The 141,598-nt window shown below is 53.4% G+C and overlaps 2 protein-coding genes across 2 annotated transcripts; one reads left to right on the plus strand and one right to left on the minus strand.

Annotated features, from left to right (window-relative positions):
• Positions 1-1,230: 1,230 nt before the first annotated feature.
• PTPN14 (protein tyrosine phosphatase non-receptor type 14) lies at positions 1,231-72,486 on the plus strand (the record flags this gene model as incomplete). The annotated part of the gene is made up of 18 exons (XM_084245495.1): positions 1,231-1,404; positions 10,783-10,952; positions 36,608-36,705; positions 39,152-39,219; positions 41,174-41,244; positions 41,993-42,080; positions 45,174-45,262; positions 46,291-46,378; positions 46,827-46,909; positions 49,427-49,484; positions 52,278-52,356; positions 53,908-55,382; positions 58,150-58,293; positions 59,645-59,863; positions 62,978-63,106; positions 64,966-65,200; positions 68,995-69,158; positions 72,358-72,486. The coding sequence occupies 18 exons, from the start codon at positions 1,231-1,233 to the stop codon at positions 72,484-72,486; spliced, it is 3,561 nt and encodes a 1,186-aa protein (XP_084101621.1).
• Positions 72,487-80,696: 8,210 nt separating this feature from the next.
• On the minus strand, positions 80,697-118,422 carry SMYD2 (SET and MYND domain containing 2; the record flags this gene model as incomplete). Its single annotated transcript, XM_084244772.1, has 12 exons — positions 80,697-80,777; positions 84,705-84,813; positions 86,243-86,422; positions 87,141-87,259; positions 88,119-88,229; positions 90,005-90,107; positions 92,340-92,407; positions 95,349-95,473; positions 95,935-95,995; positions 98,220-98,330; positions 104,488-104,551; positions 118,250-118,422. The coding sequence occupies 12 exons, from the start codon at positions 118,420-118,422 to the stop codon at positions 80,697-80,699; spliced, it is 1,305 nt and encodes a 434-aa protein (XP_084100898.1).
• Positions 118,423-141,598: the final 23,176 nt, after the last annotated feature.

Genomic DNA, 141,598 nt, shown 5'->3' on the forward strand with positions numbered 1-141,598 from the left:
TGCTCCATCCTGCTTCCTTCCTCAGTCTCTTCTGCAGCTTCTCCTCTTCCTGCTCAGCTCCACCCTTTCTTGGGTGGGGCAGGGAACCTGGAACTTCCCCCTTTCCTGGGGACCACCCTGTTACAGTGGGGGGTCCTCATTGTGGTCTAATTTGCAGCTCTCTTTTTAGAAGGGACGATGAACTTACTTTCACATCTGTTGGCCAATTTTGTTGTTTCATCCTGTGTTCTTTGTGGTAGTGAAGCCGTCATTGGCATTTGGGGGACTTTAGGTTTCAATAAATCTTGTTCATAAGTTAAATTACTGTAACTTGGTTTCAAGGCTTTTGCACCAAGCATTCTGTGAAAGAATGAGATGACGGCACCACATCTAATGCAAGTATTTGGTGCAAAAAGAACAGAGGAGTTGTGATTTTAGTGCCTTAGTGGATTCATCTATTTAAAAGTCTTTTTAGAAAGTAGAGAGTTGCTGACAATGTTAAATGTGATTCCTTCCAAACTGTATCCATTCCAAAGTGATAAGATAATTAAGTAATATAAATAAACATAGAAATAAAAGTAAATAATGGCCTTGGAGGAGAGAGACCGTGTCACAGAGTGAGGAGGAATAAGAACTTTCAGTCCAGGATGAGTGGGTCCCTTGAATCCTTGAGCCGTGATTTTTCTATCTGTAAAGCAAGGACCGTAGAATCTACCCCATTAACAACCAATGATGTTGAAATGAGAATTTATTTCACAGTTAAAATGGTAAGCATTGAGATTCTGCTCCTACACTTCCAGCAGACGGGGTCTTACAGAGCAAAACGTGACCTGAGCTGCGTGGCCATCCGTCAGCACTCTGGCCTTGCATTGGCTCTGGATGAGTTCTGTGGGTTTCTCTGGACCTCAACTTTCCACCTGTCAAGTGGATTTTATTGTTTGACCCTGGAAAGAGAAGGGGAAAGTACGTGGACTCCACCCAGACACATGGGCCACGGGGCTGCAGGCTGTGGCATCTGCATGTCCACAGTGCCCCATCCACAGCTTCCCTTGCAGCCAGTGACCTTGCAAATGATCTTGCCCCACTTTCTCTTGCAGTGATCCCACAGGGCACCACCGTGGGCATGGATGTTGACTTCTGCCCCTGGAGGAGTGCGAGTGGTCGTGTCGTCACCCCGTCACGGCCTTGCTGAGGCCAGCTTGGGGAGCAGGGCACTAGGAGAGGGGCGCGGCGTCCCAAGGCCCCAGCACCATGCCTTTTGGCCTGAAGCTCCGCCGGACCCGGCGTTACAATGTCCTGAGCAAGAACTGCTTCGTCACCCGCATCCGCCTGCTGGACAGCAACGTCATCGAGTGCACACTCTCTGTGGAGAGCACGGGGCAGGAGTGCCTGGAGGCGGTCGCCCAGAGGCTGGAGCTGCGGGAGGTAAATGCACACGGATGGCTTATGGAGCACTGTCTCTTTGCCCCCACTTTTGGCCCTGACTTGTGTTCCAAGAATCCTGTTTGCTTGATCTTGCTCCTCCAAGCTTGATGGACGGTGGCCCCCGCCCTCTGCCCTGAGGGAGGGGCAGGACCTCACCTGAGCCGGCTTGGACTGGGGCCGCCCTTTGTGGTTTGTTTTTTTCTTAAGGTTTATTTATTTATTATTTATACATGCACTGGGTACAGTGAGAAGCGCAGGAGGGTGCGAGAATTCACCAGAGCCAGAGCAGGGAGCAGAGTGGGCAGAAGGACCGAAGTACACTGCTGAGGGGAGCAGCAGGCGGCAGGAGAGGTCTGTGCGCCATGTGGGACCCTCCTCTGGTGGCCGGGGAGCAGCCGGGGATCGAACCCGTGCTGTAGAGGCTGCGGGCAGCTTCGCAACCCAGCGCTTAACCGCTGTTCCACCGGGGAGGCCCCGCCCTTTGGTTTTGAGGGGAGAGAGATGGAAATTAGAGTCTCTGCCCCATTTTCTCTCTAAATTAGCTAATGGGAAGCTGGTAGTTAGCGTTTCCCACCGCCCAGCAGTGAACTCCCATGCACGGCCCAAGGGGGTACTCCCAGCTGCTTTTATTCTTATTTGCTTACTTCTGTGTATTCCTCCTTGGAGAGGAGCAAGAAGGAGAAGTAGAGTTTTGGGAGAGCAGAGCAGGCCGTTGAGGCTGGGGGGCTAGTGAGAGGCTGTTGCTTGGTTGCTCAGAAGACTCTTCATTGGCCTTGCTGTCTGTGTCTGCTGTGGGGCTATGAGCATACCCAGGTCCAGCTGAAGACATTCGCGCTCCCCTCTAGAGAAGAGGCCCCTCGTGTGTGTCCTTCTGTGCATGTCTGCATCCTCTGGCCTTAGAGCTCTGCATCCTCTGGCCTTAGACATTCCAGGGAGTGACTCTGTGACAAGCACACATACAAGCATGTGTTCTCAGTGCCCATGGCATCTGGGCTGCTGGGGCACAGAGACGCCTCGGACTCTGCCACCGCCTGGCAGGTTTCTGCCTGGACGCCTGTAGGTTATCTAGACTCACCTGCAGCCTTTCCAGAGGCCAGGCTCTTCCCCTTTCATAGTCCACATGCTCCACTTTAGGCAGCTATAATTACGGAGTCTGGGTTACACTGAGCCAGAGTAGCAGGGCTTCTCCGCGCTTAGATGGTCATTATTGATTGGAGGTTGTGTTGTCCAGTCCGTGGTCACTGGCCACGGAGATTGTTGGCACTGGTAGTGCAGCTCACGTGACCTGAGATGGGTGGTGCTTCTGTGAGCCACAGGACAGGATGGTGTTCCGCATGTGTCAGATTGAGGACTTACTGTAAAGAGTTAAAATAGCTCCTTACTCACTTGTATATTGGTTATATCCGGAAAGCACAGTAACTTGAATATCTTATTTTAAGTAGTTTATTAAAATTAATTTGACTTTTGTGTGCCTTTTAAGTGTAGCTGTGGGGGCCAAGTTATCAATAATAATGTCTGTAAAGAATTCCAATAAAATGCAAAGTATGGGGCCTCCCCTGGTGGTGCAGGCGGTTGATCAAGCACAGCGCTGTGAAGCTGTCCGCAGCCTCTGCAGCGCTGATTCTATCCTGGCCAGCCAGCGAGGGTCCCACTTGGCGCGGCAGACGTCTCTTGTCTTGCCTGCTGCTCCCTCAGCAGTGTATTTTGTCAGTCTGCCTGTTCTGTTCCCCGCTCTGTCTCTGGTGAATCCTCTCACCCTCCCGTGCATCTGGCCTGTACCCCGGTTCTTGTATAAATACATAAATAAATCTTTAAAAAAAATACAAAGTATGGTGGGATTACCTTAGAACTTTTTTGTATGTTCCTGATTTTTTAATTTCTATTTTTAATTTATATATTTTTTACATCATTCGTTCTCCTTTAGAGATCATTTTGATCCTCCTTTTATTTAAAAAGAATGAATATTTTTCTTTTTCTTTCTGGTTTATTTCACTGAGCATGATCCCTTCCAGCTCCATCCATGTTGCTGCAAATTGCATGTGTTTATCTTTTTTGAATGCTGAGTAATATTCCATGGTGTATATGTACCACATCTTCTTGATCCAGTCATCTATTTTTGGGCATTTGGGTTGTTTCCAAAGCTTAGCTATTGTAAATAGTGCTGCTATAAACATAGGGGTGCAGGTGCTCTTTGGAATTGATGTTTCTGTGTCCTTTGGTAAAGAAAAAATACCAGATGGTCTCACTCATAGCAGGAATCTAGAAAACTTAAATAAGGGACCAGGAAAAAGAATAACTATAAGAAAGAAAATATCAAAATCAACAAACAACTATGAACCAGAGACACTCTATAGGTGGTGGGGGTGGGGGAAAGGAGGGCTTGGGGTCAAAATAAGGGGGTTGTAGTTGTATGGGGAATATAAAAATAAAATTTAAATTAAAAAAAGTGCTTAAATGTTCTACCAAAAAAAAAAAAATGAATAAAGGCGACAGCAATATTCTGACAAAGCTACGCGATTGCTGTTCCTGGCTGAGCTCTTCCAAGACTGACAACTGGTGTTTTATTTGGAAAACAAACTCTCCTGAGAACGGTGAATTTGAGAACTCTTGAGCCTAAGGTGAGAGTGTGAGTTTTGGTTTTTACAGTTACCTAAAAATAAATCCCATAACCATTTCATAGGGTGGGTGGTTATCCCCTAAACTACCCTTTTTTCTTTTGCCAGTTTATATTTCCATCTTTACTCAAAGCTAATTTACCCAGAGCTGCTATCTGCGGTGGAAACGTCCTCCCTTTTGCTATTTTCACAATAACTAGAGTTTATAAAAAAGATACAGAATCTTAACATGCATTTTTCATTATCAAAGAAAAGCTGACTTACTTAAGACATTTTCTATGTTTGATTTTATGCTAATCTTTTTGGGATTGGTAACTGGTGTGTGTTCATGGGAGCATTAATGAGTGCACCTTTTTCTGGTTCTTTCAGATAACAGTGGAATTCACGGCTTTATAGCCTGCTTAACTACATCCACATTTGTTTGTATTTGCAGAGGAGATTAAAATAGTCAACGCTGATTACAAAGCAATTGAAGGGTAGAATACTGGGGAATTTCTGGTCTTTGCTTGCCTCTTGTCTTTAGAGAGAGTAGGATGTGAAATCTTGTTGGCTTAGTGAGCAGTGTGCTGTGGCCCAGCGTCTATGGCACAGACAGATTGAGGTGAGATAATCTCCCTTTTCCTGTGCTTTTATGAAGAGATTGACCAGGAAGTGAAGGTGGTGCACTCGTTTGTTCTAGAAATCCAGACCTGCCGGAGCTGCTGTTTGCATCAAACCCTGGCCTGTGATGTGGCAGCGCTTCACCAGCCCGGAGAGTTCCCCCTTGCCTCTTCCCCTACCTCAGTGGGACTTTCGAGCTTGTGTGGCTCTGGCCCTTCGTGGCCACCTCTGACAGTCTGGCAGCTGAAGCACTGGTGAGAGAGTGTAGGGTAAAGGAAAAATGTCAGGCTTTTCTGCCCTCCCGCCATCAGGATAGATGATGGATCCTTGCAGTCCTGAATGCATGCCTGATGGCGGACACCTGGAAGAGGGTGTGGGCATAGGTAGATGGGAGTCACCTGGGTTAAGACTGGATTTTTAAGGGCGGCGTCATGGGGACGCCAGTAAAAGCCGAGGAAAAGCTGAAAGAGAAGCCAAGAGAGAAGCAGAGAAGCAGAAGCAGAGAGCCCAGATAGAGTGAGGATTTGCTGGGGGCTGGGAGGACTGCCAGCCTCCTGGCCCCCCAGCACCCTTGCCTGTTATGTACCGGGTAAATCCCAATAAAAGACCTGCAAAAACCACTGAGGACTCTGACTCCTCCTTTACCCATTCTGCTGGATCATAGAAAACCTGCTCAGTGTCCTGTCCTGCCTTTACAATTGGCGTAAGTTGGCAAGATGATCCATGCAGACAGGTATGGACCCCTCCAAAGACTTGGAGGGACTAAGGAGTAACAGACTGTTTGGCTGTGACAACGCTGGAGGCGTCATGGCGGCACAGGAGAGGGACAAGGTCTGGTAACTGCAGGACTAGATCTCGCGTGAAGGAGATGCCTGAGAGGACCAGCCAATGACCCCTGAGGCAGCAAGAATCATCGGCGAAGAGGGTCCACGATTCGGAGCTCGCCAGTGCTGATGCAGGGAGAGGCCAACAGACTTGGGCTTCTGGACTTGGACTGACAATCCCGCCAGAAGGTGGAGGACCTTGGCAGGTTATATTTTTTTTGAGAATCTGGGGGTGGCCAGTGGGCCTTGATGGCCAAAAGCAGCCTGAGTATGTCCAGCAGCTAGGCAGAGGAGAAAAGCCAACTGAGAAGGCAAAAGCTGGTACTGATGCTAAGTTTGGGAAGCCCTGAATGGCTGTTAAGCAGCCTAAGTATGCTGAAGACCAGTGAGTCTCTTAAAATCACCTGTGGGTGATGCCCTGCTCGTTCCCCAGTGAGGGTGAGGAGCTGAGGAACCTGTCCTTGGGGGACAGGTGGGGAACGTGGCTTGGGGTGGAGCCCAAGCCAAAGAGAGGACCCAAGAGAGGTCGCATGTAGAGTCTGGATCCCTGACCCATGTGCTTGTGCAGTGGGTTGGCCTGAGTGCAGGGGTCTGCGTGTCACATTGGTGGCTATGAAAGCCGAGTGTTGGAGCGACAGCAGACAGAAACCCTAAGGGTTGGCGATTACCCCCAACAGTAGAATAGAATTGCCAATCCCAGAGTGAGTGCATCCTGGGGGTGGATGCGGTGTGTGGCTAGTGGCTGAGACCACAGCCAGAGAAGGCCAGAAAGCCTGACGGCTCCTGGTGTGTTACAGTAGATGCCGTGAGAGGTTCCCCTCCCTCATATGAGCAGTGCTTTCGGCAGCAGATTTGGTGGCTCATCTGCTGGTACCAATAATTGTCTTTTGCCATTAGGTTGGGGCCCTGCCTGGACTTATTTGTGTTCTGTTGTATTTTGTTGTTACATTGTGATGTATTTGCTTTTGTGGCCCATGGCTGCATTATGTTTGCCAAGAAAATTGTATATATGAAGACTATATGGCAGAAAACCCTGAGGGGGTGGACTGTAGGGTAAAGAAAAAATGTCAGGCTTTTTTGCCCTCCCGCCATCAGGCTAGATGATGGATCCTTGCAGTCCTGAATGCATGCCTGCTGGCGGGCACCTGGAATGGGGTGTGGGCCTAGGTAGATGGGATTCACCTGGGTTAAGACTGGGTTTTTAAGGGCGGCGTCATGGGGACACCAGTAGAACCTGAGAAGCAGAAGCAGAGATCACCAGAGAGCCCAGATAGAGTGAGGATTTGCTGGGGGCTGGAAGGGCTGCCAGCCTCCCGGCCCCCCAGCACCCTTGCCTGCTGTGTACCGGGTAAATCCCAATAAAAGACCTGCAAAAACCACTGAGGACTCTGACTCCTCCTTTACCCGTCCTGCTGGATATTAGAAAACCTGCACCGTGTTCTTCCTGCCCTTTACAGAGAGGCTGTCTGTTAGTTTGTGCAAGATGTTTTAAACATTCGCTTCTAGATGGTTAAGTCTTCAAAATACTTGAGATAAGATCGTCGATTTAATTCCTAATAATTGCCTGACAGCACCTAATGCTTACAAACAGCAAGAAAGCTGTGCCCTCTCTCATGAAACCAGAAAAGCAGACCCTGGAAAGCCCTTGCCTCCTAAGCCAATGCAGGGGGCTGGGACACGTGTAGCCCCTTAGCTACAAAGAAATGGACCGATGATTGCAGGATGCCCAAGGCTGTTCTTAAAGGCCTTTATCCCTCTGAGCCTTTTCAACTGACTTTGACACTAAAGAATCCATACCCCAACCTGCCACTGAAGAAGTGGGCATGCTTTTCCAGGCCTGCACGCACTAACACGACTGATTAAAATTCAAACCTCCAAACCAAAGCAGCCCAGAAGCTATTTATGAAAATACGTTCTCTGTGCTGTTTCTCACTGCTGGTCTGCCTGTTGATTCGGAGTTGTGCTTCTCTCCCTGGAACCTGCCCTCTGCCTTCCTTTCTCATCACTGTGTGAGGTTGCTCCTGAGCTCAGGACACCAGAGCTACGTCTTCAGGAAGACTAGAGAAATGGGCGGGGTTTCTACTGCCCCCAGAGGTGTCCTGGGCATGAGCTGACCTGGCTCAGGTTTGGAGCCTCAGAGATAAGCCAGTAAAGCCAGGCTTTGGCTCACCAGCACAGGGGTCTTTGCTAGTGGAGGCGGTGACTTCTGTTTGCAATCATCTACTGCCCGCCCCCAGCCCCCACGTCCTTGGCAGTATGTAGCACGAGGCTAAGATTCCAGAATTCCACTGGAATTTAAATTGTAAGTGAGGATAAACAGCCTGGTGGGGTCTCCACAGGTCTGGGGTAAAGGGTCCTGGGTTAGCACAGGGGTGCATAATGCATGCCTGTTAGTTGAGAGACAGGTTCAATCCCTAGTCTGTTTTCTGCAGCTGCTGCATAGACAGGGTGGAATAAACTTGGGCTGCGGCACTAGCCTGGATAGAGCAGGGTCAGAACCTGGGGACGGGCTCTTTCTCCCCTGCTGAATCCTCAAGTCGGGATGTAGCTGGAGGGAGGATGAGGGCTGAGAAGGGTACTGTGGACGGAGCATCACAAAGCGATGGGGGTTGGGGTCAGGTGAATTCATTCCTTCCCACCTGGCAGCTGAATGACACAATTCTGAAATTCTGATCTGACTCTGAGTTGGGAGAAACCATGTACTCTGTCTCACCGACTGCCCCCAATTCTGCCCTGCCCTGGAAGCTCCATTTCTTGAGTAGTCATGTAATTATTGGGTAACTGCATGGCAAGTTGCCCCAAAACACCCTCTGTCCTCTGGAAGATGCTTCCAAAGGAAGCATGTTACTGGAACAAAAAAAAAAAAAATCTGCATGAGCTAGGTTTTTCCCTTAGAATGGCTCCTTTCATCACTTGGAGCTCTGCTGTGTGAATTACGGCGCAGGCTGGGGCCTGACCATGGTGTCCCGTACCTGCTCCTCTCCTCCAGGGTGTGCATGCACGGATACGTCATGGAATGTTTTCTTTGGGTGTCTTTTCGATGAGAAAATAACCTGTCTGGTTTAAGGGTGAGGTAGATAGGAAGTAAATACCAGCCTTATAGATAAAGGTAAGATCAGTAAAAATGGAATTTTTTTCAAATTGGGAGATGGAATGTCCACTTACCAAGGCCCCTTTATGACCTGAATGTTGTGCATTTGAGTAAATGTCTTGATCTGAGTGAGGTTTGGTCCCCCAGTGAAGACAGCTTTTAGCTACGAGAGTAAATCATGCCAAACACTCGTGGGTTTGTGCTCATTTATTTCTAATTTTATGGTTCTAATTTTATGGTTTCTTTTTTTTTTTTTTTAAATTTATGTATTCATTAGTACAAGAACCAGGATACAGGCCAGAGATGTGGGAGGGTGAGAGGATTCACCAGAGACAGAGCGGGGAACAGAACAGGCAGACTGATGAAATACTCTGCTGAGGGGAGCAGAGGGTGAGATAGGAGAGGTCTGCCATGCCGTGTGGGTATCTTCCCTGACGGGCCGGGATCAAACCTGTACTGCAGAGGGTGCGGACAGCTTCACAGCACTGCACTCAACCATCTGCACCACCAGGGGGCCCCTAATTTTATGTTTTCTAATTCTATGACTCAGTAGTACTGATAGAAAGAATTGTTGATACTTGCCTGCTTTCGCTTACCTGCACTGAGGGTGGTGGTGATGGTGGTGGTGAGGATGATGGTGGTGGTGAGGATGGTGGTGGTGAGGATGATGGTGGTGATGGTGGTGGTGAGGGTGACAGTGATGGTGGTGAGGATGATGGTGGTGGTGAGGAGGATGGTGATGGTGGTGGTGAGGAGGATGGTGGTGATGAGGATGATGGTGGTGGTGGTAGTGATGGTGATGATGGTGGTGGTGAGGATGATGGTGGTGAGGATGGTGGTGGTGAGGATGATGGTGGTGGTGATGATGAGGAAGAGGAGAGGGAGGAGGAAACAGTGAGTACAAAAGTTGGGAGATTGACTGACCTCACTGCCTTCTCTTGGGCCACATTTCAGACCTCTGATCATCAGTCACCGTGAAAGCACAAATGGGCTCGTGATACTGGGGAATTAGCAGTGGGTCAGCACTCACTCAGCAAGATTGTCTGAATGGATGGAAATGGCCTTGGCTCTGCTGGTGTTTTGTGCTTGAGAATCACATGGCTTTCTGCCATGAACGTGCCCTTTAGAGCAGCACGGAGGAAAGCTGTCTCATCGTGGCCCCCACCTGCGAGCACAGCCCTTCAGGAACATCCTTTGGAAAATCTGGGTCTGTAATTTGACGTTGGCAAGAGCATGTCTGGTTTTCTCACCAAGTCAGAGAGAAAACTTACTAGGGATTTGGGGGGTCATGGCGGGGACTGATGTAGTCACCACCACAGGGCTGGCCAGCTGGGTGGGGATGCAGCCGCAGATTGAACGCCTTTGGAAATGACACATCGTCATGAAGACATGCTTTTGAAGGCAGATTTCCAGGTGTGCTGTAAGCCATCCTAGACTGTAATTGAAATGTGAAAAGATGCTTCAAAAGCAGTGATCTGTTTTTTGGTGATTGTTGTGCTAATCCTGAAATCCTAGCATGAATTAATATAAAGACAGGATTGGCGGCATAAAAGTACCTGTTTTAATCATTTAGCATGTTCAAAACTAAACTGGTGAGGTTTTGAGTCCAAGGGTGAAAATCTAACTTTCATTTATCAAATCCCACTGTAATCTGCCAAGAACAGCCACCAGGGCCCCCTGTGGCAGCTGTGCCGAGGGGGGTCCTTCCTCTCTCCAAGCCTGGAATGGGGGAGATTTGCTGCAGTTCATGTATAATGAAGTGGTAGAGGCTGATGTGGTTTCAAGTGCTTTGCTGAGCTCAAAGTGAGCGAATCCATTTTCCATTACACTCCGGCCCCAGGTGGGTGCCGCCACAAGGCGTGGTTTGGCAGGAGGCTCTGTCGAGGCGCTAAGTCATCAGTGGCTTTGCAGCAGGTGTGGGGGCTCCTTTGCCAGCTGCTCCATGCTGTGTGGGCAGGCTGCCGGGAAAGCTCGCCACCTGCGGTAGTCGGCTCTGCCCCACGCTGTGTGGCCCCTCTTGCGTTGGAGGCTGTCTTGTGTGGATGGAGGGGCAGCGGGTATGGATGGGCCTCTGCGGTCTGGGTGGCAGTCCGCATGGGGTACGTGACTTCTCCCCACCTGTCCCAACTTTCGTCAGGGATGGCGATCCTCGGGTAGCCGGGCGCCAGGACGCAGGGGCAGTGGTGTCTGTGTTCTGTGTAGGTTGTCCTGGGGACAGGAGCTGACCCTATTGTGCTCTTTCTTCTAGACACACTACTTTGGCCTTTGGTTTCTCAGCAAGAGCCAGCAGGCAAGATGGGTGGAGCTGGAGAAACCGCTGAAGAAACATCTGGACAAATTCGCTAATGAGCCTCTGCTTTTCTTTGGAGTCATGTTCTATGTTCCAAATGTGTCCTGGCTTCAGCAAGAAGCCACCAGGTAGGTGCCTGGTTCCTTGGAGGGTGGCGGCTGTGGGGCTTCAGAGGAAATAGAAGAGTTGGTCTGGTGGGCGGGGTGTGTGTGTGTGAGTGTGTGTGAGAGTGTCCGAAGGGCCAGCTTCGAGGGTGTGAGTGACCCTGTGTAAAGTGTGTTGACGAGCCCCAACTGAGGGCTTGGGCCAGAAGGTCTGCTATTGCATGAGTAAAGGGTTAGAAACGTGCTGTATGGAGCAAAGGGCTGTTCAGGCTCAGAGAAAGAAGACTTGAGAGGGTGCAGTAGCTTTGGGCATTTGAAGGCTTGTCTGTGGGGAGGGGGTTCTGTTAGGCTTGGGGCACAAACTTAGGGCCAGTAATAAGCGGAGTTCAAGGAGTTGGCTCAGTGCGAGAACACACTTTCACTAAAGTCATGTTGACATGGGCCTGGCAGGCTGGCAGGTGCAGAGTGGATGACCGGATGGGTATGGAGAGGAGACCCCCGCGTGGGCGGGTGTCGCTGGGACCAGGGTCTGCTGTGTGGCTGTCACCAGAGTGTTTATTGGGAATGCAGGTTCCAGGGCTGCCCGGCCGTGGAACTCTTCAGAATGTCTAGGGTGGGGTGGGGAAGCTGCTGGTGACAAAAAGCAATTTCCTTAGGGGTTCTGATTCATCAAGACTTGCAAATCAGTGAAGTTGACCTCAAACTCTCTAGAGTTTTTCATTTTCCAGGTAAATAAACTTATGGCTGCATTATTAGACTGTATATATTTGCATGTATAAGCTGAAACCAAAAGTGTTTAAATCTCAAAACCTAAATAGAGGAAGAGGTTTTGGGGGTGAGGGTGATTGAGCCTGAGGCTGGAAGGACTTCTTTCCATTGTCTTAAAATTTTTCCCCCTCCATTAGCTTGGTTTGTGGAAATGAATGAGGTGGATTGAAGTGTTTTCCAACATGACAACTGTTGTAATTTGATTAGAAAAACTAACCAAGAAAATAGTTTGAAGCTTGAAAGACATTTTATTTTTTTTAAAGATTTATTTATGCATACAAGAACTGTGGTGTAGGCCAAGGTGCGGGGCAGTAGGGTGGTGGTGAGTGGATTCACCAGAGACAGAGTGGGGAGCAGAGCAGGTAGATCCACTGAAATGCACTACTGAGGGGAGCAGCGGGGAGACAGGAGAGGTTTGCTGTGCCTTGTGGGTATCTCCCTGGCTGGGGATTGAACTCGTGCTGCAGTGGCTTGATAGTGCTGAGACTTAACCCCTTGCTCCAGCAGGGAGGCCCCTGAGAGACATTTAAAGTGGAAACTAAAGTGTGTAGATTTCAGGTAAAACCTGGAAGTTAGGAGGTGGGGGGGTTGTGTGTGTGTGTGTGTGTGTGTGTGTGTGTGTTCGTTCAGCACTGTAGGAATGAATTTGTGTTGCCCCAGCGGGTCCTAAAACTGGAATAAGACAAGGGGTATCATAGTAAGTCAAAGACTCAAACTGGTGCCTCCCTAGTGGCCTAGGGGCTAATTCTCCTTGCTGTCACTGCCATGGCCTGAGTTGGCTCCCCAGCCAGGGAGCTGACCCACATGGTGCAGCAGACCTCTCCTGTCTCCCCGCTGCTCCCCTCAGCAGTGGATTTCAGTAGATCCGCCTGTTCTGCTCCCTGCTCTGTCTCTGGGAAATCCTCTTACTCCCCACACCTCTGGCCCGCACACCAGTTGTACGCAAAAAAAAAAAAAAAAATCAAGCTGGCGAAAGAAAAGAGAGAAAAGAGTGTCACAAATCAGGGAAGGAATAATAATAGAGGGTATAGCGGTAAAAGAAAAGAAAAAGGGCTTGAAATACTTGGGAAGAGGCCGACCACAAAGACCTGGTGTGAGTCTGTTGGCACCCGCAGGTCGTGGGCACGTGCATTGGCGTGGAAAGGAGGCCTGGCTTGCTCCCGATCACTGGTTCTGGAGTTAGAGACCAGTGGACGAGCCAAGCTAAGCCCAAAGTGAAGGTGGCTGATGTCCCCTGGGAGAGTCGGGGGCTTCCTGGGAGGTCTTCAGTCACCTGGGGTGGGAAGGGAAAGTGGGAACTGCCCCGCAGCTGTAGGGCTGAGGAGGAGCACAGGGGCGGTGGGCCCTGGAGGAACCACCCCACAGCCGGCCCCGCTCATCTCGCCATGGTGACTCAGCCAGGTTCCGTGTTACCCCAGTGACAGGCATCCCAAGTGGAGACACACTTGTCATGGCCGGCGCACGTGGGCTTTCCGTGTCTGACAGCGCACAGTCCATCTCTGTGGTGCCCCACAGAGTGAGACACGACACAGATTAGAGTGAGAATCTGTCTTCCATTGTGGGCTGCATGTCAGAGGAGGCACCGTCTGTGCTCAAACGCTCAGCTGGTGCCTGCAGCCACCTGGGCTGTGCCCTGGGCACATGGTGGCAGCGTTTGACTCCTGCAAGACGGGTGTAAAGGAGGTTCTCGGGCATTTGTGGTACCAGCTATTTCTCCTTTTTCCTTCTGGATAAGGACAAAAAGTTGGGAATTAATACTCCACTTGGGGGTGAGGGGGTGAACCCATGTGTAATAGCACATGGGGAGAGTGAAAGATCCATGTAGAAGGCGTGTGTTCATTTCTTACCTCTAGGTGATCCCACCTTTGAAAACTTGCAGGTTCATAGTTTCCTGAGCACAGCAGAAAGGCTTGGTGTTGAGTGCAAACTGTTGAGTAAGGTGATCCATTGGCTTTATCAAAGTGATCAAATGCAGGTGTTTTATATTAGGATATTGAGGCATTGTGCTTTTTTTTCTTTAAGTATTTATTTATTCATACATACAAGAACCAGGATACAGGTCAGACTCATGGGAGGGTGAGATGATTCACCAGAGAAAAAGCGGGGAACAGAACAAGCAGACTGAGTGAAATACACTGCTGAGGGGAGCAGTGGGTGAGACAGGAGAGGTCTGCCGCGCCATGTAGGATTCTCGCCGACTGGCCAGGATTGAACCTGCACTGCAGAGGCTGCAGACAGCCTCACAGTGCTGCACTCAACTGCCTGCGCCACCAGGGGATGCCCGAGGTGTTGTGCTTTCTGACATCTACTGTGACTCACTGCTTCTCTTTGCATCTCCTGGATTTGAGTTTTGAAGAGCTGGTCTTCATATAAAAGAATCTACCATGAAGAGGGGTGCTTCAGGCTCACCCTTAGGTGGTCATCAAAGGCAAAGATAAAAGAACAGCGTTTCCGGAGGCCCCACACGCTACAGAATATGCAAGATGGTGAGCCGGAGACGTGAGCAGGCAAGTGGGGCTGAGCCTGAGCCCACAGCGTGGAAGGAACTATGCCAGTCTGCCCTACCCGCTCCAGACCACGTGACCCATTCCCTGGAGCTTCCCAATGTTACTTCTCTTCCTCTGGCTAAAGGCCACCAGGGGATGAGACCACCATCACTTCTTTCATTTGGCTTTTGTTTCCCAGCCTTTTCCTGCAGCTCTGCTGTCCCATAGAGGGCCTCTGTGTGTCCCCCCCCCACCCCCCTCCTGACCTCCCCCAACTCAAAGCAAGGGTGTTTGTGATGTGTTGTAATGATTCGCATAGCAACCGGCTCATTATAAACACATGGTTTTCAGATTTTTCTGGGCACAGAAAAAAAAAAGTGTCTTGTGAGAGGTGAGGAATTCTTGGTCAAATAGAAGGTACTTCCCAGCATCAGGGGAGGCCAGAGTGCTGCTGGCCCAGGCCCCTGCTGTGAGTTCACATCTGGGGAAGGTTTCACCTTCCCAGGAAGGCCCTCCAGTACTCAGGAGAAGGCTTTGAAAGCAAAGGCCATTTTTAAGGAAAGTCTCTTGAATAAATGGTGCTGGGAGGGCCTCCCTGGTGATGCAGGGGGTTAAGTCTCAGCACTGTTAAGCTATCTGCAGCCACTGCGGCCTGAGTCTGATCCCCGGCCTGGGAGCTACCCACAGGGCACAGCAGACCTCTCCTGTCTCCCTGTTACTCCCCTCAGCAGTGGATTTCAATGGATCCGCCTGTTCTGCTCCCCACTCTGTCTCTGGTGACTCCTCTGACCCCCCCCACACCTCTGGCCTACACCCCAGTTCTTGCATAAATAAATAAATCTTAAAAAAAAATAAATGGTGCTGGGAAAACTGGACCACTACATGCAAAAGAATGAAACTAGACCACTACCTCACACCACACACAAAAGCCAACTCAAAATGGATAAAAGACTTGAATGTAAAAGACCTGAAACCATGAAATACATGGAAGAAAACATAGGCCCCACACTTCATGACACACACCTCAGAAACAGGGGACTCTGAAGACTCACCCTCAGAAGCAAAGGAAATGAAGGAAAAGATAAAACGCTGGGAATACATCAAACTAAAGAGCTTCTGTACAGCAAGAGAGACAGTACGTAAAACGAAGAGACACCCATAGGCTGGGAGAAAATATTTGTACACCATGCATCCTTCTCATTTATTTCACTGAGCATGATCCCTTCCAGCTCCACCGTGTTGCCTCAGATGGCATGAGTTTGTCTTTTTGATTGCTCAGCAGTATTCTATTGTGTGTATAGACCACATTCGCACAGCTCAACGAAAACAAACAACCCAGTCAAAAAATGGGCAGTAGAGCTATAATGACACTTTTTAAAAGAGGAAATGCAAATGGCCAATAGTTATATGGAAAAATGCTCAATGTCACTTATAATCAGGGAAATGCAAAGCAAAACCACAATGAGATCCCACCTCACACCAGTGACAATGGCCCGTATCAAAAAAACTGCAACAACAAATGCTGGCGAGGGTGTGGAGAAAAAGGAACCTGTTTACCCTGCTGGTGGGAGTGCAAACTGGTCCAACCACTGTGGAAAGCTGTGTGGGGACTCTCAGAACACTAAAAATGATCTACCATATGACCCAGCGATTTGGGCCTCCCTGGTGGTACAAGGGGTTAGGCACAGCTCTGTGAAGCTGTCCGTGACCTCTGCAGCACGAGTTTGATCCCTGGCTGGCCAGGGACCCAGCAGACCTCTCCTGTCTCACCCACTGCTCCCCTCAGCTGTGTATTTTATTCAACCTGCCTATTCTGTTCCCCACTCTGTCTCTGGTGAATCCTCTCACCCCTCACATCTCTAGCCTGTACCCCAGCTCTTGTATGTATAAATAAATAAATCTTAAAAAACCCAGCGATTCCACTCCTAGGAATCTACCCAAGGAAACCTGTACCCCTATGTTTACTGCAACACTGTCTACAATGACCAAGATACGGGAACAGCCTAAATGGTCCCAAACAGATGACTGGACCAAGCAGTTATGGTCTATACACACACACAGTGGAATACTACTCAGTTGATCAAAGAAGATAAACTCGTGCCATTCGCAGCAACATGGATAGAGCTGGAAGGGATGATGCTCAGTGAAATAAGTCAGAAAGAGAACGAAAAATATCAGATGGTTTCACTTACGGGGGGAATATAGGGAAATGGAACAAAGGCAGGGGGGAAGACAAACCTCGCAGGCAGACTATAGCTCTGAGGCCTACAGCAGGGGAGCGGGAGAGTGAGGGGTCAAAACAGGGGAGGGAAGAGCACATGGGACATGGTGATGGTTCACAGGTGCCGTGGTAAGAGATTTATGGGGACTACACCGGGGGGAGAAATCAAATACTGTATAAAAGTGGACAACCATGTAAGAAAATCAAAACGTTTAATCAATTAAGAAACGAAAAAGCTGTTTTGGAAGTGTGCATGGAGGCTTCAGAGATGGAGTTGCTGACTACATGCTTGGGTTCTCAGATTTTAAATTCTGGCGCATGCTTTTCACCAAAACGTTTGTTTTGGCGTTCCTCCTTGGGAAGGGTCTGTCTGCACGTTCAGAGGAGCTGCTGGTGGGCCTCATGAGGTCAGGTGACCATCCCACACTGTGGCCGCCTGTCCACACTGGAGGGGCTGCCCGCCCTCCTGGAGGTGATCTCCTCTGGGAGCAGAACATTGAAACCCCCGCTTTGGCCAGCCCAGGGCCTCCATCATCACAGGCAGTCTTGGCCTCTGTACTGCATCTGAACCCCTGTGTCTCTGGTGCCCATTCCAGGTGTCCTCCATCTGGGGCCTGCTGGAACTTTCTGAGCTTTTTGGCCTCAGTGATCTCCCTGTTCTTAGGGAACATTTTGGCCCCTCTAAAATAGTGTCCTCTGGACATCATTCTAGTCTTCAAAGTGAAACTGCCTGGTAAGGTCAACCATTACCCGAAGGCCTTAGGAGCCGGCAGGGGGCATGTCCTCGGCCAGGCGGCACCTGTCTTGGAAGAACAGCACCTGGGATTACTCTGCTGACAGAGGATAAGTGCCCTTGTGGGCATCTGGACCTGTAGGCCATAAAGAGGGCTGGTGCATTTCCTTAGGTGTCTGTGAGTAATGGGAGAATCAGGTCATAATGGTAATGGGGCGCTCTCAGTTCTGTCTTGGGGCTGATGGCATCCGAAGGCAAAGCCAGTCGGATAAGTGGGTGTCCCTGGAGGGCCTTGTGGGGTGTGAGTTCCTTCTTGGGCTCAGGACTTCAGGCTGCAGTTCTAGGGGCACAGATGCTCGTGTGTTCTCTCTCCTTCCCTACCTGGATGTGGCTGCCCGCCTCCACGTGCCTGCTGTCCTCTGCAGACCAGGCTCCCACGCTTTTATTTTCTGTGGTTTTTTTTTTTTTTAAAATGTTTGTTTATACAAAAGCTAGGGTATAGACCAGAGGCGCAGGAGGGTGAGAGAATTCACCAGAGACAGAGCAGCGGGCAGAACAGGCAGACTGAAGACACTGCTGAGGGGATCAGCGGGCGAGACAGGAGAGGTCTGCCATGCCATGTGGGTTTCTCCCTGGACGGCGGGGAATCGAACCGGTGTTGCAGAGGCTGTGGACAGCTCCACAGCGCGGTACTTAACCTGCTGCGCCACCGGGGAGGCCCCCTATTTTCTGTTTTATGTTCTTTCCTATTTTATTTACTTAGTGGAGGCAGTGCGGGTCCACATTACCGTGTGATTCACCATGCAGTCCCTCCCCCTGCCCCAGCCTCTCTTTTAAAGCTCTAATTAATTACACTGCTGTTTCTGCTTCCTTACTTCCTTTGTTTCATTCCTCCAGATCTTTATTATTTTGAAATGTCATTTTCATGGCTGTTTAAAGCTCATCTGCAGGCTGAGAAACAGGGTCTCCGTTCAAGGCTGACTCAATGCAGTGGGGATCCCTGGGTGATGCAGCTGCTGAGAGACACCTGTCCCCCATCACTTCCCGCCCCCACGTGCACTGTGGAACTGGAGCCTGTTCTCTCTGGGGATGACGATTCAGAGCTGTTTAGATAGTTCAAGAAGCCACTGATGTTGGAATTTCATCTCACTTGTTGCCCCAGTGGTGCAGATGGAGAGGAGGGTGGCTGGAGACCAGACAGAATGTGGCAGACAGGTGTCCAGGACCTTGGTCAAATTCAAGGGCTGAACCGTGGTCTCAGGACAGCTTCTCCCTCACCTCTGTGGCCTCCCCCATTTGTTCTCTGGCCCCGTGTGGTCCACTCTGAACTCTGTGTGGATCTGACTCTACTGGGATGGGTGTGAGCCAGAAGGAAGAGTAAGGAAAAACCTGCAGGGGAACAAAACACTTTTCACCACCTGCAAGTCTGAAAATAGAAAGAAATGCAGCGCTGGCTACCTCCAGCCCTGACTCACTGGAAAACCCTTCAGGGTCTTCGGAGATGTTAGGAAATTGATTTAATTTTCTCCAGGAAACTGGATGGATGAACCTTAGGTGCATCTATATGTTCAACTAGGATTTCCTTGCGCTCAACTGTGAAGATGACTGTGGAGTCAACTGTTCTTCATTAAATCAGGAGGACTCTTGCTGACTTCGATGTTCGAATCTTCCAGATGCAGAGACTTGCTTTCTGTCCTCCACCCAGAGGGGTAATAAGTGGTGCAGGGAGCTCACTGGCACAATGAAGGGTAGACCAATAAAGTGAATTTAACCCTACTCTAGGTGTTTCTTTCCTATTCTCTCCCCTTTAGGGGAAGAGGACAATAGCAAAATAAATCAGTGTTCTTTAGTAACATCGCATGATGTTAGTATTCACTGTAGGTGCCCAATAAATGAAGGGAAAAATCAGAATTTCAAAAGTAAGTCAATCGGACACATCAGTCATACGAGCCTTTGTGTTGGAGTCCTTAGTGTATCGGACGCTGTCCATGAAGCGAGATGTCCTTAAAGTACAGTTTATAGGAAAAAGTAAGGGGACATGGCTCAGGGGACATGGCACAGGGGCTTGGTGCAGGGGGTACAGTGCAGGGGACAAGTGGTGTCAGGGACCTGGTACAACTTGCCGTGTGTCAGCCTGTGGGTGTTGACACGGTCTCGGTGTCTGGCCAGCATGTGTCCTAGCATTTGGTGGCATTTTTTTTAAGCTTTATTTATTTATACATACAAGAACTGGTCTGTACGCCAGAGGTGTGGGGGTGGGTGGGTGGGTGGTGGTGAGAGGATTCACCAGAGAGAGTGGGAAGCAGAACAGGCAGATCTACTGAAATCCACTGCTGAAGGGAGCAGCGGGGAGACAGGAGATATCTGCGCCATGTGGGTAGCTCCCTGGCCGGGATCTAACTTGTGCTGCAGTGGCTGCGGGATAGCTTCATTGGTTGCATCTGAACCCTTTGTGCCACCAGGGAGGCCCTGGTGGCATCTTCTGACTTTCTCAAAGGCAGATCAAAAACAGGTACTGCTGTGCCACCATTGCTCACTCAGGACCACTCATCTGGCGGGTTCCGTGACTGCAGAGAGAGGCTTGTTGGTTGGTTCATTTGCTCAGTCTTGATCCCAGGGGCTTCTTTATCAGTCCTTGTGGCTGGAGACTGAGACATTCTGTATCCAGCCCACGGAGTATAAAGGTTAGTAATAGAGTGTGGGTGAAGCTTTCAGAATATTCTAGTTTTCCAGAAGCTGAGTCGTACATGGCCATCCCACACGGCGGTGTTTACCTTCGGCTGAGGAGCAGGGAGTGGGAAAACAACCAGGAGCCGTCGTGTTGAGGCCTGCCAGCTGTGCTGCGAGGATTTTTTTTTTAAGGTCATCATTTCCTCATAAAGGATTCTTGGGATTTGTGGGTGTATCATTAACGGGTGGGTTTGGGATTGGGGTGTTTATTTCAAAAGTGTGTTTTGGAAGGGCTTGGGGGCAGGGAGGCCCAGGGAGTAGGTGCTTTGAATTCTCTGCTCTCCCTTTATCCGGGATCCTCAGGCCTGGGCCTGAAATTGGGGTGTCCTGAGTGAGGGGGTGGAGAGGAAGAGGAGGTGACAGGTACCCTGCATGGCACGTCCCACAGTCCCCCAAGCCTGAGCTGCGGGAGCCTCTGGGGCGCACAGGGCCCCTGCGTGTTTCACGCTGTGGCTCTTGTGTGATCCAACCGGAGTCTGAGCCGCCCCAGCCGAGGGCGTTAGTCTGACAAGGGCCTGTGGGAGGATGTGGTTTGATCCCACCACCAGATGTGATTTAATGGCAGCAGCGTCCTCAGAAACCTCATGGCTGTGAGTGGGTCCCAGGATTTTGCTCTGAGATAGGATTGTGGGGTTTTTGCCTGGTAGAAGTTTTGTGACTAATAAGCAGAAACTTCATCTGTCAAATAAATGGAATTTTTAACGGTTTTTATTGGTTTACCATTCATTGACAAAGCTACAGAACCTCCAGAGCATTTTCACTTTTCAGTATGGGCACACGCTTCACTCCCTGCTGCTGAGGTTCTGGGGGCCCCTGCCAGCTGACCCCCTGCCGTCGCTCCAGCTGCCTCCCTGCCCCCCAGGGCCGCCCGGCTCGCAGGGTGAGGGTCACAGGTGCCCTCCGGCTGGCTGCTTGCTTTGGCATCTGTGTTCCTCCTGTGTGATAGCCACCCCATAGGTGTCTTGCACTTTAGCTTCACACCATGTCCCTTCACCTCAAGTTCCATTCGTGTGGTTGCAAAAGGCAAGGCCTCCTCTCCAGGAGTTGTCGTGGGTCCATGACTGACTTTGTGGATAATGTTGCATACATCTTCTTGTCTTAGTGTCTCACATTCTTGGGATAACTATCCAAGTGTGGTATGGCTGGAACATGCTGCATTTCCATTTTTAGGGTTTTCCATATCATTTTCCATAGAGGTTGCACCTATTTCATTCCTACCAATAGTGAATGAGGCTGAGTAAGTAGAATCTTCCACTTGACTGTGCTGGAGTCACCTGGCCCTGTGCCCCCAGCTCCCCAGGGCATCAGGGAAGCTGGCTCCTCCTGAAGGCTCAGCGAGGGATCCAGTGCACCTGTGGAGCCAGCGGTTCTGAGCTGGCAGGCAGGGCAGAGCCTGGTCTCCAGGTGGGTCACGTCCTCCCTGGACCTTACTTGAGTGCTAATTGTCATGCCTCCCGGGCAGGCAGGTGCTGCAGTCAGTGATCTCCCCTTTGGTGTCCAGTCCTCTGGGTGATGCTCCTTCCAGGGCAGCCCAGTGCTCTAGGCCATTACGTTGTGACTGCTGATCCTGCCCCTTCCCTATAGCTTGACCTGCTCCTCAGCTGTGGCTCACTCAGCCTGACCCCCTTGGCTCTAGGCCAGTCAGCGCACAGCCCCCAAAGGCTTCAGCCCCTTGTGAGGGATGCCCCAATGGGCCAGCGGGACAGGAGTGGACCACTAACCTGAAGTTCTACTTGGCCACTGGGTCTCCATGTAAATCACTCTAGGGTGTGGTGGTTTCTGCTGTGGAGATGGGACCCCAGATCTCCAGATTTCCTTAATTGCCTTCACTATCTGCCTCACCTTTCATTGCCTGTGCAAGGCTCCAGGCATCACAGAGGTGAGACTGTCCCATCAGCCAAAAATATCACCGTGTCTTACTCATCACCTGTTTGAGAAAGTATAGTTCGAGACAGATTAAGCTTTACCAGAATCACAGTTATCATCTAAACATAAAATGCCAGATGCCAGAGGCTGTTTAACCAATGAAACTCAGAGATAAAGGGGTGAGGTCCCCGGTCACAGGACTGCGTGGTGAGAAAAGCTGGCCCGACCCCGATGCCCAGGGTGGAGGCACCCCGAGCCTACAGTGGGGCGGGGCAGGATTTCCAGGCCTTTCCAGGCCCTCCCAGGCCCACTGCCCTGCTCCCTGCTTCCGCCCAGTGATATGGATGGAGCTGGTTGGGCTGAGGTCCATCAAAGGGAAGGAAGTAGTTCAGACGGAAGAACCAAAGAGACAACAGCCCCTTCTGTGAATGGAATCATTTCAATAGTGAGCATTAGTAGAGATGGGGACTGAGATGGATATTTAGCATTTTTATCAGCGATGGGCAGCCCGAGGCGCAGTAAGGGGCTGAGCTTCCAGATGGCAGGGCTCCCGTGGAGAGGAAGCCCACGTGGACGTAGGCAGTAGAAAGTCGGCAGGTGATGTGCGAGCAGGTGTGACCGTTAAATAACCATCCACATGGGAGTGGGGAGGAGGGGCCACACGCTCGGCTTCGAGGCAGCCCGTCCTGTGCTTGCCGCCTGGGAGAGCCGAGGCTGCCCGCTGGCTTCATGTGCACTCCTGTTATCCAGCCAGAGCCCAGCAACTTCCACGTCAGGTTGAACTAAATGGACTAAATGCAAGTCAGACACTGGATGCTTTAATTGATGATGGTGGTGAGGAAACAGTGCTAGACGCATGTTGCGGGCCAACCCACATGTTTCGGAGAAGGGAGAGGTGCCACAGCCAGAAACCTGTAAAGTGCAGGGGTCAGCGTGCCTCACCTTTCAAGTAACTGCCCACTGTGAGTAGATTGGTGACGTTTGGGTGTGTGTTAGGTACCTGCCAGGACTGGGCTGTCACTTTGGAGCAGTTGATGCCATCAGCAGAAATTAGAATTGTCTAATCCTCAAGGAAAAAAGCAGCTGGAAAGAAAACGTAGCTCAAAAATAAAATAAAACCCTGCTATTGTAGTGCACAGACTTGGAGTCAGGAGACCGAGATCCCAGGTATTTCTTGGTCAGGTTCTTAAACGTGCCCAAGGTGTTAACAGGGTGTGTGTTCATGAACCAGGAGATACCAGCATTGCTGCTGTGAAGATGGACCCAAAAAGCCCCTCTCATTGTGGTTAGCACATAGTAGGTATTCAATTAGCATTTGGTCTTAAGTTAAATAAGAGAGTAGAAGGAAGTGAGAAGTCACCGTATCCCTCGTCGGCTGTGCAGGTCAGTGATCCATCACCAGGTAGATGTGTTCCTGCCCAGGTGCACCCTGGGAAATGTAGTTCACCTTGCCAAAGGGAGCCCTCACTGTGTCCCTGGGCTCGGAATGTAGCTGAGCAAAGACCATATCACCATCTATGCAACTTTAGTGGAAGATGCACTGACTCATGCGTTCCAGGAGTCAAAATAACTCAAAAGACAACAGATTTGATGGTATCGCAGATGTGTTCAAATTCCCCCACTCTTTCAGCTCTTCCCAGTGCTGGGTTGCAAACAACAATTCCACAAAACTTTATTGCTCTGCCAGGCATATGTTTCCCTAGGAGATTCCTGGCCCTGCTTCCTCCAGCCTGGCAGCCCAGGTGGGCAGGAGGACTGCCCGAGGAGGTCAGGCTGGTGGAGGGATCAGGATCAGGTGGGCTGGCCCGGCAGCTTCACAGATGGTCTAGGGCTGCTGGGGCCATGAAGCCAGGTTGGCTGTGGCAGGAGGGCCTGCTGACCTGATGCCAATCTTGCCCTACTTGTAACTTGAAGAGGGTGCAGTCTGCAGAAGATAAACAGAGTCCAGTGGAAGACCACTAAGGAGGAGAGAGTGGACTCTTGGTGAGTGATGATGATTAAAAAAAGAGCTAAACCCAGAAATCAGGGTACCTCATCCTTTAAGGATATGCACCCCTTGCCCCATGTGCATCAGAATTGTGAGTGGCTTTCCTTAAAAATGCGGTTTCTTGTCTCCCTCCTGACTTCCCGCATCAAAATTCTCCTTTTACTTGGTGTCACATGTTATTCTTAACACTTATTTCAGTTTGGTTCAGAGGAAGGCGGTGGTACCGGGCATCCTTTCTGTGTGGTTGATGTCTCATGTTGGTGCATTGGTGTTAGAGACTCAGGGTGGATTCTGGAAACTGGGAGGGGACGTAAGACTTGCAGAGCTGGACCCCTGGGGCAGGCTGAGGGCTTGGAGGGGGTGCTCTTACCTACAAACTCCTTGGGGTCCTGACTATTTTATTTGAGGACTCCCTGACTGTTGAGACCATTTTGAGTGTCAATGAAATGTGTCAATGCTGTTGTTTTTGAGAGCACGGGACTTTTCTAGTTGGGGATCAGATAGGCAGTACCCGTGACTTGGGGTTCTTGGAGCTTCAGCCAATCCTGAAGCCCCGGCTCCTGCCACGCGTCCTTCTACTCCTCTGTGCTTGCTCTATGTGTGTCTCGGTCACTCTTGATCCGAATTCAAGATTCATAGGCAATAGTGTCTGTGAACCTTACCCTGAAAAGTTAGTTCTTTTACAGAAATATGAAGCAGAGGATTCAGGGAACAAGGAATAGAAAGAAGTTCATGGAAAAAAGAGCTAATCTATCACTACAGCCAAGACCTCTCCCCTGTGCACATTCAGAAAACAGATGAGGCCAAAACTTGACTGATGGGTTTGATGAACTTGTAGGTTTTAGTGAAAAATAATCCAGTTACATTTTATTAAATCCATTTTTCCCTAAATTTGTTTGTGTAAGGACCATCTGTGAATTTTCCAAAACGGAGGGGTCTTTATCTGAAGAGTCATTTTAGCTCCTTGGGCCAGAGATCTCCATGTCACCCTTGAATTCCTTCTTGTACACCCATATCCAGGACCTTGCGAACACTTGTGGAGCTGGGCTGCATCCTTTGCCCCTACCATGGCCTCCTGTGTCTCTCCCCCTCCCGTGGGTCTGTCTACACAGCAGTCGGACCTGCTCTCACCATCAGAGCATCCCCAGTATATGCACAAAACCCTTGTGTTTTGTGCTGGAAGCCTGTGATCTCCAGCGTCGTCTCGCTTGCACCGGCTACAGCATGGCCTCCTGCTTGTTCTTGACCCATCATGTGCCTCCCTGAAGCCTTTGCTCTTTGCAGGGAGCTGGAGCATCCTCCCCCAAATATCCATCTAAGAGCCTGTTCTTTCACGGCTCTGCTCAGAGCTCCCCTTTCCAGATGCCTCTCTCAACCTCTTCCCACCTTGTTCCTCTCCATCCGGCTCATCTGGTTTGATCTCCACCAACTGTTTGCTTAATTATGGCTTGTCTCCCCATAGAGAACAGGCTCCATGACCCTCCAGGGCGTCTGGGCCCTGCAGCTCTAGCCTGAGGCAGGCGCTAGCGCAATCTTGTAAGGGTAGATGGTCGTATGTACCTACTTGTACATCTCAAGTAAATTGGGTCCAGATTGGTTTAATTTTTAAATAAAACTGCTGCAGAGGTAAATAAATCCTGATAGCCCTGTCTTGCCAGCGTGACCCAAGGCCCAAGGGGTGTGTCCTGGGCGGGACAACTGCCCACAACTGGCACCTTCTTGGGTTATATCCTTGAGTTCTTGGTTCCTGAGGAGACAGGTGATGTCTTCCTAGTGCTGGTTTTTAATGGAGTAGTAGATCAGACTCTTAACCTTAGAATGAAAAGGAGGAATGTGCAGGCTTTTCCATGACGAGGAAGAAATGAGGCATTTCCTGTGGGGGTCTGGGTCTCTGGGTCCCCCTTCCTTGTCTGGGCGCTGAACGTTGGCTGTGGGGGCTGCAGACTGCCCTGCAGACTTTGAAGCTGAAACTGCAAAGGCAGAAGGCATCTAAAATTATCTTAAAATGGCATTCAGCAAATGCATTGTCTCACCCTTTAATCTTAGTGTCCAGAAGGAGTTTGAAAGGAAGAATTGTCCAGAGATATTTCTAGCCTGAAAATATCAAACACACTTTTGGCAAAAATCACAAGCTAAGAAGATGCTGGATGCTTGGCCAGTGAGATGCTTGCTGGACTGGCATTTCATCTTTGGCAGAGGTTGCCGCTCCTGATATCCTTGGCTGCTTTTGAAGACTGTGGGAAAGAATTCATTTCCAGCAGTAAAAATTCAGTAGATGGTCAGTGCATTCATGTTGTAATGTGTTTACAACTTTCTGTAGTTTTTTTCTTTTTTTCCTTCCTTCTAATCTCTCCTTTGAGATTTATGCTTCAGATCTATAGAAACCACAGGCTGCACTGCTTGGGCGCATGTAATGAAGGGGCGCTGGACTGTGGGACCAGAGGCCCTGCCCAGCCGCCCCATCCTGAGCCACCACTTCCTTTTGTCCCCAGTAAGTGACTGTCCTGGAGGGTTGTCATGACTATGAAATGACAATGACACTTCACCGCTCTTGGAAAACAGCTCCACAAATGGAAAACACTGTCAGTGCTGATATATGAACCTTCTGGTTTCTTAACAGCTAGAGAAATTGATTGAAATTCCAGTTGTGGAGAGAGGAAGTCTTCCAAGCTTTTGATCGACGTGTGGTATATTTTTATTACTTCTTTCAGAGTCCCATAGGAACAACGTCAAGGTTCTTTCAGCCAGTTTATATTTACTAGATTTCACTGAAAGTTTGGGTGCGGCTGTCACCCAAATATCAATGTAAAGTGAAGACCTACTGAGTGCTGGATGGGGGCAGGGGGGAAGGAAGGGCGAAAATGAACAAGACAAGCTTTAAAAATAGCCAAAGGAGGCAAAAATTGAGCCCCATGACTAAACAAATGCCCGATCAGTAACATGTTAAAGTTTCAACATGCTGTGGAAACTCGTAGGTTGCAATGAAGTGATTCCAATGTGGTGGCTTTGTATTAGGCAATGCCTGGAGTTTAGGTGATTTTGGTTTTTTATTTGGCTCCCGAGTCCAGTATTGTTTTATGCCAACCATGTGGGTGGCTAACTTCCAAAAAACCATTCTTTTTACCCACTGGGTTTCTGAGTCAGTCAGTGATCATAGTGCTTTTTGCCTAGTTACATATCTAGAGTCTGTAAATCATTAAAGAAAGCTGGTCCCTGGACCTCCCTGGGGGCCTAAGGGTTAAGTCACAGTGCTATCACCACCATGGCCTGAGTTCAATCCCCGGCCAGGGAGCTGACCCACATGGCGCAGCAGACCTCTTCTGTCTCCCTGCTGCTCCCCTCAGCAGTGGATTTCAGTGGATCTGCCTGTTCTGCTCCCCACTGTGTCTCTGGTGAATCCTTCCATCTCTATACCTCTGGCCTGCACCCCAGTTCTATGCAAAAATAAGTAAGAAGAAAAAAAGCTGGTCCCTGCCTTTGAGTTACTTATCGACCCAGCAGAGATGGGGAAGCCTGTCCTCATTTGAAATGTATAATTCTGTGACAGTGAAAGGCTGTGGCTGGGAGTGATGGGTCCTTCGCCAGAGAGCACGTGGGGCAGTGGGCAGTCGGCCCTGCTGGGGAAGGGAAGGTCGCCAGCAGAGTCCAGGTGTCCTCAGTACCTTCTGTATTTCTCATCTCCAGGCAGCAATAGCTATTTTGTTATTTCTAGTGAACATGACATCCAACTTATGTGTAAATTTTTGGCCAGTGTTTTTTAAATGTTCTTTTCCTGTGGGTTACTCTTTCACTACTCACATTTCTCAACTCAGAAATGAGAAAATGTTCACTCAGTGACTAAAAGAATGTGGGGTAGGTGGCAGGTTTGAAGCCCTAAAGCTCAGTTATTAAAATAGTTAAAATTTAGATCAGTCAATAAGTAAACAGCAGCCAGAGTGTAAAATCAGACTTAATGAAATCTCACTGGGGGTCAGAGTCTGGGGGGTGGGGGAATCATAGTTTTGATGACGGAGGTGCTGGAGAGAGGATTGGATAGAGCTGTGGTGTTCACACAGCACACTGGGGTCTTTGAATCCAGAGACCATCCACCAAAGGCCGCTGACAGCCAGTGCACTCTGCTCTGTGAAGGTGGGAGCCACATGCAGGGCCGCCCCCCCTCCCCCCGCCCGCCACTCTCGTCACATGGAGAACCCCAGTGCTGCTGTACCCGGCTGGCTTGTCACTTGCTCCTTGGCAGGATGGGCTTGGAGATGGTCCGTGGGCCCAGTGGCATAAGAGTGAGTGGGCTGGCACTTTCCACTTAACGAGCGCTAAAGTCCTCCTCTTCACACTGTCGCTTTTCCAGCAGGCAACTGGGTAGAAGATGGAATCCTGGTGCACCCCTTTCAATACCGAGTATTGTCCCCTGGAACCAGAGACCTGGTGTGTCCACCACGGGACTCTATTAGGCTGGGAACCCGGCTCTGCCCTAGTCTCTCAGGACGTGATTAGCTCCCTCCGTCCCATCCTTAATCCATTTTACCAAGCTGTCATCAGTATTGCCTCCTCCCTCCTGGGACAGTGCTTCACACCAGCAATACCTGCCTCTTCTGGCTTTGCTCTGGAGAATGTGGGCGCCTCCTTTAATTAGGGATCATGAGGACTCACCCCTGGTCCTCCTTCGAAATGATCCTCTTGCCTCATAGCTGCTGATTTTGATGTCCTTTCTCCTTCAGCCAGGACTCTGGCTAGCACTGCACCACTGTTCTGTGGTTAGCTCCCAGGCGGAGTGACGGTGTCATGCAGGATTCTCAGCCCTGGCCCAACTCTGCCACAAGGATGGATCTCTGGGCTGTGGGCTCAGCCAGGCTCCCGGTGGAGTGGTGGCCCCTTTCCCACCTGCAGCCAGCGGTAGGACACACGGGTGCAGGTGGCGAGTGTGTCTTTGAACTGAGGTCAAGACACGCTGCTGCTGTTGGGGCTGAGCGTCCCCGTCTCAAAAGGCTCCTGTCTTCCAGTGCAGTGGCCAGGGCTGGGCTGGTGCACCTGGAGCCTTCTTCTTCCTTGACTTGTGCTCTTTGCCCATCACTTGGGTTTGCTTCTGGCTGCTGCTGGCCTGGGGCTGCCAGTCAGCCCTGAGACTCTTCCTTGGTATCTGGTAGCTCAAAGCTTTTCATGCCATTTCCTTTTTTTAAAAAAAAGATTTATTTATTTATGCATACAAGAACTGGGGGTGCAGGCCAGAGGTGCGGGGGTTGAGAGGATTCACCAGAGACAGAGTGGGGAGCAGAATAGGCAGATTGACTGAAATCCACTGCTGAGGGGAGCAGCGGGGAGACAGGTGCCCTGTGGGTCACCTCCCTATCATTGCAGAGGCTACGGACAGCTTCATAGTGCTATGCTTAACCCCTTGTACCACCAGGGAGGCCCTTTTCAGGCCATTTTCAAGAAGCAAATGGCCACACTGAAAGAGGACTTTTGGTGTCAGTCAACCTTTTTTAGAGCAGATGTCGGGTCACAGCAAATTGAGCTGGGGGTACAGAGGTTGCCTGGGGGCCTGCGCCTCCTGTCGTCAGCCTCACTAGCCAGGAGCTGCGCTGGTCCTCATGGGTCCACCGAATCGCGTACTGTGTCCCCTTCTGGGCCTCTCTCCTAGTATTTCCAAAGCGTATCAATGCCATACTCTTTTTGTGGCTGAATGGTACACCCTTTATGGAGAGATGACATTTTGTATGTCCATTCATGCATTGACAGACATCTGGATTATTTTCTTTGGGGGCTACCATAAATAATGCTGCTGTTCTTGTACAAGTTTTTGTGTGAACCTGTGTCCAGAATTGCTAGATCATAGTAGCTCAGGTTAACCCTGTTTCACATATTGAGGAGCTGGCAGATTTTTCCAAGTCATTGGAGATTTTTAAGATGGAGCAAAATGGACTCAGATTCTGTTTTAGCCCCTACTCCTGAGGGCTGGTTTGTCTTTGGGATCCAGGTGTTTCTACTGCTGTCATGATTTCCTAGTTGAGTGCATTGCAAGTCACATTGCTAAAAGGTGTTTGATTCTTTTGAATCCTGAGGCTGCGATGATCACAAAGGCTCTTTGGCTATCAAGCGGGGCAGAATGCAGCGGTATCCGAGGGTTCGGTCTCAGTGGTGTAGTGGAGAGAATGAGTGTTTCTTTTTTTAAAGAGAAACCCCTGATTAGATTATAGGCTATTATTAGGGGGTTTATTGTACTTATAAACTGCTCTTGGATTCCCTGTAATTTGTTATAATTAATGCAAAAGTTCAAGAGCAGAAAGCCAGCATCAGGTCATGGCTTGCTGCTGTCTCTTGCAACACCTTGCTAGCCTTGGCCTTTTCTCACTAGTAGTTAAGGCCTGTGTGTGTTTGTGTGCATTTAAACAAACATTATCCTTTTTAGGAAAGAATTGCAATGCTTTGACTCACTGCCACTTCAGGAGTCTCAGCAAGAAGTTAGGTTTCTCTGGCAAAGTTGAGTATTGGTGGTGGGGGTAGAACACATGGGAAAGGCATGTTGGCCAAACCCTCCCGTCGTTGTGTTGAGTGTGTGCACTTCAAGCGTGCACATGTATTGGCCTGTGACGTGGAAGAGGCTGGAAGCAGAACTTTCCCTTTTAAGGTTGTCTTTGTCGAGTTACAATCTTCGCCTCTCCTTTCTGTCTTCTTTTATTTCCTCCTGTTGGGTCTTTTCAGTTTTGCACAGTTGCAGAAGTGTTGACTGTAGTGTAAGTGACGACACAGGTTTCACGGTTAATGTGAACATTGATTTAGATGGAAAGCCTGGTCGTGCTTGGTCAGCTCAGTGCTGGTTACACCCAAGTGATCCCAGGTGCTGTCCTCTCTGCTGTGAGGGTGGGGGAGGGGGCGTCCGGGTTAAAGCTGGCCATCTGCCGCCTGCATGCTGTTTACCTGGTCCCGCCCCACAGGGAATGGGGTGGGCAGGGCCATCTATTATCTGGATTTACATCTGTGAGTGCCTTTGGGAGCGGATGGAAGGAATGTACTGTCTCCATCGTACTCCCTGTCTGAAAGTTAAACAGTGGCGTTTGCTGTCCTGAACCCCAGAATTCCAGGACAGCATGTCCCTGCCCCCTTCTTTTATGCCTTTTACAGCAGGAACTTGCCCATTTATTTCATGCGTGTCCAACAGAGTGTCAAACAGACAGCGGTGGTGCAAACTGCACTGTCCTGGGACAACAGGTTTCCAGTTAATTCTAGCAACTACTGATGTGGCTCAGTGCACAGGATGTTCCCAGTGAGGAAGGGACACATTTTTAGTCTCACTTATTCTAACAGTGAAAAAGCAAGCTCCTTTCCTCTGTCTGGACCTAATTCCTGGTGTTTGCTGGGAACACTTAAGTCTGGAGGAGTTTACAGAGGGTCTGACACGTCCCCCTCTCTGATTGTCACAACCCCGCACGAGGGGTGGGGGCTGGGGCGGCAGCGGTGGGGGGGCTGGACCTACCTCCTGGGGCGAGGAGGGAAGGCTGGGCACATGGGGGGGGGGGAGTGGGACAGGCAGGTCCACAGCTTTGCAGCGCCAGAGCCTCCCCTCCTGCCTCAGGTCTCTCTGGGCGGTGGCGGTGAATGAATACACAGGGCAGTAAGTGGGGCCCATGCTCCTTCCTGAGGGTCTGAGAAGCCGGGGTTCTGTGGGAGGGTGATCCTGACCAGTAGCACATGGCCCAACCTGCTGTGGCATTTTTTTAAAAAATCACTTTCTTTTCCAAATCTTGGGGAGGAGGGAACATGGAAAAATCACTTCTTCTTTTGAACTGGCAAAGAAATATTCCAGAGACTGACCTCCAGAGTTTCCTGCATGTCATTGTTATTAAACGAGAGAAACCTGCATTTAAGCAGCACATTGATCATCTCTGTAAATTAAAAAGAAGAACAACTTCAAAAATGGACATTTTGTGGGGCACAGAATCCTCTGCTGTCCCTTAAAACCACCATTGGGCCTCAGCCATGAGAGGGGCTGTTTCTGGGTCTGTGAAGAAAAAGACTATTAAAAAGTTTTCCTTGTGTGCTTGGGATTTCCAAGAGGAGCCCTTTTGGAAAGTTGGCAAATACTTACTTTCCTGGCACCAGAATTGGTTTTTTCTTTTCCCTCCACCCAAAGCCATGGGAGGGTGGAGTCCACTTCCATGAAATTGCATGTTTCCAAAATAGGCTTCACGGTGATACTTTGCTGTTAGAATTCAATCTCTAATCAAAAATAAGCAAAGCCCAAACATTCTAAAAGTAAAATTTTGGCTCCTATTTTCTAGTTTAGGCTTCTGATAGGATAGAATTATTATATTTTATGAAAGTGCCCTTTGAGCAAAAAATGGAGCAGATGATCCCCAAAGGGGTCTAAACTTCACTTCTCTCAGTAAGTCTTCCACAGCGATGGCCAGGATCTGGTGCTGAGGGCCACGCAGACCCCTCCTCCCCCCGCAACCGTGGTAGGTCTGACTTGCAGGAGGCAGCCCCATCCTCCTAGCGTTTGTGTCCAAGGACAAGTCTATGTCCAGCCGCAGGACCAGGCGCCGCTGCTGTCCTTGCTGGCAGGCCTCTCACTGCTGCTGTCTGGGAAGGGGCGATATGATGGGATCGCTCACAGGGATGGGATGGCTGCCCCAGGAGAGGTGGGAACAGCAGGGCAAGGCCTGCGGAACCACTGCTTTGCTGGAATCTGTGTGGATTCACTAGTTGCCTGTCCTCGAAGGTATCAGCTGTTTATCTTCACTTCCAAAGTGACAGGTGCAAAGACTTATGCTATGGTAGGTAAGCTCTTAAGGCCTTGGTCCTGAACGTCAATTTTAATAATAGAGAGCAAGGGGGCCTCCCTGGTGGCGCAAGGGTTAAGATGCAACCTATGAAGCTATCCGCAGCCAGTGCAGAACAAGTTCGATTCCCGGCCAGCCAGGGAGTAACCCACATGGTGCAGCAGACATTTCCTGACTCGCCCCACTGTTCCCCTCAGCAGTATACTTCAGTCAGTCTGCCTGTTCTGTTACCCACTCTGTCTCTGGTGAATCCTCTCACCATCTCCCCCTCCCCGCCCCGCACACACACACCTTTGGCCTGTACCCCAGCTCTTGTATGCATAAATAAATCTTTTTATTTTTATTTTTTAAAGATTTATTTATTTATACAAGAACCGGGGTACAAGCCAGATGTGTGGGAGGGTGAGGGGACTCACCAGAGACAGAGCGGGGAACAGAACAGGCAGACTGACAAAATACACTGCTGAGGGAGCAGCAGGCATGACAAGAGAGGTCTGCCGTGCCATGTGGAACCCTTGCCAGCTGGCTAGGATAGAACCAGGGCTGCAGAGGCTGCAGACAGCTTCACAGTGCAGCGCTCAATTGCCTGCACCACCAGGGAGGCCCCAAATAAATAAATCTTTAAAAAAAAAAAGAGAGCAAGGGCCGTGGTAGCTATGGGCAGAGGCGCTGAGCCCCCTCAAGGCAGACTGTGTCTCAGACGCCCCTAGGATGTCCCAGTGTTAACAGGGCAGGGAGAGAGGCACCCCAGAACCCCCAAACCTGCCCACTCTAAATAGGTTCTGCCATCCACTGCATCAAGACCTTTAATGGAAAGGAACTTTAATACAATTAGTGTGCAATACAGAAAAGAGAATGGAAAGAATAGAGAATATAGTTTTCAAATCAAGCACCTGAAGTCACCCATCCCCTTGTGGGTGAATGTCCAGCCCAACAGGGGTGGCCCAAAGCAGGGCCACTGAGGCGCAAAAGCCTGTCACAAGTCTAAGGCTTCTGGTGGGGGCCCACAGAAAAGGGTCAGAAACAGCCAGACAAGTCTGGAAGGAAAGAGCAACATCAAAATCAAGATGAAAGCTGCCACTGTCATCTCCCCATGGGTCTCACCCACGCGTGTTTCCACACGTGGAAGCAGTCTAGGACCAGTCCAGGACCAGGAAGCAGGTACAGCCTCACGCAGAGGCCCCCTGTGGCTCCTCCAGGCTCCTCCTGTTCCCCATGCTCTGCCTTCCTTGCGCAGGCTCCTCTCCAGCTTCTCCTCTGCTCCATCCTGCCTTGGGTGGGGCAGGGAACCTGGAACTTCCCTTTTCCTGGGGACCCTCGTGTTACACCAATACTTCACCTCACCTGCACACCCCACAAGTAATTCCTCAGTGAGGTCACATCCATGAGCCAGAAATGTGTGGCGACCACCTGCACTGGGAAAGGGCAGGCAGCTTGTGGGGGACATGGCGGACGTGGTGTGGTCACGGGGGTGGATGTGACCGGCCTTTCCTGCCTGAGATTTCGTGGGTATGTAATTGTTGAGTTTGTGGGACCCTGCTGGACCTGTCCTCAATAAACTTGGCTTCTTTGCTATCCTGCAATTTTCTTTGGAATCTGTAGTTTTTGGTTCCATATGTTTGATTTCACTTTCCCGAGGAAGTGCAGAGGCTCCCCCAGCCATGGAGGACGTGAGCCTGTAGCCCGGCCACCTCCCTTCTTCCCCCGTTCCCACAGTCTGGTCCTCAGGTTCTGCCAGGCCCCTCTTCACAGACCTGTCTGCTTTCCCAGCAAGGTATTGGCCCTCCAAAGACTGACCCCCAGCTTGCGTGGTCCTACAGGAAGGGGTTCTGCTCCCCAAGAGCCCAGAAAATCACAGCAGGGAAGAACTTCCCTGAGGGCTCATGGGTGGCTCCTGACTTGTCTCCAGGGAAGGTTCCCTCACCCCAGTGAGAATCAGGGGGCCTTCCACTCCTTGCGCTGAGCGTGGCCGGGACATGGGGCAGCAGAGAAGACCAGGCTGCAGGCGGGCAGCTCAGGGTGCAGAGGGAGACCCACAGGAGGGGGCGCAGCCTGGAGATCTGAGGAGGCAGCACCCACCAGTGCACGGACGCCTTCTGGCCTGGTGTAGCTGGGCTTCCTGGCAGGTAGAGCCTCAGGGCATGTCCCAGCCACGGACTGTTCTCGAGGCCCGGTCGCAAGACCCTGAGCTCTGCCTTGACCAGGTGCACAGCCCTTGAGGCAGAGACACATGAAGCATTTTTGTGGGCCTCCTTGCTTCTGGAGTGTACCCCAACTCTCTGGCCTACATCAGGTGCAGTTCGCCCCCTCGGGGTGGGGGCCAGCAGGCACATAGCCCCCACCAGAGGGACATGGGGCCACCTTGGGTAAGCCGGGGCTCACTTGGGTGACCGGGGGCCAGGAAAGCACAGCTGGTGCTTTCCTGCAGCTCTCACAATTCTTTGCTCTCAGTGACTTTGATATTTCTTGCACTGGTCCTTGAAGTTTGTATAGGCATTGCCTCAAAGTTTTCATAAACTTTATCTCCTGCAAAGAAGGAAGAGGCAGGTCAGGACTTAGCCTTTCCCTTCCTCCCCATATTATTACCAGAAATGCCCTCAAAAAATAATCACCCCTGAAGTGCCTTCTGCCTCTCTGGGTCTGAAAGAGTCCTGGCTGTGTTTTCTCCTTATGCTTGTGTGTGGGAACAGTGGGACTGCCACTTGGTCACCACAGAGGCCTTGTCCCCACGAGTCCTGCTCAGGGCCTGCCTTCCCGTTTGGGGGATTTGGGGCCGACGCTGCTTCTGAGGCACTGAGAATATCATGCTGACATCATCGCTTGCACGTGTGATCCTTCACTGTGTATCCTGTGTAGTAATGGTCGGGCAGGCAGAGCAGTACCCCAGAGCTCATTGAGGGAGGCCCCAGCTCCTGCGAGATTCCCGCCCATTTCGGGGGCTCATCTCTGAAAACCTGTGTGACTCTTAGGACACAGCTTTTCTGAACCACCGGGAGGGTATGGGCAGGAGCAGTTTTGCCTCATGCAGTGACCATGGATTTTGTTAGGGGAACAGTAGGGTATTGTGGGAAGGTCGGCGGGTTTTCTATTATGTATTAAGTTTGAGTAGAACAGAGTTTGCAGCTGTGCCTGGTGTTTGCCCTTCTGGGGTCTGGGCTTCTCCCTGGTTGTCTCCCCCAGGCAGTGGGTCAGAGTCGAGGAGCAGAGACTGAGGGCCCCGGGCAGGAGAGCCTGAGCCCCCTTCAGACAGGCCTTGGGCACTAGCTTCCACATGCGAGAGGACCCAGGTTCTCAGCCTGATGGCCTCGCTGCAGAGCCATTGGGCTGGGACACCCCGTCCCCGTGATCAGTGTCCAGGGAAGACAAGGTCCATGTGCTAGTGAAAAGAGCAGCTAGAAGAGTCTGCAGAGGCGACTGTTTCAAGCGTGTGTCTAGGGAAGGGGGTTCCTGGGGAAGTGGGAGTCTGGGGATGGGCTCTAAATGTCTGGGTTCCCCTGCTGCGCCTTTTATTGGCAGGGAGCAGCACCGGGCCAGCTTTGGGGAGAGGTCTGGGAGGCCAGCTGGGGTTGGGGCACATCCTGCCCATCTGCACTTTGCTGGTTTGAGGGTAAATTTGGAGTTGGGGGCCCAGTGTTGCAGTGTCACGGACATGAGGGTGAACCTGGCTCTGCAAAGCTTTCTCCCAAGCTCTTTGGTCTCTGTCATCTGCCCCACCAACTTTGAGCTTGAGAAATGGTGAGCTTCCAGCACAGCTCGGGACAACCTGTGGGGTGTGCTTCGGCCACCACACCATGGGGCCGGCCAGGCGCAGGCGGGCATTTTCCTTTTTGGTCTCTGCTCAGAGTGGTCCTGGGCAGTTGTCCATCCTGCTGCCCACAGGAAGTGAGTCAATGACAGCTCTGGAACGTGGCCCACACAGGACGTGGTACCTCCCACATCAAACAGAGGCCCACATGGCAGGGTCGCCTGTGGCTTGTCACCCTGCTGACCTCAGTGGCCATTGCCTGCCTCTCCCACTTGTGTCCACAGCTGCATGTCTGCAGACCTCGCTGGCGCGGGCACTTCTCTGAACACATGCTGGTAACGTTCACCTGTCACCCTCTTCCCATAACAGGTATCAGTATTACCTGCAAGTCAAGAAGGACGTGCTGGAGGGCCGGCTGAGGTGCTCGCTGGAGCAGGCGGTTCGGCTGGCTGGCCTGGCCGTGCAAGGTAAGACAGGCTCTGGCCAGGACTGGGCTGGGGGGCCACGGCGGCCTCACTCTTTGGCTTCACTGGTCACCCCTTCTTCATTTCCCCAGAGCTCATGCTGAAAGCACAGAGCTGGCGGCCCTTTTTTTTTTTTAAAGATTTATTTATTTATTTATACAAGCCCTGCATACAGTCAGAAGCGCAGGAGGGTGAGAGAATTAACCAGAGCCAGAGCGGGGAGCAGAACAGGCAGACTGATGAAATACACTGCTGAGGGGAGCAGCGGGTGGGCAGGAGAAGTCTGCGCGCCATGTGGGACCCTCACCGGTGGTTGGGGATCGAACTGGAGCTGCAGAGGCTGTGGGCAGCTTCGCAGCCCAGCGCTCAACCACTGTGCCACCGGGGGAGGCCCAGAGCTGGCGGCTTTGATGGCAGGTTGGTGGGTTTCTCAAGCTGGTTGCTGCCGGACCATGCTTGTCTGGTTTCACTTCTGTTTGACAAAACAGCAGCTTTTCTCTGGCCTCCAGCAACCACCACGTGGTGCTCAGGCCTGGGCCATGGTCTCTGCAGAAGCCCGGGGCCCAATGTGGCTGTGTGTGGCTGGCGGCCCCCAGTGTGAAGCTGGGAGCACTGTGGTGGTGATCCTCCTCCCTATAAGCGAGGGGAGGTGCTTAAGCCCACACTTGTAATGTGAAGCAACAGAGGCCTCCTGGGTGGGGTCATCCTTCAGGTTGCTGCAGTGGGTTTATCAGCTGTTTTTGACTCTTCCTCTGTGTCGTTAAACGTGTCTTCACGTGTGTTTATGGGTAGTGTTGTCAATTTTTTTTTTCTTAACCTCATTTGCACGTCATTGGATGCGGGCAGGTGTCTGTATTTATGCTGAGAACCAGGATGAGGTGATGATTTCTAAAGAGAAGCGTTCCGCTTTGGTCATTCTTTTCTATAATTCGGCTGATTGCAGACATCAGCGCCCTGTGCTTGTGTGTGGGCTGCGGCCTGAGGAGCTGTTAGCTGAGCCTCCTCCCAAACTCTGAACCGAAGTTGGGCATTTGGGTCCTGAAATGTCGAAAAGGCAGCATCCCTTGACCTCCCTCCTTTCCCGAAATTAACACTGGAACGGTTTTTCTTGGACCGACGACCCCTGGGAAATTGCTTCTGTGGTTACCTGGCGGGTGGGAGCTCTTGAAATGCATGACTCACATCTGCCCACCTGCAGATTGCAAGGAGGGGCGGTGACACAGGAGGATGGGGTGCCTGGCCACCATCCCAGGGGAGGCCCCAGAACAGCAGCGAAGACACTCAATAGGGAGAGAGACATCCAGCTGTTCTCCATCTTCAGATTAGGCCCTTCTCCAGAAAGTGTTCTTTTCTGTTCCCTTTACTGTCTTTCTCCCCTCCCAGCCTTCCATCTGAGGCTCGGAGCAGGCTCCCTGGCTATGCAGGGTCCCGGCTGAATAGAAGGTGTGAATGCACCATTTCTCTCCCTTGGATCTTCAAAGCTAGCAGTTCAGTCTCATGAAACCTCCTCTAGCTGTGATATTTCATGAGATAGTTGTCCCCAGAAGCCCTACTGGGCTGTTAGAAAGTCGCATCAACAGAGATGCAGCTGGTATGAGGGCTAATGATGAGAACAGGTGGGGATCCATCTTTGTTACCCCCTTCCCCCAGCCCCCAACAGTTCTGAGCTGAGCTTGCAGCAACCTTTGCCTTCTCAGCAGCGTCCTCCCACCAGCTGCCTCACCGTCTGCAACTCCTTCACCGTAAAGATACCTGGGTTCTGTTCTGCCCAATGCCACATCTTTGACATGACATTAAAGCTGCAAGTTGGCTTGGGTTTCTTGTTTTCGAGAGCGGGGTAGGGTGAAGGCGGAGGTCGGTGGATGGATGTTAGGTGGTGGGCACAGGCCCTCTCTCATGTCCAGTCATACCACCTTGGATGGAAGTGGCAGGGAAGAGGATTTCTGGTGCCTGCGACATGTGAAGGTGTCAGAGGGTGCAGAATCACAGGGTCACTCACCAGGGGTCACAGGGTGCAGAGCCACAGGGTCACTCACCAAGGTGGTTTGCAGGGGGAGTCCCAGCCGCAGACATGTGCAGAGATGCAGATGGGTTCGGCTCCTCAGCACTCTGTGAACCTTGAGCTAGAAGGTTCCCAGCAGCACCTTCAGAGATGTGTGGATGCCGATTTCACCAACAGATAAGTGTGGGTTTGTTTTGAATTTTTAAAATTGCCTTTAGGAATTCCTGTCAAGTTTCCCCATTCTTTCTAGAAAATTGCGAGTCAGTACTCACACAAATATTTACAGAATTGCTGAGTAAAAGGGTGACAACAGCAAACGCCTCGACGCTGTGTCCACGTGACGACAGCTGGATACCGTGAGGCAGGAAGGGCAGACGTGGCGAAAGGCCCCTGCTCTCTTCTATTTTTAATGTCATGTAATAAATACTGCGCTTCTCTCCTTTCCAGCTGACTTTGGAGACTATAATCAGTTTGATTCTCAAGACTTCCTCAGAGAATATGTGTTGTTTCCTATGGTAAGTGTAATTTCCTTTGTTTTAATTAATTCTTGACCTTGTTTGGTGTTTAATTCTTTTCTTGAAAATCCCAGAGGGTTGTTGGACATAGCATATTTATCCCATGGAGCTGACCGTCCATGCCTTTATAAGACATGGATTATATTGCTGTATGTTGTCGATACTTCTGGAAGACACTCCAGCTCCCCTCTTTCCTCGCCCCCACGCCTGGATCTCTCACTCTAAACACTCGCCTGTGCCCCTTCCAGAGCCTTGTGCTCGACTTCCTATGCCTAGAGGCATCCCTGGGCCTCTCGTGGCTGCTCCTTCTCATCTAGGTCTTGGCCCCCTCGCTGGGCAGGTCACCACCTAAGTGATTGCTTCTGGCCAACACTCCTTCCATGTGTGGCTTCTGGCTCTCAGCATCTGAAATCGTTCCTTCTTTTTCTGTTGAGCCTGGGAGGTCAGCTCGGTTTGAGGCCTGTCCTGGTCCTCTGCCGTCTGGGGTGAGATTGTGCTCACGGGGACTTGTTGAATGAGGCTGGGAAGGAGCTTCCCACTCCCGGTTGGGTTAGGGAGGAAGCGAGGTTTTACTCTCCGGGGAATTTTTGTGTATGTTTGGGCAGCTTCAGGGTGAGGGAGAAGAGTCTCTGGGAGGACGTGTCCGGCATCTGAAGGGCTGCCTTCTGGACGAGCTCTGGCCCTGGTGCTGGAGTCATGACCACTCTCTGGGCCAGCCGTCTGCCCAGAGCTCTGATCTGGGAAACCAGCCTTCTGCGGGGGGCTTTCCAGGCAGCAGGACTCGTCCTCAGGAAGAAGGCAGAGCCGCGTATAGCAGAGTGACTGGCTGGCACGTGGGGGCCGTGTACTTGGGGTCTGGACTCATGGAGTGGGACTGGTGGCCTCAGGACAGCCAGGACTGTTGCAGGCGGAGGGGAGGGGGTCGGCGGTGGAGGTGTGGACAGAGTGGGAGTTGCAGGACCTGTGCGGTGGCTGCTGGTCAGTGGCCGGTCTGGCTGTTCCTTTGGACATCAGGGGTGAGTAAAGGCCAACGAGGCCAAACCTCTGAGGGCCAGACCCTTGGGGCTCCTCCCGGGGTGGGGCAGCTTCCACTCTTCAGTTGCTGGTTTCCAGCCCAGGGTGTTGGTGTGGGGAGCAGACAGGAGCCCTTCCCAGTGTCGAGGCAGGAGCGAGGACTTGGGTTGAGCGGAGGCAGTAGTGACCCTCAGGCAAAGCAAGGGTCCTCTGGAAGTCAGATGTGCAAGACTTGGCCGTGGAGATGTGTCGGTCTGGGGACCAGTGTGTCTGGGAGTGTGGGGTAGTAAGGCCACCAACACCATCCTCACCGCATGGGTGGAACCAAGCAGGTGAATGGGTCAGCTAATTGTAAGCGATATGGCCCCTCCCCTACCTTGCATGTCTTGGCTCCATGAGTACAGCTGTAGGATCCGTGGGACTGCCCCTTCCTGCGCCTTGTTAATCTGCCTGTCAGTGCACCTCCATTCCCAGAGAGCACGTCTCACTTAACAGAGGGCTCCTCCTTGGAGTCCCAGTGCCACGCACTTACCCACGGCTGGGCTGAGCCTGCTGGGAGCCCAGGGTTGCTGTACCCGGGATTGGGAGAGCCAGTGTGCTGGTGTCACTGCGACCCTGCCCTTCCCCTGACTGAGGGAAGAGGGTGTCCTGACACCCTGATTGTTAGAATCATGTAAAGGCTGACAAAGCTTCTTTAAAGGGCCTCAGCCTGAGAGGCAGGCACGAGGGCACAGGCAGGCTGTTCCCAGGCCTGCGGAGCTCATGGGGCCGAGACCCTCTGTGAAAGTAAAGCCAGTCTTTGGCCCCCAAAGGCAGCCTTGATTCTGTAGGAGCCAAGGGGGCACTGAAGAAGTGGGTTACCAGGGAACACCCCAGAGAGCAGAGCGTCCAGGGATCCCAAGCCAATAGCCGCTGGCCTAACCTGCTGTCTCTTGGCTAGGACTTGGCCCTGGAGGAGGCTGTTCTGGAGGAGCTGACCCAGAAGGTGGCCCAGGAGCACAAAGTCCACAGGTAAGGGGGGAAGGAGCAGGTCAAGCCTCCCCCCACCCAGCTCCACTCCACTCCTCCTTCCAGCATCTGGTTCAGCTGCTCTGAGAGGTTTGCTCCCTCCCCCCCTCCCCCCCTCTCCTCCTTTCCCTCTTCTCACCTCCTCTCCCTTCCTCCCTCCCTCCCTTTCCCTTCCATTTCCTTCCACCCCCTCCTTCCTCCTTCCCTCAATCTCCCTTGCTCCCCCTCTCTCCTTCCTTTTCTCCTACCAGACATGAGAATCCTGAACTCTGTCCCCAAGCTTGGCTGGCCCCGAGCTGCACTGATCCTGAAAACCCAGAAGGAACCTCACCAAGCCCTGAGCCTGTGTGGGGCTGAGCCTGTGTGGGACTGCTTGGCCCTACCCCACAGCAGCCATGTCCCTCTGCCCTCAGGTCCCGGCGCTCCCAGCTTGTCCACTTGATGCCCAAACTCTCATTTTCATTTTCTCCCCCTCTTATTAACAGTGGAGATATTTCCCAGGGAGAAAGCCACCAGCATTGTCCACAGGCCTGTGTGGAATAATCACTCAGTGTTTATGGTGCTGCGGCTTGTCACTAGATACTTGACCGTCTGGTGGGACATCTTGTGGGGCACAGCCAGAGCCTGGGCAATGCCCTTGATGTCCTGTGGCTCCTGGGGATGGGGCCAGGCCCCCCAGAGCTGCTGTCAGGAGGGTCAGCCCTGCCCCACAGTTCCCTGACCTTCCTTCCCATGCCCCTTCTGATTTCAGCGGGATCCTGCCAGCTGAGGCCGAGCTCATGTACATCAACGAGGTGGAGCGTTTGGATGGATTTGGACAGGAGATCTTCCCCGTGAAGGTAGCATGCTGCGCCCGCTGTAGGCGGCACCACCGTTGGGGTCAGAATGGCCTCATGGCGTGTGGCCTTGGTGGGCGAGTCCTCCTCACTTTGGGTCAAGTGAACACTTTTTCTTAACACCAGGCACTGGGGTGTCAGCCTGGATGGCAGGAGCAGTCTTGCTCCTTTCTAAGACAGCCTGAGAGTGAGCACCAAGGCTACCTGGCCCTGTGGTGGGCACTGCCGGTCTCCCTGGGACAGGGCGAAGGTCCTGGTTCCTTTAGAAGGCCCCTCCCTGCAGGTCCCCCCAGGCTTGCTCTCTTGTGCCCTCCCCTGAGCTGTGATGGGGCTGATGACTTGTGTGCGGAGTCACCACAGCTTCTTTCTCCTGCTCTGTTGGGTTTCCAGCCCCTTGGGTGTTCTCTGGAAGTTGGGACACTCTTACCACCCATCTCGCCCTTTACAATGAACCCCCTTCCTGAAGTAGGGGGTTGGAGGGGTCACCCTCCACCGCTGATCCCATCACCCAGGTCTGTTTCTTTTCTCTGCTGACCAGCTATACAAAAGACGGAGTTTCATCAGAAACCTAAAGCAACTGGCATATTCCAGCAATTTGGGAGATGCCTGCAATTTCAGCACAAACATTTTACTCCAAACTGGCTCTGCTGGCTGCTTCTAAGTGTTCTGTTCCCCCTCTTTACACGTTTGCAATTTGCCATAATGAGAACCGCCCGTGTGTATCAAGGGGACTGGGCAGGGTGGCCGCAGCTTGCGGAAAGGGCTAAATGGCTCTTTTTTCGGTTTGTTTAATTTTCTTTTGTTTCTCTAATGGCCGCCCTTCATAGGGCTGTAATCCATTTTTCCTGCAATAATGCCTCATGAAGCCATCTGCATCCCACTTCTGCCTCGGCAGCCCATATATAGTCATGATGTTTGGGGTCATTGAAAAATCTGCATAAACTTTTCTGCACTTCTAGAAAACTTGCTCTTGGTCCTTGGAGTCAGGGGCTTGGTCGCCATTTGCCTGTGTTTTCAGTAACTAAACTGCGGAAATAGGGCAGATGAATTGTGGTAAAATCCATGGTGTGGTTCTGATGCTCTTTTTTAGATTTATTTAGTTATACATACAAGAACTGGGGTGCAGGCCAGAGGTGGCGGGATGTGAGAGAATCCACCAGAGACAAAGTGGGGAGCAGAGCAGGCGGATCCACTGCAATCCACTGCTGAGGGGGCAGTGGGGAGATAGGAGAGGTCTACTGCACCATGTGGGTCAGCTCCCTGGCCGGGACTCGAACTCAGGCTGCAGTGGCTGGCGATAGCTTGATAGCACTGAGACTTTAACCCCTTGTGCCACCAGGGAGGTTCTGATGCTCTTTCTGGTAGGTTCTGCAATGGGGAAAGGACTACAGGGCCCTGGGCCTTCCCTGAGTGGGCAGTCACTGCTGGTGGGTGGATCTGCGTGGGATGGTGTGTTCTCTTGTCCCACAAATCTATTCATGACGGAGAACCTGCAGATCGAGAATTCCTGGTGAGATGAGGGCTGGTGGGGCAGCCGTTTTGGGGGGTGGGTGTGATCAGCTCTGGGACATGTGAGCAGAGCCAGAAAGGGATGGCCTGCTAGGGAGGCCCAGTCCAGGGCCTCACTGCAATCCATGCAGCATGGGGAAGAGCGTTTCCGTGCAGTGTGGGTTTTCCATGAGAGGGTCCTTCGGCTTTTCAAGGCCCACAGCCTCTGCTCCTCCACACGCAGGTGGCTGCTGCCTCCATCACTGCTGTGTCACCAGAGCACAGGCGCAGAGGGTGGAATGTTCCAGCAGACTCTGAGCCCCAGTCCTTTACAGAGTGGTTTGTGAAGCCCTTCATCCTCGGCCAGAGCCATCCCCAGGCCTCAGTCTCAGGCGGGCTCCTCCCAGACCTGACAGGAAGTCTTTCTACAGAGTTTTCTTTCTTCTCCAGCCTCCACCTCCCCTGCGCACTCTTCCCACCTAGTTTCTATGGTAGACTTAGCTTCTCAGCCTCTTACAGTCATGGGGGACAGGGGGTGTCTCCTCTCCTCTCTTCCCCTCTCCTCCCCCATACCTGGTGCTGCTTTGCCTCAGGCTTGTCTTGCCCCTTTTCTGTCCCTGCTGGAATGTGAGCATGGGGGCGGGTTAGGGTCACAGAACAGGGCGCTCAACTGCTCTGCTGGGGTCCCCTACTCTGAGCTGTCCTTGGAGGCCACTCTACACGCTCTGCACCCCTGGCATCTCCCCCAGGCAGGCACTCTGGGTGCCGGGCCTGTCCCACCTGCTCGCGCTGGTGGCTGGAAGGCGGAAGCTGTGGGCTGGACAGGGCCACACTGAGGATCAGATGCCTGGGGGCCCAGCCAGGGGTCCTTGAGGGCCTGGCAGTGGCATCTGTGGCCCACACATCCCTCACAGAGCTTCCTGTGGCATTCAGCACCACCAGGGGTGACGGGGGACTGAGCATCACCCCGCACAGTGTCTGCTAGGGGCAGAGGCCAACACAGTGAGAGCCAGTGGCCAGGGCCCTGCTAAAGCGCTGCCCCATCTTCTGGGCCTCAGACACAGAACACAGGGATAAAATCAGAGGGGCCTCCAGGGTGTGCAGTAGCTAGGTAATAGGGAGCTTTCAAAAGCAGGTGCCAGGAGGCCCCTCTCCTGGACTGAGGGCCAGCACCCAGGGTACCCCAAACCCTGGGCTTTGAGCAGTGGCCTCGCTGCCCACAGGGGGAGATGGCCATGCCTGCCCCTTGCTGCTTTCCCACCAGCCCTGAAGACTGACTGGGGTCCCAGCCGCGGCACCTCTCTGCATGTGGCACCTGTCCACAGACATAGCTCACGGGTGAGCCTAAAGATGCCAGCAGAGGTGAAAATCAGGTGTTAGTAGATGTTCGTGACCACCCCAAACCCGAGAGAAATCCTATAGTTTTCTCAAAGAGCCATGGCAGCTAAGGAACACGTAGCCTGCCAGGCGGGTGCTGGGTCCCAGGCCTGCTGCCAGGCTGCCGCCTGTGGGAGACCCCCACCCCACTGTGGCTTGGCAGGGATGTGACCCTCGGGGCGCGGGGAACTCGCTGGCCTCTTAACTCGGCCTTCCTGTTTCCTTTTGAAGGACAATCACGGTAACAGTGTCCACCTGGGCATCTTCTTCATGGGGATTTTCGTGAGGAACCGGGTTGGGAGACAGGCTGTGATGTACAGGTAGGCCCGCTGCACCCCCTTCCCCTTGGGGGGCTCGGGAGTCCCTCATGGGTGTAAGACTGGGGAGCTGGCAGAGCCTGGGCCTCCCTGGCAGAGTCTGGGTGGGTCTCCCCTGGGGGCAGGGCCTGTGCTGAGGCCTGAGGGCTCCCCTACTGCCCCTGGTGTCCACCCAGCAGGAAGGGCTGAGTTCCAGGCTGGATGAAGGGATGGTGGGAGTCTGGAGGGGTGGTGGAAGTCGGGTCCAGGTGGATGGGAAGGTGTGGCCGGCCCTCCTGGCTGCTGGTTATTTCTGCCTCTGTCACTTTTTTTTTTAAATGATTTATTTATTTATACAAGCACTGGGTACAGTCAGAAGTGCGGGAGTGTAAGAGAATTCACCAAAGTCAGAGCGGAGAGCAGAGCAGGCAGACTGACGAAATACACTGCTGAGGGGAGCAGCGGGCAGCAGGAGAGGTCTGCGCGCCATGTGGGACCCTCACCTGGTGGCTGGGGATCGAACTGGTGCTGCAGAGGCTGCGGGCAGCTTCACAGCCCAGCGCTCAACTGCTGTGCCACTGAGGAGGTCCTCTGCCTCTGTCACTTTTGATGCAGTTTCCTGAAAAAGCACACGTGTGTGTGCATGTGCACACGCGTGTGCATGAGTAAACACCAGTGGGACCTGCTCTAGGGCTCGTCAGTCTAGTCTGTATTTCAGCACAGACCTATGGATTCTTAGGCCTCGATTCCTGGACACGCACCTCTAAATACATTCCTCCTCCCTGTGAGACAGTGAGGCTTGCAGGAAGTGCCCTTCCAGTTGGGAAATGGGGCGAGGGTTGCTGCATGCAGAGCCCCTCACAGTCGGCCAGAGAGGACGCTGGGTGGACAGCATGTAGGGTCTGTGGCATGAGGGCTCTCGGGCGTCGGGGCCATGGTGCCCCTTGCTCCCAAGCCTTGGGAGATGGCTCCCATTCTTTGCGACCCCACGTAAGGGGCAAGTGTCTGGTGGTGCGGAGACTGCTCCTGCAGCTCAGGCTCCATGTGTGCAGGTGGGGCGACGTGGGCCACATCAGCCACAGCAGGTCCACCATCCTTGCCGAGCTTGTGGGCAAAGAGGAGACCGCCCTCTTCCATACGGTGAGTGCCGCCCTGCCCTGCCTTGCCCTGGGGCCTGCCCCTCTGGCCCAGCACCCTCCTGACTACAGCAGGGAGACGCTGGGGCCACGCTGAGGTTCTTCACCTGTGTGGGTCTCTCCCCGCGCCTGCCAGGTCCTGGCCCCCAGTACCTGGGCACCCGCAGGGGAGCTACGCCTACTCTCACCTGCCGTGGGGTGAACCGAGTCTGACCTCCATGCTGGGGCTCAGCGCCAGGGCTGCTCTGCCTCGACCCTCACCTCATGCCTGCAGCTGGCGTGGGGCGAGGTGCCAGGGCATCAGGGTGGCCCTGCCAAGGGCTGCGAATTTCAGCACCTTTCATGCCCTCGGTGTGTCACACATGCGGCATGAAGGGGTGGAGGGGCGCATCTAGAGAAGTACCTCCCTGATCCCGCAGGTGCTCATTTGTCCCCATCTCCTCTTGTCCTAGGATGACATCGAAAATGCCAAGTATATTTCGCGGTTGTTCGCCACACGGCACAAGTTTTATAAACAAAACAAGATCTGCACTGAGTGAGTAAACTCCTTCTATGGCGGGCCTGGTGACTCCTGTGCGGCCCTGTGGCCAGCACCCCTCACTCCTGTTGCTCTCTTCACCCCGAGGCCATGGAGGGAGGACTGGGGGCTGCCGAAGCCGGTGAGGCTGTGAGCCCGGAGTGGGCAGTGTTGCATGTGGGCTGGGGCCCCGGTTGCCTGGACTGGTAGGGGCCCTGCTTCATGCCTTCCTGCCCCTGCTGAGTTTGCAGGCGCCCCAAGTTCTGCACAGTCTGTCAGGGACCCCTCGGTGTCAGATGTGGGGTGCACTGGAGTTAGGGCAGAGTGATGAGCTGGCTTGCAGTGAGGGAGTAGCTGCATCCTCTGCCGGCACAGCTGTGGCCCCCGTGTGTCCTCTGGGGTCAGGCCACCCTGGTCCAGGAGAGGCTAGGCGCTAAGAGAGGGCACGAATCCAGCTGTGTGCTTAATTTAACTGTAGATCAAGGTGATGCAGGGCTGAGGAAGGAGCTTGACCATGCCCTGGCCTTGGCTGGAGCCTGCCGTGGTGCCTACCGTCGTGGCCTCCAGCTCAGTCACCTTCCAAGCCCCTCAGCAGAGCACGTGGCAGTTGGGGTGCCCAAGGGACGCAGTTTTGTTTCAGAGAACTCCGGGGAGTAATGCAGGAGTCGAGCTGCGTCCTGCCACCCTGTGGGCATATCTGAGTGGGAGGTTGGCGGCCCTGCCCACCAGTCAGACAACAGTGCCTCAGCGCCATCTCAGGCTTTGTCTCCAAGCAATGGGTGAACTTTTCAGACCAGCCCCTGCCTTGCTCCCTGCTGAGCCTGCCGTGGTGGGGTTAGGTTGCAGTGGCGTCATGTAAGCGAACACCACCTGGGCGGGGACTGGCAAGTGGAGTGGCTGGCCTTGCGGACATACACACTCACCTGCACACACACACACATACATTCATGTGCACACATGTGCACAGGCACTCACACCAGTCTTTGGAATAGTTTCCCTCAAAGTCACTTCCTGCCGTTCCTTGACCTAGGGGGATATCTTTGATGTCACTGGAATTCTCTACTGGATTTCTGGGAGGGGAATAAGAAAACTGTTTTAAGGAGTGAATTTCACTAGAATCATCTTGTTTGACCATTTTATAGCAACTGTCTTTGGTTAAAATTTACTGGGGATTTTTATTTCTTTTGTACTCTTTTTTTCTACCATCAACAGACATCACATCAGACCATAAACTAAGGCACTTCTGCCTTTCCTTCCTGTCTGTATGGACATGCCCCTCTTCATGCTAACCCAGCAGGGGATGTTTCTACCAGCACACACACATGCAGCCACACACGTGCACATACCACCCATACATGCACACAGCACACATGCCACATGCACATGTGTACACACCACACATGAGCACACACTGCAAGCCACACATAAGCACACACCACGCATATGCATAGGGCATACACATGCATACCGCCTGCATGGTTGGTCCTGTGTGTGGTACTATCTCACAGGCTTACACTAGGCCCAGCTGCCCCTGGGCTCCACAGAGCTAGCACCCTCTCAGCAGCCACCCCCTCCACAGACCTCCCTGCCGCCCCTGACTCTGAACAGCCAGAACTGAGGTTTCTGGACGTGCTGCTGGTTGTCATCTGCGGATGGAGCTCCCAGAGCAACCCCTGGCCCTGTGACACTGTGTCCAGCCAGTTGTCAAAAAACCCAGGTCGCCCTCATCTCCCTGGTTTCATAAAAGGTGCTTTGTCACCAGAGGCAGGAACCTGAGTGGCAGCAGGAGGAGAGCTCTTCCCGCGGAATTTTCGCTTGACAAAAAGCTCTGTGGGTCTGGATTCTGCTTTTATTTTATAATTTCGTTGAGGCCTGTGAAAAGTTCTGACTCTCAGCATCTATTGCTCAAAGGCACTTTTGATTTCAGTTCTCAAGAATGTATGACCGTCTTGCTCCCTCTCATTTTCATTTCTGCATTTTAAAAAGTGGATGTTAATTCTCACCCTGGAAAAGACCTGATCCAAAATTGGTGTTATCTGTCATCTTAGTTCAAAGTTCCTTTATATTCTCTTGATATCTTAAAATAGTCTCTTAAAATATTATAAATGTAAATACAAAAATATGAAATCTATAATTATAAGATTTACCAATATAAAAATAAAAACATGAAATTTTTTGGCTGCTTTGGTCATGAAAGGTTTGACATATACAAAAAGATACAAAGGAGACACTTTTTAAAATCCCTGCAATAAGAGTGATGTTTTTCCATGTTACTTCCCTCCCAGTCTCATTCTAAGCTCGTTCTCCTGTGAGTCTGCAGCACTTACCGCAAATGTGACGTGTGTTCTGAACATTGTGAAAATGAACTGAGAATCAGAACAGGAGTCAGAATGTCCTGAGCTCCCACCCAGAAATGAGTAAGGGGGGTGCTTGCCAGCTGACCTGCGTTTTTCCCACCTTCTCCTCTTATCCATCTGCTCTTTTTGATATGGAAACATGGTAATGACCATCCTCATTTTCTCACTTTCCATGCAGACAATCAAATTCTCCACCCCCCATCAGACGCCAGCCCACCTGGAGCCGGTCCTCACTGGTTTGTATAAAATCTTCTTCATCAAGTTTGTCTGACCGCAGGGAAGGGAGGTCGGGGTGACTCGGCATTGGGACCAAACATGACCTGGGGGGATGCAGGCGGGCATCATCTGCCAGGCAGGTGCCACGCATGCCCATGTGTCTGGAGCCGGTCCTTGCACATCTCCACTGGACAGGACTCTTACCCGAGACGGTAGCCCTGCCATGGCCAGTAGTGTGTGCCTGACCTTGCTGCCTGCTGTGGGATCGCTGGTTGTGTAGACCTGTCTTGGGTTATTAATGCCTGTGTTGCTTTTACGTTCACGGACATGAATGGAGCGTAATAAACTGGTCAGGAAATATTTTCTAAATGAGCACAAATGGAAGGGTCTGGTTGGTGGACTCAGTGGAATATTGGATAGGAAGATTAAGTGCACATTTTCTGAGGCCAAGGAAATTTGAATCAGTTCCCTTTTTTTTTAACTCTTCTGTGGGAAACATGGGCCTCGTCTCGTGTTCCTTTGCAGGCTTTTTGGTTCTCATGACTGCTTAAGGACAGTGTAATTGACTGAGAAGAGGTGGTTCCCTTGGAGTTTTCAAGCCATCTTAAGCCATAAAATTCTCTGTTCTTAGGTTATAATTTTTTTATACAAAAGCCTTTGACTCTAGGTGGGATCTTTTTGTTTTTCTAGATGAACAGTTCTTGGAGTTGATAGGAGAATAAAATTGACATTTTCTTCATGTACAAAGTATGTAAAAGACAATTTTCTTTTAAAAGGAAGTTTTGAGGAGTTTTTTTTTTTTTCCCCCTAGAAAATGCATGTTAAAATTCTAGAACTGGACCACGATGTCCTGCTGTAATAACTCCCTTGTGGCCGGCTGGGCATTTTATTAATCGTCTATTCAGTTCTTGGGCCTGGGTTGGACGCATCTCTGGGGCTGTTCCCGAGGAAGCCAGTGGCTTCGCCCAGGGCTCCGCTGCCTTTGACAGCTCTTCTTTGTCACGTTATTTTCTCTTTCCCTGCTGTAGCATGCACACGACTTAAATGTGAGATGATTTCTCATTTCTCTCTTCATGCCCCACGGAGGCTAGATGCTGTAAGGCATTCTGTGGCCCCAACCCGTCCTCTTTATCTCGAAAAGACCCAGACTTTCCTCTTGCATCTGGATGGCCACAGTCTGCAGGAAGCAGATTCCAGGCCTCCTTTTTGTCAGCCCCTTAGGTTTAAACCATTTTACTAAGACTTCCTTGGCGTGTGAAAGAGAAAACTTGATAACAAGGTTATACCCTTTGGCTTCCTTGCTGATAACGAGGGCTGCCTGTGTCACAGCATCTAGGGTTTTTTTTTTTTTTTTTGTCTTAGCAGGGCTGGAAAGAAAGTGAATTATCTATTGAAAAATGGACAAAAATGAAATAGATGCTAGAACCTGAAATGGTGTTTGGAGAATGCACATAAGTCAGTTTATAAACGGTCACTTACTTACTGAGTTGTTTTTTTAAAGCAGAGCTAGAGATTGACTTGTTTTTTGTTTTTTGTTTTTTTTTTTTAAATCAGAGCATGAGCAGCCAGGGTGTAGCTCTGCCTTGCCATGAATTTCTTTTCCCTGGTAGCGCCCCTCCCCTTCTTCTTGGTAGGCCTCAAACCTGGCTCTTCTGTCCAGGAAAAACTGAGTTGAATCAGTATTACTAAGAAGAGGAAAAATATTTTTAGTTCTAGTGCAGAAGCCAAGCTGAAGGGAGGTTGGGGAATATTTCGTGCTTTTCTGTGGTGCCCTGAATTATTTCTTACATTGCGCTCAAGCCTTCATTTCTTTTCCCTGGGTGGTCCTCAATTTTTGCATCATGGGTCTTCACTGCCTTCCTCATCTGCCTTTTGATGCTTAAGTATTAATTGGAGCAGAAGAAATAGTTGATACATTACTTACCAGCTTGCTTTCCCTAAGGGGTTCTGAGAAAGTGTGACCCCTGCTGGCTTTGGGTTTTTTGGTTTTGCCTTGATCTCAGAGTCTGTCCTAAAACAGTAGCTTAAAATTAATACCCATAAGCCTAATGTTAAAAGAATCAAAGACACATATAAGCGATTAACCCATTTGGTGATTTATTGGCTTAAAATGTTTTTATTTGCTGGCATCAGGTAGACTGTCACGCAGAGCCCCCTGTATAAGAGGGGCCGCATTGGCTGTGGGGGTATGGGGAGGAGGTGGCTCGGTGGGCAGCGCTGGGAATGGGGTGGATGCCTCTGTGGCTGGGGCTCGGCTGTGCTAGGCGGCTGCCCAGGTGGAGCCCCTGTGTTGTCCTGGGGAGGCTGGTGGAGCAGAGTCTCCGCGGCAGGTGGATAGGGTCCTGCATGCTCCACACAGCGGCTCTGCTGTGGGCGCACCTGCAGGTGGCCTGGAGCACCACTCAGTGTCCTGAGCCTGCGGTGGCTTCAGGCCGCTGTCCCTGTGGCTGACGAGACCCTGACAGGCCGCAGACTCATCTATCCTAAAGTCCAAGCTGCAGCAAGGAGCCAATTCCAAACAGGCCAAGTGCAGCCCCCTCACTGTTACTGTCCTCAGCTGCCCAGTTCTGAGTTACTGTTTCGAAAAAGGAGGTTTGTGGGGTGTGAGGGCGCAGGACTGTGGTGACTGCCTGTGGCCGCTTATGCTGTTTCCCCTGAAATTGGCCTCTTTGTCCCTCTGTCCATCCCATCTTAACCATGCTGGTGAAGTAGGGGTGCCCCTCTGGGTGGGCCAAGCGCTGTCCCTGGGACGTGGTGACGGGGGCCGGTGGTGAGCAGCCAACCTCCAGCCTTCCCGCCCTGTTCAATTCCAGCCCCGGCAGCAGCCCTACATCCTGCCCCCCATGCACGTGCAGTGCAGCGAGCACTACTCGGAAACACACACCTCGCAAGGTGAGTTGCACTTCCCCGAGGGGGGCAAGGGGGCAGGACACGTCAGGGCTCCTTCCCCTCCCCTCCCCACCTCTGGATGACCCCGGCCACAGCTTGCTGCTTGCCAGGCAGAGCAAGTTCCCCCAACTGGGAGAAACACTTCCCTGACTTGGTTTGAGAGGGAGCTGGGGGCAGACGGTGAGGGAGGAGTGTGGGGAGCTGGTGGCAGGGAAGGCAGGGCCCCTGTGCTGGGGGAGCTCACAGAAACCTCCACCCCCTCCAGCTATTGCTCCATCCCCCCAGTTGCTCCATCCCCCCACTGCAGGTCTTTCCCCTCTGAGCAGAAGAAATCTCTTGACTCCCCTCTCCTCCCTAAATGCTCCCCTGCAAGATGTATGACAACCCATTCAGATAGTAATGGCAATGGCAGCCTCCGGGAGAAGCAGCTCCTCTCCCAGTTGCCCTCAGCTCCTGCTCCTGTGTCCCCTCTCTTGCCCCTTGGGAACCAGCCTCCTGGGGCTGTTGCTATTTCCAGTTTACAGATGGGGAAACTGGGATTATGGAGAGGATATTGGTGGCGCTGAGCTGGGATGCGGCCCACAGCTCCTTGGGGCACTAGCCACAGCTCAACAGCAGTTAGCTGAGGGGACAGTTGGTCCTTGAGTCCATGCCAGCTCAGTGTCGGCATGAAAATGGGACCCCCCAAGGCTACCGCATTGAATCACATGGGGATGGGACATGCCCACGGAGGTGGGGAGTCACCCTCAGGCAGCCCAGGCTTGCAGCTCGGCTGCCCTCTGCTTCATCTGTGCAGACGGGCAGTGTGAGAACAGATGGCACTAGCCACAGCAACTGTTCTGGCCGGAGGTTGACTTTCTCAGGGGCATGTGTGTGTGCTCACACGTGCCTGTGTGTGTAAGGGAGAGGACACCAATAGAGCACCAAATGTGAGAAACCTGCCTTTTATCTCTTGGGGACCTCTGTAACTCATTTTTCTGTGAACTGACCTCTGTGGTGAGACCAGTTCCAGAGGAGCGTTTCAGGCAGTGGCTTACAGAGCTGGCCTTGCCCTCCGTTGGCGGCCAGGTGGGACAAGCGGGCACGTGGACTGACCTCATGGCCACAGTATCGCCTGTGTCCTCACGAATGCCAGGCACCTCTCGGGCTAAGGCCCATCCCCACGGCAGTGAGGAAGGTCACTCCAAGTGCAGTCACTTTAAATCTGTTCAGGTTCTCAACGTCCTGGTGCAAACGTCCAGCCTTCTTGCTGGACCCCGAACAGGACAGGGCTCTCTGACCCGAGGGTGTTCTTGGTGCCCGAGTTCAAAGGTTGGGCAAGATGGCGAACGTCCCGGGTGAGCTGGGCGCCAATGTGCAGCTCTTGTGCTTAGCGTCACACTCCCTTTTCCACCCACTGTCCCTTCTGTGCGTGGGCCTTGCCAGGATGGTCCCAGGTTTCCTGTGGGATGTGCAGGGGGGAGGTCGTGGTCTCACTGTGTGACCTCTGTGAGCCCGAAGATCCCCCGGGAGTGTGAGGACAGCGGGGGCTCACGAGCCTATGCTCCCCTGCAGACAGCATTTTCCATGGCAACGAAGATGCCTTCTACTGCAACTCCCACAACAGCCTGGACCTCGGCTACCTGAATGGCGCCATGACCAATGGCAGTGTGTGCAGCGTCCACAGCGTCACCTCCCTCAGCTGCTCCCAGAGCTTCGTGCAGGCATCACCTGTGTCCTCCAACCTCAGCATCCCCGGCAGTGACATCATGCGGGCTGACTACATCCCCAGCCACCGGCACAGCGCCATCATCGTGCCGTCCTACCGGCCGACCCCTGACTACGAGACCGTCATGCGCCAGATGAAGCGGGGCGTGTTGCCCCCCGACAGCCAGAGCCAGTCCCTGCGCAACCTCAACCTCATCAACACGCAGGCCTACAACCAGCCGGAGGAGCTGGTATACAGCCAGCCCGAGATGCGGGAGCGGCACCCCTGTGCTGTCCCCTACGGGCCCCCTGGGGGCTATGGCCACCGGCTGGTCGGCCCGCCCGAGCGTGGGGACCCTAGGCGCAGCACAGTGTCCAGCAGGCGAGGTGTCAGTGCCATCTCGCACACGGTGAGCACCCCGGAGCTGGCCAACATGCAACTACAGGGCACTCACCCCTGCAGTGCAGCCCACGTGTTCAAGAACTATCTCTTCCGGCCACCCCCCCCCTACCCCCGGCCCCGCCCCGCCACCAGCACCCCTGACCTGGCCAGCCACCGGCATAAGTATGTCAGTGGCAGCAGCCCCGACCTGGTGACCCGCAAGGTGCAGCTGTCGGTCAAGACCTTCCAGGAAGACAGTGCTCCGGTGGTGCATCAGTCCCTGCAGGAGGTCAGCGAGCCCCTGCCGGCCAGCAAGCCCCACGGGGCGATGGACAAGCGCCACAGCCTGGAGGTGATGAGCTGCATGGTGCGGGGCATGGAGGCCATGACCCTGAAGTCACTGCACCTGCCCATGGCCCGCTGCAGCGCGCTCCGGGAGCAGGGCCCCCCCGAGGCAGCCCTGGGTAGCCATGGAACGCCGCCCCCGCCTCGGCACCACCACCAGAAGACCTTCTCGGCAGCCACCATGCTGATCCACAGCAGTGACAGCGAGGAGGAGGAGGGCGCCCCCGCAGCCGTGGCCCCTGTCTCCACGCTCCGTGAGAAGATGGGGTACAGCGCCCAGCTACAAGCAGCCCTGGCACGCATCCCCAACAAGCCCCCCCCAGAGTATCCAGGCCCCCGGAAGAGTGTGAGCAATGGGGCGCTGCGGCAGGACCAGGGCAGCCTGCCTCCTGCTGCGGCCAGGGCCCAGGTGCTGAGGCTGGGCCCAGCCAAGGTGGCCAGTGTCGCTCGGGCCGACCAGCTGGCTGTCAACGGGTCGGCGCTGGGCCCGTCCATCTCAGAGCCCGACCTGACCAGCGTGAAGGAGCGGGTGAGGAAGGAGCCGGTGAGGGAGAGGCCAGTGTCTGAGATGTTCTCGCTGGAGGACAGCATCATAGAGCGGGAGATGATGATCAGGGTGAGTGTCCCCCATCCCAGGGCGCTGGGGCACGCACTGGGCTCCCCCTGCATCCCTCCACTCCTCCTTGCACCCTAAGAGGTGGGCTCGTTTTAGGACCCCCAGAACAGCTGTAACTTCAACTTGGCTTGGAGGGAGTTGGTTTCAGCTAGCTAACTGGCTGGGGCAGGGGCCCCAGGTTAAGCGGCCAAGCTCCCTGGTCTAGACACACTTGAAGAAGGTTCTGGGCCTGACATGTTCCACCTCATTTGGGTGATGCTTTCCAAGGCCAGCAGACCTTTTAGACAGGTGCTGTAGTTCTTCCAGCAGAGGGGACTGGGGTGCAGGGCCAGGAGGATGGGGGGGAGGGGCTTCCCAGCTTGGAAAATGTAATTCTTGGGTGGAAAGGGATTTTCAACATTTCCTTACCCCAGATCCTGGTAGAGAAACTCAGTGTTGAGGCCCTGTCAGCCGAGCATTCCTGGCCCCTGCAGACTTGGTTTTTATTGCTGCACATGTGGCACGTAGCCCCCACTTGGCCCTGGCGCTGGCCTCTGCATAGCACCTCCGGCATTACCGGAGAAGCCAGGGTCCCTCCATCCACGTCCCTCCCATCCCACCCACTTGGATGGCGGCGCAGAGCCGAGTCTGCCCTTTACTCAGCCAAAAACTGTCAGCACCATTCTGCTGCATCTTCCGCTGCGCTCTCCCCAAATCCTATGTACTTTAGAGTGCTGAGGCCACTATCTCAGGCTGAAACCTGTCCTTTCTCAGGGTCAGGAGGTCTCGGTGAGCCAAGGGCCAGGCAGGGTGGTCACTGGGCTGCAGTACTGAGGCCAGATGTTTTTCTCTCTGCAAGAAATTCCCAGACACTGTCCAAACCCCCTTGCCACGGCGGCTTCACACTTGCTGGAATGGCTGAGGACAGGCCTGTCTAGAATAGGAAAACGAGTGACATGAGCCACGTGGGGCTGGGAACAGGTGCTGTGAGGACTTCCCAGCTTGCCAGCACTCCTGGGTCCTTGTCTGTTGGGTGGGGACTCAGCTCTGCTGTCTCTGGGAGACAGCTCACTGCTGGGGACCCCCCCAAAGCCAGAGCAGGGAGGTAAAAAGGACAGATCAGATCTTTGCAATATTTGTTTTTTGTCTCTGGCAGTAAGTTGGTGGGGTGAGCGGGGCTAAGAGAAATAGTTTGTCACTGAGGTTTCATTTACCCCAGGAAGGACAGGCGAGTTGCCTTTGGCCTGAGGCCCGATTGGGTCACCTTGTAGAGCAGGTGGGCTAAAAGCAGAAGGAATCTGGGGAAGTGTCCCAGCATCATTTTTCAAAATGGTTGCTTTTCCAAATTTGGGGCCAAACTGAAACAGATTCCCAGGAAAGAGTTGAAGGGGAAAAAGAGTCACTCATGAGAATCAGGATACAAAATCCTCAGCATTTAGACCCAAACCATCCAGCTCTGCCTGGGAGGAGAGAGCAGGGAACTCTAAGAGAGCTGATCTCGGGGCTGAAGGTCTCAGGTGCCTTCACGGCTCACCTCTGAGAGGTCCCTCTGGTCCAGCTGATGTGTGAGCAGCCACTGAACTGAGCGTCCTGTTGCAGCCTCCCCTCAGCGTCCAGGCTCTGGCCTGGCTGGGCAACATGGTGCACACACACAGGGCGTGACCCCAGCCCCGCCACCACCGCTTTCTGTGTCATCTGCCTGCTCACGCCCCCGGGCAGTGACAGTCTAAGTGATGGGATAAGAAACACAAACCTGAAGGCTTAAGAAGAAAGCAGGAGTGAGTGTCTCCCCAACCAGGGCAGCAGGTGCATCTACAAGTCAGCATCGCTGCTGTTTGGATCTCACGTCTTAGACTAAAATCCCCGCTTGGTGATTGTCCCTTTGTCCTTCCGGACATGCCCCCCTCTCCCCAACATCACCCACCTGGCTGCTGGAAGTGCGTGTAGGGAGAACAGTCCATGCCTTGGTCAGGTTCAGGGCCGGAGCCAGTGGTGGACCTACTGACTAGGCCCTGGCCCACCGCTCTGGGCAGCCATGCAGGTGGCGATAGAGCTGCCATTGCCAGTGTCCCGGGCAGTTCATGTCTCTGCCCCCCACAGCCAGGCATGGCCAGGTGAGACTTGCCAAGGTCTCTGAGGGCCATGGTGCCCGTGCTTGGGACCCTCTGGACGCACCATGGAGGTCCATACCTGGGGGTGTCACCTGGAGGCCCAGGCCTTGGTGTGAGCAACTGCACTCAACTGTATTAGCTTTCACTTTGGGGCTGACACCCCAAGGACCCAAGGTTCGCTGTTGGATTGACACCCCTCGCTGTAGCCCCAGAACGGAAACCTGAGGTTTCTGTGCCCCATTTATGCTTCTGGATCTCAGCAACACAGTAACAGTTCAGCACCTTTTAACCTGCGAAGAGACCTTCCGCTGTGAGGGGCTTGGCTTATCCATGAAACTTCCCCTACTTGGTTTCCCAGAGAGGCCCCCTTCCCCAGACTGCCTCACGTGCCTGCGGCTTCTGTCATTCTGTGGCAGCGCGTACTTGTAAGGGGTCTTTGATTTATTTGTTCACCCATCCATCCCTCCATTTTTAAGAAATGCAAGTACAGGAGTCCTTGGAGTCCATGTACTTGGGGCGCAGTGGGGTTCCTGGGGGGCTGTGTCTGCATCCGTCTGCCGTCATGGCAAGCGTCTGCATTCCTTGGCTGGGGAGTTGCAGATTTGGGGAGATTAAAACACATTCCAGCATTCGGCAGGTATCGTAAACAATGAGAACATGCCTTTTCTTGCCACAAGAATCTGGAGAAGCAGAAGGTGGCGGGCCTGGAGGCTCAGAAGCGGCCGCTAATGTTGGCAGCGCTGAACGGGCTCTCTGTGGCGCGGGTCTCGGGCCGGGAAGACAGCCGAGGGGATGCCGCCCGGGCTCCTATGGACGAGCGGGTAAGCCCCATGCCTGTCAAGCCTGTGACTCACCCTGTGGCCCCAGGATTCCAAAGCATAATCGTGCCCAAACATGCCAGCCCTGGGACTTGTTGGATGAATTAATCCTTCCTTGTGAGAGCAGCCAGACCCGGTCGGTGCTGTGTGAGTCCAACTTTTCCGGCACTTGCTGCTGTTTTGCGGGGTTGCTGCAGTGATCTGTGTCTGAAAGGGGGCTTCCCCGGGGGCCTACGGGTTAGTCTTAGCGCTGTCACCCCAACAGCCTGCATTCCATTCCTGGACAGGGAGCTGACCCACAGGGCGCAGCAGACCTCTCCTGATGTTCCTGTCTCCCCACTGCTCCCCTCAGCAGTGTATTTCAGTGGATCCGCCTGTTCTGCTCCCCACTCTGTCTCTGGTGAATGCTCTCATCCCTGCATCTCTGGCCTGTACCCCAGTTCTTGTATGCATAAATAAATTTTTTAAAGAAGATTAAAAAAAGGCAGCCCTGCCCAGCCCCAGGCCTGGGCCAAGTCCTCTTCTCTGCCATGGTCTCCTGATCTACAGCGCAGGGGATGAAGCTGCTACCACTGCTCTCTAGGCTCTTGGTAGAGCTCCACATATTTGCAAGTGGTTGTTTCACCTGAGCATTATGGGATTCTTGTGCTGTGCTGTCCTCTGGCTTATAAACAAGGCTGGTTTATAAATGTTTGATTGATGCATTGTGGGAATTGGGTTTTGAAAGACAAGTGAAGCGACGTGCTTGTCCTCTGGGTGTTAGAGAGATGTCCCTGTGGATCCGGAAGGAACCTGTCCATGGGTAAGAAGTGGGTCGGGACACTTAACAGTGCTAGTCACACCAGGGTTTTAGATTTCTGCCAGGACAGATGAAGTCTTCAAATGTTGTTGGAGCCAGATGGGAGTTTAGAGGGTCATTTCACCCAATTAATACCATATTAGTGTCATTAACAGTTTGACCATGGGAAAAATGAAAGGAGGGGGAACTGTATCCTTATGGGTACAGAACCGTGGGCCAGTAGAATTTTCAGGTTTAGCTCAGTAAAAGCAGCTCCATGAGTGGCGAAAAGGTGTTTGGATAATACAGATTAACTAACACTATATCAGCTGGAATTTTAACGAATCTGTTAATACCAAATATAATGAGTGCTGAAGAATTTCAGTCCTATCCTGCTCATGGTATATTTGTTTAAGGTCTGAGCAAGAAGGAAATGGGTTATTGGGTCAGAGGAACGAGTTGTGTGCCTGCAGGCAGACTGAGGAACAAAGCCCTTGTTAATAACAGAGGTCGGGGATTTCGTTGGCGGTTTTCGATCAGATGACTCAGGGAGCTGAAGGTGACTTTCTGTTGCAGTTCAGAACCCTGAAGAAGAAGTTGGAGGAGGGAATGGTGTTCACAGAATATGAGCAAATCCCAAAGAAAAAGGCAAACGGCCTCTTCAGCACGGCTGCACTGCCCGAGAACACCGAGCGCAGCCGCAGCCGCGAGGTGGTGCCATACGAGGAGAACCGTGTGGAGCTGGCACCCACCAAGGAGAACAGCACAGGCTACATCAATGCCTCCCACATCAGGGTGAGGATGGGTGGGCTGGGGGGCTTGGGTGCTGCTTCTGGATGAAAATGCAGGGAGGAGAAAACACCCAGTGACAGACAGGTGTCTGGGCCACACCCCAGGCCCAGAGGGACAGTTCCTGAATGCCTGCACTGCCCTGGACCTGCTGGAAGGGCCAGGCCTCTCCTGCCAGGGCAGGGGGGAGGCGTCGAAAAATCCTCAGGTCAGCTGTTCTTCCTCATTACTGGGGCTTAACTTCTCTTCTGGATTATAGCGCTCCCTGAAGCCCCAGGGAAGACACGGGACTGTCCCTTGCCTCTGTGACTAGCACAGGATACCAGGCGCAGGCTCTGAGTGGCTGCCGTTGCTGGGTGTCTCGCCCCAGGCCTGGCTCTGTGTGGCTCCAGGAACTGCATGGGTGAGGCAGAACCCACAGAGGCGTGTCAACATTGAATCTTCCACGTCGACGAGGTTGTCCATTATTGGAGCCAGGACATTTGTGAATGTTTCAGATACTTCACCCTTCAGTATTTTGTGGACTTTGAAAGCCATCAGCTGAGCTCATGCTGGTCAACGTTACAGGCAGAGGTGTGCGAGCGTGCGTGCAAATATTTCTGAACTACTGGGTTGTCGGAAAAGACATGACTCATTTTCCAACAACCCAACAGCTTACCTTCCTCCATGTCCCTGCCACCAGAGCTTTCTTCAGTGTCACCATTCGCTCTGGCCTCTGGAGTGGGAGAGTTTATTCCTGCATTCATGAAAAGCACTCGATACAGGATGTTTTTAAATGATACGAGACTCATACTAATAGTCCCTTAAACCCTACAGCACAGTGTTATGAACCATTGTCATCTCAATAATAAACACACATACATATAGAACATACATTAATACAAAAAAAATTCAAAAGTAAAAAATTTTGAGACCATTCTAAAGTTACCCCAAAATTTTAAAGATAAAATAAAATCTGCCATGATTAGTCACCCCAGAGAGCTGCTTCTGGCTTTGTCCAACTTCTTGACCTGTTGCTTAGTTCCTTCCAGCTTCTGCAATAACAGCCAGTTGCTGGGGTGGGTCTGTCCGGCCAGTTCTGACAGAGGACAGGAGCGGTGTAAGTAGATGGGGCGGGGATTTGGTGCAGAAAGTGCAAAGTTATTTCCATATCAGAAAGTCAAAGAAATGGGAAGGGGCAGCCTTATGGGTCACATTGCTTATTTTCTTCTTATTGGCTTGAGAGTGAGCACTGAGACAAGGCCAAGTGACCCCAGTGGCCCCAAGCAAGCTGGCGATGGCGGCTCCTGCGGCCAGGATCTGGAACGTGCTTGAGCCTGGTCACAGCCACACAGCTGCTGCGTGATGGTGACATCACTGTGCCCACTGTCCTCTCCCTAGGGTCGTGTCTCCTTCACCATGTTCCGTCAGCCCTGCCTCATGGCGCTGCTGGCAGAAGCTGCCCCTCCAGTGGCCGCTGGTCCCTGCAGATCCAGGCGCGTTTCACAGGCCCTGCACTTGCAGAAGCTTGTCCGGCGCTTTGGGAGGAGGGTTGAGTGTCTGCCAGTGCTGGGCCCTGGGTTCCAAGCAGCCGTTAGCACAGAAAGGAGATTTATTTGCTCCAGAGGTGGAATCGCATCTGTGTAATCTACCTCGGTAGCACTGGCTGTCGGTATTTGATGGAGTTTTTAATACTCTCATGTCAATACTTGGATTGTGCCGAAGGCCCCAGGCAGCAGCATCCTCGGCAAGTGTTCGTGGTTCCTGTAGGTTGGGTGCCAGAGAGGCTGATGTTGAAAATACAATTCCATGGTCAAGCCAGACTCCCAGCCCGCAAGCATATGACTAGAGTTCTCTCCCGCCAGCACCTTGAAAATGGATTTTGCTTGCCAGCATTGATCTAAACGTTTCTTGTGTAATGAGACAATAACAGACGTTGTTTTGTTTGCATTGAGTGAATGTATGGTTTCATAAAATCAATGAGGGGGAAAGTTTCAACCCATCATTGCTTCATTTTCCAGAACTCTCTGAGGTCTGCACTGGTGGTGTGCAAAGGGGCCTGGCTTTGTGTGTTCAGGCACAGGGGTGAAGGAACCCCAAGAAGGCCCACAGTCAGTGAGGGCGTGGACTGCAGCCTCGGCCACTGCTTCATGGCGATCCTCCACTGGGCAGTGCCCTCTGGCAGCCTCAGCCGCATGCCATGGTTTATCCTGCGCCACCACCTGCTGTTTGGTCAGCTCTGTAGCTGGCTAAGTTCCTATTGACCCCCTATTAGTACTCACAATACCTCCACAGTAGGGGGTGTCACAGAGTCACAGGCTCGGGAGGCGTAGGACACACTTCACATCAGACACTGCTGCAAAGCCCTGATATTCCGTGGCCAATGTTATTGTGTTTAAAAGATGTCATAGACCCATTTCACAGATGAGTCTCAACACAGCATTTGGGAGTGAGGGCGCAGGAGGCTGAGGTGTTTCTGGAACTGTGTGGTCTGCAGTGCAACTCGTGTCTGTTTGCAACAGCTGGATGTGCAGACAACCTCTGCCGGAGATGTGGCCACAGCGTGGAGAAAGACAAGATGCCACCATTCACGCGAAATGGAAGGTGTCTGGCAGTGACGTGTAGCCAAGCAAGTCAGGATGACAAAGCCAAAGACTGGACATTTACGTGGTAGACAATTTGACACAGTAAAATTCTTAGAGAAATTAGTGGACATTAATAAACTCAGTGAGGGCTGAGGTTGAAGAAGGGCCGGGGGCAAAGGGGCAATGGGAGGGTGTTGGGGAAAAAATAAAAAATAAGAACAAATACTATTTTGGTACAAATAAACGAGGTTCCGGACAGTATCTGTGTCATGCCGTACATGTGTCTGTGCATGTATGTGTGCGCACACGCGGGTCCTTACTGTGTACTGTGCACATAGCTGCTGTGGGTGTTGGACCCGAGACACTGGGCATGTTTCAGAAGGCCTGAGTGGTGAAGACTGTCCATCTGAGTGTGCCCCTGGCTATGTCAGGTCTCAGGGGTTTGATGATGGCCCCTGCCCACGAGGCCCTTGCTTTGCCCAGGCTGGGTGGCCTGGTCTTGATCAAGGGGAGCCTGCTCTGGTGCGCCACTCACTGGTGCTGTCCTTGGTTGCAGGTGGTGGTTGGCGGGGCAGAGTGGCACTACATCGCCACCCAGGGGCCCCTGCCGCACACGTGCCACGACTTCTGGCAGATGGTGTGGGAGCAGGGAGCCAACGTGATTGCCATGGTGACGGCAGAGGAGGTAAGGGGTGTGGCCAGTGGCCCTTGCTTGGGTGTGGGCGGGCCGTGGTGTCCAGGTGGGTGGCCCTGCTTCCCTCCTGCAGCGCCCCTGGCCTGGCACTTCCCGGGCCTGTTCTGTCTCCGTCTAACCTCACTGCACAGACTGGGATCATGTCCAAAGATACCATCTGGTTCCGTCCCCCATTCATCCAGATTTCAGCTCTTCCTCTGGACTGAAAGTGTCCTGAACTAAAGGGGAGCAGAAAGACCTGCTTTTTTGCCCACCAACTTACTTTCTTTTGCCAAGCAAGCGATTGGAGAACCCTGGGGCGAGTTGGCTCACATGCTGGTGCTTGTCAGCTTGGGGGGCCAGAAGCCTGCTCCTGGGGCTCTGTTCTTTGAGGAAGAAAGTGTCTTTTCCTTCCTTGCCAAGTCCGGCACCATTTTTTGTTGTAACTGAAGAGTCTGTGTGGGCTCTGGGCCTGGCATCTCGGCCTGCACCTTGTTCGCTTCTGGGGAAGAAACCTTGTCTTACTACGTCCTCAACTCTCACTCGACCCTCTTCTGGGGTCAGTTGAGGGCCTGGCTTCCGCTGTCTTTCCTGACAGTAGGGGTCACATATGTCCTTCCTGACAATCTCAAGGTGAGGGAGTGATGAGAATTGGGAAGGGCTTGTTCCCTCTGGTGGTGGTCTGGCAGGTTTGTGAGAACAGCCCAGGGCACGGCTGTGGTGGCGTACACCAGTGTGTGGGGCCACTGTGCGTCTCTGCACTGGCCTTTGCACAAACAGTAACTTCTCCGTGAGACCTCACGACATCTCCTGAGGGAGCCACTCTACTTCCTGGGTGTGCCAAGCTCGGGCTGCAGACAGGCCAGCCAGGCAGAGCCCTGCCACAGGGAGCTGGGTCCTCTGGGAGGCTCAGTGACGGGTAGGAAGGAAACTCCGAGAGGGGTGTGTGCTGGGGGAGGGCGGGGAGCAGGGGGGCCATGGAGGAGCGTGCAGCAGCTGCCCCCCAGCAGTTGCCTTCAAGCTGAAAACTAAGTGGCTAAAGGCCATTCTTTCATACAGAGAGTAAAGCCCGGGGCTCCACGAATAAGAGGGGTGGCGAGTTTCTAGCTGGAGAAGGCTCACTGATTCAGGGCAAGGTTATCTGCATTGCTCCATCACATGGTGCTTTATTGGGGAGCCTAGTCCAGGAATCCCCAAAGAGCCAGTCCCCGGTGCTGGCCACTTACTTGCAAGCAGAGTCTGTCCATTCACATTTCTCCTGTCCCCACCCACTGCTCTGCTGGCCTCCCCAGCCACTCTCTGCTTCAGCCATTCCAAATTGGGGAAAAGTAGAAAAAAAAGAAAAGAGACCCCATTTAGTAAGTGTCCAAGCGCACATGCCTCATCCTTGGGAAAGACTGTGTGACCTTTAGGGAGGGGGAATGTGTCACCTGTCAGTGTGGCGATCAGCAGCCTTGGCCAAGGGCAGGACCCGGGATGAGCACCCACTGCAGCTGACACTCCCCATCACTTGCGTGGGCTTCCCGGTGCCATGCAGGGACAGCTACACCCTCTCCCAGCTGCGTGGCCCTGGTCATCTCCACTCCCCTGCCCAAGCCTGAGACCCTTCTACTCTGGACCCCACCCAGACTGTGGCTGGGCCTGCACTTGGCACCAGCTCTTCTCAGTTTTCCACTGATGCAGCTGCCACTGTACACCTTGCTGCTGGGCTTGGCTCAGCCCTGTGACAGCTCAGGTCAGCGCTCCCCTGTGGCTCCTAGGTAACTCGGGTGTTGTCTGCATTTTCCTTCATCCTCAGATTTTAAGACAAAAGTGGCTAAGGGCTTCCCCAGTGCTGACTTTTTCCAATTTTGCTTTTGTGCGTGATTCAGGAGAGCGGACGCACCAAGAGCCACAGGTACTGGCCCAAACTGGGTTCCAAGCACAGCTCAGCCACCTACGGCAAGTTCAAGGTCACCACCAAGTTCCGCACGGATTCTGGTTGCTATGCAACCACAGGCCTGAAGGTCAAGCACCTGTTGTCTGGACAGGAGAGGACAGTATGGCACTTGCAGTACACAGACTGGCCTGACCACGGCTGCCCTGAGGACATCCAGGGGTTTCTATGTAAGTTTTCTCTTCCCTGTTGGGTCTCATAGCTGCATCGGTGGCCCCATTAGGAGAGGAAGTGGGCAGAGGCCAAAGTGTTATAACCTGTTAGTCGCTGCCCCTTCCCTCCCCCGTGGAGTGGAGAATACATGTCCATTCTCACATTCTCGTCACTGTGTGCGTCGGCTGAAGCTGTGGTGAGCTGATGCTGCTCTCTGACACCGGCTTCCAGCTGCCGGTTAGTAAGTCCCTCTTCTGAAATGCGCTCCACCTGTCTGGGCCTCGGGAGCTGGTGATGCCAGACAGCCAGAGCACCAGAGCTGTTCCCCCCACGGCTGCATCTCCTCACGGCATGCATCTGGTGGGGGAGGTGTGGCTGCTGGGATAGGACCAGCTCCCAGAAGTGGGTGGAGGCAAGGACTGTGTGGCTCCAAATGCCTCTGAATAGGGTGCTTAGAGGTGGTGACTTTGTTACAGGGCAGGGTGAGGGGCACCCCAGAACCCCCAAACCTGCCTGTTTTAAATAAGCACTGCTATCCGCTGCGTCAAGACAAAATATACTCTAGTGCGTAAAATCTTCAATGGAAAGAGACTTTAATACAATTAGTGTGCAATGCAGAAAAGGGGAAGAATAAAGTTTCCTAATCAAGGACCCGAAGTTGCCCATCCCCTCGTGGGTCAAAGTCTAGCCAAGCGGGCGTCGCCCAAAGCAGGGCCACTGAGGCCTGCAATCCTGTCATATGGCTAAGGCCCCTCCTGGTGGGGACCCGTAGGAAAGGGGAGAAGAGCCCAGAGAAATCTGGAAGGAAAAGAGCAAAATAAAAATCAGTATTTTATTTATTTTAATTTTTTTAAAGATTTATTTATGCATACAAGAACTGGGGTGTAGGCCAGAGATGCAGGAGCTGAGAGGATTCACCGGAGACAGAGTGGGGAACAGAAAAGGCAGATTGACTGAAATACACTGCTGAGGGGAGCAGCAGGTGTGACCGGAGAGGTCTGCTGCGCCACGTGGGTAGCTCCCTGGCTGGCGGGGGGAATGAAACTCGTGCTGCAGTGGCTGCAGAGAGCTTTATAGGTTGCGTCTTAACCTCTTGCGCCACCAGGGAGGCCCCCAAAATCAGTATTTTAAAAGCTGCCATGTCACCTCCCCATGGGTCTCTCACCCACGAGTATTCTAACCGTCCAGGCCCAAGACATTAGTGCAGCTTCTTCCCATGTCTCTGCCCCCTGTGCCTCCTCCAGGCTCCTCCTGCTCCCCATTCTTTCCCTTCCTTCCCCAGGCTCCTCTCCAGGTTCTCTCTGCTCAGCTCCACCTTCCCTTGGGTCGGGCTGGGAGCCTGGCACCTCCCCTTTCTCTGGGGACCGCCTGCTACAATGTCACATTACATGTACTCTACAATAAAGGCGCACAGAGCACAGGCCGCCTTTTTTTAAAAGCTTACTTGTAATTTCTCCTGGAGGCTTTATCTCATCAGCCCGGAATTTCTCCACCTCAGGGGACAAGTCCAGCTGTTCTCACTGAGAGTAATCTCATGAGTTATTGAAAACACCCTGTGGGTTTTGAATCTATTCATGTAGGTTTGTTTTAGGTTCTCTTAGGCCAGTTCATCCAGGTCATGTGTGGCACTTGGTAGGAAAGGCTGGGCCTGCTGGCCTCTGGGAACTGAGGCCGGAGACTCTGGTTCTAGCAGTATTGGTGGTCTCCTGAGAAAGACAGGCAGTGACCCCATCCAAGGCGTGTCTGACAAGGTGTCTGCCTTCCGTTGGTGGTATCCTGGGTGACACACACACACACACACACACCCCACCACCCCCACCACCCCCACTCCATGTCCTGCCCCCGCAGGGAGCCCCATTCCTTCCTAACCTGCCCAGGCAGCTGGGCTCCCTGCAGATTTGCAGCTGCTTTGCCTTTGGCTCGCTGCTGCAGGTATTTCATTTCCCAGGAAAATGACAATGGTCTTGAGGCCTGGAGTGCTTCCTGGGGGGAGTCAGAAGTGGACAGACCCAGGCAGGTCTGGAGCAGCCGAGGGGTGGTCGGGGCACACAGCAGTTACCTGAGGCTTGGAATATTAGCAAGGAGGCCGTGTTCTTGCTGCAGAACAGGGGTCTTTTTATCCCTCTGGTCCTCTGCTGTTAACTGATTTATTCTGATGTTCTCCAAGTCTCAGAACTAGAAACGGGAAGCTTAGACAGCTTTGATGATCGGCTGGCAGCTCTAGTAGAAGGTTAAGTTTACAAGGTGGTTAGAATTCGTTAGAATCTTTCCAATCAGGACCAATTTAAGGAAGGTCAGTGTAAAGTAGTGAAAATACAGAGGCTACTGTTAAACAATGTGTTTAATATAAACTTCTAAGGACCTCAGAACAGGAGAGCTGAGCACGGTCTTAGAAATGCTGGCCACTAGGACCTTGTTTCAGATTTTTTTCCACTTTTATATGGGATGATGATGCAGAAGGTGGAGCCAGGCCCCCTCTGCTCCCAGGACCGCTCCTGTCACAGCTTCTGGGATCAATCCTTGTCACCGAAAAGTTTGGCCCTTGCTTCTCTGTCCTGAGGCCCTCCCCCACTCCCCCAGGTCGAGTCGCTGTGACCACAACTCCCTTTACTTCTCAGATTCATGGCAAGAAAAACCTTGTCCCCTGTCAGATGAGATATCCATTCGCCTCGTTTCTTTTCTCCTTGCAGAAAACTTGGGGACGAAATTCCAGGCATGTCTTTAGGGTGTGTGGATCCCCAAGAGCAGAGCCTCCGGCTCGAGTCTCAGCCCACCTCCTACCCCCTTTTTGGTTCTGTGCTGCTGGTGGTAGCAGGTCCTGGTTTATTTTGGTAAACTACTTCAGGTTACTTCGTAATTTGGTAAGGTCAGGAAGGAAAATGGGTGCTTATTGTGTGTCAACAGTCACTTTAAAATGACTAAAATGGCTTGTGCACTTTTTTGCAATTTGAGCATTTTCCCTGCAGCTGGTGGACATCACCGAATTAGGGCGAAGCTTCTGGGAATTGAAAGGGTCAATCTGTTGCTCCCTGAGCTGGCTGCTGCTGACCTCAGCCACTGCTCGACTTTCACCAGTTTTTGGACTGTTCTAGATTGCATCAAAAGGGTTTTTCCCTGTTTTCATGGTCATGGAAAAGTCATCGAGGCTGCCTTGCTGCAGTGCCTCATTCTGCCTGCCGGAGCGGGGTGGGTGTCGAGTCCTGAAGGGCCCTGCTGGGCTGGGCAGATGTTAGCAGGGCGGGGGCAGTTGGCAACCCACTGTCCTATGCACATGCGGCCTCCCAGGGGACTCAGTCTGAGCCCCCGACAACCACATGCCACCAAAGGCAGGCTCCCAAAGTCTATTTTAAAATCTGAAACCGCACAATGTCAAGCCTCGGTTGACATTCACTCACTTGCAAAGGGGAGGAAAAGGGGCAGATGGAGGCTCCCCCCATGGAAATCGGCTCCAGCAGGCAGGCATTTCAAGGGGACCTAAGCTTGCTTTCTGATCTTGCTCTGCTGATAGCAGGAATTGCTGTAAGTAATGTCGAGAATCATCTGCTTGGGGGACTCGGGGATTTGCAGAGGGGAAAACAGAATTTAATTTTTAAAAAAGAACTAGTTAATTTAAAGAACAAATTCTCCCACAAACTGATGGCTTCCCAGCTGGTAATTCCTGGATCCAGGACCGTATGGTGGGTACCAGCCAAATAATTAGTGTCTTGTAAGAACCGTAAATTATTGTCCAAAAAAACTCTGCATCCGCTGGCTCCCCCTGCTTGTGTGCAGACCCGCCACTCAGGTGATGGGATTTGCATTTTGCTTGCAGCCTACTTGGAGGAGATCCAGTCGGTCCGTCGCCATACCAACAGCATGCTGGAGGAGGCTGGGCACTGTGCCCCACCCGTCATTGTGCACTGCAGCGCCGGTGTGGGCAGAACCGGCGTGGTCATCCTGTCCGAGCTCATGATTTACTGCCTGGAGCACAACGAAGTGAGTCCCGGCTCCTCCGAGTCCTGGGGCGAGACCCCACCAAGGCCAGACCCTTCTGTGTCCCCCATTGCCAGGACTTCTGTTTCTCTCTCCTGAGAGAGTTTTCCAGACCTGCGACTTTAGTTGCACTCTGATCTTATTTACCTTTAACCTTCCCACGGTTCCTCATCCATCCCCAGAGCAAACAGAAGAGGGAGATAGGAGGGGAACAATGGAGAACCTGACCTTGCGCAGCTCCTTCCAGTGCTGGTGGTGCTGGTGGACACAGGGGTCCATTCTGGCTTGTCTGGGAGGCAGCAGACCGTCTTGCACTGCTAGGACCTGTTTTGGCCCAAACCCTGCATGTCCGTGTGTATATTTTGAAAGTGGCTTTCATACTTCAGAGGAAGGTTTATGTGTGTGTAGAACTGGGGTGTAGGCTAGAAGTTGGGGGGCTGAAAGGATTCGAATCACTAGAGACAGAATGGAGAGCAGAATAGGCGGATCCACTGAAATCCACTGCTGAGGGGAGCAGCGGGGAGAAAGGAGAGGTCTGCTGTGCCCTGTAGGTGGCTCCCTGGCCAGGATCGAACTCAGACCACAGTGGTGACAGTGCTGAGACTTAACCCCTAGGCCCTCAGGAAGGCCCCAGAGGGAAGTTTTTCATGTGGGGCTGGCTTGCCCCGCCTGGACTGGGCACGGCAGTGTACCCAGGTGAGTGCACAGGACTGCATGCCCCTTACCTGCTGCAGGTCAGGGACTTCCACTGAGGGGCTTTTGATCTCATGGAGGTAAGACAGTTGAAAGCTGTGGAACAATCCTTCTAACTTCTTTTTACCTCAGCTTGAGGGATTTTAAGTGGTGCTCACTTTTCTTGTGGTCCTCCTGGCACATGTCCAAAGGGGGAAACTGGCCCAGAACACATGAGTGACTTGCCCAGGGCCACACACTGTTAAACAGTGGAGCCTGGCTGAGAAGGGAGTACTCCCTGCTGGCCTAGAGCTGCTGCTGGTCTTTACTCCAAATACCAAGTGTCATCTGGTTCTTGTTCAGTTTCCAAATTATACAAACCTCGGGGAATCAGAGGACACTTCTGAAGAGGGTTGGTAGCTTTTAATTAGGGAATGTCGGCATGCATGTGTGTTCTGTGTAGGGACGGTTAACAATATTTGTGTTTACTCTGTAGCCTCAGGGTTTGAAAAGCAGATAAAATATTACCCCACAAAGCTTCACATATTGAAACTACAGGAAAATAAGAAACGCCTACATTCAAACACATTGAAAGGATTTTTAAACTCCCTGCCTATAAACTGCTAATCTTGGAAACTTGCAGCATGCACGAGAGACTGTGCTGCTGAACGTAGGTGACACCCCCACCCTGCCTTGCCCCAGGTGGAGGGTGAGCAGCAGCCTGATAGTTTCCTCCTCCTTGAACCAGCTGAGTCACAAATTCCATCATCTTCCAGGAGTTTTTACCTTTGTGTCTCACGTGAGATTTCTTGTTTGCCTCCCTCACTGCTGCAGTCTCTGAAGTGTCACGTAGAGCAGGTGCCCTGCCTCTGGGTGGGGGGTCTGTCCATCCTGCACAGTGGACAGAGACAGAGTGGAACTGTTTGCCCTGATGGTTCCAGGAAGGAAGCTGAGCCCCCCCCCCCATTTATTTCTCTGCCAGGTCCCCTTTCCCCACGCGTTCTTCCTCTGGCACCCCCCCACCCCCACCCCCGCCCTCCTTTTCGGCTTGAGATGCTCTCCTGAGGTCCTGTGTAATGCGCATTTCTGGCCCAGCAGAGTGTGGTGGGTCCTGGAGCCTTGTGTCCAGGTAGGCCTGCTGGGCCAAGCCAGTGGGTTTTCCTCAGGGTCTACTCATGTGCCAGCGCAGCTTTTGCTGGAAAGTGGTCAGCCCGAAGGGACTTCTGTTCCCACTTGACACTCAGAGATAGCGAGGTGACTCATGTCTTCCCTCTGAGCACAGATACAGCCACTGCACTGCTTCCTGGAATGGCTGGTGGTAGATGGTTTGGGAGAAAAACACTCTCTGCTTTGTTCTGAGGCTGCTCTGGGCCCAGCGGGGTGGGTTCAGACCCTTGTTTTGTCAGAAGAGTGGTTCTTTGGTTTGGTGTGTTGGCATCTTAAAGTTTTGATAAAGAGGAAGCTGTAGGCCCTATTCTCCCGTTCTGCCTCCCCTGCCTTCTTGCCTTGGCTTCTGGACTCCCCGCTCTGTATTTTCAGCCTGCAGTTCATGCCATTTGCATTTAGTCTGGGAATTGACTTATTTTTCTGGAACAAGGTGAGGTCAGGTAGCTGCGAGGTGGGGACGGTGACGCCCTAGGTAGCTAAGCCACACCGCCCCGCGCCCGCGCCCGCCCCCCCCCCCCCAGGACTGGTGCTTTTACCTGTATATTTTTTAGGAATGTGCCGGCCTGACAGCCTCCAGGTCCCCTCTCGGCCACCGGGATTTCACTCTGTGTCAGATGAGTCTTGGTGTTTTCTGGTGCAGGAGTGAGAGGTGTTGATTTGCTGCTTTTCTGAATAAGTGGAGCTTCCTGTGTACAGGATGGGAGGGGCCTTTTACATTCTGCCTGAGTCCTGGGCAGGACAGGTGTACGACACCTGCTGGAGGGAATCGTCCAGTGTCCTGGACACTCTCCTTGGAAAACAGCCTGTGGCTGGTCATACACTGTCCTTGGGACAGTCCCAAGATGGGGAAGATAGTGATGGGGTTGGGGGTGGAGGAGCTGCAGGGGAGGGATTTGGGGAGGTAGTGGGAGTGATGCTGACAAGGATAACAATAAAAATATAACATTTCAGTCTGCATTCAGCATGGACCACATGTCAGGCTATTCCAGAGCTTTCCCCACAAGTAGTCTCACCACTTGAGTAGCCCTTGAGGGGTCGTCAATCCCCTTGTGCAACCGAAGAGAAACCGAGGCACAGATGAGGGGCTGCACCCGTCATCTGTGCCTCGGTTGCTCAAGGAAGTGTAAGAGGGTTAGCCCAGGGGGCCTGCCAGTTGGGGTGAGGGAGCTGAGAGGCTGGAGGGCTGGACTATGACCCCTGCTCTAGCAGCTTGGTCTGCACTGAAACCTGAGCCTGGTGGTTCAGCCGGCCCTGTGCTCTCTCCCAGGCCTGTGGGGTGGCGAGAGGGTGCCCCCTGGGGAAGAGTAGGAGGGGCCCCAGGGAGGCGCCTGCCCAGCCTCTGTGCGTCCTCTCTCTCCCGCAGAAGGTGGAGGTGCCCGTGATGCTGAGGGCTCTCCGGGAGCAGAGGATGTTCATGATCCAGACCAGCACCCAGTACAAGTTCGTCTACCAGGTCCTCGTCCAGTTCCTCCAAAACTCCAGACTCGTTTAACCTCCGACCCAGCTGCTGAAGAGCCACTGGCTGCATCTGGCAGATGGGAGGCACCCCAGACAATGTCTGCCCCCCTGGGGCGCGGACGGCTGCGCAGGCAGGCATGGGTCCCAGACACAGGAGCCCTGGCCTTTCACCACCATCATGTATTATTTTATATGAGATAATTTATTTTTCCCCCTTTAGGGTACCTTTTGTGAACCACTGTCATGCCGTCCTCACAAGAATACACAGTTTTCATTTGGACCCCATTTTGACTGATCTGCATGTGTCAGTAGGGAAGGTGGCCTGGGGGTGCTGTTCGGGGCAGAGGCACAAGGGAACCCAGGCAAATTTGTAATCTGGCCTGAAATTGACCAGCCTAATTGCTCTATGTCCAAACCAAAGATAGCAAGAAAGTGAATTCTCCCTAGGTGCAGAGGAGCTGATACCCTTCTCTAAGGAGAAAAGCAGGGTGCTCTTGTATCAAGGGACTGTGGACAGGCGTCCCTTTCCCCTCCCCACCCCCACACTCAGCAGTCTCTCTCCTGCCAGGTTTGAGTTAATGATGCAGCAGCAGAAGCAACGGTTCCTCGGGGTCAGTCACGCCATGGCCCGGGGGATGGGATACTTCCTTGTCCCTCACCAGCACCCCTTATTCTGGTCCAAGAGACTGCGTTTCCCCACTGGGGCTGAACCCTTGAGCTGTGCTGCTCCTCCCTTTGCACAGAGGGCCCCAGGCTGGCAGGCAGGGAGGCCCTGGGGCAGCCATCTGTGCACTGGACCTCTGGCCCCATTCAGAGACCATGGGCCCCTGGGCGGGGAGGGAGCTGGGCCGGACCTGTGTCTGGTTTCAGTCTGGCGTGGTGCTCAGCGGGGCCTGGGGGAGACCCTGGGGGCGCAGGTCTCTGCTTCACTCACAGTCTTTGGAATGGCCATGAAGGGGCCACTGGGGAAGCTCCTCCTGGGATGGCTTGGCCCTGGGGCCGGGAGCCCATCACTGTGGCCATGTGTGTCCCATTCCAGGCTGTGGCCTGTGGCAGAGCTGAGCACAGCAAGACCCGAGGCCAAACCAGCTGTGATGAGGGAAGTGGATGGCTCAGGCCCTTTGCCCCTGTGCCCCGCACATTCACACCACTTGTGGGGTCCTCTGCCCTCGGGGTGGAGGCTGTGCTCCTCCTCGTGCTCTCGGCTCAGGTGGTGAGGTCTCAGGCTTTCCCACCCACGCCGGTGGCACGTGTTCCTCTTGCTGAATTCTGGAGCTGTTCCCGCTCCTCCAGCGTGTCGTGAATGGGGTTGGGTCCTGAGGCCCGACCTCCGCAGGTGTCTATCACCTCCGCGGGCGTTTTTCTTTTTTGTTCTTTTCCTGAGCTGAAAACACAGAGTGAGAACAGCATCTGGTCCCTAGGAAGTGTTTTTGTGAGTTCGGCGCTGCCGCCAGGCGTGGGGGCGGTGCCACGTCTGTGAGTCTGCAGCCACCACTGGGCAGTGTGCCTGTGCTTGGACTTGGAGCAGCTGGCAGTGGTGCCTCTTCTGTGTTGGGGTCTGAAGACTCACATGGGAGTGTGACCCCAGCACAGCGACAGCCTGTCCGGAACTGGGGGGATGTTCTGGAGACTACCACTAGCGCACCGCGTGCCCCCACGTCACAGCCTATGGCCTGCTCTGCTGCAAGAGACTTGGACTGTGGATCGTCCAGGGGCAGAGGTGTCATCTGTCCTTGGAGGTTGTTTCTAGCCATGGGCATTCTGCTGTGAGGGTGTTCACGCAGTCCTGCTGGTCACCAGCTTGTTGGATGCGCATCAGTATTTCTTTCCTGTGGCCTTGGCCCCGTACGGCTGGGGCTGAGTCTCCTGGGCAGCTGCGAGGACACTCATTGGTGCGCAGGACACAGGCAAGGAGGCACCTCCCCAGGCGGCGCTGCCTGACCCAGCGGCAGGCAGGCCAGCGAGCTCTCTGCAACGTCCCTGCAGCCCTCTCCACCTCCGGGCCCTGCCAAGAGCCCTGATAAATTAGCAGCCACCAGGACTCTTCCAGTGGCATCTGCATAATCATTGTCCAGAGATGCTTCTCTCCGGGAATTCAGCCAAGGAATGAACCTTGAAGAGAAGGGTATTAAATTAGTTATCTGGTTAGAGCTTTTGGAATGAATTCTCAGGATGTTTCAGGTCTGAAGCTGGAGCTGGCATCCATGGCTGCTGCTTGGAAGCCAAAAGAGAAAATTACAAATATGGGGAAGCGCCACCCCACATGCACTGTCACTCAGGGCCTGTGCTTTTGAAGTTTCCAGTTGAGATGTTATCTTTTTCTTGTCCACGCTCATTTGGAAACTTGGACCGACCCTGGGATCACCAGTGCACTAGGGCCCCTGGGTGGTTGGGCCGAGTTTGATGGCGTCTTCCTTGGGCTGAGCGGAGCCCTGTGGGGCGGGGCTGCTCAGCTGCTCGCTGGCCTCCGGTTAGGAAACACCAGCTTTGGGTAGCCTTTCCCTTTAATGGAAAATAAAGGGGGGCTCTGCTGCTGTGGGAGGGCCACCTGAGGCTGGTCCCCTCCTCTGCTGGCCAGAGAGGGAAGGTGCATTTCCACGTGAAATGTCAAGAATGAGCTTCTAGGGCTCTAAGCCTCATGAATGTAATTTGACAGCCTTGGTGAAGTCAGCCCAGGTCTTGGGCTGGGGTGTCATGTTAGCCTGAGAGTTGCTTGGCCATCTCTGGCTTCCTCCTCCATCAGCCCAATGCGGGGGTCTCTGGGCTCTGCAGAGAGGGGTCCCCAATACAGACCCCACCTTTATCCCGCCTACTCTCAACTTTCTGGTTCACTTCTAAGCTCTGCTTCACTGCCATGTGGCTCACGACTTTCCCTCTCTTTCCCCGATGAACAGCAGAGGCCCTTGTGAAGACTCCATGGCGGCCCTGTCTTGCTCACCATTAACACAGTTCACTTGAATCACACACTTTGCTCCCTCCTATGTGGGGTGTCTCCCAGGTGCCACATGCTTTTCTCCAAGTGCCAGGAAGCGTGAAAGTGTGGAGTGGGCAGTGGCTGGCATGATGACCTGGCTGCTCCCGGGACCGGCCATCTTGGCAGAGCAAAAAGCCACTGGCTTCCTGCAGGTAGGACTGGCCAGCAGGTATCTCACCCAGGCTCCGCTGCCCCCTCTCTGGACGCAGTGTTTGCTGATCTGGGCCCAGCAGCCATGGCACCTGGTAGACGGGCCCTGTGGTGCCCCACGCCCATGAGGAGAGCGGGTAGGGTTTGGGGGAGAAACGCCGGCAGGTGGTCAGGACATCCTCATGGATGGGGTTGGCCAGACGGCGTCTACACATCTGTCACTCCTCCTGGTGTTGGAAATAACTGTTGGGTGCTAGAGTAAGAGGCTTCCAGAAGCATCAAGTAATCAGGGTGGGTGTTGAGGGGGCTCTCCCTGGGAGCCCCCCATCCCCAGGTTTTACCAAAGACTCTCCCCTCGTTGCCTGGGGCCCCAGCAGACGCTTGTCCTGCTCCTGCTGGGCAATGGTGTTGGCGGCCCCAGCACTGCCCAGGAGCAGGGAGACTCAGATCTCTGTGGCCACAGCTGGGCAGGAAGGCGGCCGGTGGCGCGAGGTGACTCCATGCTGGCAGGCGCGGATCTTGGACTGTCGGGGGTGGGCATGGCATTAAGCTTGGCTTCGGAGACCTCTGAGGGCATGAGGGGGACCCCACGTGTGCCCATCACTTTCTCGCGGGGTCTGTCATGAAACCTGTGGCTGCCCATCAACCCTCCGTCTCTCCCGCCGTGCTCGGCTTTTTTGCGTCAGGTAGAGCTCGGGCGAGCATTTCATCCAGCTGCCTGCCTGCCGTCTTGTCTCTGGCTTACCCTGCATGTCCCCCTCAGGAGCCAAAGCAGTCCTGACCCGGTGTCCATGTGCTGGCACCGCCTCTTTGCGCTGAGGGCGTTGCCTGGGAAAGCCATGGGCAGGGCGTGCCTTCTGCTGGTCAGGGCCCAGCCAGCCCTCCCATTTAAAAACCTGTGTGGCCGGGGCCGGGGCTGATGCGGAGCCGAGTGAGATTGAGAGTCTGCACGAAAGTCGTCGTCCTGGGGCACGCATGGGACTGCGGGGCTCCATCCCTGAAGAGCTGCCGCTGCCAGAAAGGACCAGACAAGGGGGAGGCATCTGGGCCAGGTCCGGCTGCAAGAACGTCTCCCCCTCCCTCGCGGTCTCCCTCTCTATCCCTAGGGCTGAGCAGCACCCTGGGAAGGATGGTGAGGGGTGGAGTCCCCGTCCCCTGGAGGAGGCTGGGAGGAAGCACAGGGGGAGCAGGTGCCCAGTCTCCTGGCTGGCTGGGGTGCTGGGGAGGGAGGTGGATGCGTGCATCAGGGCCCTCCGCTTGCTACCACCACCTGCCCTGCTTGGCACGGGGCACCGACCCCAGAGCTCGTCTGGAGATGGGGAGTGGAGGGGGTTGCAAGTGGTGAGGTTTATAGTTGGGGTACGGCCTGGGTTTGTCAGCACTGCAGCCCCTGGGTCTCTGGCGGGACTGGGGTGCTGTCCCTCTTTGAGCTGGGACCCTCCCTGCTCAGGGCTCTGCCCACCTCCCTGCCTCCCCATCTCCTGGCTCGCTCTCCACAGTTCTGTGCGCTCTTCCTGCCCCCTGCAGTGATGAAATGTCCGGTCTAGGCCTGGAGCATCCCTCTCCTGAGCACCTCCAGGCTGGCCGCAGAGTCTGGCTTCCACTGAGAAGCTCATATATTTCCAGGAGTGAGATGTGGACAAGGGCAATAACCAGAACGGGGTGGTAAGGAGCCATCAGCAACCAGGAAGTGCCTGTGCTCCCCTCAGGCCCAGGAGAGACAAAAACCGAGGCTCCAGTCCCAGGGGCTGGGCCAAGGTCCCCAGGTGACTGCGGGGCTGTGGCTGCCCTCGCTCGCGCCCACAAGACTCAGCTCTGCGTCACCTTCCTCCTCCTGGCCCACGTCTCGAGACGGCCAGCCCAGCTGCCTAGCAGCACAGTTAGCCTGCCCTGGCCCCAGGGTTGGGGAGGTGGCACCTGTGACCGTTGGTTCTCCCTCCACCCGCGTCCCCTGTGACACCACCTCATGGACCTGGGTTCGTAGGAGGACGCTACAGACTGACAGGTCCTGGACCTAGACACTGTCATACACGCCTTCCATCCTCACTGAATGCTCTGTTCCCCTATGCACTGTGGGGGCCTGAGAAACCTTTAGCCACACCCCGTGGAAGCTAAGGTTCCGACATCATGGCCACTCTCCTGCATCTGTCCTCCTGGTCGGCAGTCACCTGCCTGAGGACACGCGCATGGAAAGGGATCCCTGATGTAGTACGCTGGACTGTGTGGCCAGCCCTGTGGGCAGTGAGCCATGCCTCCGTGATGCATCCCACTGGCTGTCCTCACCCAAGCTCGCCAAGGTCGGTCTGGTAACTCGTGACTTGTGGATTCACTTAAAACCGCCTTGCAGGGACACCACAGAGTGTGACCTTGGCTTGCAGTACATGACCTTGGCGCAGCTGCCATGCAGGGTGGGGGCGGCCAGGGCGGGACTCGGGACCCTCAGATCACACTTTGCTCCCCCAGGCAGCCACGTGCTGCCCAAAGCCCATTGTCTTGTCCAAAAACCGCAGCTGGGTGAGCGGGCCGGGTGCTGTGCAGAACAGGCCCGAGCTGGAATGGTTTGATGCTGGGGGCCTCTCTGTTCAGTGCATTTAAGGCCTTCACTGAACACCGCACGTGCTGCTTGTGCTGTTGTTTATCAGTAAATAAGCTTGTGCTGCCAGTGTCGGGCACGATTCTGCATGTCTGAGCTGCCCTCTGACAGTATTGTTTGCACTGTTTCTTGTCTGTGTGTGTAAGTCCTTGTAGCTGTGAGCTGTGCCCGTCGCGCCGTGGCTGCCTCCACCAGTGAGGCCTCGGCCTGTAAAGATGTCTGTGGTTTCCATATGCAATAAACCTTTTTGTTTTAAATCAAGAAAAGTCGCATCTTCTGTGTTTGTGTTTGGTTGACGGCACCCACATCTTGTCCTATTAGGATGACTTTCGGGTTGCAGGTGCTGCGGGGAACATGCCCACATCTCTGCACTGGTGATTGCTAGCCCGACCAGGCTTACCATAGTAGAGGTTCAGGGGCCACCTGGGTGTGGCCTGGGGCTGACCAGCTCAGTGCTGGCTGCACCTCCTGGGGAGTGAGCCCAGGAGCGCTGGCTGCTGGGGGTGACAGCTCTGGGGGGGCCCTCCGGGGTGGCGGGACACGCCTCTTATACTGTGTTCCACTCCGGGCCTGTCTCCCCTCCCGCACCTCTTCCCTGTGTGTGTTCTCTCCTCCTGTCCCTCTGCTTCTCTCCTTCTCTCTATTCCCCATTCCCCCCCCTTCTCTCCCCTTGCCTCTTTCCCTGAACCTCCTGCCATCTCCCTCTTCTCCCCCTTTCACATCTGCTTTCTCCTGTCTCTGTCCTTCTCCTCCGTCCTCTGCTCCTCCCGCTCCTGCCTCCTGCTCCCTTTGCCTCTCCCCCTTCTCCCCCACCTCCCTGCCTGTCTCCCAAGTCCTTTCCTCCAGCCTTTCCCTCCTGTGTTCTCCATCACCCTCTCCTCTCGCTGTCACCCTTTCCCTGTCGCCTCTGCTCCCTCCTCTGCCTGCCTCCCTCTTGTCCTCACTCCTCTCCTCCAGGCTCCTCTCCTCGCTCACTCCTCCCTCCTGCTCTCCTCTTCTCACCTCTCTTCTCTCTTCTCTCCTCCTGCTTTTACTTCACTCCCATCCTCCTCCCTCCCTGCTCTCATCCTCTCTTGTCTCCCCCTCCCCCATCCCTTCAGCCTCCCCCCTCCATGAGTCTCCCCTCCCCCTCACCCCCCCAGTCTCTCTCCCGACCCCTGCTACTTGCCTCCTCACACCTCCATTCTCTCCTCCCCTCCTGTCTCTTCTCTCCTGCTCCTTCCCCTTCTGCTGTCCCTTTTCATCTGTCTTCTCCTCTCCTTTCTCCCTCCTCCCCTCCCCTGCCTGCTCTTCTCTATTCTCTATTCTCTTCTCCTCCCTAAGCCTCCCCCTTGTGTCCTCTCTCCTCTCCCTGTCCTCTCTTCTCCATTCTCCTGTCTCTGCTCCCTTCTTTCCCTCCCCCTTTCCTGCCCATCTCTTCACGCTCCCCTCTGCCCCATCTCCCTTCATCCTGCCTTCTCCCCCCCCCACCCGTGCCTCCCTCTCCATCCTCCCCACTGGCTTCTCTGCTCCCTCCTCCCTTCTCTTTCCTCACCCCTCACCTGTTCTCCCCACTCTCCCTTCTGTCTCCTCTCATCTTCCCTCTCTCCTCTTCTCCTCCACCCTGTTACTTGCTTTTCTCATTTCTCTCTCCTGTGTCTCCCCTCCCTTCCTCTCCTCTCCCCTGCCTTCCCTCCCCTCTCCTCCTCTCCCCTGCTTTCCCTCCCTCTCCTCTCCCCACGCCTCCCCTCCCCTGCCTCTCATGCCATCTCTTGCTCCTTCTCCACTTGCTTCTCCTCTCCCTGCCTGTTCTGTCTGTCTCTGTCTTCTGTTTCCACTCTCCTGCTCTCTCTCAACAAAAAAGGAAGAAACTCCTCTGCGAGCCCCCTGTCCAGGAGCACAGAGACCAGGGCAGATCCAGGCCCCACCATCCAGTGTGGGGTGCCGGCTGAGGGAGGTGTCTGCTCAGTTGGTATCAACTGAGGAAAACGTCCTGAGCTGACCCCAAACCAGGGGCATCTGCACAGAAGCAGCAGCAGGAGAGCTGGGGGCTGCCCCAGACATGCATGGTGCCCTGAAGGGGAGGGGCGGGGACACACAGAACTGCTCAGCCTGGCCGCACCCTGCTCCCCCATAACCCCCCCCCCGCCCCCGTGCCCCCACTGGTGGCCCGGGAAGCAAGTGCAGGCCTGACTCGGGCCCTTGGAGAGGTCAGAGAAGTTAGGGGCGCACATGTGACCCCCAAGCCCAGCGCCCCCAGGCAGAAGACACAAAGCCCAGATGCTCTTTATGTTTTTTTATTCGCTGCCATCGGTTTCATCATAATATCCACCAGGCATGGGGGAAATTATTCTCTAAACTCAGTCTGCCCGAGCTTTATGACAGGAAACCAGGCCCTTAGCACTCAGGGGAGGAAAAGCATCCAGGCAAGTGAAGGAAGGTCAAGGGCCAGCTGTGCTGGACAAGCCAGAGCCTCCGTGGCAGCATCCACATGGCGGCGGCATCCACATGGCAGCGGCATCCATACCTCAGCCCACGCCGCCCCGGGTCAGTGGCTTTCAATCTCCTGCCTGATCTCGGAGATGTAGGGGTGGTCTTTGCCGTGCACAACCTCCATGATGGCGATGGCCTGGGGGAAAGGTGGGCTCAGCGGGGGGGGGGGGGGGGAGCCACGGTCACTGCAGCCCCAGTAGCCCGGATACCGCAGCACAACTCACTGGGGACAGAGGATTTAACCTGAAGCAGGTAACGGGACACGGGGGGTGCAGGAAGCCTCGGGGGCAGCAAACCCATGGTGATGCTGGCTTGGCCCTCGTGGCACCCCGGTCAGTGGCTTCTTCCCTTTAAAAAGGGCAGTGGGAAGTCCGGCCAGAGGGCGACAGAGCTGGGCCTCTGGCTCCCACCTGTAGCCCCGCCTCCCACCTGCAGCCCCTCGGCTGAGGACCCCAGAGGCAAAGCTGACAACCAACCCAGCCCTCCGGGAGCGACGGCGGATGGACAGCGGGAAACACGCAGTGACTGAGCAGTGATGTCCTGTGACTGTGACGGGCCCATGGAAGTGGGGAGACGGGGATTATTAAGGGAAGTTGCTGAGACACCCCAGGAGACGAAGCAGAGGTCCTTACCCAAGGGGCCAGAGAGCTCCAAACAAAATAGCACCTGACGAAGACGTGACACTAAAGCTGCTGAGAGACAAATACTGGACTCGGGAGGGCAGAGGGTGACCAGTGAGGGACCTGGTCGGCCAGTCGGTGGGTAAAACATTAGAAACATCAGAAGCACGAAGGGACTGGCCGGAGATAAAGGCTCCAACCCAGAGATCTATGCCCAGCAAGGCCAACACTGAAGGCAGAGGAGTAAGGAGCCCTGCGGAGAAGCAGAACCGAGAGAAGGTACCAGCACCTAGCTGCCCATGAAGGAGCTGTGAGGGTCCACTATGAGGCGAGGACAGCAGCGGGGACAAGGGGTCGCCACGGGCCTGCCCCGACCTCAGCAGAAGCTCAAACAGAATTGAAGGAAGTAACAAGGACGAGGAGAGAGCGGTGCCTGCATGAAACACAGACCTCGAAATTCAGACGACAGCAAAATCCAAGCTAAGGGAGTGGGACAGAGGGTGCCTGCCTCGGCACTGTGAAGGCCGCGCAGCGCAAACCAGCGCTGGCCCCTCCCAGACTGGGAATAAGTTGGGCAGCCCTCACCACGGCTGTCCAGCTTGCTCCAGCCAAACCCGATACTGTTAGACAACAGCGGAAAGGAAAGGGGAGCCAAGCCGTGAAAGCGCAGCTGCCCCGCTCATAGGTTGTGTCTGAGACCCTGCACACAAGTCACAGGACGGAGCAGCCCAACACGTGGGCTGCAGACCCACAGCCTTCACGCGCACAGCCGACGAGAAGCAATGCCAAGAAAACAAGTTATACTTGCTTCAAAAATAATTGACCTGAGAACTGACCTAGTTAAGGCAGTCAAGGGCCCAAACTAGAACCGAGAGATGGGACGAGGTCCCCAGCGACACAAGATAAAGATGGGGCCGGGAGAACTAGCCATCAGGATGACATGCGTTTAACACCATCGCCATCAAAAGGCAAGCCGTCTTTTTAAAGAAATGGAATAAAAAATACTTAACTTATATGGAAACACTGAAGACCTCAAATTCAAAAGCAGCCCTGAGGAAAAGAAGAACTGGTATTGGGTCACCGGACCTCAACTGTTACTATAAAAACATCAGCACTAGGAACAGTGTAGCCCCGGCCCAAAATGGACTCGTGGGGTCTGGAAGTCCAGAGGTCAGTCCCCATCATGCTGGCTCCCTGTCTGCCGAGCAGCGGGACCACCTAGTGGGAGAGTCTCCCTAAGTACTGGTGCTGGACACATGAGGCCCCCATCCCCAGCTTTTTAGTCAGGAGGGCTTTCTTTGGCTTTGGGGTTTTTTGCGGGTCCATATGAATTTTAGTAATCTCTGTTCTACTTCTTTGAAGAATGCACTGGGATTGCATGGAATCTGTGAGTTGCTTTGACAGTGATCCAGGAGCAGGGTACTAAGGTGACCGCCCCTCAGGGTTGAAGTTCTACACTGTGAAAAAATCAGAGATGCGGGCCTCCCCTGGTGGCGCAGAGGTTGAGTGCTGGGCTGCAAAGCTGCCCGCAGCCTCTGCAGCGCTGGTGATCCCTGGCCACCGGCGAGGGTCCCATATGGCGCGCAGACCTCTCCTGCCACGCCCGCTGCTCCCCTCAGCAGTGTGTTTAGTCAGTCTGCCTGTTCTGTTCCCCACTCTGGCTCTGGTGAATTCTCTCACCCTCCCGCACTTCTGACTGTAGCCAGTGCTTGTATAAATAAACAAATGAATCTTTAAAAATAAAACAAAAAAAACCCAGAGATGCTTAAAAACAAAAGCTGAAGAAAAAAAGGTGCTGGGAAAATTGGGAAATCCCACGTAAAAGAACGACACTGGATCACTCTAACCCCGAACCCAAGACGCAAGAATAAACTCCAAAGAGACTGGAGACTTAGATGTGGAACCTAAAACATCTAGAAGAAAACCACGGTGGTTCATTCCATGACATCAGCAAAACACTTCTGGCAAGGGAACTGAAAATAGCAACTGGAATGGAGTCAAGTTTAAAACGGTATTATACAGCAAAAGAAATTACAAGATGATTAAGAAGACTACTGAGTGGGAGAAAACAGTCACACAATATGGGACTGGAAAGGGGTTAATATCCAAGATATAACAAAAACCCACAACGGTGTGGGTTGAAGGGGGTGATAGAGAGACACCGTTAAAGGGGGTGAAAAAGTAAAACGGTTGGGAAAAAGTAAAATGAAAAAGATCGTGTATTCCTCTTAATATATTCTTCAAACTTTAAAAAAATAGAGCAACTTTCATTTGGGGACAGTACATGGGACACAGCAACAGAGTCACAAGTGAGAGAGCCAGGGAGTGGAGGGTTTGCCTGCGTCCCCCCAGGCACCGGGCACCACCGCTCCTGCCTGGTGCCCTCACCTGCAGAACAGGGGCCAGACCCACTGCTTGTGATGTTCATACAAAGTGAGTGTCAAGCACAGTCCCTGGCATAGGAAAGCACATGTTGAATGTAGAAAGATTTTCTCCACACACATTCTCTTCCTGTGGCCCACCAGCTTGGCCCTGGCTTGGTGCTCCCACCCGGTCCGCCCTGAGCTGACACTGAGCTATATAGGCCAGCACCTGTGACTGCGACTGGCTGCTTAGTTGTCCCTCACGCTCCCGAGGCACCGAGTGTGATCTGAGGAGCAAATCCCACAGGCCACAAGGAAATACTACGTACGTTTAACTCACTCTCTGAGCCTGGCCAGTCCTTGGCGCTTCCATTTGGGGTAGCTGGGGGGCCTCTTTGCACCTGTCCAGTCCACTGGGATGATCCCAGGAATTGGAGGATTCTGTGGTCCCCATGTAGACAAATGCTTTCTTATGGGAGTAAGCTGACTGTCCCAAAGATCACAACTTATCAGCTGCTGGTGCCTCTCATTAGGAGCAATGGAGTCAGTTCTTGGGGTGTGACTGTGAGGTCAGGTAGGGCCCCTGGCCCAGGGTGGCTGTCCAGCTCCGATCCAGGCAACTTGGCCGGGGAGCTGTTGTCTCAGGGCCTTAGCACAGGAGGTGGGTAGAGCCAAGATGTTCAAGGAGGAAGGAAGAGCCCCGCCCCCGCACACCTGCCCAGCCCAGCGTTGACCTGTGTGAATCCCGGTTTATTCCTCAGGAAGACCCAGCTCATGTGTGGAGCTGAAACACACACATAGGGCCTCGGCAGTCACCGTGCTCGGTGGCGCTGCTGACGTGAGCCCCAGAAACTGTGAACGCACAGCCCCAACACCGAGGTGCTCTCCAGACCCAGCTGCCAGGCTTCCTCCCCATTGGGGTTATACACCCCCAAATCCAAATGCTGACCCCGACCCCAGCCCATGGCCAAAGGGCGGATCAGAACTGTCCTGGCCACGACTACTGACTCCACCAACATGGCTGGGCGCTGGGGAGGTTGTCTGGGCAAAGGAAAGTCTGACCTCAGGCCTCCCACATACCTTCTTGAGGGCCTTCTCTCCAGCTGACCTGTTCTCCAAACCCATGTACAGCCTGCCCAGCTTGAGCCACATGGAGGCCACGTTGAGGGAGTACAGAGGGTAGTGCTTGCTGGAGGGAGAAGGCAGGGATGAGTCACGGGTGGCCCTGCAAAGCCCTGCCCTGTGACCCCAAGTCCGGGTAACCACTCCACGCAAGCTGGCCCGGGCCCCCAGCCCTTCCTGTGCTGCAGGTAACTAACCCTCACCTTGGCTGCCACTTGGCAGCAGTTGGGCACACCCCCAGGAACCCTAGGAAGGGCAGAGCCACAGGGTCTGTGGCGTGGAGACCCCAGCTCCTATCTCACTCCACCTCCTGCTGGGTCTACAATGCGTGACAGTGACCCCCGCTAGTCAGCAAAAGGCCACCTGTGGTTTCCGCTCTCACTAGAGGCCAAGGGTTCTAGGTGGAGCAGGATTCCCTCCTGGTCTTGACTGAAGGCAGGCAGTGGGGCCTTGGAGAGAGCCACCTCCCTGGAGCAGACTGGGGCGGGGGGGGGGGGGCAAGGTGGAAGAGGGGAGGCGGGAGGGGAGACTTTATTTGCAGGCTGCTTGCCAGGCCACCTGGAGGATGGGTGGCCCCACAGAAGGCAGCAATTCTCTGTGCCCCCCACCCCCAGATTGCTCAGAGGGCTTGGAGGACCATGTGCAGGAGACAGGCTGCCTCACCTTCCCCAGGGAAGAATGGGAGACTGAGATGGCCCCATGGCAGCAAATCCTGTTTCCCAGATGGGATGTCAAGGGCCCCTGTCCTCTGGGGGCCCCTTACTGGCCAGCCCAGAAGGGCTGGCCATGGCGCCTGCAGACTCTGGGGTCCCCAGTCTGACCACATTCATGAGAAACCCTTGGGTGGCAGGGGGGGAGTGGCGTCACAGGGATTTCAGGACTATGCCTGGAGATTCTGATCCACCAGGTCTTGGGGAAATGCTGTACTCAGGGACTGTAGAGGACCTGACCGAGGCCATCCCCGCCCACGGGTGGCTGGTGGGGCTAGTGGACGATGCCCAGCTGTCCTCCTAAAGGTAACCCCCTCAACAGGACGCGTCCCTACGGCCGATCCTTCTCTCCTACGTGTTAAAACCCAGCTATGTGGGGGCTGTGAAATGGTCACCAGGGGTCCCCACTTGCCAATGGGGTCAGCAATCTGAAGTGTAAGAAGGGGTGGCAGTGGTGACGGAAAGCAGGGCTTGGGGGACCCCTGACCACAACCAGGGGCCCAAGTGGCAGGGCCAAAGGGGTGTCCGGGCCTGAAGGGCTGTGGGCTGCAACCTGGATAGTGCCTGACCAGTACCCCCAACCTGCGATCACTGCCTCCCACACGTCTCTCCTGATAGTCTGGGGACAGGCCAGCTCCACTAAGCAGCACCTGCACGGGCCTCTCACTGGGAGTCTTGAAACCAGCGTGACCTCACCAGTTTCTGCCATGGGTGCTGGGCCCAGACAGCCCCCACCCTTCCAAGGCCAGCCAGGCCTTCCCAGTCAGCCCGGTGCAGGCTGGTCACCTGTAGGGCTTGATGATCTTCTGGCCGTAGCGCAGGGCACCCTCCCAGTCCTGCAGGTACAGGCACACGCCCATGGCCTGGTACATCATGTGCAGCACGTATACGTTGCTGTCCTCGAACACCGAGCTCATCTTCTCCTGGCTGAGCTCGCAGATCTCCAGCAGCTCGCTGGGGGGCGCTCTGGAGTCAAGGCACAACAGGGCCAGGCGGGACACAGACGGTCCTCCCTCTGCTCCACTGCCCCCCCCCCCCCCCCGGAAAAGTCCATCACAGCCACCCAAGTCCAAGGTGAGGAAGCCATTTTTCTTGAACACACTGAAGGGCCGGAGCCCTCCACCCTGGAACCAGAGGCCCTTACCCACAGGGCCGCATGGACGAGGACCTGCCTCCTCCACCTGCAGCCTCCAGACCCTCATGGGTGGGACTTACCACAGGGAGGCGCCTGCCAGTCCACTGGGAAGCCCCTTCTACAGCAGGCCCAGGTTGGCACCTTCCTCCAAGCTGAGGCCAGGGGGCCAGTGAAGGTGGCCAGTGGTTGCGAGGGTTGCTGGCGGGCCACACCTGGAGCTGCCTGGGAAACAGGTGTGCTCTGCGGGCTGGTTCCCCTCTGGCTTGGGAATGGCCACGTCCCTACCTCAGGGGCCTTGGGGGTATTGGGTGACACCTAGTAACAAAGCCTAAGCCAGAGCCCTGATAAATTAAGGGCTCTTGGGGACGGTTCCTCGCAGCGTTAGGCAATGAAGCTGCCCCACACTGTGCTTTCAGCCAGCTCTGGAAGCCAGAGCAGGAGCTGCCACATGACCCAGGCATGGCCTTGTTCACAGGGGCAGCTTGTCGGACTCTGGGGTCCCTGCCCATCTCCCCCCCCCCGCTCCCCCGGCCGGCTGCGAGGATATATTTGTAGTGCTTGGCCCTCCGGAACTCCTCAATGACGTTGCGGGCGTAGCGGACCATGTCCCGGACAGTCTCTGCCTTCGGTGGGTCATTGAGCTTCCGGATTTCCACCTTGGCCTTATCCTGAGGGGAACGTCACGTGGTCACAGGGTCATCGCTGAGAACCCGCTGGCAGGGATGCCTCTTCATTTTCCCTACAGAGGTGGAGGCTCCCCATTTTAAAGTTACAAAAGCCAAGAACTGGAACAATCTATGTGTCCAATGATGGCCAAATGGCCGAGGAGGCTGTGGTGCAAGAGCGCATGGGGGCCTGAGGCAGCTGGAGTGAGGGGGAGAGATGGGATCCTGCTGTGTGCAACAGCACGGATGGGCTAGAGCGCCTGACGCTCAGCTAAAGTCCAGATGCAGACACCCGTTGGTTTCACCCTTGTGTCCCCCTAGAGGAAAACTAAGCCTTGAAAAAAACCACCTTTGGACTATTAAATAAAATCACAAAACAATGAGGAGTTGCTATTCCATTACTTTCTTCCAAAGATAAACAGCCAAACATCACCTTCCTAGCCAGTTCCTAAGAGGCCAGGCCCTCGGCCACGTCTGACGTGTCTGCTCAGCTACAACTCGTGAGACTACGGGCAGCAGGCGCCGGTGCAGCACACCCCTGAGGAAATTCTGCATGTTCTGGCAAGTAGCTCAGAAGGCCTGAGAATCACTCTGGGGTGCTCCCCCCACTCATTTACCTCTCTTAAATGGCCACTTCTCAGCAAACAGCCACCGGACAGACAGACCGACCTGCTCTCACCTGGACAGGATAATGGGAACACCCTCCCGGCACCAGAGCTGGTCCAGTTGGATGCCCTGGGCGGGTTTTGGGGTCAAGACCCCCTGGTGGAGGCAGCCCAAGTCAGCCAAGGTGCCCTGTGCACGGAGGTCCCGAGGCAGCGGGGTCGGGGGGGGGGGGGTGCCGGGTGGCAGCGGGGCTCACCTTGTCTCTGGAGGTGCATTCCCGGCACTGGCAGGTGAAGAAGTAGGCGTCCCGGAGGCGGTCATTCCTGTCCTCTGTGGGGTACAGGAGGTCGATGTAGCTGGTGAAAATCTGTGGGTCCAAAGGTTGCGCTCAGACAGCCTGGCCAGCTCTGCCATGCTCTGCAGCCCCCGGGACCACATGGAGTTCAGGACGTGCTAGACTTAAACTCAGCTCAGGCCTGGCATTGTCCAGCCAGCCTGGTGGGAGAAGGTGCCTTTCTTTCCCCGTCTAGACACTTGCAGAATCCCCCGGATGGCCAGCTGGAGGACACAGAGCACCCCCCAGCTGCCTCTCCCCAAAGGCAGCAGGTTGAGGGTCTGTCTGGGCAGTGGGCGCCTAGACTCGTGGAGAGAGACCCCGCTCAGCTGGGCCTGCCCCATTACCTTCCTTTCCCACCTAGCCTGCTCAGCTGTGGCACCACACGGAGGACGCGTGGACACGCATGGACACATGCAGGGGGAATTCTCCCTCCGGCCTTCCCCAGCAGGGCCAGGCACTTGGAATCACCTTATCTTTCAGCACATGGGACCCCGTCCTGGTTTTTCCTAACGGGGTCTGTGAGGCTGGGCATATGGAGAAGGCCAGCCTGACCAGGATCTGCTCCCTGGAACAGCCCGTGGCTCATCCCACACCATCAGGCACATGTCGCCCGGAACAGATGGATATCACGAAGCCGCCGGCCTGCCAGGAGCTGGGGTGCTGGCTGGCTGGCTGGGAGCCGGCACAGGCCTGCGCACCTGCAGGGGCGGCCCTGACCCCCAGCCCAGAGAGCAGTGTGGGGTCTCATGGCAACTCCTGACACTGGGGAAAGGGCTCTTTCCTCTTTGAAGGGTAAATCACCCTTGAAGCTGTGACTGCCCCAAATGGGGTGCCCTGCCAGGGAGGCAGAGTGGCCTTGGCCTGGCTACCCTGTCTTTTGAGTGGACACAGTGCAACAAGCAGGCATGCCCAGCAGATGGCGACAAAGGCCACTTGGTTTCAGTGCTGGGACCCAGAGGACAAACCCATCCTCACACGGGCAGCCCAAGAGCTCAGGGAGATGGACACCCAGACTCACTGTCACAGTCTGCTTCAACAGAAGAGGCACCAGGATTGTTCCTGAAGGACATCTGAAAGCGAGACACTCCGACCCCAAAGCAGGAGGCCCTCGTGATAAATCTGAGCACTGGGGGAGCTGCAGGTCAATCCCCCAGGTGCGGGCCAGTAATAACTGCCCAAAACCAATGCATCACCACCCGGCACTCTGACCCCAGACACGCACCTTTAAACAGTACCAACCTTAGAGCCTCCCTGCACCTGGGGGCACAGGGCATCACCAGCACCCAGCCAGGCCAGCCTTTCCAGGCAAGTTGTAGGTACCTCCTGGCCCCAGGCTGCTGCCACGTGTCCCGTGAACCTCACCCCCGTGAACCTCACCCCAAAGAAGCACCCCAAGTTCTGACGTGGAACTGACAGGACATGTCCCTGTGGCTGTGACCGCGGCACTATGAGCGGCTGCCTCCCTTGTGTGTCAGTGCTGGGTCTTGCAGGGGGATGACACCCACCGACGTCCACTAGTCACGAGGAAGAGCTTGGCTCAATTGCGTAAACACCCCCCCACCCCCTTCCTCGGTTCTGCTGCTCCTGGAGATTCCTCCATGAAGAGCCCTCTGGGGCATGTCCTCTCTTGGGGGCACTGGTGAGTGGCGATGGTGGGATCCCCATGGGGTAGCCAGGGTGAGGGGAGCTGCCTGGGGCACCCATCCATGCTGTGCCTGGCCAGGTCAGGCCATGAGCTGCTGACCCATCCCGGGGTGAGCCCGGCATGTTGCCTGGGGTCCTGCGTGGGCCCCCCAACCCCTCACCTCCTCTCCAGGACCGATGTCCTGAACCGCTCGCACTTCTGCCAGGGTCCCCTTGTAGGTGACAATGACGTTGGGGCAGCAGCTATGGTTCATCAGGGCGACGCTGCAACCAGAGAGACTGTGTTCTCGGGGAGCCAGCTGCTGCCCACCCTGGCCATCAGCTCGCTCCATTACAGAAACTGGTCCCTGTGAGATGCAAGCTCCCCCCTATGGCCATCGAGGGCCAGGACAGCCTTCTCCGCACTCCTGGGACACATCCAGCATCTTAAACCCCAGCAGTGGTGAAAGGTGACATCTGCAGTGATGTCCAGGCCACATACCAAACCCAACAAACAACCCCTCTTGCTAGTGAGGCAGGACTCAGACCCTGACTCTGCAGCATACCCCGCCCCACAGCAAGGCCTGCGAGGCCATACCAGCACCGCATGAGCAGCTTCCCATATCACGGGGGGTTTCTGATATGCTCCCCGCAAAGGAGAGTAAATCATCACTTTGGGTGACGCCAGCTTCCGGGGTGGGTGACCACCAGGCCTGCAAGAGCCCGTCTGACCATCTCGGCCCCTTGCTTTCCTCACCTGTAAACTGGGGACCCTACCGCTCACTGCTGCCTCCCAGGGACGGGGAGAAGGGAGAACAGCCTTGGGGAGGGGCTCTGAGCTGCTGACATACAAGGCCAAAGTTCTGAGCAATTTCTAAACTAGGGTGTTTGATTCCCCAAATGCTGCCATTGAAACCACAGTGCTGAGGTGATTCCAGCCCAAAAGGATTTTCCCCCAATTATAACTGCCTGGGAACTGGGGTCAGAGGGGCCCTCACGTTCACAGGAGTCACTCTGGTGGCCAGTTACCCACCTGACCCCAGCTACCACCCACCTGACCCCAGCCACTACCCCTCCTGCTGCCCCAGGAGTGAGGAAACACACGGACGTGGTGAGCCCAAGGCTGCCGTGTACAGGGTGCGGCCCCTGCACTCACCACACACAAACCACACTCACCCCACACATCCCATACCCACACCCCCCCCACTCCCTCCACACCCACCCTCCACATGCACACACTAATGCACCCTTTCTGCCAGAGGGTGAGTGACCACAGACACCACCCCGCCCTCCCCACCTTCCTGGCCAAGCGGGCGCAAGGAACCAGGCCTGGGAAGTCTGACAAGTACCCGCACAAAAGCTGTTATCAGCAGAAAAGCAGATTTCCAGAACATTCCTGCAGAAGTCGTAACGCATGTCAAGAGCCTCCTGGGTATCTTTGTAAGGTGCGGAAAGCATGAAGCCGAGCACAGAATCAGTTTGCCTCGACCACACTTTCCTTGGCAAAACCTTGGCCCCCAGCAGCAACCTTCCCTTCAGCCCCCTCAGCCCCAAGACCCGACGGGCCTGCTGAAGGCCTCGCAGCCTTTCTCTTTTGTCCTCCTCCCAAGGGCCACAGACCCAAAGAGCATCTTCCCACGACGTCTCCTTCCTCACTCTGGGGGTGCCTCTGCAGGTGACCCCCCTGGGCCACAGGGACAGGGATATGACACGACTAACTCTCTGGTTCAAGAAAGCCGGCGACGGGGCTCACAGACACTTCTGCCCAGACCGGAATGAACCCCCCTGGGTCCTTAGGATGCAGAAGGTGCAAAGAAAAGGCAGCAGCAGACACCCCAGATGTCACCTTTGCCTTTGCTTCACCCTGAAGCAAGGGCCCCCGGCAGCTGCAGAAGCAAGGCCGCTGCAGACATGGGTGATTATGACAGGGACACAGGACAGCAGCGCCACCCGCTGGACACGGGGTGAGGGCCTGAGCTCCGGAGACTGAGGCCTGAAGTCACCCCACCCATGGAAAAGACCTTCCTGGCCCCCCACCTGCCTGAGCTTGGGGCACCGCCTGCCCCTGGCCACCTTCCTGGAGCCAGTGGGCGCCCCAAGTCCCCGAGTGTTCCTGTTGGCTCAGTAAGCAGTTGCCAAAGGACACTGCTCTGTGCGCACATGGCCTGTGGCCAGCTCCGCTGGGGGAGTAGTACTGTGAGTCCTTGCAAGGCTAAGTTTCCAGCACACACAGGCAGCCCCCGCCCGGCAGGCCCGGCCCCCCTTCCACGTACCCTGAAATAAATCTCATAACCGTCCCCCACCTGTAGGACCCGCCGAGTAGCTCTCCTCCCAACTACCACCTTCAGATCCTTGAATGGAGAGGAAATATTTTGAAATCTGACAGGATTAGAAAGGGGTCTTAATTCACTCGGAATTTCTGTCTGCCACATGCAGTTAAATAGGTTATTTAAAAATCAAAAAACCCTCAAATTAGCATTAAATAAGCGAAGAGAAATGAAGTCAAACTCAGCCTACTCGGGAAATATTGCTGATCCCAAATGAGAAAGTTCTTCATCTTCAATTGTGAAGCCGTTACAGTTCACCTGCAGCGGGGCGGGGAGAGAGAGACTGAGCTCAGACTTCCGACAGAAACTTTTCTTAAATTCAGACCTCCAACAAGTCAACCAGCAAGGCGCTCTGGGCGGGCGAGTGTTCTAGACCACGGTGGCCTTTGTCCTGCCCACAAGTCCTGTGTGTGAACAAGCAGAACGTTAGGGGGAAGCCCCCAGCCTGGCCAGTCAGGGCAGCACCCATGTGCTCCTTTGTGGGGGTGCTGATGGCCTTGAAGCCAAACTGCAGGCACTCCTCCTACCTGCAACCCCCCTCTCCTGGAAACGTCTCCAGAGAGTGAGCTTGGGCCTTGAAGGAAAGATCCACGACCTCGGGCCGGTCAAGTCATGTCAGGAGCAAGCACTTGGTGACAGTGACCCTGTAATAGGGGTTCAGACCACATATGGGCTCTGCACCCAAAGCCCCTCCCACCTGCCAGCGGCCCCGCCATGGGAGCTGCCCTCAGTGCCGAGTTAGGGGTTTGGGCACCTAGCCGCAGCACCCCCAGGATGGAGGTGGGGGGCCCGGGCTGGCACGGCGGCCCCAGTGGGTAGCGTGGGCTGGTAGCACTTGTCCTCCTACTCTGGAGTCGTCTGTGGGGACACCGAAAGTCCCTTCTCAAGCTTCCATGGGAAAAAGGGGCAATGCGTGCATGCTGGTGTGTACATGCTGCTCAGATGAACACTAACCTGCTTGATCTCAACTAGTCTAGTTCACACTACATTAGGCAGCTCCCTGCGCAAGTGTGAGTCTGCTTGTGTCCCCAGTGCCTGGGCCCTCCAAATCAGTCCACATTTCACACTGAGTCATTTTCACCACGAATGTTCTGTGGCTGGGGGCTCAGGCCTGCTCCTGCCCCTGTGCAAGAGAAGCTCTCCCGTCACTGCTGCAGTGGAGACGGCTCGTGTGGGTTCCTCCCGCTCCCCCAGTCATCCCACCCTGTCCAGTTCCCATAAAGTCCTGGAACTTGTTTTGAAAAAAATCTGTAGAAGTCCAGTCCGCTACTGTCCCCTGTTGCCAAGGAAGGGACCCGGACCCCCGGGGCCTGAACAGTCGGGGGTCTTTACCACTCCAGGTTAACATGCAGGACGCAGAACACCACTTGTCCAGGTTCCACAGCGCACAAGAAGTGCCATGACACACGAGGGCTGACCCAGCAAAGTGCTGATGGCGTGTTTCCCAGGCGGCTGGGGTCGGGTGGCAGGCGCGGTGGTGCACAGCCTTTCCTCGATGGGTGATTTTTTAAATGGAAGAATTATGGGTGCCTTCCATCTTTTTCTTCTTTTCAATATTAATGTAAGAAATTTAAAAAATCACCCAGCAGAAAAGCAAAACCACCCCACAGAGAAAGGCAGCCCAACATGAGTGCCTCACTTCAGCTTGTCCAAAGTAAATACAGGATGAACATTTTCACAGCACACACCTTCTCTTACCCTGCTTTTGCACTTAATGTCACATTGCGTTTCAGAACAGTCATAATATATTTTTCTCTATGCAAACATGTGTCATGACTTTTCTGATAAGCCAATGTCTGCACTTAATGGGCCCCCCTCTTCAGCCTTTGAAATACAACTGTAAAGACCATATACCCGCATCACAAGGCCGTGCCATAATTTAGTTCCCAAACTCCTACCACTGGCCGTTCAGATTTCTTTTATTGTTGTTTTTTTTTCAAGATTTATTTTTATTTATTTATGCATACAAGAACTGAGGTGTAGGCCAGAGGTGTGTGTGGTGAGAGGATTCACCAGAGACACAGTGGGGAGCAGAACAGGTGGATCCACTGAAATACACTGCTGAGGGGAGCAGTGGGAAGACAGGAGAGGTCTGCTGAGCCATGAGAGTCAGCTTTCTGGCCAGGAATCGAACTCAGGCCCTTGCATCGGCAGTGTTGAGACTTAACCCCCAGGACACCAGGGAGGCCCCCAGGTTTCCTTTTTTCTAAAAGAACTCCACAATAAATAATCTGTGTATCAACCTCTGCCCGAAGTTTGATTACTTACCCCGGGCAGCTTCCTGCACATGGGATGAGGGGTCAGTGGGCACAGGTCCTGGGCATGGAAGTGTACAGTGCGCTCTTCTCCCCAGAGACACCTGGTCAGGCGGTGACACACCCCAGGGAGCTGCCTTCCTGGACCTCCCCTGGACGCTCACCTCCACTAGTGCCCAGGTGGGGGACAGGCCAGGTTGTGAGAGGGAGCGGAGTCCCACCCAGCTGTGGGGCCAGCCTGGCTGCCAGGAACAGGAAGGAGAAAGTGGCCAACGTGGGTTAGTCGCAGGTGCAGGCCCAGCCCCGGCAGGACCCACATCCAGTGATTCTTTCAGGCTTTGTCTCTAGTACATGTCTTGATTATGAGGAGTAAAAAATTAGAACTATACCGTGGGTGAATAGTAAAGGAATTTCCATGCTTGTGGACAGCTGTGGCTTTGGGGTTTTCTAGCATCGAGTTCTGTAATGGCTTTTAGGGTGCTCTGGTCTGGAAGCCTCTCTGGTCCTTCACTGACTGATGCTGGTAAAGCTGGGTTTCTCCCAGGAAGATTTCTTAGCAAACTTCAGGAAAGAGCCCCCACCCCTGCAGCTGGATCCACTGGGGCTCGGCCCAGTGGGCTGTCCTCCCTGGGGTGGAGGGCAGACCCCCTCCTGGGCACACCCAGTGCTGGTGGGCATTTAAGAAATACCAGGGGGAGTGGTTCACAAGAAGGAAAGTGAATGTTAAGGCAGGAATCTCCTGTGGACTTTCTGGAGAGCTTCTGGGGTGTCCCAGCCCGGGACGCCAGCAGCCCTATGTCCCCCCAAGCTTTCTGTGGCCACAGAGGCTCAGGCTTCCACTCAGCTCCACTCACTAGCAAGGGCCGACAGACGCCTGAGCTGCCCAGGTGGTGGCCTGAGGGGGCACGGCTGGTCAGGCAGAGCCACCTCCCCAGCGTGCTTACCTGGGCAAAGAGCACCACTAGACTCCCGTTGTCGGGGAACTCCAGGTGCTTGGAGTAAAAGTGATGGAGGGCAGCAATGTCGCTCTGAATCAAGTCCTTCTTCTCATTGTCTAACTTGTCCAGATCTGCGGATGACAAGCCATGATTCACTGGCGGAAAACTGTGGACCCTGAGTGTGGCCCCGTTCCGCCAAGAGGGTCTGGGCAGGAGAGGGCAGGCCCAGCCCTAGTGGGCTTCCTCCCCCACACGTCCATGTGATAAGACCCATGTGGCCAAGGCCGAGCCTCTCTCCTCATCCCTGGACAAATGCCAGCCCGTCAGGACAGGAAATTTCCACAGGCTCTAGCAGCTGAGTGGCAGGGGGTGCCACCTGTGTGGTCTAGTTGGAGCACCGGGTGCCCTGAAACCTGGTCGAGTACCTGAGGCTGGCTGAACTGCTGATGTCAGCAAGGTGGCAACCACCAAAGGGCCTGCAGGTCCGGCCAGTGTGTAAACACTGCCAGCATAGACCTTGCCTCCTGTCTTCATCCGTGTCCTCCCCTAGACGGGGTGGACAGGCCCCTGGACAGACAGACAAGACACTCACGTGATTCAAACTCCTTCACAGCCAGCAGCTTCTCTGAAGGCGTCCGCTCTGGGTGGCTCTTCTAGAAGTCGGGAAGAAACCACACAGCAGACCGTCAGCAGGCGCTCGTCACGGGCCGACAGACAAGCGCGTCCTGTCCCCAGGAGCTGGGCTGGCCCCAGACGTGCTAGGTGGGACTCCGCTCCCTCTCACAGCCTAGCATCTCCCCCTGCACCCTGGACACCTAGTGGAAGGGACCTTTCCAGCCAGCCAGGCTGGACCTAGGCATCTGCCTGACACCCAAATCCAGAAGACCCTTCTGAAAAGCCTTACAAAAGGTCTGCCTCACTCTGACACCCTGATAACACGATGTTGACACCCCAATAATGTGATGCACATGGTGGGCTCTAAAATGTTTGTTATGGAAAGGCCGGCGGCAAGCCACCAACTTTTTAGGGTCCTTACTTAAAAGGACTGAGTCTGCACATGAACCATCCTATTTATTATTTCTCCTGCTTAAAAGGAACAAAATCGAACCCCCCATCCATTTTCCACTTTCTTTAAGCATAGGCGAAAATGATCTCAAATTCTGTGTTTCAAAAAGCACACTTTTGGTGGGATCCGCGAGCCCAGATGCACTTTAAACACGCTGCCCGCTTTGTTCTAGACGCCCTGAGAGGAGCTAACAATAGTAAGCCCGTCAGGCTTTGAGAACATGAATAAACTTGATGTTGACAAGAGTTCAAACGCGGCGCTCAGGAGCTGGCCCCAGGCCCGTCTTTGTGATCTGGTGCTTCAATTCGGGGAGACAGGTGGTCTGCAGGCCCTCTCACCTCCCTAGTTAACATGTTAAGCTTCCCCTTGGTGGTGGGGTGGTCGGTCTCCCCTAATCCTTTGCAAGGCACTAGAATACAAATGGTCTGTTTTTTAATCAGCAGGTCCCACAGAGATGAAACGATGACCAGGTAACAACTTTTCATGTCACAGACTATTAGCAGTAGCAGTCATTTTAATAAAAGTTGAATGAAACTGGTATAAACTCATCGTGGCAGCCAGGCCACCCTCCTGGGGCCGGAACATTTCAATCCTCCTTTTCTGGAGCAGAAATCGCCCATTCACAGGAGGCATTTCTCTGAGATTCCGAAGGCATTTTGCCTGGGGAGGCTTTTCGCTCAGCGAGGCACACCAGCCTCTTCTGCATTCCTGACCACAGCTCTGTGACACTCACTGGGGTTGGGAACCCCTCGTCCCCACGAGCCTACAGGTCTGATTTGATGCCTTGTGTGCCCTGAAACCTCACCCGGTCACCCCATCTCTTCCTACCATTTCTGCCAGCCACACACACGGATGGAGAGATGGACGCGGCAGAGAAAACCGTCGGCCAGGGGAGCTGTTCCGAACCTGGGACGCATGCCCCGGGCAAGCCCTGGCCTCCCAGGCTGACCCAGTGGCATTTTGGCGGCACCTGACTGGGCCACACAGCCCGAGGGTAACCTCAGACTTTGAGAATGCCCTCTTGTTTGTGCAGCCTGGGGCCTGCTGGCCGGACACAGAGCTCATCATTACGATCACCTTTTGGCTGATACCAGAAATAGAAAGTTTTAAAGGGAAGGGGTGGTGGTAGGTCTCAGGAAGAGGGGGATGAAATTTCAGCTTGAGAGCATCGAGGCCCTGCACCGACTTATTATTAGCGGGGCTCTGTGGACAGGCGCCTCCAGCCCTCCCCAGCAGCAGGATGCTCTCTTCGGGTCACAAGGAGGCCCTGGGGTGCATCCCCACTCTTCTCAGCATGGCTTTTGGAGATGAGGTGTCCCTGTTGCACTGTGGGAACAGAGGAGCATGTGGCCTGTTTCTGAAAGGCGTGGCTTCCTTCCATCCTCGTCCGTGGGCCCCCCAACTCACCTCGCTTTCTCCTTTCCCACCCCTCCCCTGTGTTCCTCCTCTCTCCTTCCACCCCCTTCCTGGGCCTGAGACCACCGCCCAGAGCCACAAGGCCTGTCTCTGCACTCCTTGGACCAGCAGTGCCCTGGCTTGTCATGCCTCAAAAGCCCTGTTTCTCTGTCCCCATTTCATTATGACCTCAGGGCTACCTGGTGCTGCAACATGCCAGCCCCACAGCGAGTGACGTGCTGGTCCAGGGGCAACCAGAACCACTGGCCCTGGAGAGGTGCCCAGCAGTCGCATGGACGTGACAGGAAACGGAGCCCAGGACAATTCTCCCGGAGCAGCGGCCAAGGGCGGTCACTCATCTTCTGACCTCCAGGGAGGCCCAACCAGATGCACAGAACATGGCCCCACCTCCTCACCTGCTTGGCCAGGATCCTTGCTGTCAGCCTGACAGTCTCTGAGGGATTCCAGTTCTCCCCAAAAACCACCATGGGAGCACATTCCAGGCGGTGCAGGGGCCAGTCTGCCTTCTGGAAGGGCAAGCAGATATGTTTAAACACCCCTTCCCGATGTGTACACAGCAACACACACACACATGCACACACACACACAAACACAGGCACACACACATGCACATGCATGCACACATGCACACACGGGATTAATGTGGCCAAAGAGAGGAGGCAAACACCCTCCCAGTTAGGGTCAAGTGAAACATGTTTCCTTTAGGACAACACGACGGAGCTCAGAAAAGCAGGAGCTCAAAACACCCCTCAAGAAGGACATGGCTGGACAGCCTCGACGGGTCTACCGAGGGCGTCATGGCAGGGCATCTGCTTACTGAGTTTTGTCACCCACATCTCAGGTCTTCCCGGAGTCCCTCACTCCCCCACTGCATAGCCTACCCCTCCTGTGACCTCGTAGAGGGCAGGGGCACCTGGGCCTGGCCTGGCTCTGTGTCCCCGTTGGGGCAGATAACAGGGCTGGCGACCAGCCCCTCAGAGGTGAGCAGAACAAGACCCAACTGAGAGTCTGACAAGGGCAGGTCTGGGCAATACTTAGGAGACAGATGTCCTGAAGATTCATTTCACCAAACAGGAAAATGACTCCTCTCCAGTGAAGCTTTCAGGCCCTGGGCCGAGAAGGATGGGCAAGGATGGTGGGGAGAGACCGTGGGGGGACGCAGGCAAGGGAGTCGGAGAGCAGTGTGGGCGGCTGAGGGACAAAGCCCTCTGTGGAAAGGGGGTGGACAGCATGGACGGCGCTGTGGTGGTGTCCCTGTGAAGTGCTGAGGCCTGGTGGACTTCACACAGGTCACCGCGGCCCCTGACCAAAGCCAGTTCTTGGTGCGACAGGGACAGGAAGCCGGGGGTGGTGGTTTATGGGATAAGGCCTCTCTTGGCGAGATGCATCAGAGCACATTTGCCACCTGATGGACATCTTCAGATACCCTCCCTCCACAGAAGGGGGTCCTGGCCTCCCCTCAGCCTTTCCTGTTCAGACAGGCTTCAGGCCGGACCCCCAGATCTTCCTTCTGCCAGCCTCGCCTCACCCCATCACGCTCCAGCCAGGCTGCCTCTGCCAGCAGAACGTCTGAGGGGTCTTTGTCCCCTGTGCCTTCCTGGCCCGTTGCATCCCGGACCAAGCCTGGCCGCTGCCTGGACACCTAACTGGCCCATCCCCCACCTCCCTGGGCACTACACCCACGAGGTGCCACTTAACATGGGGGCATGGTCTGAGAGGGCAGCCCATGCAAGCGTTACTGCAGGCAGGGACAAGACCTTGGGAACCCCACCCCACAGGCCCACCCTGACCCCGCTGTCCTCCGACCGCCATGAGGGTAAAGCCACAGAAGGAATCAGCCCCTGAAGCAAACTCAGGTCATGCCAATTCTCAGAACCATCTAGTTTCTCATCCCAAAGCAAAAGGCAGATGAGCAGGGGTCACTGTACAGAGCCCCCAGGCCACCCTGCCAGGCCCTCCCACTTCGGCACAAGGCCCCCTGGGGCTGGACACCCCCACACAAGCTCCTCCTGTAGGTGTCTGAGCCTCCTGGGGTTCCCCACCGTCCGGCAGCCCTCTATTCTCCCCACCATCGTTCTCCCCACAACTCGTGCCACGTGCCCCACCAAACACAGCCCCTCACCCTGTCCTCACTCAAGGCTCCTCACACCTGAGCTCACAGGCAGTAGCTGCCGGCTTTGCTGTCTCCCCCTGTTGACAGGAAGGGACTAGTCTGTTCAGTCCATGTTGGGGACCTGACACTCAGCTAAGTCACCGAAGGAATGAAGATGCGCCCTCGCGCCCCCATCTGGAGGGGGGGCCACCTGCTTGGGTGGGTGGGTGGGGCACAGGGGTGCGTGGGCCCATGGCTGAAGGACCCAGGGTAGCGATGGAGATGCAGCTGCAGCAGAAGAGGTGGTCCAGGCGCTGGGTGCCAAGTCTGAGGGGGAAGGGAGAGCAGGACAGAGAGGGCTGGGTCCAGGGGTACCAGTGGGCTACAGGACCCCTGCTGGGCTCACAGGATACCTACAACCACCCAACTACCCCCTGGGCCGTGAACCTAGGAGCTCTAACAAAGCACAACTTGCCAGGTGACCTTGGTGCAGGAAGGGCTTGTGTTTTCCAAGCCGTAGTCTATGCTGCAGGCACTTAAGCACCCCGGGACCCCAGGAGAGCAGCTCACAGGCCAACCTAACCCGTGCGGGTGACTCGTGTGCCTCCATGGGCGTGTGCACAGCACACAGGGTGGCATTCACAGACGGGGAAGTCCCCACAGGGAAGGGCATGCAGCGCGGGGGTTGGTGTGATCTGGGAGCGCATCCCCGCCCCTACTGTGAGCCGCGGAGAATCCTAATCCCCACGCGGCTGCACCCCTGGCTGTAAACAACATGATCCCGGAGCTACTTAGCGGCTCCAGAGCGTGGAGCCTACGATTTTACACCTTCCAACAATGAAGACCAGACTCAGCATGTGAAGGCAAGCAACTGTCGGCCACTCCCCAGGGAAACAGGAACCCGGTACCCGCCGAGGGTCCAGGGGGTTCTCAAAGCTGACACCCCAGAAGCACCACAGCCTACACTCCCGCAGCAGCAAGCTGGGGTCTCCACAGCTGGTTCCTTCACTTGTTCACTCCACAAGCCCCACGGCTCCCAAGGAGGCAGGGACGGGGGCAGGTGCAGTCTGCCTTCAAGGGACTTACAGATGCAGGGCTATAGAGGGGTACCAGTAGCAAGGAAGGACTGCTGTGGGGGCCAGGCCCACACTAAGCAGGGAGGCCAGGGAGCGGGGGACCTTCCGGGGAGGGCAGAGCTGCCTGACGGAACTCATGCGTCATTTCCATGTCACGGCACCCTCTACCCAGTTAGGCGTGACGAGCGGCGGGCATGCAGGAGCACGAGCTGCACCGCTTGGCACTGCTCGCTCACATGCTTGGAAAAAAGGGGCAAGGACAGCATCTGCTGGGGTGTCAGGCTCTCATCCCGTCCCGCATCGCTACTGCCATGGGGGCCCATGAGCTTACACAGCCGGATGGTTTGCCCTAATGTTGCCCTAGAAATCATAAACCCCAGGCCCGGGACAAACACATCTTGGCCATGCCAGCCTGCTGGATGGGACAGATGTGACTGAGGACCATGTCTGAGGTTCCCCCAGCATGACAGTGTCATGGAACGCGCAGTTAGTGTCACGGCACCCGGGCCCCTGAAGAACGAGTGGGGTGCTGTCTGACTGGGTGAGGACACAGGGATTTTGCCTCTCTAGCTCTTGCACACACCGCTTCTCCTGCTGTGCCGACCTCTGAAACACTGTCCTCCTACATGGCAGGTCCACATCATTGGGGACGGTGAGAAGAGATGGCAGGACCTGGGGCCTCCAGGACCTCTGTCTCAGAGAGATGGAATGCCAGGGGGCCAGGGGCAGTGGATGGGCACCCTCAGGAAGGAGGGGGTGCGGCCAGACCCCAGGCGAGGACATGCACGGGCCCGCACTCCCTCGGCCCCCCACCAGCAATGCCACATGGATGCTTTTGGTCTTCATGCATATCCTCCCTGCTGGTGCCGGCCACCTTTAGAAAGAGCAGCTCAGCCTGCGAGGGTCCCTGTGTCTCGGCTGTGAGACCGACTTGGCCGAAGCCTGGGCCCTGGAGCTTAAAGGCAAGGCCGTGCACAAGGTGCTCGTGAGCACGTCTCAGACACCGGCCGCACCAGGTGTTTCCCAGCCCACGAGCAAAGTCCAGCACATCTCGCCCTCGGCCCATTCCCTCCCCCAAGGGCCACCCATAGCCCAGCACTGACATTGCGAGACATGCATGGCGCTGCTTGTTAATGTGAAATGCCCCAGGATGCTTGAGCCTGCCCCTCTCCCCTCTCCTGATGTCCCGAATGATCCTCTTGCCTGCGTCCTGGTGCATTTAATGAAGTCAGGGTGAGAGAATTACACACACACTTTCTGGGCATATTTATGAAAATAAATATACTTCATTAAAATGCACAGGTGACAAAATAAGCCTCACTACAAAGAATTTCTATTTCTTTTATATCTCCTCCCATTACCCTTTCATGCATTGTCAATTAAAATCTCTCCTCTGGCAGGACCATGCTGGGTCAGGCGAGCGGGGAGCAAAGTAAACTGGCACCGAGTCCTCTGATAGCATCAAATAAGCTAAATCCCAAAGCACCGTGACTGGAGATGGGGGGTTGGGGAGAACTTGCATCAGGTGCTGGGTCCTGGCGAGAGGGAGCCCACAGCAGGGACCAGCCTGGGCACCTGCGAGGCCAGGCAAGGCCACGGCCCTGGAAGGATCCCTTCGCAGCTGTGATGGCCCTTCTCCACCATGATGCCCCTTCTCCTCGTGACGGCCCTTCTCTGCCACAATGCCTCTTCTCCTTGAGGGCCCTCGGCAGCCCCTGCTCAGCACTGCACAGGGGAAGGCTGCCACGCCATGTGCAAGCTGAGCCCCAGCTCAACCCGTGTGGCCGCGGACAGGCCATCCAGCCTGGTGCACCAAGGAGGAGCCAGAGGTGAAGATCATGGTCAGTCCACCCTGTCTTCTGGAGGAGCCAGAAGACTCACCTGGGGGCAGCACGGTCACAAGGTGCTCAGCAGCAATGCACAGAACCACAGAGTCGTGCCAGTGAGTGCCCTGGCCCAGGCCCGAGTGAGCGATGGGGAAGCTGCCTGCCACACTCTGACAAGCAGCCACCTTGGCTCAAGCCTCTAAATGTGACTTCCCATACCAGGGTGGGTCCTTCATTCTGGCTCCCCAAGCAATCTTGTTAGTCTGACCCCCTGCACAGCTCTCTGCAGGGCAGACACGCTGTCCAGCTGCCTGGGGTGCAGGGAGAAGTCGGCCGTCTGGGGTCTCTGGTTAACATGAAGCCCTAGGAAGGGCAGCCGCACCCTCATAAACAGGGTTTCCAAGTCTTCAAGTGGCAGAGATGAGGGCCCAGAGGCACAGGAACCACCCAGAACCTCTAGCTGAAATTCCCAGGGCTGGTGGCCTTGCCAACTCAGTCCACCAACACCCCATCCACAGCGGGTGGGAGCAAAGCCTGAGCTCTCCTGTGCGTAAGGAGGTCCCACTCTCAGACATGTCCACTCCCAGCCCACTTCCATCTTTGCTGCCTGGCAGGCAGACCACTCTGGAAGCCTACCTCAGGGGACCTGGGGTCTCCTCCTCTTGAGATACCCCCAGACCCTAGGCTCAGCTGTGCCTCCCTGTGTCAGCTGAGAAGAGAGGCCAACGCAGCCGCCTCGCCCACTGCTAGTAGTGGCCCTTCCCCAAGGCCCAGGGAGAAGAGGAGAAAAAGGAAATCATGGGGATCCAAAAGGCACTGAACGGGGCATGGATGAAGGGGGTGCCGAGTAAGGGAAGGAGAACAGCAAAACGAGACACAGACAGGCACAGCAGCCTGCCCGCAGAGCGATGCCCCACACGTCTCACTCCCCGAGGGTCTGCACAGGGTTCCGTGGAAGTAACAATGAGTGAGGAACGGGGTGTGTGGAGAGGCCAGGGCCGGATTTCCACCTTGGGATTCTGTGGTGTGCCTTTGGGGAACTGCGCAAGCAGCACTCAGAGAAAGCGCAGGGGACACCCCTGGACCTTCCCCCTCCCACTGTCACAGGAGAGCCAGACCCGCCAGACACACGCCTGTCTGCTGCAGCCCAACACTTGGCTCCTTCCCATGAGCCCCAAGAGCCAGCTGGGGCTGCACCAGGGCGGCGGCAGCCCCTGAGGAGGCAGGTTCCAGCTCGTCATGGGCTGTGGGCAACAGGGACCTGCCCAGGGGGCCATAAGGACAGACCAGCCAGGGCCAACATTTCAAGTCTCAAAGACAGCGCTGACACCTCTCGTGTCATTCCAGAGTTGTCGCCTGCTGCTGGCGGCCTGTGGTGGGCAGACAGACCTGGGGGCAGAGTGACCTGGGCTGACACCCCATCATCTGCATCCAAGAGGCCAGCTGCTCGTCCTTCCCAGCAACCCTGCACCTCGTTTTTGGCCCTGATGGTGGAACCCAAATGAGGCTTCCTACTCCCAGTTGCATGTCTGTTTTGCCACACGCAGGGTATCCAGCATGCCCAGACACTGCTCAGCAGCAGCAGGGTTCTCGGGGAGAGGGGAGAGGAGGACTTGGGGGTCCCCAATTCAGGGGAACAGGCCCTCCCTGCCGTGGGCCCCATGCCTACCTGACACTCCGCATTGCAGTAAAACGCCTGCTTGCATCGTCCGCACTTGGACAGTCCTTCTTTCCTTAAAAACAGAAAGGGCACAGTGGAGGCAGGAGCGAGACATGTGAGGTACATCCCTACCCCCCAGAGCCGAGCCCAGAGGCACCTTCCTGGGAGGTGTGGGAGGGAGTTCATGAAACTCCATGTGCAGGAGCCTGAGGCCTGGTTCCTGTGGAGGGAGCTCGCCCCTGAGACCAAGGATGAGGCTGGGCTCCCGAGCCTGCTGGGACACCCCAGCTGTCATCGCTGGCATTGTCCCTCAGCATCTGGGCAGGTCAATGGGCTTGTGCCCGACAGTGTCACCTCTGAGGAGGAACAGACCATCTTGGAGGTCTGACACACAGATGTGGGTTGGGGTTCACTGGCACCAGGGACTTCAATGTGAGGACCCCCTTTATCATCCAGAGACCCAGCTACCAGTAGGCAGTGTCCAGATGTCCAGATGCTCATGGTGGGCCTCCCCATAAGCAGAGGTCGTGGGCAGAATCACAAGACTGGTGCCCGCACCCTGCAGGCTGTGGGGAGACTCTTCCGCCCCCTCGCCGGGTCCCAACTCCCTGGTCCCTGACTGTTAGCTTGTTTCCCATGAAGGTCAGGGTCAAGGTCGCTTCTGAACTGCTGGGAATTTGCCATCTGGAAGGGTGGAGGCTCCTTCCAGACCTGAATCACCCCCCACACGTCTCAAAACCACCTTTGAGAGGGGGACAAGCACGGGGCTCATGTCAACTGTGACCCATGTTAAGTCCGCCCAGCCCCTGCCTTACGGCTTCCGGTAGAGCCCACCCCTGCGGTGCCCCCAGCTGACGAGGACACACACACCACTGTTGGCAGAGCCTCCACCGCACCCGTCAACCAGTGACAGTCACCACACGCCACCCACGGAAACCAAAGTGTTCCCAAAAATGCTGCTGTTGGCACCAAAACGCCGCCTTGCAGTTTTCCTGACAGCATTCGGGTTCCCAGAAGCAGACTGAGGAATGTGTGGGAGCAAAACGCATCCTGTGCTGGAGGCATAAATAAATACTCAGAGTTTGCACATCTCCATGGCTCAGAAAGGAGCCCACTCAACTTAGCCAAGCTTCTTCTCTGGCCTGAATCAACCCAGGGGCAAAGTCTGGCTCTGTGTTTGGGGACAAGAGAGAAGGGCGCGGACACTGCTCGCTGCGTTCCGGTGGGAGGGGACAGGCAGAAGGGTGCAGGAACAAGGATGCAACCACAGGCCATGCCAGGCCACAGGCAAGTGCCAGGCGGAAGGTGGAGACCAGCAGAGCCAGAGAGGGTCCTCCAGATTGCTGCACAGAAAGGAGGTACGCCGGAAACAGAGGGCAGGTGGGGTGCCCTCCCCAAATGTGCACCCAAAAGTCCTTTGTTGGTGCTTATTTTCTAAGGGGAGGTCACAGAACCTCTGAGAATTTGATCTAAGTTATTAACTCCCCAACAACACACCTCCCCCCTACCCACCAACACTTAAAAATTTTATAAAATTCCAAGGGCTCGTGGGTCCTTGAAGTCCATAGGAATCACGGAAGGCCCCCCTGATAGAGCAAGATCAGGGAATGGTATGTTGATTGGCTTGAGAAACAGGTGGCAGGACCATCTCCCACAGAATCTGCAGAAAAGTGAGCAGCGGAGGCTGTTCTACAGCCTCCAGGTCACACCCAGGAGACCCAGGCAGGGCGGGTTGGAAGACTCCCCCCTCTGCTGTGGGGGGCGCAGCCGAAGAATAGATCTCTGATCCCTCTGTGCCAGTGACAAACCAGAGGAGCAGGAAGAACACCAGCTCCTTGGGGGGCAGGGGGACCCCTCACTCCTACTCCTCCTGGCCCTCTCTGGCTCAGGTCTCTGCGCCTGCTGGCCCAGGTGACCCTTTTAGAAAGTAGGTGAAGTCAAAACTCTTCAAAAAGATACCAGATGGGGAGGGGGAGGTGACCTCGTGTTTGACCATCGCTGACCCAAGTGTTGCCGAGAGACTCCCACGGGACATCCAGGGATCTACTGTTGCTGCTGAAGACGCCCTGAATCCCCCTTTGCAATGTGACCGGATTCAACAGTCCCCTGACGTGGGAAAGAAAGCTTTCATAAAGCTCTTCAGGAGTCTCAGAAGTTTCCAGAACTGGCCTGGTCCTGCGGGAATGTCCCGAGTGCAGGCTTTGCTGATGAAGGTTCTGGAAGGGCACTCCCTGGATGGGGGAGGCTGGCTACCTGCACAGCCACAGAGAGAGAACAAACATCATCAGGTGTGTTACTGACCATATTTTCTAACTACGTCAGAAGCATATTCCAGAAGCCAGGTGTGCACCTGAGCAAGCAACCTCCTGTTTGATCCCACCTCCTCCAGACTCCCGCTTCACAGTTCAGGATGAATCGGGAGTTACTGCTCACAAATCTTTTTTTCTTTCTGGTGCTGGAGGGGTTATGTGATCTTGGGCAACCTAGTCATCCTCTCTGAACTCCTTCCCTCCTCTGTAAAATAAAAAGCTAGCGTCTACCTCACAGGTGTGCTAAGAAAGTTACATGAGAAAACACGATGGAAGTGCACCCCGAACTTTTACTCAGCTTGTGTGCTGACACCTTTGCCAGGATCCTGCTCAGACTCATGCTTAGAGGACCACGTCCCCAAGCCTTTGTTTCATGGGCAAATATTGACACTGCTGCGCACAGAGAGCTCGGAACTCAAGATGAGGTTCCATCCACAGGGGTGGGGACGGGGGCAGGAAACGCGAGGGTCTCAGGGCCGTTGCCAGGGACAGAACTCGAAAGACTCACTCCTGTCACTTTCCACTGAAGGAGACACACGAACATTAATTCTCTTGCTTTCACGATTGGGAAGCCACGAATATCAACAAGTCCAAGATGTAATTAACAAGTCGCGCAGGTGGTGAGTGCGGCCACGGGTGCTGATGCAGGAGATGAAAGGGCCTGATCCCGGGAGTGCGAGGATGCTGCACTGCAACAGGCTGGCAGCACCGCCATGAAAGCAGGCAACTCTGGCAGGGAGGGGGTTTGCAATAACAATTACTTTTAATGAACAGTGACAGAAGAAGTGACAAGTGGGCTCTGTTGAACAGAGGCTGGCCCAGCCAAAGGAAAAAGGGAAGAGGAAAAAGCCCAGCGGCACGGCCTCCATTCCCTGGGCTGAAGCAAGACAATCAGTGGCGGAGTCCGCCCCCCACCCGAGCGCGTGGCTGCACACTGGACAATTTTTATCTGAGAGACAGAAAAATTGGAGGAATTGTGGTGGAGCCCTATTATCGCCCTGGTCAGGGGACAAGGACAATGCAAGGCGATTGTGCAGTGTGAAAGACGTGCTCGCAGCACTTTAATCCACAATGGGCCGGGGAAGGGACCTGTGCTGCAGGGAGCTTCTTCCCAGAGCCGGGCCAGGCTCCGCGGGGCTTTGTTCTGAGGCTTGTTAGAAGCCAGAGCCCGGGGCCTCTCGGGGAGGAGGGAAATATTTAGGGCAGCAAGGTAGCCATTAATAGGTTTTCCCAACTCTGGGGCTGTGATTTACCAGGGGAAAGCTGGGCGGGCAGCGGGGCAGCTAACCTCATTAGAAAACAGGGACACTGGGGAAAGGGCATGATGGGGGTCAGAGGGCACATGGTGTCAAAGGGCAAGGTGTCAGCTAGAAAGTGTTGAGGAACTAAGACACAGCGCACGAGGAGCTGGCGCGCTGGCGTGGCTGAGAGCAGCCCTGGATGCTGAGTCCGTCCGGAAAGGGGCAGTGGCTCCCAGATCTGTCCTCATGGTCCTGACAAGCTCAGCGCACCTCACATCACCATGCACACTCGCCACACACACCCCAAGTGTCAGTTACCTGCCATCAGGCCCTGCACACACGACTCCAGACGCCATGGCGGTGGAAAGGGCCCATGGAGGTGAGACACCTGTGCCTCGGGAAGGACAGACTCGCTAGCTCGGGCTCAGAGGCGAGAAACCTTTGCCCAACAACAGCCAGCATCAAAAGACTCTCCCACAAGTCCTGTGTGCTATCCCGGTCCCTGGGTCCTGAGAACCCCCACTGGGCAAGAGAAGGAACGCTTGACCCAGAACCTAAGGTTTTCCCCCAGCACTTTACACCTCACGTTCCTATTCAAGATCAAATGATCTTGAATGTTCCTGCTCCTTCATCCTCTGCATCCCAAATACCTACTGACTGGGGAGTCTTCCTTTCAAAGGAGAACAGAGAACATCCATCATTTCTTCCAAAGGCACAATAAAATGACATGTCAGCAATAAGATCAGACCCCTGGAATGGCCGCTGCCCTGATGCCCACGGCACCGAGGAGACTACAGAACAAGGGGCGGGCTGGGGCCTCCCTTGTGGTGCAAGGGGTTAGTCTCAGCATGTGAACTATCTGCAGTCACTGCAGCAGGAGTTCGATCCTTGGCCAGGGAGCTGACACTCAGGGCGCAACAGACCTCTCCTGTCACCTGGCTGCTCCCCTCAGCAGTGTATTTCAGTGGATCCGCCTGTTTTGCTCCCCACTCTGTTTCTGATGAATCCTCTCAGCCCCTGCATCTCTGGCCTACACCCCAGTTCTTGTATGCATAAATAAATAAATCTTTAAAAAAAAAAAAAGAAAAAGAAAAAACAAGGGTCAGGCCGAAAGCCAAGCAATGAAAAATGCAACTATTTAAAACTCAAAATGCCCCTCACAATGCCCCTTCTCCCCCATCGACACTCTGGCCACAGACTGGCAGGTCTCCCTGTGGCACACAACACCAGCCGTGCCTTCTAGAAGATGCCAGGACTGCTGCGGCCACACCTGAGCACCAGTTCCGCCCAGGAGAGACGGGATGGGCCCCATGAGACCCCTACACAAGACTAAGGAGGGGCTCTTGTCCCTGCCCCTCTCCTGTAGACAAACAGGAGCTGGATCCCATGCATGCCGTGAGTTACCCGCTTGCGGGCTTCACCCTGACAGAGCAAATTTGTCAGATGTCATTCAACCAGATTCTAGCATGTGTTTTTCTTTTAATCCTTACAGCTGGATATGAATCCATCTGCGTCTCTGCATGAAGAATATCTTAATGCTGTTAAAACTTTGCACGAGGCAGGAAAGAGACCTTTGGCTGCCTAAGCTGAGCAATTTCAATTAAAAAAGGGCTGTCCCTGCAAAGCACTAGGTGAGGGCTACTCTGGGGAAGGAGCTACCTGGAGAGAAAGCATGAGAGCGGGCGTCAGTACCAGGTGGGGGACGCAGCACCAGAGGGCCCCAGGCATGACCGCAGGCCGCCAGGACACCCAGGGAGGTACGTGGACGGGACTGGCTCATCCCGGACCCCGGTCAGGGTGCGGCTGACAGGACGTGCGGGGAGACGCACCAGGCTGAGCAACGCGGACCAGTCCTGAGAGATGCATCCCCGGTGACTGTCCTGGAACCATACCAACCTGACCTGTGCGGCCTACGGCCAGACTGTTGGCCCAGCGTTGTCAGGGGAAAGGCTGCAAGCGTGAAGTAAACGCTGTGGGAGCACATACAACGTAGAATTGGAGAAGCCTGGGCTGAAGCGTGTGAGCAACTTTGCACCTATGTGAAACCTGAGGGGACACCTTACGTGAAGTAGATCACCCTGAGAAAGATGGTGCCATGGAGTTTCACCCCATGTGATAAGAAACAAAAACTCTTGGACTTTAGGAACAAAGTAGAAGTTACGGGGGAGGCAGAGGAAGTAAAGGGGTGGAGGAGGCACTTACCTGGAACCAGACTATAGGTGGTGTGCAGAAATTGATAAAGCCTGTACATCTGGACCCTGTGTGTTAACAACCCACATTGCTTCAATCAAAACAAACCAGCCAGGGGCCACCCTGGTGGTGCAAGGGGTTAAGAAGCAACCTATGAAGCTTCTGTAGCCTCTGCAGCATGAGTTCGATCCCTGACTGGCCAAGGAGCAACCCACATGCTCAGCAGACCTCTCCTGACTCGCCCGCTGCTCCTCTCAGCAGTGTACTTCGGTTAATCTGCCTGTTCTGTTCCCCACTCTGTCTCTGGAGAATCCTCTCACCCGCCCTACCCCCTGCCCTGTCACACCTCTGGCCTGTACTCCAGCTCTTGTGTGCATAAATGAAAAAGTCTTAAAAAAACAAAAAAGCAAACAAAAAAGCAAACCAGCCAACCCCCTCTTGGGCCTCTATCCAAAGAATATGAAACCATCAGCAAAAAATCCCATGTGCTCCACAGGATTCACAGCAGCATCATTTGCAGTAACTGGGACACGAGGGGCCTAAATGTCCATCGGGGGACAGTCGGGTCAAGAAAACACAGAACATCTGTGCCATGGAGTACTCTTCAGCCAGAAGAAAGGATGACATGCAGCCATTTTCAATGCTATAAAGGGTATTTGAGAAAATTAAGTGCTCATCAGTAAGAATGATAAAAATACTGGACAGGGCCTCCCTGGTGGCGCAAGGGTCGAGACGAAGCACTATGAAGCTAATCGCAGCACAAGTTCGATCCCAGGCCAGGGAGGTGACCCACATGGCGCAGCAGACCTCTCCTGTCTCCCTGCTGCTCCCTGCAGCAGTGTATTCAGTCAGTCCGCCTGTTCTGTTCCCCACTCTGTCTCTGGTGAATCCTCTCACCTCCCACACCTCTGGCCTGTACCCCAGTTCTTCTATGCATAAATAAATCTTTAGGGCCTCCCCTGATGGCGCAGCGGTTGAGCGCTGGGCTGCAAAGCTGCCCGCAGCCTCTGCAAGTGCCGGTTTGATCCCGGCCACCGGCGAGGGTCTCACATACATGGCGCGCAGACCTCTCCTGCTGCACCCGCTGCTCCCCTCAGCACTGTATTTCGTCGGTCTGCCTGTTCTGTTCCCCTCTCTGGCTCTGGTGAATTCTCTCAACCTCCCGCGCTTCTGACTGTACCCAGTGTTTGTATAAATAAATAAACAAATCTTTAAAAATAAATAAATAAATGTACAAACAAATCTTTAAAAAATACTGGACATTTGCATAGCAGATAAATTAATAATATGAAACTTTCAAAAACAAGAGGAAGAGGGGGTAATAAACACCGTGAGGGCACTGAGGTGGGGAGAGAGAAAAGGAATTAAGAGATGTCACGGGGAAAATTTTAAAAAGCCAAACACAAGGCATCACTCAACGAGGATGAAGGGCGAAGCAATAACCTAAGACACTTCTAAAAATCTCACCCTGATGGGGAGTGAGGCCCAGCGTCGTGCCCTGGTCATCCATCTGCTCAGCACGGCGGTGGCCAGTCCTTCTGAAGCCCCTTGGCATGGGGCAATGTCTAACTGGACATATGGCCAGAAAAAGAGGGAGAGGATCTGAGCAAGTCTGGCTTGAGAACAGACTTGGGGTGTAAGCCCCTTCCTGGGCCAGGGCTGGAACCAGAAGAAGCACAGGGTTGGGGTGGACAGAGAGAAGCATCACCACACAGCTGCCTCTGAGGGGCCGGGGGGCACCGGGACAGCATCCAAGGTCAAAGCAAGAGGAGCTGGTTGGGGTGAGGGTGGGAGACTCTGTGAAGTCTGTGCTGCAGAAGTGGGGGAAGTGGGTTGAGGGTTCGCCCTCAGGACGGAAGGAGCCGAATCACGGCCAGGTGAGGGTGGCCAGAGCCCTGAGTGAAGGAAGTAACAAGACTAAGCGTTTAACAAGTGCTTTCCGGGGCCCCCGTGCCAGGTCTCTGACCAGGTGTGGGGGCTGAAAAGGTGAGGAAGACCAGGTTTCCAGACCCAGGAGCAAGTGTGACCGAGGTGTCCGAGGTGCTGGGGAACAAGGGTGAGGGGACAGGTGTAGCCTGCAGATACCAGGGCAGACCCCCCCAGAACCTGAGTCAGCCAGGTGGAGGCACAGAGGGAGGTTTGCCTGAGCATGAAAAGGAGAGTGGGTGTGTGTGCGCACAGGGGTGCGTGCCACTGAGCAGGCTGGGGCCGAAGTTCCCTGCACACTCACCTACCACCCACTCGGGTGCCCTGACCTGCACGGGGCTCCATCATTCCTCAGGGAGGGTGCAGGCGAGCGCTGACCCACCCCTCACACTACCGGGGGAAGGCGGGGCACCTGGGTGTCTCTGGGGGTGACAGCGAGTGAAACCAGCAGGTTGCCTGTCTTATCTGCACCCATACCTGCAGCTACCTTACTCAGGAAGGGTGTGTGGTACCCCCAGGCAGCCAGGAACGAGGTTGAGCTCTTGGCTTCAGAAGTTTTCTTTAAAACAAGCACAGACTGCCCATTTTCAGCCACATGAATAAGAAAAAGCAGAAGTGGCCCAGACCCAGGGAGGGTGCACAAGAGCACTCTGGAGCAGTGCGGGGTCTCAGTTCCTTTTTCGGTTGGAGGCGGCCATGAGGCTTCCCAGTGCAACAGAGGGTTACCTGCACCCTCACCCCCCTACTCCACCTGGCGCCGTGACGATGCCGCGGCAAACCAAAGGGAAGGAGCCCCACCCCTAAAAGCCCCCTACGCTACCCTCATGGCCTGGAGGGCGTAGCCCATGTCTCATGGAAGGCAGTAAGGTTTGGGGGTTCTGTCCCCTCACCCTTGTTCCCCAGCACCTCGGACGCCTCGGTCACACTTGCTCCTGGGTCTGGAAACCTGGTCTTCCTCATATCTCACCTTGGACTAGAACTTTGCCAATCGCTCACCACACCACGTAACAACACACACCATCATTTCCCTTAGTCATCTGGACCTCGTGGACAACACCTCGTGGACAACACTCACCAAATTTTATGTTCATAAATTGGTCCAGGAGCTCTGTACTATTTTTACATTTCAGATTGGAGAGGAGTCCCAGAGACACAGGCATGTGCGGGAATGCGCGGACCGGGAGGACAGGTCTTCCTGGAGCCTAAAGCCTCTGCCCGTCTCACTGCGACTCCCTTGTCTCTCCTCCACACTCAGGTGCCCTGGTGTTCTAGCATGTGAGTGTGCAAGGGCAGCCTCACTGGGGATGGGGCACACAGTCAGGAGTGGCAGGGAGGTCTGTGGCCTTGTGACCCGTCAGCAGGCCCGACCCTGCTACTGAGGCCAAGGTCTCGGGTTCAGCCCCTCAACTGCCCCTCACTGCGACTGCAAGCCTCAGAAGGACTACGCCCCACAAGTCCCACAGCTCTGCTGTGAGGCTGGGGGTGTGGGTGGGAAACAGAGTGAAGGCAGAGAGGCTGGCAAACAGTGCCCTGGTCCACCCCTGGCCGCCCCCAGGGAAGAGCAGAACAAGGTGACGGGTCAGCTCAAGGACAGTTGGAGTCTGGTTTTAGGTCTACCCGGTGCACGGTGCCATGAAGGCAGATCCAGCAGGTGTGCATGGGGAGGGACAGAGGGATGCCCTTCACATGCTCTGGCCTTGCCCAGACAGATGGGGGCAGGTGATAAGTCTGAGACTGCGCATCTGAGGACCAGTGTCGGACATACAGTCGTAGCGACTTCGGGTCAGAGAACCTAGGAAGAAGGTATTTATCAAGACTGACTTGAAAACAAAGGTGAGAGAGACCTAAGTAAGCAAAGGGTACGCCTAGAACCACAATGAAGTCAGGACTTTCTCCGCAAGCCTCACACTCAAGCGGACCTCTACGCTGCCGGGTTCTCAGCAGTTCTGAGCTCTCCTGCCAGTCAGGCGCTGCCATGCTGCAGGCAGCCCAGGGGCTCAGCGGATCCCTGAGAAACCAAGATGCAGCTTAGCATTTTCTGAAGAACCTTCTGACACCATGTGGGAGCCGCCTGGCTGCAGACATCTCTCCAGGGATGGCCACTCAAGGCTGCACCGTGAATTCTGTACCCGAACCTTTCCAACTGAACATGCACCCAGAGCAAGGTCCTGGGTAACGGACCCACTTGCAAGAAAGCAAAAAGTTCTGCAGAGCTGCTCACCGCAGAGGGCGGGGCAGCATCCCTTGTAGGCAGGTGTGGAGCTGGAGGGGACCTGCTCACTCCTCGTGATAGTCACAAATATTCCAAGCCCACAACAAAGCCAAGGGCCTTGTGCTTTCACCTTCCGTCAAATAATTGATCCAAAATCCACGGAGCTCTTAGCAAACTCCAAAGCAGGGCAACATAAAGCCCCAATCCCAAAACAACACAGGCTGGAGAGAAGCAGCTGAGCCAGTTTGCTAGATTTTGCGTTCATTTGTTGCATTACCTGTGGGATGGGGGTAAGGCAGAAACCAGGGATGAATTAAGTCGGAGCTTTAGGTGAGAACCCCAGCAGATTCAGGCGAAGGGGGCGGTGGAAAGGGGGGTCACAGAGGACGTACTTGACATAAACCAAGCAAGATTCCAGCAAACCTCTCACGCTGTCCAACGGTTTCTTCCTGCAGAAAACGGATGAAGTGCTCCCAACTCCATGCTCCTTGGGGTAAGAACGTCTCTGGGGGTGCTTTCTGAGCTCCAGAAGAGCGACGTGATTTCAAAGAATGTAATCTTCCATGGGATCTTTAGGTTTTTTGACTGAGAAGATTCTGGACTTTGGGGAGGGAGAGGCGTTCAAAGGCCGCTTTAACTCATGGGCGGGAGAGTCACCTCAGGATGTCCTGTGGCAGTTTGTTTCTGTCAGTTGTTTCCAAGCAGGCAGTTGGGTCCTGAGCCCCTCGGGTCCAACAGCAGGAGTGGGGCTCCCACACAGGCAAAGCCAGGGTGCTTTGCAAGATCGAACTTGTGCTGCAGTGCCTGCAGATAGCTTTACAGTGCTGACAACCCCTTGCACCACCAGGAAGGCCCGAAGAAGGTTTTTTATTTTTTGAGAAAAAGAGAAAGCTTTGCCCATGCAGGAGCATTAGATCACTTCCATTAGGATTTGGAAAATGCAGAAAATGGATCCCAGATGCTCACTGGTGGTCCCTCCCAAGAGTGAGAGCTGCTGCTTGCTCTGGGCCCATGTGCACAAGACTTAGCAGCCTGCAAGCCAAAGACTGGACCACAAGTCCCAAAAGCAAGTTTTACGGCGCGTGGACACACAATGGAGTGCAGGGAACCAGGTGCTCTTTGGCTGCCCGCACTCTGGCCGCCATTTAAGAGGGCAGAAAAAGAAGCTGGCTGAGGGGCCCTTGTGCGGCTCACAGGGGTGCCAGGTGGTCTAGTTAACAGACAGCTGTGGATGTTTCCACTCTGGAAGCTTTTTTGTTCTCGAAATGGTTTCTGGGAAGCTCAGGTATGGCCAATGACCTTTCCAAAGGCCAGTGCTGGGGGTGGATGGTGACGGCATGATGCCCCCTGGTGGATAATGTCCAGTACTTCCTCCAGCTCTCTTGGTCCCACCCCTACTTCCCACAACAGAACCCTGGAGTTGCAATATTCAGTCATGCTATTTAGCATCCATCACTGGAGCGCATCAAACAAGGCCCAGCCAGACACCGGACAGACTTTGGGGGCACACCAGGGCTCTGCTTAGCCCTGACTCCCGCCATCTAATCTACGTCTCACCTAGCTAGGTACTAACATGCACATGGTAAAGATAAAGGGGCCTAGTGCTGGAAAAGCAAGTTCAAAAATGCACCCAAGACAACCCCCTCGGGAGGGCAGAGGCCAGGGTCAGGCCCCGCCAGGGCTGAAGGACTCCCATTTTTTAAGCAGTATTGTTGCCGTGAAAATTTTTGTAGGGAAGGCTGAGGAGCAGTCTGCTTTGGGGACACGAGGGCAGAGGATTTTGCCCCACGGGCATCAGGATTTGAGACATGAGCTCCTACTGGTTGTGGCACCTGCAGACACCTGTTCCTCCAGGAGAGCTGGCCAGGGGATCAGTTGCCAGAGCAAGAGCTGCCAGAGGAAATGGCGGGAAACCTTGAGAATGCCCTGAGCGCTGATTCCAATCTGCTTCCTAGAAATCAGAGATTTGGAGAACAAACATTCTCCTGTTTCTTGGGCATGGTGGTATCAGCACACAATTTCAACATCCTTGGGGAGATAGAGGAAGGATCGCAGGTGTTTACACAAGCTCTCACAAGACAGAGGGGAAAGTGGGAGCCATTTTTCCCACCAGGGTGGGGTGGCCTCAAGGAAGCACATGGCTGCCCTGGGGAATGGCCTAAGGCAACAGACAGGGCACTAAACCAATGTCATTCAGAAACTTTGTCACCAGCAATTCATTAAATGCACCTGACCATTCACGTGTGTGTGGAGGGAGGGGGGAATGGCATGCCCAGGTGACGGCATTGGGGACACTCACCACCAAAGAACACCTCTCCAGTCCACCTCTCCCCTCTAAACTCAGGAGTCTGAGCTTTAATTCGCTGGAGGTGTGGACAGGTATCTATCATCAGAGCACGTACTACGTGCCTCACCCAGGCGTCTTAATTCAGGGGAGGGACGCCAGAGCGGCCAGGACCCCCGCGGCGGACGCACCTCCGTGCTGGTGACCCCGCTCTCCCGCTCGGCTCCTGCCTCTGCAGACACCCACGCGGCTTCAGACTCCCAGCCACAGCGAGGCTGAGAAGATCAAGGGAGCAGTCACAGCAGCCTTTTTAACTTTGGGAAAACCCAATGCTCACTTCACTCAAACCGCGCAAAGTGGTGCCACGACCCTTCCGCTCTCCACTCTCCAATTCAAAGAGCCACATCACATGCAGCCCGTAAGCTGCCCACCGCGCGGCTCGTCTAGTTCCCTTCCAGGCCCCCCATTCCCCACAGAAGGCAGTTCCGGCGGGGAGTCTGCACAAGATTACTCCGGGTTCAGCCTCTGTCCCGCTCTCCTGTCAGCCTAGAACGCGGCACGCAGGCCGGGGAGGGCGAGTCCTCCTGGGCGTGCTGGACTGGAGATCTGGAACCTGCGGGAGCTCAGGTGAGCTTCGCATCATCCAGGGCTCTCATTTCAGAGATGCAGAAAGAAACAAGTTCGGAGAGATGCCCCTTCCTCGAGGTGGTGAGACCCAGGGACAAAGTGAAGGCCACCCACAAGTCTGCCTGGGGGCCTGGCGGCGCCTAACTAGGAGGGAAACACAGAACCTACCAGAGCAGACCGGAATTCCTGCATTACAGGTGTAACCACTTCTGGGGCATACTGGCTCCCTGGGCGGCAGCGCCTCGGCCTGTGAAATGCAGAGCCTGCCGCACTGGCCATTGCCAATGTGCCTTTCGGGTCTGACACTGCCGTGACGCTGGAGGTTATGTGCAGTGTGGGCTCCGTGAACACACGTGCACATTCATGAGCACGGACGGAGGGCGCAAGTGGCAATCAACAGCATTGCCAGCCTCACTTTTTGCCCGCCCATCCCCCCGAGAGCCGGCTACAGACCCCCAGGTGTGGGTCAGACCCAGGCTTCCTCCCGCCCTCAGTGAGGACAGGGCCAGTCACGTGCTTTCCAGGAGCTACGGAGTGTCATTCAGTCCCCGGCTGGGAACGGCACGTCTGCGGCAGGCTGCAAGGTGGGGGCGCCCCGCCGGGGTCACGGGAAAAGGGACCCACGGCGGCGTCCCCTCCCGGGACCCCCTCCCGCGCCCCACTCCCTGGCCGGCCGGGCAGCGCGTGCGGGGACTGGGAGCGGCCGCCCGGCTCCCGGCCCCTGCTGCGGACCGCACTAAGCCCTCCCGGGCGCGCTGCTGCCCAAACCCGCCACCGGCGGCCGGACGCCCCCGCGCACGTGGCAGCGCCAGGGGCGGGGTCCTAGAGCGCCCCGCCCCGCCCGCCCCCGCCCCCCGCCCCGCCCGCCCCCGCCCCCCGCCCCGCCCGCCCCCGCCCCCCGCCCCCCGCCCCCGCGGGCGCCAGGACCCCGCTCACCCCGCCGCCCAGGTTCCCCCGCCCGCGCCCCCGGCCCGCCACCCACCTGGCGAAACACTGCTCGCAGTGGTTGCCCCGCTCGCCGACCGCGAGCACGCAGGCGTAGGCCGGGCAGGAGAAGAGCAGCTCCCCCACCCGGAAGGGCCGCAGCGCCCGCAGCCCCCGGCCCTTGCCCGGGCTGCAGAAGCGCTCCAGGCCGCCGGCGCCCTCGGCCCTCATGGCGGCGGCGGCGCTGTGCTCCGAGCGCCGGCGCCCCGCGAGCGGAGCTGGGAGCCGCGTCACGCGCGCGGCGGGGCGGGCTGGGAGCGCCCGGACGCCGCGGCCTCCCCTCCCCGGAAGGGCCGCGCCCGCCCCGCCCGGCCCGCGCCAGGGGCCCCCGGCCGCCCCGCGCGCTCCCGCTGCTTCCGGCGGGGGGAGGCGGGGCGCAGGGCCGCGTCGCCCCGGGAGCCCCCTCGGCCAGCGCGGGCCCGGAGGATGCGTCACCTCCGGGAAAAGGGGCCGCAGGGGACGTTTCAAGAACTGAGTATTCAGGGGGTCACGGCCTTTCCAACTTGGGCATCTTTATACCTTGTGGGGAGCCTTCCTCGCCTGGGCCTCGCCGGCCCCGCGGGTGGAAGTTAAGTACATGGACGCAGAGTGCTGCTCTCCTAGGGGGCTCCCCGCAGGAGGCAGAGAGTGGAGTGGTGGTGGGGAGGGGGTCGGTGCCAGGCCGGGGCCGGCCCTGCTAGGCTGGAACTCGCAGTGCCTTTGATTGCTCAGCCACTCAGCTAACTTATCTTCGAAATGTCAACGCGGCCGTGAGTCACGTAGGAGATTTAATACACCTCAAGCTTTGCAGAAGGGTGTCTAACACCTGGGTCCCACCACATGTCTGCTCTTAGCGTTGTTCCTATGAGAAGAAGGCAGTCGGCTGCTCCATACAGGACTGCAAAGGCTGGGTGGATGGGAGAACGTCAGCAGAAGATAAGGTATGATGCGGTTTGATCTCCGACATTGTTACCACGTCAATTCAGGACTGCTTCAGAAAGGAAAGATGAGTATGATTTGGAGTAAGTCATCAGGACAGCAAAATTTTTGACACAGCAATAAAATTCATAAAATGAGTATGCCTCTAGCCCCTGTAAAGAAATATTTTTATACTTTTTAAGACGTGTTGACTGAGCACCTACAATGCCAGTCACTGGGCAAAATGTAGCCCAGAGTTTTTGCATTGGGTGCATTTGTAACAGGGTGGTCCCCAGGAAAGGGGGAGGTTCCCTGCCCCACCCAAGGGAGGGTGGAGCTGAGCAGGAAGAAGAGAAGCTGCAGAAGAGACTGAGGAAGGAAGCTGGATGGAGCCAGGAGACTTGGAGGTGGCGCGTGGAGCCTAGAGACACGTGAAGAAACTGCTCTTGTCTTTTTGGTCATGGACTGGGTGACACAGATGTGGGTGAGACCCATGGGGAGGTGACAATGGCAGCTTTTATCTTGATGTTGATTTTGCTCTTTTCCTTCCGGGCTTGTCTGGTTGTTTCTGGCCCTTTTCTGTGGGTCCCCATTGGAAGATGCTTTAGACTTGTGGCAGGCCTTGGGGCCTTGCTCTGGGCCAATCCCGTTTGGATGGACTTTTACCCACGAGGGGACGGGTAACTTTGGGTGCTTCATTTAGAAACTAAACTCTGCATTACCTGTATTGTTTCCTAGTTTTATTAAAGTTCATTCCCATTAAAGTCTTATGTGTTTTGTGTTGATGTGGCGGATGGCAGAACCCATTTAGAATAGGCAGGTTTGCGGGGTTTGGGCTGCCCCTCCCCCTGTCCTATAACAGATTCACTCACACTCCAGTAAGAATTACCATTAGTTACTGCATGTCATGGACCAGGCATTGTGCTTAGTGCATTCATTAATCATATTACTTTATTAATCCATAATTTCAGCATCCTGCTGAGTAGGTGGTATGCCCCCACCGCATTTCTTTCCTGGTGCACCCATGGTGGACACTAAAGTTGCCTAACAATTGTGTGTTATTAAAGATGGAGACTCTATGTCAGTGAAAGACATTTGTCAAACTTAGACGTTTATGAATACACACTTACCTAGGCACATCTTGGATAAACTCTTGGGTTGAAAGTTGTCTAACTTTCTGATTTCTGAGGCCTTCTAAACAGCACCAACATGACACAATAGAGGTGCTCAGTGTGAAGAATTCACTGTTCAAAGTACTCTACTTATTTACTTTTTTATTGCAGGGACTCCTTTCTTCTTTCACTAAGGTTTCCACCTGCTGGGAAATAACAAATAAAACAATGGTGAAGCTTCCAAGGGGGTATCCTTCAGGACAAGTTGTGGCTGAAGGTGGCTGTGATGGACAGTCACAGGAAAAGGAACAGCCTCTTTCAGAAAAATACCTTTGCTGAACTCAGGTGACACTCAATGGAGAAATGATCAGTTAAACAACAGCCACAAACTCGGAGCTTGAATTACGAAGAAAAACTGCATCAAAAATAAACAGCCAAGGCAGTGGCATCCGCCCAGCCTGGTAGGCTGATGACAGCACTCTTAATGCGCCTCATGCCTGTCTGTCTGCCACTCCGCATTCTCACATTCCGTGAAAGTCGCCTTCTGGCTGCCAGGACTGGGCTTTTCCACTCCTTCCGTCCAGGGCTGGGGAGGAATGGGGCTTGTCTGGATTTTCTGGTTGGTTCTCTGCGCTGCTGTAGTTCCTGTGCTTCATTTCTCCAGCCAGAAGTTGATCTAATTCACCAGTAAATCTCCATCCAGATACACATTAGCACATGAAAGGAACAACTGGCCTGGGGAAGTCAAGCCTTAGAAAACAAGAAGCACCAAGGAGCATGACCTTCAACCTATACCCTTCACCAGTGTTCCTGCCTGGGTTTCTCTCCTGGCCATGTGCTTACTTGTTGATGCAGCTCTTCCTAGGTGCCAGGTGCTCTGTTATAATAGTCTCACTTTACCCTCCTAACATTTGATGAGGGCCCTGAGTCACTAAGAGTCAACAAGTGTCCCTTGTCATCCACTGGCACTTACCATTCTAAGGTAAAGGGGAGTAATGGCATCCAAAGCTATCAGGCCCTAACCCCCGCACCTATGAATGTGACTGAATATGGTTAAAAGGGCCTTGCAGATCCTCAAATTGAGGACCATTGCGTGGCAAGCTTATTCTACATAGGACCGGGTCCTCCATGCTGTCCAAGATGCAAAAGAGACTTGACACAAGCGGGGAGGCAGCAGCGTCATCACCAAGGCTGTGGTTAGTGTGATGGGGCCACAGATCCAGGAAAGCGGACCACCACAGAAGCCAGGACACAATAGGGGCCTGTGACCTGGCCCACAGCTCATATTAGCCTGATTTCAGGCTCCAGGGCCATGAGCCATCGCGTTCTGTGGTCTGAAGCACCTGGTGTGGGGTCACTGGCACACCCGCCCTAGGAAAGGAATCCACGCAATAACACAACAAAAGTTGTTTACAGGGAGCTGAACTTCTACTTCAGGACACCCCTATTTCTCTGTCTGCCCTCAGCCCCTGACCTTGATCCTGCATTCTGCTATGAAAATGACTTTTCATAGCAAGTTACAATTTATTGATCCCTTTTCAAAGGCCTTGCAGAAGCATTGCCATTTTAGCTCCTTCTAGAAGGAAGAATAAAGACTGACCAAGGATGGAGGGGCCTGCACACTGGGCTGGGAGACTGGAGGTGTGCATGCAATGGCAGGGGGAATCTTGACAACGCAGGAGCTATTTTTCTCCTATTTAACAAACACATTGTTGGTCTTATGTACTAGGTGTGCTTTTAAAACAGATTCTCTCTTAATCCTCCTGACAGTATTTTACAGGATGTGGGATCATGAGAGCTAAATAATGTGTCCAGGTGAACATTTGGGGGAGCCGCGCCCTCCAGAGGACATCTGGCAGTGGCTGGCCGTCAGCGGGGGGACCAGATAAAGGGCCTCATGTGGGCGGGCCCCAGGAATGTCGTGGTGTGGACACTGCAGAGCAAGAGAAGAAATCTAGCTGGCGTGACCCCACTGAAGTCATTTTGCTGAAATAAGTCAGACATGGGATGACTTTCCTCTCTGTGTGATAGAGAAGCAAAGCAAATGCACAAACAAAAACAAGACAAGCCCTTAGATTATAAGAACAGAATCGGGGGTGTCAGGAGTGGGTGAGTCAGGCAGAGGGTTGTTGTACAGTGGGGAGGAGGTGGGCACTAGACTGGGTGGTGAGCTTGTGCAGGTGTCTGCCCCTAAGTGTTCAGCTGAATGTGATAAGCCCAGATAACTGCAATTAAACATTAAATAAAATGACCATCTATGTACATTATAAACATCTATTTATGGAGCTCCAAGAACACATTAGTTTCTTTACACATCAAGCCATAGTTACAGCCAGATCGAGAGGGAGGTGGCAGGAAACGGAAGTAGCTCTCAGGCTCTCTTGCTGCTAATAAACGGTGTCAGTAAAACCCTCGCTTTTAAAAGAGCTGATAAAATCTAATTTACTATCCAAAAAAGGCCATTTTCATAGCTGAATATAGGAGCAATTTCGGGGGGCTGAGGATAGACAGAAATAAGGGGGCTAGTGTAACAGATGGGCCCAAGAAGATGGGTGGGGCTGTGACTGATGAAAAGGGGGAATGAGGACTTGGGGGACTTTCATTAGTAGCACCTGGTGGGCACAGTGGCTCCAGGGAGAGCAGAAGGGGGAAAGCGGCCCTGGAAAATTACCTGCCGTGACAGCAACAGGCCAGGATCCACAGCCTCAGGTCCTCCCTCCACCTTCCACCCTATGTCTAGTTCACAAGCAAAATGTCGGTCTTTCTTCTTGCTGCTTCAGCCTCTATTTGCGCAGCTGTGCCCCTCAGCCCTTACTCTTCACATCTGGTGACTGTAGTTGTGCTGAGATTTTGAGGCAGCCTCTGATCAGACCGTCCAGCTCTGCATCCAGCCCTGGCCATCACTGCCTGCCCAGCCAGTGCCGCCAACATGGAAAAGCAGTGACTCAGCAGAAGAGGAGTGAAGGGCCGCAGCCTTGAGCGCAGGGACTCGGGTCTGTACCCCAGCGCAACCACCACAGGCAGGAGTGAGGACCCTCTGCCCAGAGGAGACTCTTTAGGCCTCAGAGGAGAGTGGAAGGAAAGCTAAAGTTACGGTTCATCTCTGAGAAGGGCAGGCACCTTAGCTTTCTTTGGTAGTCACCAAAACCTGTAGGTTGGAGGGAATCCAAAGATGGCCCATGTCCTGATCTCTCGGACACCCCAGGACCCTTGGGTACTGGAAACAGGCGTGTGGGAGAAATGACTGAGGCCACAGAGGGGTCTCCCGTACGATGGGGAGAGGAAGCCCATGTCCTCAAGAGGGGCCCTGACGTAGCCAAGCAAGCATAGAAACTGCTCTGAACAGGCTTCCCTGGAGCTAGGACAATACCCTCCCCCCCACCCCCCGACACTGGACTTGCAAATTATTTTGAGCTGAGGTCAGTGAAGACCCTGAAGGCTCAGGAGAAATTGAAATGAAAGTTGGAGGTGACCAGAACTCAGGATACTAACAGAAGTAACTTGCTGTTGGTGAAACCTGTCACACGTGTAATCTGGAAGCATCTGACCTCAGGTGGGCGACAGGCTGCTCCCCTCACCATGTGAGCCCATGGCTCTCTCTGAAGCCCCAGGTGCCGCTCCCATTCCTCAGCTCAAGGTACATGCCCCCATTTCTCCTGGGCACTTGACCTGAGAATCCATTTTCTAAGTACACATGATGTATGCCTATATAAAGACGTAATTTTAAAATAAAATTTATTTTTGCATACAAAAACTGGGGTGCAGACTAGAGGTGTGGGAGAGGGGTGAGAGGGTTTACCAGAGACAGAGTGGGGAGCAGAACAGGATGATTGACTGAAATCCACTGCTGAAGGGAGCAGCGGGGAGATAGGAGAGGTCTGCTGCACCATGTGGGTCAGCTCTCTGGCCAGCCGGGGATCAAACTCATGCTGTAGTGGCTGCCAATAGCTTCATAGTGCTGTGTCTTTAACCCCTGCACCACCAGGGAGGCCCTGTAAAAGACATAATTAAAGAGGTTCTTTTCCCCTGCTAACCAGCTTGGTGCTTTTATTGTTACTTGACCTGCCCAAGGAGGTCCAGCAGAGCGCCTACCCCCTCCACCCCCCACCACCCAAGACAGCCACTGTTGGGGGCACAGGGCAGCCCAGAGATCTGTGTGACTGATGACCAAGGATCAGGCCTTCCCAGCCCCACAGACCACAGGGTTCTGGTGTCACCTCAGGAAAGTGACTGACAAGGTATTGTCCTACCTGCTGGGGAAAATGAGACCTGGTGTGGCACATTCTTAGCATTTCTAGCATGTAGGTGTTTGTAGACCAGCTGCCTCTGCCTGCCTCTCCCTGCCTGTATATCCTGCCTGCCTCGGGGCCTTCAAGTAGCTCCTGGGATGAGACCTTCCGCGGCTCTTTGCTTTGATCTCCTTGGGCTCAAGCTCTTCTTTTTGATTTTCAAAACTCAACCTGTAACTCCTACTCAGCTTGAGTCCTAACACTATTCTGAGACGTCTTCTCTAGGCATTTCTGCTCATAACGGTTTCTATTTTTGAAGGTCAGTCTTGCTCGCTGTACCTTCTCGGCACAAAACCCTATACTCGATCAACCCTGCGTGCAAGTCACAGGTGTCCCAAGGAGGACAGCCTAATGTGTTTATTCGGTCTTCTCAGTGAATGGCGCCATGATTGTCATGTGTTAGATGCTCAAATATCTTTGGAGTGGCTGATGGCTAAAGCTGTGCTGGGCGATGACATTTTGATGTTAGCAATATGTTCCACTGGGGAGATCTCCCGGCAGCTCCTGGGCCTCATTACACCACTGCCCAAGAATGAGTAAACAACTCCAGGTAGCAAATCTGTGGACCGTTTAAACACCAGACTTTTTCTTCTGAAGTACTTAAAACAATTATGATAGAGGTGAGAACACTCAGGGAGGAGGGTGAGATGGCGATTTTCCATGGTGTGTGGACTTGAAATGCCTACAGTTCCGGAGGGCACTCAGGTTGTACTCTGTGGTCTTCCCAGCAAGCAAAGGTAGGCCCTGGAGCAGAGAGAAACCTCAGCTTCCAAACTGAACTGTAGCACGAGCCTACTTAACACTTAATTTACAATCCTATCACCAGCATCTCAGCCGCATTGCAGCAGGTTTTGCTGGAGACAGGGTTACCCTGGAAGAGCTATTTATATCAGTCGGAAGAGGAAGACAGCCCCAGAAAAGCACATAAATAACTGTTTGAAGGTCAGGTTGATCAATTCTCAAACTACCTGCCGTGTGCTCTTGTATTGAGGCGGGCAGGGGAGGAAGATACTGCAGCTCGCACTGTGGGTCCTGAGTCAGGCAAAAACCAGAAACTGGAAGACACATTAAAAAGCAACAAAGACCCAGGAAGAGCCCCCATTGCTGACATATTTGGTCCTGATCCAGTTTCAAAAGTTCTTTTCTTTATCTCTGGGAGTCTCACTACACTATCCCCATTAAAAACAACCACCAAGGTAACACAGACTAGAGGTCTCTTGTCAGGAACTGTTGACAACTCTATCTGGGGGAGACACAGTCATATAGTGCCAGATGGAGCGGCCCCGGGCAGAATTTGACTCTGTTACCCAAAGCTCATGATCTTGAACAATTCATGGGGGGGGGGCCAGAGTCTTGGTCCCTGGCACCCGCTGTGAGATGCCCGCTGGCTTTACATGAGAGCAGATTTCCACAGAAAAGGGAGAGATGAGCTGTGATATCTAATGCCTTGACGCCTTGGTTTACCAGCTTTGTGGGCTCAGTCTTCTCTTGGACTGTGAGCACATCCTATCTGGCTCACTTCTTTGACAAGAGAGAAGAAAATACAGGAGGAAACAGGCCAGTAGCTTGCAATTGAAGAAGAATCTTTGCAAAAGTTGAAGGGTCAATAGTCACATTTTAAGTTCAATTTATTGTGACATATTAGAAAAACAAACTGCTTTAATCTTTCCTAATAGGGGTTAAAAACAGTAACATTAAATGGTGTTATTCGGGAAATCATGAAAACATATGTCCTAAGCTGGAAAGAGGAGTTATTTCTTTGCTTGATAGCAAATGAGTTTATGTTTTAGAATCTCTAAATACAGCTCATATGAAATCCAAATAATTTTTTTGAACCGTTTTGGAAAGTATACACAAGTCAAACAAATACTCTGTCTGGATGTTGTCTCATGTCTGCTCTTTTCAAACTTCCAACGTTGGGCGTGGGGGCCCCAGCTTGTGCTCAGGCTGTGGACAAAATTCACTTATCACTGGCGTTACTCAGCACAACTCTCACCTCTGCCTTTTCTCATCTTCTAGATTTTGTCATTGGAAACAGAAATTAAAAACTGGCGGGAAAAATAGTGGACAAGTAGAAAAAAGGGAAATGATTAGTGAGTGTAGTTCTCAAAGGAGACTCAGGACTTGTTCATTTTTCAATCATTCACTGACTTCACAGTGCAGGGGGACACTCTGGAGAAGCCGAAGTTAAATTAAAACCAGATCTTGGCTTCCAGGAATTGAGAAGTCAGGAGCAGACACTGGACACTGACTTGGAAAGTGACACAAGGCTAAGGACTGTCAGCATCCTGAGGGCAAAGTGTTGGGCCTGATAACGCGCTGGTGCCTGGTGACCACCTGCTGAACGGAGTACAGGGTGAGTGAGGGTTCATTAGGCAGCTTCAGGAATAGCACAGGCAGGGCCTTCGGGAGAGTTAAAGAGGCTTCTGAGATAAGGGCAATAACTTCTAAGAGGTGCTCACCAAACACACACCAGAGATGAGTTCAGAAATCTAGGAGGGCTAGTAGGGGCAGTAAATTTTAAGAGGCCTGGGACAAGGGAGGTAAAAGGAGAAACTCTAAGATAAGAGCTGGGAAAATGGGGGCCTCCCTGGTGGTGCAAGGGGTTGAGCATAGCACTGTGAAGCTGCCCACAGCCGCTGCAGCACAAGTTTGATCCCCCAACAGGGAGCTACCCACAGGGTATGCCAGGTCTTGTATGCATAAATAAATAAATCTAAAAAAAAAAAAAAAGAAAGAACTGGGGCATAGGCTGGAGGTGTGGGGGGTGAGAGGATTCACCAGAGACAGAGTGGGGAAAAGAACAGGCAGATCCACTGAAATACACTGCTGAGGGGAGCAGCGGGGAGACAGGAGAGGTCTGCTGCGCATGTGAGTCACCTCCCTGGCCAGGGATCCAACTCAGGCCCAGGTGGTGACAATGCTGAGACTTAACCCCTAGGCCACCAGGGAGATCCCCTGCCCTGGATTCTTGACTGGATAGCTAAGATTCCTGAAAAGCCCAACATGCAGTAAAATGAGACCAAAAGAAAGTGGAGCCGCCTCATCTTAAAGGACTATTTAAAAAATCTGGGTTGAGGATGTGTCTTTTCTTTTTAGATTTTAACCTTATTAAATGATACTTGACATTTCTGTCCTTTTCCTTATGAACATATAAGTTTTATACAGAAAAAAAATACATGCTGCTTTTGCAACTGAAAAATATGTTGCAAATATTTTGAGTGATAATTATTTTTTCATCATTTAATGTCACCATATTGTGATATTCTATAAATGACTGTGATTATTTAACCTGTTCCTTTTGCTTTCAATGTCCACTCTTTTTTCCTATTAAAACGTTGATGTGGGGGCCTCCTGGTTTCCCACATGGTGCAGCAGACCTCTCCTGTCTTGCCCACTGCTCCCTTCAGCAGTATATTTCAGTGAATCTGCTCCCCACTCTGTCTCTGATGAGTCCTCTCACCTGGCAGGGAATTGAACTCATTCTGTGGCGGCTGCAGCTGCAGGTAGCTTCTTAGTGCGGAGACTTGCTCCTGCACCACCAGGGAGGCCCCAACCTCTGGCCCCAGTTCTTCTATGCCAAAAAAAAATGTTGATGTGAGCCCCTTTGTCAAGTTGAATCTTTACTTACATTCTCAAATTCTTTGGGATAAATCTTAAAAGTCTAATTGCTGGGTAAATTGTATATGACTTTATAAGACTTTGATACATTGCATGGGCCTGATATAAAATATAAACCTTATATAAAAATAATTGCTAAGAGTAAATTGAGCAATTTACTAGCCCTCCTTGAATTTGATTTAAATTCCACAATCTCAACAGAGAGACATCTCGATAAGATCTCAAAGTTTGGATAAAGGAGTCCTATGTACCATTTAGTCCAAAAGCTTTATTCTTGAGTTGAGAAAACTGAGGCTGAGATTGTTGTGTGCTGCTCACGTAACAGCTGACGGGCTGAAACAAGCCCTGTCTCCCCAGTTGTTCAGAGAAGTTCAGATTAGATGGCCTTTAGGTAGATGTTCAAATAATACTGAGGATTTGGGTGCCAGGAAGTTAAGCAGATTCTAAAGTGTAAATGTGGGGTCAATCTCCTTTGAAGGGCTGACAGGCTTCTCTAAACAGGCTTCTCCCAGAGTGCCTGGTGCAGGCTCTCCTAGGAAGTGTGACCTTGACCTGGGAGCTAGAGGTTAGTCCAGCCCTGTGTGCCAGGGAAGACTTCAGGACCCTACTTAAAGAATGCAGATTGGGGCCTCCCTGGTGGTGCAGGAGCAAGTCTCAGCACTAAGAAGCTACCTGCAGCCACAGCCACCATAGAACAAGTTCAATTTCCTGCCAAAGAGCTGACCCACGGGGCGCAGCAAAACCCTCCTCTCTCCCCTCTGCTCCTCTCAGCAGTGGATTTCAGGAGCTCCGCCTGTCCTCCTCCCTGTTCTGTCTTCCTCTCACCCCCCCACCTCTGGTATACATAGTTAAATAAATAAATCTTTTAAAAATGAATGGAGATTGCGCTGGAAGCAGCAAGGCCTTATGCGCTAAGAGGAGTTTTTTTGTCCTTGTCTCAGTTGTTTGCACTTTTCTTAACTGAAACAGCCCCTCTTTATGTCCTAGAAGAATGTAGTTTGTGGGGTCTCATGAGGTTTATCAGTGGACATTGATGGAGGATAAGAATAGAAAAACTGGAAAGGAGTCGCCACAAGACCAGAAAATGGCTCACACTAGGAGGTGCAGGTAGAAGGGATAAGCACAGCCATTGACCCAGCTATGGAAACCGAGATCCTTAGGTGCCAATGCCTAGATTACAGAACCGAAGATCTAAGCAGGTACCAGACTGCTGTAGGGAGTATCTAGAGTGCAGACCCACATGGAGATTGGGTCCATTGTGGAATCTTAGGTCCCTTTCAGAATTTGCATAGTTATACAAAATCAGTAGCAAACAGGCCATCCCACAAAGGAGTGACTCCTCCCAAAGAGAAGAAGACTATATCCATGTAGTCTCTGCCCTGGAGCAGGGCAACAGTCCCTCTGCCCACCTGTGCCTATGCAGGTGCTTCCTGTCACCAACTCTCTCCCTCCACAGGGCAGTAGCCTCCTGCCTGCCCGTGACTTGTACCTGCCGGGGCTTCTCCTCACTGACCCCCCTCACTGGTGGCAGCTCTCCTCAAGGCCCCCCCCTGTAACCATGCAGGCCTCTCTCAGCAAATCTGTCCCTTTGGGGCAGCTCTTCCTGCCCACTTGTGTCTATGCAAGTGTCCTTCATTCTTCTGTACCTTCCCTAATAAATATAACTAATGTCTCTGTCTCGTGGAGAAACTCGCCTGGGAAACTTGCCACGTGTGCTGAAACAGGAGCTCTGGGGAAACTTTTCCCAGAGTGAACCCAAGGACCCTGCACTCCAAACCCACTGACACCAAAAACCCCATCAACTCCAAAGACGACATCAGACATGTCCTCTGCTGGAGAATCTCAAGATGAGGTCACTTCCCCTTTCTCTCCTTGACACCCCAGGTCCCTAAACACAGAATAAATATCCCTGGTCTGCTCCACTATTCTTAAAATTTTTTTTAAAGATTTATTTATGCATATAAGAACTGGGGTACAGGCCAGAGGTGTGGAGTAAGAGGATTCCTCAGAGACAGAGTGGGGAGCAGAACAGGCAGATCAACTGAAATCCACTGCTGAGGGGAGCAGCAGGGAGACAGGAAAGGTCTGCTGTGCCATGTAGGTAGCTCCCTGGTGGGCCTGGGATCGAACTTGTGCTGCAGAGGCTGCAGATAGCTTCACAGTGCTTAACCCCTTGAGCCACCATTAAGGGCTTATTCTTAGGATTTACACCATGTAAATTTGGAGAAGTTAATAAAATGTGTTATTAATTTTATTTGTCCTTTGCTGTCCAGTCTGATTCTGTTTGATTACTTGTCCAGCCTAGGAAGAAGCCAGAGGGGTGGGAGATCCACCCCATACCCCAAAGTAAGTCTCACCCCAAAGTAAGTCTCATCAATTTTGCTACCGCTGCTGTTAATAAGGCAGACTATTTGAAAATAATTTTGTGATTCAAACACTCAGCATGAAAAAGCTTTCTGAAAGGCTGATTTTTTTCTCTATAGCTTTACACCCACAGCCACAGTTTTGTATACTTCCTCTCAATGCCACTTATATTTACTTACTATTTAAAAAAAAATCACTTCATTGCTTTTTCTAACTAAATAGGACACTTTCATTTGCAGAAAGAACAAGCAATACTAAAAATAAAAAATTGAAAGCAAAAATCCTATAAAATGGCACCAAGCAAGCATAATTAAACTTTTTGGTAAATATCCTTGTGATTTTTTGCATTATATACTTAGGTGATACATCTACCTAGCAGTTTAGAGAACTAGCACAGAAAATTCCATGCTGTTCTAGAGTCTACTTTCCCCACATCATTGACACAGTTTAGTGTTGATAAGCATCAACCTGCATCAGAATTTGTCATGGCTATGGACTTTTACACACCGTTGTTCATTTAACCAGCTTTTAGTTGATAGAGTTCTGGGTGGTTTGGAGTTTTTAATTAGTCTAGACAGTATCCAGGTATCATTTAATATGGTTAAAATCTAAGCCTCACCCCTTGCCCAGCAGGAAGGTATGGAGGCTTGAGTAGATAAAGGGAATTGACAAGGTTGCTATGGGAACCAGGCCTTAAGACTGATGGCTTTGACCCTGAATGTGGAAGCAGGGCCAAGACACATCCTGTGTCAAAGGTCGATGCTCAAGATCAGACATTCCAGCCCTGCCTGGCCCAAACCAAACTTTCATGATTGGAGGTCATGAAAAGCCCGTGAAAACAGGTTATAAAAGGGAGCCCCAAACTCTTCTTCCGTGCGCAGACTTCTCCTGCCTAACTGCTGTTTCTCTTAGCAAAGTATTTCAATAACCCCCCTTTGCTGTTCTCCACTCTGTCCGGTCTCCCTCTGCTCTTCTCCCCACAACAGGCAGTGCTGCAATAAACAAGTTATTAAATAGTTTAAACATCTCTAAGAAATAAATTGCTTTTTTTTGGAGAAGTGTCACACACAGTCTTATTTCCTGGAGAGTATGGTGCCCATTCAAATGCCAGGCTGTGATACAGCTAAACACTGGGGTTGACATCTGGAGAAAGTGCTGAGAAGTCTTAGAGTAAAGAACTTGTCATTTGTTTAAATGTAAGTTTTCCATTCTTTGTTTAATTATGGAGGCCCCTCCCCCTCCCCCTCTAAGTAGAACAATTCAGGCCAGTATTTCGCTAGCCTTATCTGGAATAGCATTTGGAAAACACTAATCTCATTTTCTTGGAAACTACTAATTAAGTGCCTGTACCTACCTGTTAAGTTTTGTTAGAACTGTGAAAAAATTCTTTATTTGGAAAGAACATATGTTTTAAGCATTTCAGAAGATTATATCTTTTATTCTAAATTGTCAGATTAAGTAGTATTTTGCTATGACGATTTTGGTGGGACACTAGAGTTTTTTATATATACATATATATATATACATAATGATATATATATATATATATATCATTAGAGCAAAATGGATACCTAAGAGTAAAACAAGTAGTTTTGGCTCACCTGTGAATGTGTTGTGGGAGAGGAATTTTCCATAGGCAAATGATAGATTGAGGAAGAAAGTCAAAGATGAAAAGGAATTAAAGATAGATGTTACAAAGATTATCTAGCAACATGTGAAGTAATTAAAATAAAATAGTTGGTAGGAAAAGGATAAAAAATCCCATTTATCACATGTAAAAGCCAATGGGAAAAAGTCTGGGAGAGGGGGAATACAATGGGATAACAGCGTTTAGGTTGGGGTGGGGTGCTTTCTCCCTCATGTCTAATTGTCGTTTTCATTTTTATTTTTAAAATATATAATAGAATAGGAAAGAAAAGAAATACTAAAGGATCAGACAAAATTAGGAGAAGAGAGGCTTATGGAGGAGGAGGAAGATAGTGGTTGAGTCGAACAAAGGCAACGAATAGATTAAAGGGAATGCGGATGGAAGAGAGAACATTCCATTTGTCCTGGAGGAGATCATTACGGGCTCAAGTGCTGTGAAGTGGACAAAAGCTGCCGGTGCTGGGGTCAGATGAGAGAACCAGAGAAGAAGAATTTTTTATAGGACCTGGGATCACAATCATTCACTTAGAGGTCCCCAGCCACTGTCACTTTCCTTCTGGTGTTAGCATGTTGGGGTTCTGCCCTGTGTCTGTTTTTTTCCAGGAGGCGATAAATGAAAATCTTAAAAAAAGAAATCCTATGAGTAAGTTTCTTTGCCCTTATATTTGAACTGAATAATAAAGACATGGTAAAATCTCTTTCAGCACTGAGCCAGAAACGCTACCCTATAGAAATCTCAATAATATACTCTGAACAAGCCATTTAAAAACAGAAGGACTTGGTTGCCCAAGGTCACTTGCAATGCCTTTCTTCCTAAGCGATTTGTGTATATTTTATCCATAAAAGACAAATTATTATAAAAGGATATGAAATATAGGTTTAAGAAACTCAGAGAACAAAGTGCATTCTTTGCTCTTTGAATTTCTTAAAATTAAGTTCCTAAGACTCCTGCTGCTTACCTTCAAACAAGCCACCTTGAAACTACTCCCTGAAACCCAGTGAAAGGAGGAGCGAGGAGTTCTCACTTAGGAACAAAAACAGCACGTGGGAGGGAGAAGTTTCAAGTCTTCCAGTCTCCAGCTTATTAGCTAAATTGAGTGCCTGTGGCGGGTCTCACAGGAGCGGCCTCTGTACTCCCACTCGGCCGGAGCACCAGAGCCTGGTAATTAAGGCCAAGGGTGCAGATGGTGGGGCCATGGAAGCAATTATGGGTCTGATTCCGTTCCCTCCACATTCTCAAGAGTTCGCTTTGTCTGAAGTCCCCGGAGGGCTCCCCAGGCCCCACGGTGCTGTGGGCGCCTCCAAACTGGGATGAGAGAAGGTGACCGGACACGGGCGTGCAGAGAGATGATCCCCGGCCAAACTTTCCAGACTCTGGAGTTAGGCGTGAAGTCCTGTGCCCCCAGAAGCCGAGGCCGGGATGGGGTTCCAGGGGAGGGCTTATCTTTTTTTTTAAAAAAGATTTATTTATTAATTTACACAAGAACCAGGGTACAGGCCAGATGCATGGGAGGGTGAGAGGATTCACCAGAGACAGAGTGGGTAAGAGAACAGGCAGACTGACAAAATACACTGCTGAGGGGAGCAGCAGGCTTGACAAGAGAGGTCTGCTGTGCCACGTGGGACCCTCACCAGCCAGCCAGGATCGAACTGGCACTGCAGAGGCTACGGACAGCTTCACAGCACAGTGCTCAATTGCCTGCGCCACCAGGGGAGACCCTTATCTTTATTTTTTTTAAGATTTATTTATTTATACAAGAACTTGGGTACAGGCCAGAGGTGCAAGAGAGTGAGAGGATTCACCAGAGACAGAGTGGGGAGCAGAAATGGCAGACGGACTGAAAACACTGCTGAGAGGAGCAGCAGGGTGTAAAGGCAGGAATGGACCACAGTGCAGGTTTTCTGATCCAGCAGACCAGGTAAAGGAGGAATCAGAGTCCTTAGTGGCTTTTTGCAGGTCTTTTATTGGGATTCACCAGGCATATGGCAGGCAGGGGTGCTGGGGGGCCGGGAGGCTGGCAGGCCTCCCAGCCCCCAGCAGGTCTTCACTCCGGGCTCTCAGCTACTGCTTCTCTTGCTTCTCTCTTGGCTTTTCTTTTGGCTTCTACTGGCGTCCCTGTGATGCGACCCTTAAAAGCACAGTCTTAGCCCAGGTGACTCCCATCTACCTATGCCCACACCCTATTCCAGGTACCCGCCATCAGGCATGCATTCAGGACAAGGATCCATCATCTATACTGATGGTGGGAGGGCAGAAAAGCCTGACATTTTTCCTTACCCTACACAGGGAGATAGGAGAGGTCGGCTATGCCACATGGGTATCTCCCTGGCTGGCTGGGAATTGAACCCATGCTGCAGAGGCTGTGGACAGCTTCACAGCACTGCGTTCAACCTGCTGCGCCACCGGGGAGGGTCTCTTTGAGGAGACCAGGTGAGAAGCAGCTAGGGAAGCAGCCAGGTAGAAGGCACAAGCCACACCAGGTGTGAGTTCAGGCTCAAGTACCACAGAGGTCCCAAGGGGCAGCTTGGGGGAAAGGGCGTGGCCTCACCCTGCTGTGCTGGCACTGATTAGCAAACCACAGGATGGCCAGGAAAGTGGGGCGATGGGAAGCATCAGGTGCCTGCTGAGGGGACATTCACCCCACCTGCTACACCTAGGCCACCTGCAACAGGTCCAGCTGACCCCTGACCAACACAAGAGTTGGGGGCACAGACCCCCATGCAGCTGAGGATCCAAGTATAACTTAAGACTCCCCCAAACTTCACTAACAGCCTGCTCTTGGTCAGGAAGCCTCACAATAATATAGTCCACACATTCTGTCGCATATACAATCCTGCACTGTATTCTTACAGTAAAGGACTAGAGAAAAAAAAATGCTATTAAGGAGATCAGGATGCAGGAGAGTCCAGGCGCCATCCTGGCCTGGGCCTCCATGTCATAAGCTGGCATTTCTGTTTATTACAAGGAAGTCGTGCAAGTTGACCCTCAAAGTTCACACCCAGTTCAGCTGTCCACCCATCTCCAGGTGGTATAAAGGGCCCTGAGATCTCCAAGTGTTGAGCTCTCCAAGGCTGGAGGCAGAATTTGAGCCAGAATTTGAGAATTTGATGCCCAAAGTCATGAGCTGAACCCCCGTGCTCTGGTGAGGGTGGTCTGCTCAGTGGCCAGAGGCGTTGGCAGGAGTGTGGTGCACAGTAGGTTATGTAGCACAAATGATTTCAATCTTATTAAGTCTCTAAAAATGCTGACAGTCTGGGGAGCAACCCAAGCCCCCCTAAAGTGAGCTCAGAGAGCAGACCCCCAAACCATGCCGCTGGTGTGTTTCCAGACAGTGTCCCTCTTGGCCTAGCATCCCAGTTTTCACAGAATCATATAAAAAGTGCTTCCCCGCGTCTTTCTTAACAAGACACACACAGGTCCTGGTTTTACTTTAAGGCAATGCCTTTGAGAAACGCTCTCCTGATTTTCTATATACTCATCATCCTCTTAATCTCCCATTTTTTAAGTATGATTTATTGTCTGCTCCCTGTTACTGAATCGTTTCTTCATTTTTGGCATAACAATGTTTTCTGAAACATTATTTTTAAAAAAGATTTATTTATTTATGCATACAAGAGCTGGGGAATAGGCCAGAGGTGCAGGGGGGGAGAGAATTCAACAGAGACAGAGTGGGGAACAGAACAGGCGGATTGACCAAAATCAACCCGGGGAGCAGTGGTGAGACAGCAGAGGTCTGCTGCACCATGTGGGTAGCTCCCTGGCCAGGAATTGAGCTCATGCTGCAGTGGCTGCGGACAGCTTCATAGTGCTGACACTTAACCCCTTACGCCACCAGCCCCCCACCCCCACCCCCACCCCCCCGTTTTGTTCTTTTTTACTTCAGAGGAGCTTGCTATATTGGTTCTCAGGGAAGTTTCTTCATTTTTCTGTTTTAAAAGGGGTGCCTATAAAATACTCGCCTATCTTTTTCCACTTGGTAAAAAGAGGAAAAGTCTGAGCTGAGTAGTGGCTGGTCCGTGACTATGTCGAGATTTTGAGGATGACCCTGTAAGCACAGGAGACTGAGGTGGAAAAAATGGCACCCAACTGTGTCAAGAAAAGCAGCTAGAGCTTGCCCTCCTGGAGCAGGAGCTGTGAAGGGCTAAGGGGGCCACGGGCCAGAACTCCTGGAAGTGGGGGGCTGCTGAAGCCCAGTTCCCTCCTTGTGTGTTGGGTGCCAGATACCCAAGTTTGCAGATAACTATGGATGGGAAAACTCTGGGGACCCTATTCTTGCTGCAGGCAGAGGAGGCAGAGGGAGGAAGGCCCCCCCAACAGAATTTGAGGTCCTAAATCATAGATCACTATAGAACTTATTTAGTGCAAGGCACTGTTCTAACAGTGCCTATACTGTCACCTCCTCCATTCTCCCAGCCACACTGTGAGGGACTCCCATAATCTCCACTTTACAGTGGTTCAGGCTTACACAGCTCCTTGTTTGTGGGGTGGGGGACCCAGCAATTCCACTCTCTCCATCACCCTGAACATCAGAAATGTGGAAAATGTGCAAACCACGTGGCTGCTTATGGGTAGTTTATTTCTGAAGGCTCCACAACATTTTAGAGAGGCCTCTGTTTGAGCACTCGGTAATAGCCAAGCTGAGTTCTGATAGTGAAAAAGACTAGCCATGGACTGAACCCCTGCGCGTAGTTGGCAGCTGTAAAGAGGAGGAGGTGGCAGCGGGCGGGTGAGCCCTGGCTTCTGCGTGGAGACGATGGCACTCCAGCCCATGGCGAGCTGGCACAGGCACCAATTAAATCCCAAAGTGACTTAACTTCAGCAGCTAAGAATTAATTGCAGGAAGCCAGATGCAGCGCGCCTCGCGTTACCATGGCGCGGAGGGGCGCGCCTGAGTGTGATATATTTAGTCTCCAGAAAACTTCCATTTAAGCTTAGCTTTCCTACCAAGGATAGCGTGTGCGTCGGCGTTGCTCATGGCCGTTTGCTGGTCTCCCGGAGCAGACAAGCACACCGTGATGAATTCTGGAGTGAAAGCTGACCTCCCACCCGGACGGGGCCCAGGAGGTCCAACTGCGAGGAGAGCCATCTGCGCCTTCGCTGCCCCTGGAGGTGCTCCATGCCCGCCAGCCGCACACTGGGTCTCCCTGGGGTGCCAGAGCCTCCAAAGCCAAGGTCAAAGGGTGTGCAGAAACACTCCCAGCTCCAAAAATCAAGGGGCTCTAAGTCAAATCCCCGGCCAAACCAGAGATAGTCACTCTGCACCCAGGCCAGACAGAACGCTCCCACCCTCAGCTCTCTCCTTCTCTGCCCATCTCAGCCACTAAAGAGAAATTAGACAATGTTGTTTTAAAGCTATAAATAGAGCTAACGCAAGCTCTGCTGCCGGCCAGATGCTATTCTGAGTGCGGCACATGCACTAACCTACTCGATCTACATAGCAGCCTTGTGAGACGGGTCACAGCATCCGCTCCACCTTATCATGGGGGAGGGGGAGTGGCAGAGGGCCGTAAATGGGGGCTCAATTTGAACCCAGGGAGGCCCTAATGCGTGGACTGGGCTTGAAATTGCGTCACTGGACTGCCTTGTTCATAGCCATGAAGGTGCATTGAAAGTCTCACTGAAAGCAACGTAGAGGTTTGCTAAAAATCTTTTACCTGAATCTACAATAGAAGTGAGAAAGGAGTGACCTAGACACTTAAAAAATGCCAATGACATGACGGACCTAAAAAGGAAGAAGAGATGCAGCAGGAAGGGAGGGTGGCAGAGGGGGAGGGAAGGAGTAGTATGTCCTTGTTCTTAGGTGCTACTTGGTGAAATATTTTGGGGTGAAATGTCATATCAGCAAATTATTATCAAAATAGGAAAAAATTAAAATGTGTTGCATAAAGAGAACAAGTGTAAGAAAATGTTAAAAATTGGCAACACTAGGTAAGACATATATGATGTCCCTTGTACTATTTTTGAAACCCTTTTTTAAAGATTTATTTATTTATTTATTTATTTATTTATTTATTTATTTATTTATTTATTTATTTATACAAGCACTGGGTACAGTCAGAAGTGCGGGGGGGTGAGAGGATTCACCAGAGCCAGAGTGGGGAACAGAAGAGACAGACTGACGAAATACACTGCTAAGGGGAGCAGTGGGTGCAGCAGGAGAGGTCTGTTGCGCCATGTGGGACCCTTGCTGGTGGCCGGGGATTGAACCCACGCTGCAAAGGCTGTGGGCAGCTTTGCAGCCCTGCGCTCAACCGCTGCGCCACCAGGGGAGGCTTAAAACCCTTTTTTAGGATGGGAATTTTCAGAGTAAAGAGTGGAGGAGAGATACACTTCATCTCTAAATAAGAGGCTGCGCAGGCACAACCTCAGTCTGCCCGGACCACCCCAGTGGGGCCAGTGGGAGAAGTGGGCTGGAATCCAAAGGCAGGCTTAGAGAGCTGCCACTTGTGTTATGTGTGGGTGTGTGAGATTTTTTTTAAGCCTCTTTAAAAAAAAAGATTGATTTATTTATGCATACAAGAACTGGGGTACAGGCCAGAGGTGCAGGGGGTGAGAGGACTCACCAGAGACAGAGTGGGGAACAGAACAGGAGGAATGGCTGAAACACCCTGCTGAGGGGTGAGACAGGAGAGGTCTGCTGCGCCATGTGGGTCAACTCCCTGACCAGGGATCGAACTCATGCCACAGTGGCTGCTGACATCTTCATAGGTTACATCTTAACCCCTTGTGCCACCAAGGTGTGTGAGATGTTACAGCTTCTTCATTCATTACTGTGTTCTCGTTAGTACTAGGTATTACATGCATCAGTATGCATTTCCCCTCAAAAATTCAAGTTTCCTTTCAGTGGAAAAATCAAGAATGAAAATTATAAAGCCCTTTATGTAACTAAAGGAGCTCTAATTTTAGCCCTGGAGTTACTTCATTACTGTCACCAACAAGCTAGAGATCTGGCTTCCCTGCTTGCTTATCCAAGAAGTTCCTGTTGTGTCTTCAAGTTCAGGCACTTCAAGTTCTCAGAAGGTGTCTGAGATACAAAAGGGAACAAACAAAACGCTCCAAACGCCTCAGTCCCTGCCGCTCATCTCCCCATGTAAGGAGCCACTCAACATGGCAGTGAGGATGGGCAGGGCACGCTGGGAAGTGATGGCCGCCCAAGAAAGCGGGAAAAGGGAGCCGCCAGGGAAGAGCATCCTGAGCGGGTTTTTATGCGAGCGTGGCTCATAACAGCTCGAATGGAGGGGCGAAGGGGCAGTGCAGGAAGCCTGGAATGCGGGGTCTCCACGGTGGGCTGAACTCAGCGCTCAGGGGAGGAGTCAAAATCTTCTGAAGTCCCAGAGGAGCTGGGAGAGGGTCCTAGAGCCACCATGGAGGTGACTGTCTTCATGCTATGCACGAGTAGGAAGCTGGTGGGTCGCATGGAGAAGAGTGACATGACTTAGTATTTACAAAGACCGGGCTCTTGGGCAGCCACAGCCCCAGGCAGGAAGCTGAGGCAAGAACGCAGGCAAGCAGCACGGGGACTGGCCACAGGCGGGTGAAATCGCGCTGGAGAGATGTGACCAGATCCTGGGCATGTTTTGATGGTGGTGACAATAGGCAAGATTTACTGATAAATTGGAAGTGGAGTTTGAGAGCCGAGTCAGGGCAATTAAGCCTTTGTCTTTCCCCGGAAATGGGAAGATTGGTTTGGCAGAGGAGGACCAGGGGTTGAGTGTTGGACAAGCTGAGTTGACTGTTAGGCATCATATGGAGCAGTTGTGAAGGTAGTTGGATCTTTTGGTCTTGAGATGGGGAAAGGTCAGGCCTGGAGATTTAAAATGGCCGTCATTGGTGAACAGATGGTATTTAGTGTCACAAGCCTGGGTGGCATCATCCGCAGTGAGTGTGGGTGGAGGAGAGAAGAATATTAATGACCGTGCCCTTGAAGTTATACTGTTTTATATATTTATACTGTTATGCTTCTCACTTTGTTTCAAAAATTATGACACTGCACAAAATAAAAGCAAAAATTGACAATTATGTAAATAATTGAAGATGGTCCATCAAGTAATTAAATTTGCAAAGTGTATTAATTTTCCCCAGTTATCTGGTTTGATTTTCCACAAATGTCTGCATTATTCAGACACTGGGACAGCTACAATTTGAGATGCTTTATCTTAGTGTTATTTAATCAATAATATATTAATGTTTAGGACAGTCGAGTTCCAAAATGCTTTCTTGTGATTCTCTAGGTGCAGTCATCCTCATCTGTATTTGTTTTCTGAATTTAAATATAAAATATCCTGTTGGAATATTATTATTCTTTCCTCTTTTGCTAATGCTTATGGCTTGACAGATCTCATTTTGATGATTTAGTAAAATGGCTTTTAAAATTTATGCCCAAGCAGACCCATTACTGATCAAGGAGGGAGAGAGGGAAAAATGCTGTCTCTGGGCAAAGATATACAAACATATTTGTTGTTTTATCTAATAAAAACAATTGGTAAAGAGAAGAACTTCAAGCAATTATGAATAAGGCCATGTCATAAGTACATTTCATCAACAAGATTTGTATTTTGACTTCAGAACCATGTAACACTCTTTTATAGTTAATTGGGTAAATGTGTACAAACTCGAGCATTTTTCCGATAATGAATTGTGTAATGTTGGTGGGCAATCTAGATACAACAGCCAAGTGGTAAGACTTGTTAGTAAAGAAAAACCCCACTTAACCAAACTTTAAAAATAAGGAAAAAGACAAATACCAAACTTTAAAAATAAGGAAAAAGACAAATACTGCATGATTTCACTCATACATAAAGAAACTAAACAAAAGAACAGACAGAATGAATGAAGAGGAACTCTAGAAATATGACTGCAGAATCCAGGTGACAAGAAGGGGTTGAGGGGGTGGGAAGTAGCTGGGGGAGGGGTCCAATGGACTATGGGGGAGGTGACACTGGTGCATTGGTGGTGGATGTGGTGCCATGACATGTATCTGAAGAGGTGTGGGCCTATACCCCTAAATCATACATAGGGTTGTAAATCAGTTACCTCAGTACAAAATAATACAATTTAAAGAATGACAGGGAGGGAGAAAAAGATGGAGGTGGGGGAGGGAAGGAGAGAGAGAAGAGAGAAAAAAGAGAAGAGAAAAAAAGAAAGAAAGGGAGGAAGGAAAGAAGAAAGAAAAAAGTTTACTGACTCATATAATGGAAGCTACTAAGGCAGAGTGGCTCTGGCGGTGCTGATTGAGAATCTAGTGGTGTTTTTATTTTGCCTTCTGCTCTGTCATCCAGTGTGTTGTCTTCGACCCAAAGCTGGCTTCCTTTGCAGGTCTAGAGGTGCTGACAGAATTAGCATGGCTATTTGCTTTCTTGAAAATGCCCAAGGATGAGGAATGCCTTCGTCAATTATCAGGTGACTTAGTGCCAGCC

The sequence above is a fragment of the Talpa europaea genome, assembly GCF_964194135.1.
Source record: "Talpa europaea genome assembly, chromosome: 10".
In the NCBI taxonomy this organism is placed as follows: Eukaryota; Metazoa; Chordata; class Mammalia; order Eulipotyphla; family Talpidae; genus Talpa; species Talpa europaea.